Source organism: Homarus americanus, unplaced genomic scaffold (genome assembly GCF_018991925.1).
Source record: "Homarus americanus isolate GMGI-L3 unplaced genomic scaffold, GMGI_Hamer_2.0 scaffold44003, whole genome shotgun sequence".
Lineage (NCBI taxonomy): Eukaryota > Metazoa > Arthropoda > Malacostraca > Decapoda > Nephropidae > Homarus > Homarus americanus.
In genome coordinates, this window is record NW_024721005.1 from 153,328 (window position 1) to 295,000 (window position 141,673).

Consider the following 141,673-nt stretch of genomic DNA (forward strand, 5'->3'; position numbering starts at 1 on the left):
TAATAAACATCATCTTGCATTTAATCATAGACTCAGGATTTTGTTTATAAACTAGGAAACAGCTGGAGCTGAAGTTGGTAAGGGAATGTTACTGTAGTTTGCAGATTGTTTTTTGATGTACAGTATAAAATTTGACAAAGGTAAATATTAAATCTGTTATGAATCATTTGTTGATATTAATTTTGACTTGTAAATCAAAATGATGATTGTACAGTATTTGATTGGTTAGAACAAGACTGGCTCCTCTCTAATTAAACTTTTTACTTTTGCACTGAAATTAATAACATGCCTGTGCTTTGTAATTTTGATATTATGTATTTTTTTAATAGATTTGAAATTTAATAAAAAATTATGATGACAATGTATTTAACTATCTCCTTTAGTTATGTCAGAGTAAAACAATTTTGCAGTTATAATGAAGCTCTTCAACCCTTAAAGCCCAGGTGACATTCCTCTACAATCACTAAGGTGACCCCGGGTGAAGTCCGTCAACATTCTCAATTTTTGCGCCATATTTTGAATATCCAGGTAGGTCAAAATACTTTGTATGGGATATTTATTTATACTTGGCAACTCAACTCAACTTTAGTGGTCCAGCTTCCCACCACGTATCATAATGAATACACGTCCTTCGATGTCTCACGAACAGACTCGCCCCTCCATACCCTTAACTGTAGTGCTATTCATCTAGAGTTGCTTGAGTTCAGTTGCATTAATATAGTATTGGGTGACAAAGACAGCGATGGGGAGGAAACAGACCCATATGATATTGAGTTTGTTGAATCGGCCAGTGGTGAGGATAGTGATATACCGGTACACAATGGCACTCACTCCCTCTCTCCACCCAACCAGCCACCCACTCAGTGAGGTCATGGTGACTGTGGACGTAGAGAACCACGTGCACGCCATCCGCAACATTTTTATTGGAGTAACTGCACTAATTTTATGCCTGAAATACCAGTTTTCAACTGTAAATTAAAAATAAAATAAAAATTGCCGAAATATGCTCGCATGGGGGTCCGGTGGGTCTTACATTGCTCGGGGCATAAGGGTTAATTATTTAAAAGTTGGACGTATAATGACAATGTTGCAATAAAAGTTTTGTTAATGAGCCAAAACATGTACTGTACTTGTATCTTACTATAATCTTCACAACCTTTCTCAGAGCATTAACCCCTGTGTATGAGGGGTCGCTCTTGGGTTGAATAAAATTGTCTGATGTTAGTCAAATAAAACATTAAAATTGGCATCCCGTAATAGAGGGATTTGTGTAAATAGCTTATTAACCCCCTTTGTTTGGAAGTCACTCTGTGGTTAACCTTTATATATATATATATATATATATATATATATATATATATATATATATATATATATATATATATATATATATATATATATATATATATATATATATATATACAGTATATATATATATATATATACAGTATATATATATATATATATATTTTTTTTTTCTTTTTTTTAACCACTTATCAGCTTACTAACCATTCAGGCGGTCTATCCAGTGTTTGTACAGAAGGAAACCAGTGATGTTTGGTAGGGTCACACTGGATAATACCCTTTTCACTGATAGCCAAGCCTCATTAGCTACTTGGGCGGCCGGTTATGTCCAAAGGCTTAATATTATATTGTATTGCTGATGATAAATTTATTTACTGATCTTAAAGACCCTGCTTGTTGAAGTGCAATAACACATAGAAACAACAGCACATTAATCAAAGGTGGGCAAGAGAATTGTTCCCCTTCAATTAACCTGTGTCAGTATTACAGTACTATACTGCATTTAGAAAATGAACAGTTACTAGGGCACTGAGTTTCTGAGGATTTTTATGGTAAAGTGTGGGAACGAGGGAGGTGGTATGGAGATAATATATTGTAAAGGTCATCAGGGTGAAGAGGGCCCAACTACATCTATCTCATCCTTCCTAGTGCTATGCAACACCACACATCCAGCCAGCCACCCAGCAACACACTTAGTCTGTCTGGCAGTCTTTTATCATCTTCATGGTTGGGTAAAGCTCTACTTACACAACAGACACTTAGGCCTCGTGTGGTGGGGGGCTGAAGTTTGATAAGAGTGGGTTGTAGTTTTATGAGGGTGGTTGGAATGAAACCATCGAAGGTGAAGCACCATCACTAAGTTCACAGAGCAAGGTGAAGATACCTGTACCTGTTTGAGGTACTGCATACATCCCTCCCTTCAAGATGGGCAAAAAGTATAAGTCATACATACAGTTTACTACATCTCGTACCATTGACTAGTACTGTAATGGTTTTAGAAGCAAATGTACTGATCACACCAAATGCAGTCTCTTTACACACAGACCTGCTATAAACGTTGCCATGAGAAGCACGTGGCTTATACCGTATGTTGTGAGTGTGATACCATCAGGTACTCAAAATGTATATGATAGAGAGGCGTAGAGGCAACAGTTATCATCACCAGTAGAGCTGTAGAGGCAACAGTTACCATCACCAGTAGAGCTGTAGAGGCAACAGTTACCATCACCAGTAGAGCTGTAGAGGCAACAGTCACCATCACCAGTAGAGCTGTAGAGGCAACAGTCACCATCGCCAGTAGAGCTGTAGAGGCAACAGTTACCATCACCAGTAGAGCTGTAGAAGCAAGGGGCACCATCACCAGTAGAGAGCTGCAGAAGCAAGTGTCACCATCACCAGTAGAGCTGTAGAAGCAAGTGTCACCATCACCAGTAGAGCTGTAGAAGCAAGGGGCACCATCACCAGTAGAGCTGTAGAGGCAACAGTCACCATCACCAGTAGAGCTGTAGAGGCACAGTTACCATCACCAGTAGAGCATCACCAGTAGAGTAGGCAACAGTTACCATCACCAGTAGAGCTGTAGAGGCAACAGTTACCATCACCAGTAGAGCTGTAGAGGCAACAGTTACCATCACCAGTCACCAGTTACCATCACCAGAGCTGTAGAGGCAACAGTTACCATCACCAGTAGAGCTGTAGAGGCAACAGTTCACCATCACCAGTAGAGCTGTAGAGGCAACAGTTACCATCACCAGTAGAGCTGTAGAGGCAAGCAGTCACATCACCAGTAGAGCTGTAGAGGCACAGTCACCATCGCCAGTAGAGCTGTAGAGGCAACAGTTACCATCACCAGTAGAGCTGTAGAGGCAAGGGCACCATCACCAGTAGAGGCTGTAGAAGCAAGTGTCACCATCACCAGTAGAGCTGTAGAAGCAAGGGGCACCATCACCAGTGAGAGGCTGTAGAAGCAAGGGTCACCATCACCAGTAGAAGCAAGTGTCACCATACCAGTAGAGCTGTAGAAGCAAGTGTCACCATCACCAGTAGAGCTGTAGAAGCAAGGGGCACCAGCACCAGTAGAGCTGTAGAGGCAGGGGCACCAGCACCAGTGAGAGCTGTAGAAAAGGGTGACCATCACCAGTAGAGAGCTGTAGAAGCAAGGTGACCATCACCAGTAGAGAATGCCAAGGGTCACCATCACCAGTAGAGAGCTGTTGCAAGGGTCACCATCACCAGTAGAGCTGTAGAGGCAGGGTCACCATCACCAGTAGAGCTGTAGAGGCAAGGGGTCACCAGTAGGCTGTAGAGGCAAGGGCACCAGCACCAGTAGAGAGAGCTGTAGAAGCAAGGGTCACTATCACCAGTAGAGAGCTGTAGACGCAGGGGCACCATCACCAGCAGAGAGCTGTAGAAGCAAGGGTCACCATCACAGAGCTGCAGTAGTAGAGGCTGTAGAAGCAAGGGTCACCATCACCAGTAGAGAGCTGTAGAAGCAAGTGTCACCACCACCAGTAGAGAGCTGGCAGAAGCAAGGGTCACCACCACCAGTAGAGAGCTGTAAGTAAGGGGGCACCATCACCAGTACAGAGCTGTAGAGGCAGGTGTCACCACCACCAGTAGAGCTGTAGAAGCAGGGGCACCATCACCAGTAGAGAGCTGTAGAAGCAAGGGTCACCATCACCAGTAGAGAGCTGTAGAAGCAAGGGTCACCATCACCAGTAGAGAGCTGTAGAAGCAAGGGGCACCATCACCAGTACAGAGCTGTAGAAGCAAGTGTCACCACCACCAGTAGAGAGCTGTAGAAGCAAGGGGCACCATCACCAGTAGAGAGCTGTAGAAGCAAGGGTCACCATCACCAGTAGAGAGCTGTAGAAGCAAGTGTCACCACCACCAGTAGAGAGCTGTAGAAGCAAGGGGCACCATCACCTTTCAATTTTCTGCCAGTATGTGTGTTCTTGAGAAATTGAGACCGTTATATTAAATAAATATACAATTATTTTTATGTATGGGAAAAAATAAACTAATGCACGAATACAAAATCTATGATGATATATTGCAGTACTCAGACAGAACACTGCGGGGGATTTTATATTATCACAGTGACAAGCAAAATTTCCTGATTTTTTCCGAACTTTTTTTTCGGACTGTGAGTCGGCGTGAGATCACTGCAAGGCATTAAGCAGTTGGTGATTCCCTGACTTCTCTGCAATATTTGTATCGTATCCCTCGGGGTACAATCATCAAATTTCTTAACAATGGGTTGGAGGCTTTCTACTCTACTTCGAAGGAGTATAATGAAGTTAGAGTGCATCTTCAGTATAAAACTGAAGTTGTAAACACAATAAAGATATAACGTTACAAAAAGAATGACTGGCCATTATTTTTCGCTCGAATGGAACATCGTTTGTATGAGCACTACACGCTAATATCTTCACCACTGAAGCTGCAGCTGTAGCCGTGGCTCACGGGACTATTGTAAACGCGTTTTTGATATTACAATCTGGAGGACAGTAAAGGCGGCGGCACAGAGGGCACTTTTCCTCCAAACATGTTTGGCAAACACGGTCCGGCCAGCAAAACGAAGAGACGTTTTAGTCACACTGGGATGTTTTGTTGGCACGTCTGCCCAACGCAACTACTCGGAAAAGCAACCACAAAGCGTCTAGATGAGGTTCGCCATGGATCCCGTTTCTACAGTTGAGGCCTTGCAGGATTGTGCTATAGTTCTTCAATTGCTGAAGCAAGAGAGGCGTCTGCAAAAGCTAAGGAAAAGATCAATGGGTGCGTCGTGAAGTTTCTTTAAAGGTGGCGGCGGCTGGCCGGTCAAGAAGATCCCGAATAGTGATTTAGTAATACTAAAGAAGTTTTAAAGTAACGAATAAATAGAAATATGTCACCGTTTATGTGTTATATTTAAATTGTTATTGTTTCATGATTTATTAAATTTTTTACTTGAAATTATATGAAGCTTATTTGAGCACTAATCCGGCCAGCAACGATCCCTGCCAAACCGTTGTCCATTTCTAGCAACAGCCGATGCTTGCTGCTTGCTGGGCGTTTCGGCTAACGGCCAGCAAAACGGGCAACATGTTTGGAGGAAAGTGCCCAGTGTGCCACCACCTAAGACAATGATCACTGTTGCTCGATTTATAGTAACACTTTTCCGAAACCACTGATCAAGAGACTACTATGCTTACTAGGTCTCATACAGGGTGTCCGCATTGAAATTAAACAGCTTTGAAGTCTTATAAATTTTTGTGGATAAATGTGAACATGCTGAGACTCTATATATCTAAGATTTTCTGATGAAAGTTTTGTTGTGTTTAAGATTGAATTATGAAGACCTCACAAGAAAAGGCGAAATGTGTTATGAATGGCCGAACTGAAGTCACCTACAATGATTCCATCTAACATTTGGTAAGGAACCACTGACCCAAAGGGACCTGTACACATGAATGAAAAAAATGAAGAGTCTGGCAGTGTTCTAAAACAACATGGTGGAGGAAAGCCCAGAACATTGGAGGAAATGTTGAACACACAAATGCTACCTTCCACAGAAGCAAAATGAAGTCTGTCGGATGGACGGCGGATGGACTCCATCTGCTGTGCCAGTATGCCGAACTTCAAATTGCATGTTCAACTGTACATAAACGTGCGCTTCCTTAACCCCCTAGATGCTAAAATTGTGTGCAGGAAATTGAATACCGCTGTGACTTAGTCCGTGCTACGAATGTAAGATTAAAGTAAAAGTCACAAAATTCATTTATCTAGTACATATGAATTATGTAGGAAGAAAGTGTAACTTATTTTTAACTGACAAAATCGTGTTTTCTTACAAATTACCCTTGCAGTAGATCTAAACAATGACTCGAACTCGTTGTTGTAATCACTCTTCAGTCATCACAATAATTATCAAGCCTTGGAGATAACGTCAAAAGTATTTCCTGGGTATTTCTGGGGGTAAGTTTCCTAACACGGAGAATCTTATCATGGCCTAAAGAGTATTTACCAAGGTCTTATCTGCTACACATATAAGATGACGGTTGGCCGATTTGGAAAACATTCAAAACCTAGCCTAATCTAACCTAATCCAACCTAACCTAGCGTAACCTAGTCTAGCTTAGCCTAGCATAGCCTATCATGTTAATGGTATTTTTTCTCTTACCCGAATTTGTGACTTTTTTGTACACCTTCAAACATTTCCCCATGAACTAACATGCTTGTCAATGAAAAACAACCACAGGTTTATCACTAATGACTAAGTCACTGTCTTATGTTGTTATAATGATATTGCTGAGCTTCCCCAACGAAGGTCTCTAAGCGCCGAACAATGTAAGTAATACATTTGTCCAACAACATTAAAAATTATAAGAGATGAAACTGTGTGTATTGTCTTAAATATTTTTATACGTGTGGTAATATTTAATTATTATTTAGCTACAAATATTTATGTATTCGATGGTAAATTTATTGGTTTATAGTAAAGGATCCCTTGTGTTTTTTATACTAATGGTCTTTGGCCCGGCGGTTATTTTGATTCATGGCTGGCCCTTATCTAAACAGAAGGTTAGTTAATGAATATGTTCCCGATTTACCGTGTTACCACAGATTATTATGAGTTGTGATAGCTAGCTCTTATTAAGGAATATATAAAGAAGGCTTGTGTATAAAAATGACAATTACTTTGTACTTATTTGCTTGTTATTCACATAATGTAACTCTTAACATGTATGCTCTTTCTTTTATCCTCTTCACCATTGATCGGCTTGTTAGCCACTTGGGCGATCGGTCACGTCTCTGTTACGCACTGTTGGCAAGTACTGGGCATGCACCGGTTCCTGAATGTACCTGAACCCGCTCCAGTGTTGGTCAAGTCTTGTCTTGAAAGAGCTCACACTCGGTGCCGTCACAACAATTTCTGGTAGATTGTTCCAAGAGTTCACAACTCTCACTCCGGAAAAGTTTGCCCTCACAGTTTTCTGGACTTGCGGCTTCTTCAATCTTGAGCTGTGACCCCTTGTGGGGCGAGCGTCCGCCAGCTCCAAATAAGGACGCTTGACTGAGTAGTGCCCCTTTAGATGCTTATACACCTCTATTAGGTCTCCCTTTGCCCGACTGTAGTATAAGCTAGGCAAGTTCAGGCGCTCCAATCTCTCAGGGTAGCTGAGGTTCCGAAGGGCAGGCACCAGTCTGGTGGCCCTCCTTTGAACATTTTCAACCAACTGACAGTCTCTAGCATATCTCGGGGACCAGATGGGGAAGCAATTCACTCTTGAAGATCGTTACAAGGGACGGACCGTCTAGATATCTGAACGACCTTCTTACAAGACCCAATTATTTATTTGCTTGATTTACCTTCTTCTCGCAATGGCCCGAGAACTTCAGCTCATTGTCAACATACACACCTAGGTCCTTCTCACATTCAGTCTCAAATAGTGCAGTTTCTTCATTCCGTTCGGACATATGATACGCCTCCTTACCGTTGGTACGCCCCAGCTGCATCCTCTTACACTTCGTGACATTGAATCTCAGCAGCCATTTCTTCGATCATTCTTGGAGCCCACAGAGGTCCTTCTGCAGCTCTTCACAGTCCGCTTGGTTCTTGATTTCCCGAAATAACTTTGCGTCATCAGCATACATTTGTATGGAGGAGTGTACAACGTCAGGCATGTCATTTATGAAACAAACAAACAACAGCGGGCCCAATACACTGCTCTGTGGTACCCCGCTTGTGACAGGTACGGATGATGATTTCCTGCTATTAATCACCACACACTGCTGGCGGTCATGTAGAAAGTCTTCTATCCACGCAAGGACATTTCCCCGAATTCCGTACCCTTCCAGTTTGATTTTCAGCCTTTCATAGGGGTACACTGTCGAAAGCCTTGGCAAATTCTAGGTAAATATTGTCGATATTACCACCCCTTTCCAGAATATGGGTCCAAATATCCAATACCTCGAGCAATTGTGTTAAGCAAGAGCGCCCCGGCATAAAACAGTGTTGGCAATCCTTTACAAGGTTGTTTCGTAGTAGATGTTCCATCGCGGCATCTGTGATAATATTCTCAAGTACTTTACATATTATGCTGGTCAGGCTCACCGGTCTATAGTTGTTCGTGGAGTGACGATCGCCCTTCTTGAAGATAGGACTCACATAAGCCGCCCTCCATTCACTGGGAACCTTTTGTTCATCCAGGCATTTACAAAACAGGATCTTCAGGGGGTCGGCAAGCTCGCTGCTCAACTCTTTTAGCACTCCCGGATGCACCATGTCAGGGCCGGGACTCTTATGGACCTTTAGCTTTGACAGCTTATTTCTAATACCCTCTTCTGTGAACATAATGTGGGTCAGTACTGTGTCGAACCGTCTGTCCTCAAACGCAGGAAGGTTAATCGCATCCTCTCTTGTGAACACCGAGGAAAAGAAGCTGTTCAATGCCTCAGCTTTATTCTGGTCAGGATCTGCATAACTACCATCCTCAAGCTTCAGGTCTGATACTCCTACTCGCGTTTTTAATTTCGACTTTGCATAGCGGTAAAACGCCTTTGGGTTTGACTTGACCTCGCTTGCAACCAGCCTCTGGAACTCCTTTTCAGCCCTTCTACATTCTATCTTTGCTTGGCTTCTGACTCTTGCATACATCCTCCTGTCCTGCTCATCATTTGACCCAACCCACGTCTTGAATTTCTGGGTTTTCTTCTTAACTTTGTCGACCGCCGCATGGTTCATGTGTAGGGATCCCCTTGCATTCATAGAGGCACTGGGTTTGGTCTTGGGTGTGTATTTATCGATCAAATGCGTCACTTTACTAGATATGATATTCAGCGTAGTGTCTGCGTTCTTGTGCCTTAATGAGTCAGGCCAGTGGATATCCCTTCATCTCTTCTCTCATCCCGTTATAATTTCCCCTGTAATATTTGCACTTTGGCCTGGCCTTATCTTGAACTAGGTAACAGTTAAATCTGAATGACAACACTATATGGTGACCATACCCTCCTCGTTTGTTATGATGAGGTCTAGTGGCTTGGGTGTTTGCTCCCCTCTGTAATGTGTCGGGTCTCTAACATGTTGGAACAGAAAATTATCTCTCAGAGTTTCTACAAAAAGAGTAGCAGGGTTATTCAAGTCACTTGGGGTGAACTCGTTTCTCCAGTCGATGTTGCCATAGTTAAAGTCCCCCATGATAAGGAGGTGGCTAGGGTTGAGCATCGCCGCGTTGTCTATTAAGGCTCTTAAGTTCCTTAGATTTAGTAGGCCACAGTTTGGGGATCTGTAGATACACCCGACAATAAGTAATTCCCTTCCCTTTAGTTTAATTTTACACCACTTGGACTCTTCAAAAACATCCTCTCCCTGTACCCTCGCCTGGCTGGCTCTAAGGTCTTGCCTAGCATAGATAACCACACCCCTCTTGCAAGTTTCTTGAGAAAGGTTCGTAAATGAGTAATATCTAGCGATACTGAACTCACATTCCTCTGGGTCGATTCTCCTGTTCTTGAACAACAGTTCAACAACTCCTACACTATCTGGTTGATGTACCTTCAGTAGTGTTTCAAACTCCTCTCTCTTATCAAGGAACGTGTCAGTATTAGTGTACATGACATTCAAGCTAGAATTTGTTCTCGGCAACGTCTCTGCTCTTAGTAGTAACCCCGCCCCCGCCCCATTCTCAGAAGCTGCAGCATTTGCTAAGTACACTGTATTTTGCAGGGTGTGGTTAGAAATGTCATTGTTTACAAGGCGCTCGCCCCCTCCCGGCTGATTGGCGGAGCTGGTGCCACCTCCCGGGCAGGGGGTAGAGCGGGTGGAGGGTGCGCTGCTGTCCCCCGGCCCTGTGATTTTCTGCTTATTAAAGCCTCAAGCAAGGTCAAGCTGGTGTTTTATTACAATGAAATTTAGCAAGGAAACTTATGCTCTGCAAAACATAATACTAAAATGCATGTAAACGTAAAGACACACTCCTTGGAAGAAGTGAGATTTTAGTTTTGCTTGTTTTATTTAATTGTGTAAGGTGCAAAAGTTGAGAAACGCTGCTTTACGCAACCTGACCGAGTTCAAACTGGAGTTGCTTTGTAGCACTTGACGCTGGGAACTCCACGTATGGTCTGGTCTCTTATCATGGAGCCTCGCGTGGTGACTGTCCCACGCTTAATTGGGAAAGTCATTTTACTGTGTGCTCGAAAGAAAAAGTTTTTAGTGAGTTTGATTACGCATTAATAGGTACGTTACAAGGCAGAGCTGGATAGAGCTTATCAGAGGTATATACACGATATACAGTCTCCGTCCAGAACGAAACTAGTAAAAGGATGGTATACCAGTTTAAGATATCCAAATATGAAAGTACTGGGCTAAATAAGCCTGTATTTATTTAGTGTTCATTACTGGGCGAAAAGAAATTGACCAAATATTTTAGATCAACAGCAATTCAGGAAAAATAAACTTACACTCTGCCCTTAAACTTTTGTAAATTAAGAAGAAACGAAAGTTTACTCACGATAACAACTTTTCCCCAATACAAATAATCAAGAGAGGCTATACTGTACTTGTAAACAAAATCCCTCAAGTGCATCTCTCCTAATTTTGATTGTTAATAACTTTTAATTACTAATCTAGATTGTGCGCTGAAGGACGAGTTGTTGAAGCACTGTAACATTAACATCGATCCTGTTATGTCTTAGACGAACTCTATGCCATTTGCCGTTTGTTCTTTGGTAGATGAACAATTGTGTTTTTCTTTGCGACTATTAAAGTAGAAATTCCCAAGCCATGTTATTTATATCGTTCTCTCCACTACCAACCCTGTTATCTATTGTATGAAGCAATAGAAATCCTTGACATTGAAATATTGTAGCTACAGTCGGTACTAAACTGTTTTACTCCATTCATACGCTCGCACTGGCCATTTCCTTCGACTAGTTCAGTGTTTCTCAAATTGAGGGCCATGGCCCCCAAGGGGGTCACAGTAAGATTTTAGGGGGGCCCATGGCAGGCTAGTGTAAGTAGTATATGTTTGGAGAAAATGTGGAAACTCTGATTCAACCTTTTTTTGTTACTTTGCCTTGTTAAGGGAGAAATCTTTTTTTTTTGTCATTGTGTGTAATCATAATACCCATACGGTACAGTTTTGATATTTACACAGTATGGTGCAGCAGCTAGTTTTTCATTTCCAACGGATTCGCTCAGATTGCACGATTCTAGTTCCTGTTCAGACGGATTCCTTGATCTCAGAACGATTCTGCTGCCAGAGACCTCTATGAAGAAAAATCTCTGACAGTATTCTGGTGCTCAATGTATCAGTCATATCCAAAAGTTAGTGAGATCGACACTTGGAGTCCTCTTGCCATTTTCTACTACTTATTTATGTGAATCTGGTTTCTCCACCTTCTTCAAATAGAGAATAAAAGCCGAAACCGGTTACATGTGGACCCAGACATGAGATGTGCTTTATCAGTGACTCAATCTCGAATCAGTCGACTGACTGAATGGAAACGATGTCATCCCATTGAACTGTAACAAAATATGCATTCTGTTTGATGACTGTAAACATTAAAATAAAGGAAGAGAACCAAAACAGTTTATTTTCATCATTATTTGTTTGGGGCTTGGGAGAGAACTGAAGGGGGGCCACGAGGATGTTGAGTGTTTCTCATGGGGGGAATGGAGTGAAAAAGTTTGAGAAACACTGGACTAGTTGAACTGCTTCAGCTCAGAAGACCTAAAAGCAGACCCACGATCTGAGTGGATTAAGGCTGGCATGCCAAAAATAGCAAACAATTGAGTCAAACATCTAATCACAGTTATAGCAGATGTATCAGGACATGGGAATGCAAAAGGGAACCTAGAGAATACATCCACCACAGTAACCAGATAGAGATTAGGTGTAATACTTGGCAAAGGACCCTTAAAAATACGAAGTCTTTCAAAAGGTTGAGTTGACTTTATCAACTGTGACAGCTGCGGATGATAAAACCTGGGCTTGCATTCAACACAAACTTGACAAGTATAAGAAACTCTCTTGGCGTCAACAGAATAAGGGAGATTACAGGTTCTCACAAAATGAACCATTCTAGTCACTCCGGGATGGCAGAGAGAATTGTGCATTTCAGCCAACCTGTCACTGCCCATGGACGCACAAAAGGCCCTAGAAAAGGTATCAGCAGCTACATTCTCTTTTCCAGGACTATAGACAATGTCAGTGTCAACATGCCAGTTCGATCCTCCAGCGCTGAATTTTATTTATTTTTTATTTTACCCGCAGACCTAGAATAAAAAAAAAATGATTTCTGATCTGTCACCAATGTAATGTGACGTCCAGTCAGATAATGCCTCCATTTACGCAAGGCCTCCACTATGGAATATGCCTCCTTTTCCACTGATGAGTGCTTCTGCTCACTGGCATTCAAGGTCCTGGAATTAAATGCAATAGGTCGCCCAGCCTGATTTAAGACTGCATCAATAGCACAGTCTGAAGCGTCCGTTTTAACCACAAAAGGTATAGATTCATCAATACAATAAACCACAGCATCATTTATCTCCTTCGGAGTCGCAAAAGCATCTTTAGCTTCATTTGGCAAGGGGAAAAGAGTTGACTTGAATGAGTGGCCTCATTTTGCGTGAATAGTTAACAGTCAACTGTGAAAACACTCAGAGCTTGTCGTAACGACTTCATGTCGTGTGGAACAGGAAGATCTCTGAGAGGTTTAAGATGTTCAGGATCAGGTTTAATTTTTCCATTATAAACGGAATATCCTAACAAGTTGAGACCCAATAGAAAGGTGCATTTATCATTATTAATAGTGAGGTTACTCTTTTTGGCAGCTTCGAGAAACTTATGCAGATTAATATCGGGTGGCCAGACGTCCGGCTTTAGGCCGGACAGTCCGGCTTTTGAGCACTCTGTCCTCGTCCTGCGCTACCTCGAGCCGGACGTTAATTTGCCCTCCTTTTTGTTGTCTGACTAAAAAGAATTATATAAATTACCTTAGATATACTTAAAACAGAGGGAACTGAAGGTCATAATAACCGTTAACGTATTTTTATTATACGTAGTTGCCGTTGTCAACACTGCTGAGGAGCCGCAGTGTACGACAGAACGAGTCAAGTTGTCAACACCGTCAACACGTCCGACTTTCCGAGATGGTCAGTCTGCCCAAGGCCGCAGTGGAAAGAGGGTGACGTTTTTGTTCTTGCTTCAATTTGGTTAGCATATGCTGTTTCAGCAGGTGTAAAAAGGAATATTAATTTCTTTCAGCTCTTTATTTATACTGTATGAATGCATGTATGTACTGTAATATATACAGTGCGTTTAAAAAAAATGAAATTTTGAAAAATGACCATATTATAGTGATAATTGACATATCAACAATTCTTCTAAGTATATTTTGTATATTTTATACAACTTTTTTATATATTTTCAACTCATCATTAAACACTCTTAATTTAGGTTAAAAAATAGGTGTCGCAAAAAAAAAGAAGCAAAAAAATGTCCTTTTTGGAAATTTGGAAATGTCTAAGTAAGCAAAAGTATAAGCAAGAGAGTTTCCAGCAATAAAATCATCCATAATATTCTGAAAAGGAGCCACACCATTGGTGGCACCAAAAGGCAACCTACAAAATCGATACAATTTTCCACCATAATGATAGGCAGACTTCAAATCAGTGGTTGTAAAGAACCGGTACTGTGCTACCCAATTGACTAAGTCACCTATACGGGGCAGTAGGTACGCATCAAGTTGAGTAAAAGGGTAGTTTTCTATCTCAAAGTGTTCTCTGATGGCAGTGTGAAGAGCTACTAACCGGATATTATGTTCCTGATGACTCACCTTTGTGCTCGCAAATTCTGTTATGTAACTATCTTGTTGCATTGGGGCGCGGATATGTAAATAAGTGCAAAGCACTGGATATGAGATCAAAAGGTTTCGTTTATATTCTCTTTAAGAAGGAATTAACCTTTTGTAAAGTTATTGGTAAAAATAAAGCTGAATTCAATGTGTGGAGTCTTAAAAACGTTTGTAACTTCGAATGCTAAAGCTACGTGCCGAGGTAAGGGAGCCTTATATGCCTTTTGTCTTTAATAATCGTTTTTATCACAGGTTTAGGTGAAATTAAGAATTTACGTAAAAATAAAAAGTAAAAAAATATGACTAGGAAGGGCATTAGAAAAGAAAATTACGAAGGAATTGCATTCCTTTCTCAAAAAAGAAACGAAGACTAGAACATTTATGCATGAATAAAAAAAATAATCAAGGTTTTAAAAAGACAAACGAAAAAAACAAAAAAACATGCAGATGTCGGTCCAAGGCATGATCTTGTACAAACTCTGTATATATGGGGGTATGTAATGCGTAGCGAGCATAAAATGTAGTGCTGTAATAGTTTTTTTTTTACAAAACTTTCAGTAAAACTACCTGGAATGTGGATGTGCGTCGAGTGAATTGAGACTATTCTACTAAATGACAAGGAGACGAAAGAGAAAGTGAGCCAAATGAGTCAACTAACAATACAGTATTAAAAAAAAAAAGAGGAATCCAATTGAATCTATTTGAGGTATTCGTACTGACGAAACCATAGTGTTCAATGTAACAATCACTTGTTGCTACTCACCCAATGTATAGGAGTCATACCGGTAACTAGGTTGAAAGAACCAATCTAATTATTTATGTTAATTACACACTCCCAGTTTTTTCCATTGTACATTTTTTCTTCAAATCCTCAAATCAAACTTGAGATTGCACTGTTTCATTGGCATGGGAAATTTATGTAAAATACATGATTGTTAAAAACTAATGCACTACATTTATCAAAGGTTCAAAGTTGATACAATAATGTTTCTGGAACCTGCATGTGCTTAAAGAAAACGTTTATAATGTCTAAGGCCTAAAAATCAGTCATATTAATTTTCATATCCAGAAGTTGAACTAACTCAACGTCCTCTGTGTTCGTAAACACATCCAAATCTTAAAAAATTAGTGTCACCGCTGAATCCTTGATGAATGTAGTGTAATAGTATTTAATATTCATGGATTTGTATCAGTTTGTCGCGGCAAAGAAAAAGTGCAATCTCAAGTTTGAATTGACGGTGCGTGTGCGCTGAAATGAAAATCTATGTACAGTATTGTAAACTGTACTGTGGGCATACATAATTACTGTACACACCAATTCGTCTGGATTTCACCTTTTGTTGTACTCTCTTGTAATATGCCTTCACAGATGTAAAAGTTACATATATCATGGACTGAGATTGTCAGGAATGGGGATTTTATACACAATTTACGAGAGAGGGGGGGGGAGCAAGTTACAATACGGTCAGCTTAGAAATTATAATAAAAAATAACGCTTATTGGGAAAAGTGGAAATAAGATTTGATTTATTAGTTACTATGCGATATCATTAAACAAAAAAAAAAGAAGTTTACTGCATGCTGTGTGATATAGCTATCAAGTCTGTTTCTAGTCGTGGAATCTATTGAGAAACGGTGATTAATGGTAGCGTGGGAGCCAGCAGGTGTCTCCCCTACACCACCACCCACCAGCAGCAGCAGATATATACTGCACCGGAGACACTATCCGTACATTCAGTCTGCGCTTCAGCTGCCGTAAGTGTAAATCATCCTGCTTTGGTTAACCTTTTGGGTCAGTTATTTTGACAAATTTGACATTATTTTTTGTGAAGTATTTAAAATTGATACGGAATCTAACTTATCATAACTACTACTGAATCAAACCATTAAAAATCTTAAGACTGCAGACCATCAGTACGTTAACATTGATCCATTACCAACTAACGGGTGGAAGGTCTACCATGGCCACAGAGTCCCTTGTGACATGAACTACATAGTTCTCTCAGTGTTAGGAAATAAATCGTAGCCTACACCACCAGAATTTGCTGAATCGTTTTTGTAATAATGGTAAAAATTTGCCACTTAGCTTTAAAAATATAGTTTTCAGGTCAGTGCTCATAAATATGGCAAATGCCAAAATCAAACCTACCAACGACACACAACTGAACAAGATACTCACCGAGGGTGATGTAAGGTCCGCTATAAAGTGATTGCCATAAGATTTCTAAAAGTCGGATGAGTTTAACAGTTACGGTACGTAACTGTTAAACTCACCCGGAAAAAGCTGATCCTGTAACGGATCCTGGAAGGTATGGCGGGAAAATGCAAAATCTAAAAAAAAAAAAAAAATGGACCGTCTTACTGATATTCATATACTTTACCGTATATCTGAGTATTCATGTGGACAGCGTACCAGCGACGATGACGAATCGGTTCATAAAGATGGCGAACACATGCTTTGTACCCGCCGAATTATGCCAATTACGTAATAAAGTTAACGTTACTCTTTAGTTCATCCACGATTTCGGCAGCAACACATCACTATTCCGCCATAATTTTTGCTTCTATTGCCTTTTGATATTATCTTCTATTGAGGATTTTTTTTTTAGAGTTAGGACATGTATTATATACAGTAGCGTGGTAATGCAATTCAAACCACCTGCTCTCTACAGCCACCTCCTCCTCCCATTGCTCGTCGTAAAGTTTACCTTCTTTGTTAACCAAACAAACATTTGAAAACCTTACCTAATGTTTCCTAACTTGTAAAAATGTTAAGAATAGCTTTTGAGTATATGAATCCCTCATCTGAACACCGAAAACAACACCATCACATACTAAACGTCGAAAACAACAAAGGACTTTAGTGTAATGTTTTATGCATAATACGAGTCTGAAAGGCCAGTAATACATACATGGTGATTCAAATTTATTTCCAATGTCCGGAATTTTTTTAAGACATCGTTCGTGTATTTAGGAAAACTCAATTATTCGACTGATCAAAGTATTACATTTACATTTTCTCGATAATTTTCTTACACTGATACCATGTATGACCATCATACTCATTGTTGTTTTGCAGCTCACTGATCGTCCTCGTTCCTCACTGCCGCCATGTTGAGATTCACCATCCTGCTTGCCACCGTCTTGGTGGCCTCTGCTCACCCCTCCAACGGTAAGTCACTCCCACACTTCCATAGTTGTTAGTGATTATACCTACCCTAATAATTTGGTTTAAATTTTAAATCCAACATTGCAGACATTGACTAGCAGTTTTTATCCGACTAAAAACCTGAAATTTTAGAATGTTTTCCGTCTTCCATTATTAATATTACCGAAATTATCTTCATTACATCATTTCAGTTATTATTTTCCATGAAATGAATAACATCAAATTAACATAATTTTGAAGAAAAATTAATTAAATTCATTTAACGGGCTAGTAAAAAGTTTTCGTCTGGCGCTGGGTGTGATGTCACCTGAAGGCGTCTCTGGAGTCAGTTGTTGACCGTGAAGCCACCATTAAATAACTCGCAGATAAAGTTGTTTAATTTTATTATAAATGAAATTAGTCTTACAACAACTTCGAAAATAGTTATCTGAAACAAGATGATAATAGCATTGGGCGTTTACTCTACATGGGGACAGTTCGAGGTAGCTACCAAACACGGAGGTACTACCGCCTGGGAAGATATTGGAAGCATAATGTGTTGTCTAATGGTAGACCCTGCTGCCATATGGCACCATAAAAAATTTGACCAAGTCCCAGGTTGCTGATCTGACTTTTTGCCTCATTTACACACAATTGCAGGGTCTCAATTGTTTCTCTTACGATTGACAACACAACATACATATATTGTTTCTCACGCTTGATCTCTTTTTTGTAATGTCTTTATTATTATTATTATTATTGTTAGTATTACTATTATCATTATTATTTTATTTTTATTAATTTTTCATTATGAATTATTATTATTATTATTATTATTATTATTATTATTATTATTATTATTATTATTATTACTATTATTATTATTATTATTTGTACAGTTTCGCCCCCCAGGCCCCGATGTGGGCCAGTGACCTGTGCCCGGGTGGGCCAATCCCTGTATAAAAAAAAAAAAAAAAAAAACTGAGGTTGACGTCCCTCCCCCTACCTTCTCCACCAGGCTGATGTTACCAAGACGTATTTTCTTATCTTTAAAACGTATGGTTTATGGAAAGGAAGTAAATTATAGTTACAAATATTGATTGGCATGATTTAAGTGTTTTCTTTTATGTAAATAAGTGTAGGACATTCACATAAATCTTGTGTTTCCTCACAACCCGTGAACAGTTTAATATTACAATATACAGTGTTAAAAGAATGGCATGAACAGAACCTCTAAAGTACCGGTCAGTTTTATATTGAAACTATATAAAATTGGTACTTGTACATTCATGATTGAAAACTTCCTGATAACATAATTGCGTATGTTTAAGAAGCTGGGAACTGTTGAAATATTTAATACTTTAGTTAACTGGTGGATGTCTGCTGAAGGATAGAATGTTAATACTGTTAGTAAGTAGATTATTGCTAGTAATGATAGTAAATAGATTATTGTTAGTTTAGCTAATTAATAAATTTGTTTGGTATTTCTGTGAATAAAATATTACAAGTTAACAGATAAATTGAAAATAAAGTGTAGTATGCCATGAACTACTCTGGGTGAAACTACGGGTAAGTTGCTTCATGTTATTGGCCTCTATGCATCCAGCAATAACTGAACACCTGGACGTTAATCTATTTGTGGATCGCGTTATGGGTTAATTGAGGAGTGCAGTTGGCAAATTGTCCAGTCTTTTTGGATTATTCCTTGGCATACAGCTCACCCCCCCCCCCCACCCCCCATTGTACTCGAAGGGCAACCATTATTTATATACAATATGTTGCGTTGACAGTGGGGATCTTTGAGAAGGAGCTCACGGAAGCGCTGCAGAAATTCCTGGGACCCCGCGACCCCCACATCATCGCCAACATCACCGGCCTTCACATCACCACTGACCACAGCAGGTAAATATTCTTACCTTCCAACCTGGCGCCTCAAAATGCTTGTCTAACCCAACCACCACCTGTAGTGTTGTGATCTTACCACATACCACCACCTACATTGTCGTTATCTTACTACACACTGCCACTATCAGTGTTGTAACCTTACCGCACACCACTATTTGGTATTGTCAAAGGACAGGCACATCTACTACTGGTATTATTAAAAGTAAGATGTTCCTTGTCAAGCTGTTATTATTCTGGGAACATGTTTTCTCTTATCACGAATTATATTATGTAATTTATTATGTAATTCGAATATAAAGTCTGGGTAAGGTACAACCTTTAAGTCATGATACAGGTAACTTGCTCACGAACAACAGTACAGTAACATGTACACTGCAGTACACTATACTATACCTGCTGGTGACTATCTAGCAGGCTGACAACTCACTTCAGGCGGCTCCCCGTCTGTCATTTTACGCTATTTTAAGTTACTATTTACCGCCATTATTTCTACCTAGATATTAATTGGCAGTCATTTATTATGATAATAATGCCCCTTTAAGATAGTTTATATTTAGAAAATGCTTCTTTCCACTATGACTGTAACCTGTACGATAATAACACAAGTTTATGTAGATAAAAAGCTAACATGCCGTGTGACTGTAGAGTTGTTACTGAACAACACTTAATTAGACTATAGTATTGTATTACTGAAACACATGTGTTGCAAGGTTAACCCTGGATGTTTTTATTAACGTGTTGTAAACTCATAATTTTTCACAGATATTAGTGCCTTCCTTTTCACCTTTGAAGATAACATGATTAAACTTTACTAAGAGCTAACCTTCACTTACTTAATCTAACATAAATTTAACTAATACTATTTGAAATATTTTTCAAATTCCTCCCCCCATTAATTGTAAAATTCTCACATTATTTACTTTGAAATCTATGTCTGTTTAATTTTTTATTCTGTTCTATTACCCTCGCCTCCAGCATCACCTTCAATGCCTACGACACAGAGATGTCGGGCTTCGCCAACGTGGTGGTCACCTTCTTCGAGCCGCCCATCCCCTTAATCACAAAGATCGTAAGTATATATATATATATATATATATATATATATATATATATATATATATATATATATATATATGTATATATATATATATATATATATATATATATATATATATATATATATCATGTAGATCCACAATGAAAACGTGGATAAGATAAATCTTGATAAAATCACACGGGAAAAGGGAAACAACGGAGCACATTAGCTTTCATCTTTATTCATGGACAGATGGAGCTGTGAGCTCATATCCTGAGAGCATAAGACTCGAGAGACGAGTTCTCTTAGTAACTGTCTGTCATTTTTCTTTATTGCCCTGAGGGGGTTGTCTCTGAGAAATTACTTACATTATTATGATGATGTAATAAGTTCTATAGGAGTGCTAGAATATAATATTATAGTGTTAGGCATACAATGTGTCGCTATAACACTATAACATGTTTGGTGACGTAAAGTGGTAAAGTTCCCCCAGTGTATAACAGCAGTGGTGTTGCTCTACCTACGGTCTACTCACACCCGCCGGCCTCACTAGCGTTAATCGAGCATGGAGCGGATAGTGATACACAGTAAATTATTTATTCCGATCTTAACATAATTTCTTAAGCTTCTAGTATATATCTATGCTTATTTGAAAAAAAAAAGATTTTGAAATCTTAAGGTAAATATAAATATCAGAGAAACAAATCTGTAATGAGACACTGTACAGTATATAGTAGTGAATAATGATGGGGCTTCATGTTTGAACACAGAGCGCCAGTGCATCACCCAAGGATATGATAGACGGGGCTTAAATACCCGTAACTTAACTGTGGCGAGTATAATATACATTAATGGGGTATGGATGTTGGTATACATGGAGCTACAGGGATATAAACGTGTCTAATCTGCTTCTCCATCTGTAAACTGTTTCACTTAACCGATGAAGGCGCAGATCTACACCACTTTCACATTGAGTTTCAACATTACTATTATGGTATGTATGCTGGTTTTCAGGTAAAGATGAACGTGATGATGGATATGGTAAAGTTCCACACTGACGACTACTCTCTGAGCGGCACTTTCAACGGCGAGCCCACCAATTCCGCTGGCATGGGCGAGTAAGTTGACACGAGTTTACCAGTCGGCTTCCTTGACACCTATCACTACTAATACAGTCTGTAGAACTTGCCTGATCATTTCGTCAGTATAAAACACTCTGGGATGACAGAGCTGCAGATGTATCGATTTAACGAAATTACAGTTTGAGTTTTTCAGAATGTCCAACAGACAATCAAATGTTAACATTTTGAATTACTGTACTAATTTACGACCTAAGAAATGTTTAATCAGTGTCTCATCAGTTGGACGATTCTGTGTAACTTGGTAGCAGAATATCGGTAACTGGGTACAAATGTATCCGATTTGTCAACTTTTCGCCTCAGAGGTTTCTTAGCCAAAGCTAGACCATAGCTTAATTGTGGTAGTAAGCATACAGTGCAGTCTAGCACCATGTGTACCTCGGGATGTTAACCCAATATGTGTAAACCCCTTGTAAACCTTGATAAAACTCTACCTAAAGTGAAACCTGTCTACATCAAGTGAACCCTGTGACCCAAACCCCCTGTAAACCTCATATTGAACCCAGGTGTAAACTTTGTGGTATTGTCCACAGTATGATTTTCAACAAGTTCGGGATGAATCTCGTCCTCAAGGCTGAGAGCTACAAGCTGGAGCCCGTGAAACTGTGTGTTCAGGAAGGTAGCCTGACTGTCGACCTCACTGTCGAGAGCATTGATGTGAGTATCACCCACCACTGTCTTCTTGTTAATGTTTCTGTGTTAGAAATAGTAGTAGAGTCTGCTTATCATTATTAGTAGTAGCTGTAGTAGCGATTATCATTATTAGTAGTAGCTGTAGTAGCGATTATCATTATTAGTAGTAGCTGTAGTAGCGATTATCATTATTAGTAGTAGCTGTAGTAGCGATTATCATTATTAGTAGTAGCTGTAGTAGCGATAATCATTATTAGTAGTAGCTGTAGTAGCGATTATCATTATTAGTAGTCGCTGTAGTAGCGATTATCATTATTAGTAGTAGCTGTAGTAGCGATTATCATTATTAGTAGTAGCTGTAGTAGCGATTATCATTATTAGTAGTAGTAGCGCATTAGTAGTAGTAGTAGCGATTATCATTATTAGTAGTAGCTGTAGTAGCGATTATCATTATTAGTAGTAGCTGTAGTAGCGATTATCATTATTAGTAGTAGCTGTAGTAGCGATAATCATTATTAGTAGTAGCTGTAGTAGCGATTATCATTATTAGTAGTCGCTGTAGTAGCGATTATCATTATTAGTAGTAGCTGTAGTAGCGATTATCATTATTAGTAGTAGCTGTAGTAGCGATTATCATTATTAGTAGTAGCTGTAGTGGCGATTATCATCATTAGTAGTAGCTGTAGTAGCGATTATCATTATTAGTAGTAGCTGTAATAGCGATTATCATTATTAGTAGTAGCTGTAGTAGCGATTATCATTATTAGTATTATTAATATCATTAGTAGATTATTATTATTAGTATTAGTAGCAGTAGCTTATTATTATTAGTAGTAGTAGTAGTAACAACAGCAGCAACAGCATCAATGACTAAATGAATGTAACAACTATTTAATCATAAAAAAAATGGTCACAAAGTCCGTTGGAATAAATCTTCTCACAAAAGCCCGTGTTAGGGATCAGGTTAGGTCATGATGGCATGGCAGTGTTAACATGAGGCTGTTAGTATCTGATAGCTAGTATGTGGTGCTGGTGATGGAGACTTTGATTGATTGATTGATACGTTTATTGAGATACAAAAAACATTAATACATCTCAAAGGGATGAAGTGACATAAGTCATCCCCACCCCAGTCCAGGAATGTCCCTCTCAGGACTCACATAAATCCCTAATATTTCATATAGTCAGTTAAAGTACATAGTTATATTCTAGATGATAAATTTCTATATTTCTTTAATATTTCATCTATTTTCCTATTTTTAAACATCCACTCTATTTGCATGGGGACATTATTTATATGGGCATTTCTATAAACATTAAGCAATGGTCATTCCAGTATATATTGTGGCAGGATATGGGATCTGGATGTTCTACAAACTCTACATTCTTTATCCTGTTCACTTCTCTCAGCTCCAAGTTCCCAATAATATTTATATCCTAATCTTAACCTCATATACACTGAATCTTTCCACCTACTCCTATCTTTCCCATTTGTAAATTTTGTGTTCATGAGAACATGTGTGATGAAGACTGTCCCTTGCGTGGCTTACCTACCTCTCTTACAGTCGGAGCTGGAGGGAGCTGATGACATTAACGCTGACATCGACGCCAACGGCCCGACACTCATGGAGGGCGTGCAGGTGTTTGTCAACGAAAATGCGGACGTTATCGTGGCTGTCATCAACGGCGCCCTGTGTGATGCCCCCTGAACACTCTACTCACCTTTCTTCTTTGCTGCCACAAACATTTCAGAATACACTTGAATTGTTGCTTGTTATTTTCTAACTTATATTTTTGAACTCATGTATTTAATCACTAAACTACTGTTTTCTTTGTAGTTTTCCAACGTAACTTTCCTGTTCAGTCATGAATACTAATAATAAGTTAAAAAATAATTGGACGTCACCAATTATTAAGCAACTATATCTATGTATAATAAATTCATAGAGAAACCAACAAACAAGTTCGTCAAGCAGATGAATATCTGTTTTGTGTTAGCGGGAATTTAACTAGTAAGTAAATACGGTTTGTCTCACTAAACTCTGGAGATCCATCCTGTTGATGAGTACTCGATTCAATGTACCCCAGACAAGACAAAACGTGACAGGAGGTTATGTCGGTCCGACTAGACAATGAAGCTGGATATTATGTCTGTTTTCTATTGTCTTGAGATAAATAAACTGATGCATGCCCTCCCATGTGTTTCTTAACCCTTGGTGTTTGAACACGGACACCTTACAGGTTTCCGGTTTCCGTCATTTTTTCCACGAATTGTCAGTTTTTCTAGCCCATATCGCTCAGACGAAACGTATCGTTTCCGCCTGTGCCAATTTCTGTGGTCAAGTCAAGCTCTATACTCGACAATGAAGATATTTATATAAAATAAATATCGAATCACGTAAAATAACTAAATTTAATTTTAAACGTATTCAGTATCGTATGTTTAATAAAGTGCTTAAGTGTAATTTATTTTATTGATGTTGATATTCGTAAATACATTTGATGTTTGTTTACACTGAGCCATGTGTTAACTTCTTCATAGCATATCTCTCTATTCATGTGTGTACACGCCTGTCCGAAGAGTATGTGATAGACAATATAAGATATTCATCGTTGCCTGTGGGATCCAAAGGACGATAGATACTATACAGTTAAAAAATAAAGGGGAAGGCATACAACGCCGTCTTTATTTACAATTGACCCAAGCACGCTCGTTATCTTTGCATGCGTGACAGGGAGAGCTCAGATTATTTTTGCAATTAAATGACGAAAAAAGTGCTATTGTGACGCTGCCTAAAAATGAGTGGTGTCACTTGGAAGTCACCGTGTAACAGCACCATTTGTATTATATAAATATTTACCCAAAGGTATAATACCAAAATATTCACCAATATGTATGAATGAATTGGTGAGTTGACATTTACTCCTGGGAGCGCGAGAGGTCAAGATGGGTCAGCACATCTCAGCAACAACACATCTGACGCGTTTCATTTCGAGGCCTGCTTGTCCACCCTCTCTCCCTGGTGTGAGAGAGAGACTTTCATATCACTTGTTACCCAGTGAACACCTCACTTAAGTGTTCTCCTGAAGTGCACTAAGACTTTTTCCCTTAGTGTATAAAAGGCACAATATATTCTCAACTGACCTCAGTACCTGTGAAACTATATTTTCTACAATAAAAGAAAACCAACAAAGTGTTTACTTCAGCCCTGCCACTTATCAATTCCAGAACTAATATATATATATATATATATATATATATATATATATATATATATATATATATATATATATATATATTATATATATATATTGTGTGACCAACACAACCTGACGAAAATTTACGCGAATTGTCAACAAAATGATTCACTGGGAAACATCAGAGAATTAAATGGTCAGGACTATTGTTAGGTAGTTTACCACTAGTTACAGGAGTGGAGGTGGCGGGCTAAATTAATGTCAATGGAAGTGCAGTATTTGCGAGAGTTGGACTCGCTGCTATACACAGCTCCACAGGTTAGTAGATGGTATTTCCGAGCGATAGATTATAACATCGTCTTGAGTTTAAAGCAAATCCCAGTATTAACCTAGTTTCTCTTTTTATTTAAGGAGATGTATAATAATTTTGTTGAATGGATTTGTTAGGCATGTATTGAGCTCTGTTTAATATTCGTCGATGTTTGTTCCAAAGTGAATCTGAAGGACCGAAACCTAACGTAACTGGCAGATACCCTAGTAGTAATGTTACTTGATTTTTTTATATTAGCTTCATAAAAAGTTTTAATTTTAATTTTTTTCTATTACCATAAATCACCTCTAGTGGGAAGGTTATGAAAGATGAGGGAATTTGCAGTGAAAAACTGATCATATTACACTAAAATGATGTTTACGTTCTTTGTACGCCAATAAATTATTTACCGTAAATATTCCTCTGAAAAATCTGCTGTGTCGTTGGGTGTTGCTCAATAATTCCTGGAGGGTAATTGTGCATTTCACTGTACTAGTTGAGTGGTCATCCCATCTCGGAGGTTGCCTTAAGTCTACCCCCCACCCTCACCTCGTTGTGTGTGTCTCTTTTGATGGTTCCATGACAAAACCCCAACGGACAAAACCCAAACGGGGTTGTCATTTGTCAACACTCACCTAACCTAACCTAACCTAACCTAACCTAAGCATAAAAGAGTTTTATTTTATATTTTATATATGCGACTGGGGTTTTGTCCGTTGGGGTTTTATCCGATCACCCTTTTGATACAGTAAGTTACTATAGTATGGGCAAACAAACAACAAAGACAGATACTGGATATTTATTTTTCACTCCTCTACACTTGTTGTGTTATGGCCAGCTCTTGTTATCTTATTCCTATTCCTCAGCTCAGTAATATATATATATATATATATATATATATATATATATATATATATATATATATATATATATATATATATATTACAAGGGCGACATCATAATTCAGTTTATATAAATAATAATTTCACATTAATCAGTGTTGAGGTTATTTGCTCCACGCGCAATTTCTGGACGAAACTTGAGATAAAGCTTTATTTAATATATCAACTCGATTTACAGTACAAAAGAACATTTATTTTATATTCAAATACCTTGTTAGCAATAAACCGAATCTGCCATTTAAGCAACTCTACTGTGGCAAGTTTCAGTGTAGTCTCGTTCAAGATTCTTCGAACACTGCTGGAGACAGCTGGCAACTCAAGGCCGTTTGCTTACTATAGTACGTAGTATAATATAATACGAAACAACAAAGCCCAACCATTTAATTAAGTAAAGGGGAACTAAGTTACCAATCATCGATCACTTTTACATTCATAATTTTTACTACGTACTATAGTAAACAAACGGCCTTGATATGCCAGCTGTCTCCAGCAGTGTTCGAAGAATCTTGAACGAGACTGTACCAGGCGTGAGGAAAACAAAGTTCAATAACTGCTGTAAATATGTTACGATGTAGTATTATCATATTTGTTCTCTGTAAAAGGTCTTATATTCTGACTTTTATTTTTTAGTCATATGTTTATAATTCGTCACTAAATATCTTAGTTACGAACACTTGTACACCAACACCAGCCCTACCTTCAACCCCTCTCCCTGCTGTGATAAACGGGTGATGATTTGTGTACTATCAGCTCCCAGATGACTCCTGCGGGCCTCGCTTTTCCACACCACCAACTATTCGCTCACACCATCAAAATGTTGTAAATATTTTGTTATTTAAGTCTTGAAAACTGTTTATAAATTAACCGAGTGATTAAATACTGTACTAAGCGACTTCTCTGTACATCAGAGATCATTAATTTTGATCTGCTCATAGTTGACTTATTAAGCAGAGTTTGTGTATACTTAGGTAACATCCACATCTCGTGGTGGATAATCAAGACAAACTAACCAACTCATACCGAGTCCGTCCTTAGGCTTAACCAGTTCCTCTGAACAACTAAGGTCATTCCTTCAGCTACTAATTAATCAGAAAATCCCACTTAATTACAGATCAAAATTGTTTCTGTTGCCTCTCACTGTCAACAAGGGCAGTTTTCCCAGTTTAAAACATTAGAGGTTAGGTACCTCGGTGGGGTAGCTAAACCTGCCAACTCTACTCCCAACAAAACTCTCATGTGTAATTCTAATCTTAAACATGACAAGCTTTAACTAATTTGAACTTCTCTTAACAGTTCTATGGTATGCAAAGTCTGGAAGCCAATAGTTAGGATCGGATGTGAACTCTCAAGACTGGGTGGCCAAGTATGAACGATGAATACACCAGTCCGGTGAACTAAAATAAATAAAGGCAACGATATGGAACTGTAGGTGAACATGTGGTGACTATATGGTGAAAGTAACCTGTGGGTTGTGGGCGACGACTATCCTTACAGGTGAATGGAGAACGGCAGATCTTATCAATAATCCCCTTACAGCCATTCTCAAAAACAGAATTTTAGTTTTTGAATTTCCCTTTTGAAAATTCTTTCGTGTCGTCTGATGTGCGACGCCCATTTGACCCAACATCACATAGCTAGACCCTGTTACACCTTCACTCGTGTATCTTAATATCTTTATTTTGTCAGTCACCCGAGAAATTTTCATTTTGACATTCCTTCAAAGGCAGGAGCGATATGGTAGTGAGACATGACACGTACAGCACGAGACAGCACAGTCGCTGTGTGGGAACATATGGCACCTTAACCAGTGGCAGTTTTGTCTTTCACTCACGCTGCACAACTCATGAAATTGCAGGACACTTATAAAAAATAAATATGCTAACATTTATACATATTAAAATGATGTACTAGTTACATAAATAACCAACCCGATGTGACCTGCTGTATTCTAAATCTTATGAAATTTTACAAAAATTAAAATAAGCAGATCAATATCAATTAAATTTTGGAAGATCCTGCATTTTCGTTCACGGCGATTTGTAATTGTATTTCATATTAACATATATGTATGATACATGATGCTTCTAAAACAAGGAAAATATATTCTATCACGTTCAAGACATGTACTGACATGTATGTTTATTAATATGAAAGTGGACATGTATATATAGTTATTTATATGATTCAGTTTTTCCATTACATAGATATTATATTTTAACTAAATTTACAATCACTTATATATATATATATATATATATATATATATATATAATATGGCGCATAAACCTACAATCTCTATACACTAATTTTTGTCAGTATTAGCCCCTCTGTGTTGTTAAAATTTCAGTAAGACGAGAGTAAGATGTTTAGCTAGAGATGCTCATGAATATTGGTGTGTTAGAGTGAAGCGGGAAGGTTCAAGTTAGGTGGGTGCACTGTCAGTGGTTGACCCTCCAGGTACAGTCACCATACTAGGGCCATTCAACACCTCTGGGTAGTTAGGAAATTTATTGTCTAGCATCCTGGAGAGTTGTGGCCATGAAGAAGTTGAAGCAAGGTGAGGTGAGGCTGTGTTTCCGGAAGTTGTTGGACTAGCTAGTGTGTAGAAGGACCGTCAAGGAGGTTGGCTGCTGCTCGGCTACACCTACAAAGAAGTGGAGTAGTGAGGGTGTCTGACGCCAGAGACAAGACATAAGTTGCCGCCTCCGTGCCCACAAAATGAAATCCCAAAGCCACCCGTCTAACCTGTAACCTTATATGGCTACCTTATCCACCATAGAAATGTACTTCACAATATTGTCATGATCTTCTGGTTCGCTATGATTGAGTGAGCAATAACGGGATTTAGTGGTTATTGGACATGACTTTATTTTGTTTAAGAGTTTCTTTGGTTCATCGAGTTTTATTGTTACCGTTTTGGTGAAGTGTTGTTTATTTTGGGCTCCTCCCAACCTGGAGTTCGGACCCCTTCCCTCACTACCCCACTGCCCCAGAGCTCGTGGCCAAGCAGGTTCCCCACAAGTAAAACATGTTAGGACAGATGAGAAAAATTATGGAAAACGTGATTACCACTGAGGTGTAATAGCTCGTTTCTTTAGGTGAAGCTGAGGCCTGTTTTCACGAGGTCAGACGCAAGAGGAACATATGAGAGGGAGACAGAAGGCTGAAGAGGTTTCATCCTGGTGAATGGTTACCTCCACCACCTGACTTCGCAGGTAAGCTGGAGGTGAGTCACTACTGCTGCTGCTGCTCACGCTAACTAATACATATATATATATATATATATATATATATATATATATATATATATATATATATATATATATATATATATATATATATATATATGTTCGTCCAAAAATAATAGAGAATACGATATAAATACTATGAGATCACTCTGTACAATCACTCACACACAGGAGGTGACACGTAGTTCTGACACACAGCTAATGACAAGTACCTGATAACAGCTGGGGTCAAGTAAATGTGACACCTGGTGAAACGTACACATGGCACAGCTGTGATACATAACTGATGACACGTAGCTGTGACAAGTATCTGTCAAGTGGCTGGTAACAGCTGTGACACATGGCTTGTGACACTTATCCGAATCATACAGTTGGTGGCAAGTAGCTGTGATACATGGCTGGTGACATGAGTTGTGACACGTATCTGTGTCACAAAGCTGGTGACACGGAGCTGTACCACACATGTGTTACATGGCTGCTGACACGGAGCCGTGACACAACGTGGCCAATTTTGGAGCGTCGACTCCCAGGGCATGAGACCAACTATAGTGGCCAGCTATGACGAGGTCCCATAAGTTGTATAGTTTACCGGCGTTGATGTTAACCTGGACACAGGGTGAGTCCACAGCCTTCACCTGATGGTTTTACAGCAGAGCGTAAAGATGAATCATGGAGAACAAGCACTACACGCACCAGACGGCGAACCAAGCTTTTGAACAAGCACTGAACTTACACTTGTGAAGCAGAGAAACAGTGAGTTGTCCCCCTTAACAAGCATTGCCACAAAGCTACATAACCTAAAATTGGACCTGGAATTGGGGGGTTCCACTCGTCTGGTTCATATCATTAAGGTGATCTTCCTAAACAAAATATTTGTTTCTGGGAGAACTTGTAATCACACAACGATCCATATTACAGGACAAGAGACAATACAGTCGTACGACCCAACATTGAACAGTAACGACCTAAAATTCACATTGGACATTTGTAGACCCAACTTGGCCTTCTGGTTAATTGTTGTCACATTTGGTAGCTCCATCTGCTTTGATTACAGGTCGGTTGGGGTGAGACCTCTACACCGCTCCGCATGATGTACGGACAGGAGGAGGCATCATAAACACACAACTACTTGGTGGGTCAGAAATCATTCACATCACTCCTATTGCAGTAATAAGCAAGCAGTGTACATTATCTGAGAAATTTTCAATAAGTTGCGGAACGAGACCAGACTGTCCTCGAGACCAAAGATGTCTGAGATGAGTTCCCGGTGTGAGGCGTTATGATGCCGCTCCTAGTGATGATGGTTGTGGCTCTGGGTGAGTTATCCTCGCCCCATCACTCGTGCCTCCTAAGTTACTCCCGCAGTTTATGCCATTCTGCTATCTGACGACGCGGGGACGTCACTACCTCGCTCCAGTGATGATTGGCCGAACCGCACGCTGCTCTGGTCCCGCCCAGCTCCAGCCGACCAATAACCTGTATGGACAACCCATTCGGTTATATGTGCTCTTACCTTTATCCTAACAACACAACATCATCATTTTAAACCTCTGTGGGATGAAACTTAACAGAAGAAACATGAGCTACAGCTATGGAGTGGATACTGCAGCGTTACGAAATTTAAAAGCACCAACTTCACCACCATAAGCTATGCTAGGTTCATAAAATCCACACAACATGAAAAACACTCCTACACCCTGGTGGAGAACAAGGCGACCAACCTCGTTCTTGGTGACTCGGTCCCAGTCGAGCAAAAGGAACTCTAGGCTGATGCTGTCGAGTCCATCTACTCCGGCCGGCAAGTCGAACACAAAGGACTCATTAAACACCGGGTTGAGAGTCCTCTTCTTGACGTGCGTCTTCTTCTTGGCCACCCGCTGCCCATTGTACAGCAGGTAGATCTTCACGTAGGGGTCTGAGGGAAGACACAGGGTAAGATTTTCAGGTTTAAGCTAGAGTAATGGGTAGGATTTTCAGGTTTAAGCTGGGGTAGTGGGTCGGATTTTCACGTTTAAGCTGGAGTAGTGGGTAGAATTTTCACGTTTAAGCTGGGGTAGGGAACAAGGGGGCTAAATTTTCACGTCTGGAGACCAAGATGGTATAGTCACAGATTCAATTAGATGGTATAACCGTTAGTTACATAATCATGTAAGTGTACAGTGCGGTGAATGGGGATGATCAGAACTAGAACATTGTCATTGGGAAATTTTAGTAACTTCATGTTTATTAAGTTTAATTACATGAAGAACAGCTTGAGGGAAGTTATGACCAAAATATATTTGTAGTTATTGCATATCATATTTCACTAACATTAAGTACTGTATGTAAGGTATGACTCGTGAAATTGCTCTTATTTGGGATAAGTGTCCCGTTGATGAAGCTCCACCTACTTTAGGTTCCCTAAGCAACCATAATGATTTATGGGAATTAACTCATTGTTGGTTCTGAGGTGAATCATGCCATCACCTGAAAATATTCCATTATATCGAAAATTACAAAGAAAAAATATGTCAGAGAATTTGCCTATGTGACGTTGCGACTTATTTTTGTTACAGTGTTTAAGGTGAGCAAAAGTTGGCAGAACTTTGTTATTTAGTAAATGTATATGTATTACTGCTATACCATTCATTATTACACAACTTACAGAATATTTTGTATCGCTTATGGATATTGGTAACATTCTCATATTGTGGATAAACAAATACTATAATAGTTATAGTGCGCCATGTTGTGCCAACTATGATGATATTAGTTTATTTATTTCTTCAGTTATCTTAGGAATGATTTCATAAGTGTAAATAGTGTTTGGGATGAGAAAAACTCTTGCGTAAGTTTACAAACGTGTTATTTTAGTGCTTGTGTTATATATGCCAAATGTCGAAAGAAAGGAAGCTGTTAAAGATAAGAAAACAGACAATATAAATGTAGAGAGGGGATCCTACCTCATAATTCCAATTCTTTAATGGGAATTTTATCGATGAGTTCGTTATAATACATAAGGCACAGAAGTGGTGACGGACACGATAAGGGCATTATCACACTATAGCCTTTTCAATATTCACAAATACGAAATAAAACGTTTTCCGAAGCTGTAGATCACATAATGTAATTTTACATAGCAAGATGCTTACCAAGCGAGCGCCATCTGTTGAGCGAGAAAGGAAATGAAAACTGCCGGGAAATGAAGTTAAGTTGCCAGTTAGTGCTGCTGAGAGCGACGCTCTTGGATGGGGACCAGGTGGAGAATTTCCTTTATGTGTAAACCAATAGAATTTTTTTTTTTTTTTTTCGGGATTAGCCCACCCGGGCACAGGTCACTGACCCACATCGGGGCCTGGGAGACGAAAATATAATAATAATAATAATAATAATAATAATAATAATAATAATAATAATAATAATAATAAATAAAATTTATAATAAAAATACACAATTAAAAATAAAATAAAATAATAATGATACAGGTAACAACAATAATAATAATAACAATAATAACGCTGTAACAATAATAACAAAGAACTATAAAGAAAAAAATCAATAGTGAGAACTGATATATGTATGTTGTGTTGTCAAAGCAAGATAAACAATTGAGACCCTGCAATTGTGTGTAAATGAGGCAGAAAGACAGATCAGCAACCTGGGACTTGGTCACAATTTTCGTGATGCCATATGGCAGCAGGGTCCACCATTAGACAGCACATAATGCTTCCAATATCTTCGTGGGTGGTAGTACCTCCCTGTTTGATAGCTGCCTACTACATACTACCTTAGAAATATGTACCTGAATATATATTGTCATATGCTTGTATATACCGGAAATATACATAAACCTACTCACCTAATTTTCCTACATATCAACACAGGCGCAAGCATACACGAATTGCTTATGTATATACAGTATTTATAAAAAAAAATATTCACACAATTATATGTACTATAGTATTCATATACACCATACCGCCATTCTGTTACCTGCCCGCCGTAACTTAATTATCCTAAACCTGACAATTTAACGTTAACAATTATATGTATTTTGAACGGTGAACAAATATCAAAGTATAGGTATATGGATAATTTAGGCCAGTATTATATCAATTATTGTAATTATCACTTTTAATTCACTATCACACTTGTAAGCAATTACCTACAATACACTATTGTAATTTTAATTTATAAGACTATTGTAATTATCACTTTTAACACGTTTACAAACACACTCCAAAAAATGTCTTCACGGAGGAGCAGACGAGTTTCAAAATGAACACTGCTACATCTGCTGTCTCTGTAGGGTTGTCAAAATCTTTACTCCGTTGCCATACTGCCCAACACAAAACCGCTAAGTTCTGGAGTGTGAAGTATGTTAGGTAACACTCAGCAGCCAGGGAGGTATCGTACATCGCCTCTCCTGGTGGTCGTCTCAGATATACTGTACTGTACTGTATTACTTTTCAATAGTTTTGTAATATAGGCCGCCACTGTCCCGGGTATCTGTCTAGTTGTTGTCTGGATAAATATGTCAAGAATTGGGCCCTAACTCTGGTGTAGGCTCACTGTCTCGTATATCAGGTTTTAATATTCTACTAACGATAAATGCAATTATTATTATTACTATCTATATAACTGTTTGGTGTTTTTTGGTTTGGAAAAAGTCAAAACTTTTGCATGGACAAAGGTAACATTCCAAGAGTAAAATTTTATCTAAATAGTCTAATTTAAAGTAATGTTAGGTTTGTGGTTTTTTCATGTGACTGTTTTTTGTTCATACAGCATTATTACAATGTGGAGGGGTAGTGTGTCTGGGTGTCCACATAACCTTTTCTTGGTTGGAGCAAAAGTTTAAAATGGATGGAGTTATTTCGGTGAATGACTGCATCTGTGTCTAAGGTCAAGGCCATAGCTGAAGGGCAAAGGTTAAATACGGAAGAGCGAGCAGTAGTACGACGTAAACATTGAAGCTGAGAATCAAAAGGAAAAAATATGAGTAATGAGAAAAACAAAACGCTAATGATTAAAAAATAATAATATTTGTTTTCAGTGTTACGCTCCCTGTGAGGGAGTAATGGTTGGCTCCTGTCATTCACACAAATATAATTTCTTATAGATCACAAAAAAAAGTTATTATACAGTATGTTTATATTCTCCATTTTGTAAATTATTTTGAATGACGATGTTTGGCATCTTTATAAATATGCTCACTCAATGACGTTATAATGTTTTACTGGTCTTCAACAACTAAGGACATTAAAGGCATCATTAGGTGAGTAAATACACTAATACATCAACAATTAAAGGTTATGAGAAGGAAACATATTAGGATTACTCTAGCAGCAGGAAAACTCCAACGTTGCCTGACGTATGATGAAGTTCTTTCAGGTACGATAATTTTGAAGCCCGTACTGTATTTTCCATTGTCATATGCACGTACAGTACAAACGTCCTGAGTTCATAATTTCATGCACATACATTTGGCTCCGACCCTTCAAGTCGCTAGAATCCGGTTTTTATCATTTAATTATTGTTTTAAATTAAATATATATATATATATATAACAAATTTAATAATGAACACAAAGAAGTTATACTCACGTTTAAACAATATAATACAGATCGGCTATTTGAAGATAAAATTATAGTCACACCAAGTTTCAATTAAGGGTTGAAATCTTTAAATCTCGAAGACGATTCCAGTTTATTTTACCAGTTTACACGCACAGTATTCTCAAGTAAGGAGCCGATAAATTCATATGAACGTCATCCTGAATTATAATTTGTTCCGTGATTATGTTGTCGCGATATCCTTGAAATATGATAATTTTGAGAACCTCGTAAGACATTTCTCCTCTGGAGTCTAGACGAGGTCACGAGAAACCAAGGTATCTACCTACCTTGACGAGCAACAGTTCAAACAGCCGCCTGGCGGTGAGCGGGCAAAAGGCAGCCGTGGTGTAGTGAAAACGGCTGGTTAACTTTCTATAGTCTCCGCGTCTGTTTATGTGATTGTTTGTTATGGTTTGTTAATTGACACACAGATAATTGTTTGGCTGTTGTAAAGTGCCTGATCTGAAAAGGAAACAGTGTTGGAATGGAGGATGAATATAGCCAACAGAGGAACATTTTAGTGATCAAGAAACAAGAGCGACTTGACATAAAGGCAGTCACGAGATCAACAAACAACACTTAAAACATTATGGACATCCAGAGTTCTTCATCGTAGAATGTAAGTATTGGATTGTTATGTGTACTTGAGTGGTACCTCCCACACCCATTGTGGTTTTAGTACAATGAAGCGAGAGAGCGGCGCTAGTCTTACATAAGTGTAAGCATAGGAAATGTTCATGTTTAGTACAGATCAGCGTACAGTTGGCCAATACGCACGGCCGCTGGACAGGAGTGTATTGCAATACTGTATTTTTTGCATGCCTTGTGCGAGCCATGGCTGTAGTTAGACCACTTCGTAGCGCGGTTAATTGACAGATAAAAAAGATGGCGGCAGCCACAAGCGCTTACTCGTGTACGTTCTGTAAATCAATCTTTTTCATATGGTTATGTTGTAAATTGAGACGGGTGAGAAGGGTGTTATCCAGTTGACGACCAACATGACAGGTTTCTTCCTGTACTAACACTTGGAAAATAAAGTTCATGATAATGTAACAAATAACGGACCAAATGGCCGAACGACTAGTAAGCTGATAATTAATGAAATGATAAGTAATAAAACAATAACTAATCAGTAGGGGTTAATAAACACCAGCAGCTATTAAACAAATTATAGGCAGCTACAACAATAATCTAACACCTAGGTTGAAACAGTTATATTCAGCTTCGACCTTCTTCTTTGTCAGTTTACTGGTGAGCCCAAGGGTTAGCCCACCATGACAGTGATGTTTTTTCCGTGATTAACCTGTCTGGTGGTATTTGTTACGCTGATTTTAGATAGGGTAAACAGTAGAGAGGTCCAATATACAATATCACTTTTGGGGGGCATGGTGCATGTCAACTCTAGGCGTATATAAGAAAAGCACTAGTTAGGGCAACTGTGATGCACACAGTAGTCAACAGTGCCTTCAAGACAATACCTTTGTTCCTTATTCGTAAGATTTGAGTCATGGCCAACTAACCACCACCATACATCGGCAACTCACCTGAGAGGACCGCTGTGTCAAGAGTTGGGTCAAGCGGTGTAACATGAGGGAATTACTCACCAGGGAATCCTTACGTCTAACTTTGGAAGATTGTTTGTGAGCCTTTAAAGCAGTGACATGCGTTGACAGTTTACCGAAGAGGGTATTTTTATGTTCATTTGTAGAGGAAAGCGTGGGGTTTGGGCATCAGCATAAAAAGTGAGAAACCACGTAGGAGAGACGTGTTTTATATATATAAGGAGTTTCAAGGCAGAACATTAAGTAATATATGTAAGTATGGGAACGAACTATATCCCTTCAGGCAATCCTATAATAAAAAAAAATCACATTGCAAAAAATATTATTCCATACAAAGTAAAAATCCCACCGGTTTAGACTTTCTTCAAGATCCTCATAGGCGAAAATTGTTGGGTTAAAGCTGATTAAATATTGTGATGAAAGCCATTAAAAGAATACGAGGGGGGGAGGGATGAAAGACTGGGTTGTGAGGGAGGGAAGGATAGAGGGACGAGAGACTGGGTTGTGAGGGAAGGAGAGAGGGATGGGGGACTGGGTTGTGAGGGAAGGAGAAAGGGGGTGAGACTGGTAGAAGAACCCTCACCTGACAGTCCCGTAATGTCCATCTTGGGTAAGTTGCGAGCCTTGAGGACAACGACGGTGAGGCGGTTGGCTGCGGGCTGGTGGCACAGGGACACCAGCAGCTCACCCCGGCCCTGCGAACGGATCTGTGGGTAACGGGCTCGACATCATACAGGAGAAAAACCTTTATAGGGTCTTGAAAACCACACATTTATAATTATTTATTCACGGTGGACGGTGGAGAGGGGAGAGGCAGGCACTCGTAGGTCGATATATATGTAGTAATAGATGGATAGCCAGATGTAGACAGGCGGATAGAATTAGACGGATAGATAAAAATAAAAACGCATCCCAAGCAAACGCGAGATTAAATTAACTAAAGCAAATAACTATAGTAATTATCGCAAACAAATTTTAATAAAAGTGAGGACAAGTTTTGTTGAATTATAGCTAGATTGAGCCTCTCTTAACAGCCTCTGGTCTTAGGTCTTAACGTAGGCTAGGGTCTTGAGGTCTTAAAATAGCCTAGGGTCTTGAGTTCTTAAAATAGCCTGGCTTGTTAGATAAGGCCTTTGTTGTAGTTTTAACTCAACAAAACTCTACGTAACCTAATCTATCTTGTCTAGGGAAGTATATTGTTTAATGGGGTGGGTGGTCTGAGGGAGGGATGAGAGACTAGGTGGTGAGGGAGGGAAGGGTGAGAGACTGGGTTGTGAGGGAGGGAGGGATGAGAGACTGGGTTGTGAGGGAGGGATGGATGAGAGACTGGGTTGTGAGGGAGGGAGGGATGAGAGACTGGGTTGTGAGGGAGGGAGGGGTGAGAGACTGGGTTGTGAGGGAGGGAGGGGTGAGAGACTGGGTTGTGAGGGAGGGATGAGAGACTGGGTTGTGAGGGAGGGAGGGGTGAGAGACTGGGTTGTGAGGGAGGGAGGGGTGAGAGACTGGGTTGTGAGGGAGGGATGGATGAGAGACTGGGTTGTGAGGGAGGGAGGAAGGTACCGTTATCTCACATACTTGGTACACAAAAGTAGCATCATCAACTCTCACAGGTTTTATACTACACTAAATACAAAATTTCTACTACAGATATTATTTATGAAGAAAAATTTGATCACTCACAAAATGCAGAACTGTGATACGTATTCTATTTTGTACCCAAAGGATATTTTGTTACTTTATAAAATAATTTCTTATGCAGAGAAAAGCCTTGCTAAATATGGTTGCATGGTTTATTTTTAAATTAGGCAGTCAAGTTGCAGTATAAGGAATAGCAAAATATTACTAAAAAGTCGTAAACAAACCCAGTGTCGTTGCAGTCAGACGAGGCGATGGTGTGGCCACCTATGGGCAGTGTTGAGTGTATGACATGGTGTGGGGTGACGTTTATGTGTATGTATGTATGTTTGTATGTGTGTGAGATTAATTAAGTGGTGACATTTGCCTAATTGTTACCCCCCTGAAGGAGTGCCTGTTAAATAATGCCTGGTGGTGTAAATTGCACTATCACGAGCAGCCTGCGTAGTGAAAATGCTTGTATTCTACAGTGATAATCAGAAACATAGTGAAAGAGGAAGAGTTACATTACCTTCTCCAGAAGACACAGGGAGGCGGGGTTCACAACAAGGTTAACCTGAAGGAGAGGGGGGCGTGGCTTATCTACACCAAGTGACAGAATGAACTGCAAGGGGCGAGGGTGAGGCAGGTCTCCACTTTCGTCAAGTCCAGCTGGGTGAGGGTGAGGGAGGAACGGGAGGGAGGGAGGGGAGTTACCTTGAGGGAGCGTGGACTGATCTCCCTGGCGAGAGTGAGGCAGGTCTCTGTGTTGGTTAGGTCCAGCTGGGCGAGGGGCGCTACCACCTCGCCAATGATGTCATCTCGGGAGTACCTGTCGAAGCTCAGCACTACGAAGTGTAGCGTGATCACCTGCGGGGAGGGGGTCACACTGCGTTATTGAGGGATTATTGTGTTATTGAGGTATCGCGTTATTGAGGGATTATTGTGTTACTGAGGGATTATTGTGTTATTGAGGGATTATTGTGTTATTGAGGGATTATTGTGCTATTGAGGGATTATTGTGTTATTGAGGGATTATTGTGCTATTGAAGGATTATTGTGTTATTGAGGGATTATTGTGTTATTGAGGGATTATTGTGTTATTAAGGGATTATTGTGTTATTAAGGGATTATTGTGTTATTGAGGGATTATTGTGCTATTGAGGGATTATTGTGTTAAGGGATTATTGTGTTATTGAGGGATTATTGTGTTATTAAGGGATTATTGTGTTATTAAGGGATTATTGTGTTATTAAGGGATTATTGTGTTATTGAGGGATTATTGTGCTATTGATTATTGAGGGATTATTGTGCTATTGAGGGATTATTGTGTTAAGGGATTATTGTGTTATTGAGGGATTATTGTGCTAGAGGGATTATTGTGTTATTGAGGGATTATTGTGTTATTGAGGGATTATTGTGTTATTCAGGGATTATTGTGTTATTAAGGGATCATTGTGTTATTCAGGGATTATTGTGTTATTCAGGGATTATTGTGTTATTAAGGGACTATTGTGTTATTGAGGTATCGCGTTATTGAGGGATTATTGTGTTATTAAGGGATTATTGTGTTATTAAGGGATTATTGTGTTATTGAGGTATCGCTTTATTGAGGGATTATTGTGTTATTGAGGGATTCTTGTGTTAAAGGATTATTGTGTTATTGAGGAATTATTGTGTTATTGAGGGATTATTGTGTTATTAAGGGATTATTGTGTTATTGAGGGATTATTGTGTTATTGAGGGATTATTGTGTTATTGAGGGATTATTGTGTTATTGAGGGATTAGTGCTTTATTGAGGGATCATCGTTTTATTGATGAAAATTAGTACGTTGCTTTTTAATTGATAATGAACGTTTTTGATAGCCTGTGTAATTAATAAGCCACTCATTATTGATGGGGCCACATGTTATTGATGGGGCCACTTCTTGTTGATGGGGCCATTTGTTATTGAGGGGGGCACTCGTTATTGATAGGGCCACTTGTTATTGGTAGAGCCACTTGTTATCGATAAGGGCCACTTGTTATTGATGGGGCCAACTTGTTATCAACTTATCAACGAGGGCCACTAATTATTGGTAGGGCCACTTGTTATTGTTGGGTCCAATTGCTATCGATGAGACAACTTGTTATTGATGAAGGCTACTTGTTATTGATGGGGCCACTTGTTATTGATGAGGTCACTTGTTATTGATGAGGGCCACTTGTTATTGATGGGGCCACTTATTGATCACTTGTTTGATGAGGGCCACTAGTTATTGGTAGGGCCACTTGTTATTGATGGGTCCAATTGCTATCGATGAGACAACTTGTTATTGATGAAGGCTACTTGTTATTGATGGGGCCACTTGTTATTGGTGGGTCCAATTGCTATCGATGAGACAACTTGTTATTGATGAAGGCTACTTGTTATTGATGGGGCCACTTGTTATTGATGAGGGCCACTTGTTGTTGATGAGGGCCACTTGTTATTAATAGGGGCCACTTGTTATTGATGAAGGCTACTTGTTCTTGATGGGGCCACTTGTTATTGATGAGGGCCACTTGTTATTGATGAGGGCCACTTGTTATTGATGAGGGCCACTTGTTATTGATGAGGGCCACTTGTTATTGATGAGGGCCACTTGTTATTGATGAGGGCCACTTGTTATTAATAGGGGCCACTAGTTATTGGTAGGGCCACTTGTTATTGATGAGGTAATAAGGAAGACATTGAATTAATCGTATTGAGATTTATCTGTATATATTAAGGGTCACCAAGAATGCTTCCAGAGGTTAATATGATTTTAATTGTTGTAAATGAACATCTTACTCGATTATTGTAAGTTGAATCATTATAGCTGAATGTAAAGATCAGTTCTGCTCTCACCACTTGGCACGACTTTGTAAGAGAATAGATAAAAACCCAGGTAAATAGACGAAGTTTTACTGATTAATAGAAATATAGGTATAGTATTTATGTTAGGTGAGCCGTACCTGAAGCTGTGAGTAGTTGATACCGTAGAAGGTGAAATCTTCATCGTAGACGGGGTTGAGGGTCTTACGCAGCACCCGGGTCTTCACCTTATGCTGTTTCTCCGGGAGGAGCTGCAGCTTGACGTAGGGGTCACTGGAGGTGAGGGCGGGGTCCTTGGCTGGCAAGTCGGTGCACTTAACGATGGTCACTACCAAGGCGCTCTTGTCGAAGTTGTACCTGTGACAGGGCGAGGCTATTGTAATGCTCAAGGGGGGGGGGTGAGGTGGCGGAGTGAACAAACCCCAGATTCTGTATAGCTCTCTTCTTTATCCATTAACACACGCCTCTATCACTAACTGTTTATCCTAACGTTGATGGTATACGTTAGTAGTGTAGCCAGCTTCAACATTTCTGATGGCCAGTTCTCCTTTTGTAATATAATATACAGTTTTGTATAACAAAGGTAAAGTTTTGGTAAGACTGGCCAACTGCCTCACTGCGCTGAGTGAATAATACCACTCGAGGAATTATAACGTCACTATTCCCCCAAGAGAGCGTCCGGCCTCAACTGGTGGTGGTACTGTCTGGTAGTGTTGCATATATAAGGTCTCTCAGTTACTGTGTCAATTGAATACGGGTGTGAGAGATACCGAAACACTTCTAGATAAACTAAAGCATTCTTATGAATGTGGTGCATGTCTACATTATATCGCGATACACGTAGTGTGGCCAGTGATCACGGGTAGTGACCACAGTTCAATTAATCGATCAATCAAAGAATCAAGTGATAGGGGTGAAGAAGGTTGAGTGGAAGGGTATCAGATGGAGGGAAGTGAGTCGTAGGTGCAGAGAAAGGCGCCTTGGCTTAACGCAGCCTGCCCCGTTGGTCATCAGCAGCAGCAGCACCCCGCACGGCCACGGCAAGGGTGGTCAGTACTGCTTAATATAATTATTGCTAGTATATTTGTTTTAGGTTGTTTCATTTTGTTCAATGGTCATAAAATTTATGCCATATAAAGTTTCTGGTGTAAAGTTTTCAGCTGTCACACTGGAATTAACTTTACGTGGTTTGTTAATACTGTGGGCAACGTAAGTTTTTTATAAATATATACCGCTGATGGTGTCACTGCTCTCGCTCAACAGTGATTGAAACTCTGCACTTCCTAATAAATCAAGTTTTAGTTTATATTTTGTTTGTCTCCGGTGTTTATTTCTTTGATAGACGATATAAACAATAACGAACACATTTTAATAACATCTGATACAACTGAGCACCATAATAACTTGTGTTGGACCTCACACAGGAGAAAGGTATTTTTAATTAGAGAATTTGTCGTGGTATTGTAGGAATAAAGGTTAAAAAGAATAGTCAGATTTAGCTTGAGGGCAAAATTTCCCATTACATTTTCACCAGTGTAGACACGACCAGACGCCATGTGAGAGCCCCCCCCCCACCAACATACACACACACACACACACACACACACACATGTCGAGGAGTATTTAGAATTTCTGATTTTTATTATCATTACGCTGCAGAGATGACAGTTGCTAGAAAATCACCAGTTTGGGGTCTAAGCTTTGTGTTGTTGTAAGTTTTGCCTTCTCTTACAGACCAGTCTCAGCTGACAACTGTACAGGTATTTTTGGGGGTCGGCATATGTAACTAAGGGGATGGTGGTGAGGACTACTGCGGTGTCAACAATTATAGTTATTGATCGTATTGTTATTACTTATTATTTATTGACATTATTGCATTATTAATACTGTATCATTGTTACAGTTAATGTCGTGTTTCTGTGGTTAATTTTGCTCCTGATATTATAGGAGTGTAATCATCACCATCATAATTACAAGTAACATCATCATCGAAGACATTGTCTGTTATCAGTAAAGAGTCACCAACACACTTGTCTTTGTCCCTAACGTCACTGTCTTCCCGCCCACCCGATCTTAATTTAGATATAGCGTACGTCTGGCAGCGGCGGGCGGGGCTAGTCGGCCGGCCTGCCTGCCTACCTGCCTCACCTCAGCTTGAAGTGGAGCTTGCCGAGGCGGGTTGGGGTCATCTCCTTGGTGGTGAGGTTGCGTTCGTTCAGCTCCAGCTCCTCCTTGGATGGTGTGCTGGGCTTGTCCTGCTCGTTCTCGTACGCCACCTGGTCGCTCTCCCCTCCCTTCATGCCCTGGCCAGGAGTTGTCATGTGTACTCAGGGAAAACAGATTGTCAACATTCATCTGTCTAATTGTATGTATGTATGTAATCTGTATGTGTATGTACGTATTTATGTATGTAATATGTATGCATGCATGTAATATGTATGTATGTATGTGTTAAACTGTTACATATAGATGCATAATTATAAAAAAGGAAATCATTATGAGGTAGTTTGAAACCAGTCACACCTAGTAACGGTTACAATGCGGCTGTCAAGACAATTAAACATTTATTGACATCAAAAACTTCTGTACAGGTAAAAACCACAAGCACATGATTGATAATAGGGAATACAAATAGGGAATACAAAAGCCAGAATAACATGGAATACTGTTCTATATTCTGCTCATTATGAAAACGTCACACTCAACTCCTCCCAGCAGTATGAAGTGTGGTTGCGTGATTGGATATGATTTGATTTCTTAACTGGTAGGGGAGGGGGAGGGGGCTATTTGACAATTTACATGCTGAACAGACTGTACCTACCTACCTACCTAACACACCAATGCTTGTATATACACGATCTATTACACAGAAAACCAATTGATTACGGGAGATAGATAGAGAAATAGTGTACCGTGCACCGACAAGTTTTGACACGCCCCGCTGGTCTTCTCGTTCTCCCGCCACGCTGAACACATCTCACTTTGTCTCTGATCTGACGAAGGGCTGTAATACACGACCTAGAGTTTTATGTTGGTTTTCTGTCTCGAGAAGGAGAAGAGGGATGATGAGAAGGACTGAAGGAGGAAGAGGTTGAGAAGGACTGGAGTAGGAAGAAGAGGGAGTGGAGGACTGGAGGAGGAAGAGGAGGAGAACTGGGAAGAATAAGAGGAGGAAGAGGTTGAGAAGAACTGGAAGAGGAGGTGGTGGAGGGCTGGAGTAGTAAGAAGAGGATGATGAGAATGACTAGAATAGGAAGAAAAGGAGGAGGAGGAGGAAGACTGTAATAGGAAGAAGAGGAGGAGAGGAAGAAGAGAAAGAGGAAGTTGTTTTATATCAACACCAATATAAAAGACGTCCTCGTGTATTACCGCAAGTTTTCAAGAAGGGAGATAGATCACTATCCTCTAACTACCGACCAATCAGTCAGTCTAACACCAATTGTAGGCAAATTACTGGAAGCAATCATTTCAAACTCTATTCGAAATCACCTGGAGAAGCACAAGTTGATCAATGATTCCCAACATGGCTTCACACGCGGGCGTTCACGTCTAACTAATCTATTAACATTCTTTTCATCTGTTTTCGAATCAGTGGACGAGGTGCACAATTATCATGTGGTATATCTCTACTTTAGCAAAGCCTTCGACAGAGTCCCTCACGAAAGACTAATAAGAAAAGTGGAGGCTCATGGCATTAAAGGAGATATTCTAAAATGGATTAGGGCGTGGTTACAGGATAGGAAACAGCGAGTGAGCATTAACGGCACTAAATCCCATTGGAGCAGCGTCACTAGTGGAGTTCCCCAAGGCTCAGTACTCGGACCATTATTATTTATTATATACATAAACGACATAGATATCTGCGTAGACAGCAACATCAGTAAATTTGCTGATGACACTAAAATAGGGCGTGTAATTAAATTTGACGATGACTCCGCAAAACTACAGGAAGATCTAAAAAATTTTTTCGAATGGTCTGAAAAATGGCAGATGACATGTGGACAAATGTAAAGTACTCAGTATAGGAGATGTAAACAAGGAAACCAGATACCAGATGATCAACGATGTTATTGAGAGATCCGATTGCGAGAAAGATTTAGGAGTAATGATAAGTAGGAATCTTAAGCCAAGTAAACAATTTGTATTTGCTCGGAACAAGGCTAATAGAGTACTTGGGTTCATACAAAGAAGTGTTAGTTACAAGACTAGCGAGGTCACCTTAAAACTATATCTTGCGTTTGTGAGACCCCACTTGGATTACGCAGTTCAGTCCTGGTCACCGTATTACAGAATGTATATAGAATCGTTGGAAAGAATTCAGAGGAGAATGACAAGACTAATCCCGGGCATTAGGAACCTTGAGTACAGAGACAGGTTAAAGCTTCTTAATTTGCACTCCCTCGAGAGACGTAGAGTGAGGGGCGATATGATCGAGGTGTATAAATGGAAGTCAGGGCTGAACAAAGGGGACATTACAAAGGTACCCAAACTATCCAACCAGGAGCGAACTCGTAACAATGGTTTTAAATTTGACAAACTTAGATTTAGGCGCGAAATAGGTAAACACTGGTTTAGAAATAGAGGAGTGGATGACTGGAACAAGTTACTAAATATCATCATTAACTCGAATACGCTGGAGAGCTTCAAACATAGGTTGGATGGTTATATTAGCAATAGGGGTTGGGTGTAAATGGGACTGCCCAGTATGGGCCAATAGGCCCGCTGCAGTTTCCTCCATTCTTATGTTCTTGTGTTCTTAAGTGTAGAATTGTTTCGCTTATTTAAATAAGTGTTGGAATGAAAACAAACAAGAGAGAGAGAGAGAGAGAGAGACCTGAACTTTTTCTTTTTTAGCCATATATGAATAACAATTTAATATTAATTGCTTTTATATCATGGTAATTAATTCTTGATATTGTCAAAAAAGGCCCCCTGTTGTTTATTATTACAACGTAACTAACTAATCCTGAAATAGGTTATGTTAGGTTAGTAGTGATGATGTTTATTATTTGATTATGTGATGTTATATAATTTATACCCATTTCAAAATTATTCGTATTTAGCGTAACGTTTATTGTAGACTACAGTACTAGAATAATGAACGATATCTATGTGCGTATGTGTATCTAGAGTGAAGTAATGAATTAGAGTCATGTACGTATTATATGCGTGTGTATGTCAAGAGAGTTTAATATAATGAATAAAAATGACATACATGTCCGTAAATTGAGGATGAAATAATGACCGATAGTTATATGTGTATAATAATGAGTGACGTCACCAGTCGATAGATTCCTACCGTGAATTTGTATATAGTTGAGACTCATTATAAGTTAATTAAGAGGTAAACAGGAACCTTGTCAGGTATCATCGGTCATCTGTCTGTCTCACTCATCATATGGGGGGGAAGACGGTGTGGCGGGCTGGCTGGTGGGTGTAACTTGTGAGTGATGTGAGTGAAGTTTTCACAGTGTGTTTCAGAGAGATGGAAAGGGAATAAGGAGAGAGAGAAAATATATCGGAAGCTTAAATATATAGACAAATGGTGTGTGTGTGTGTGTGTGTGTGTGTGTGTGTGTGTGTGTGTGTGTGTGTGTGTGTGTGTGTGTGTGTGTGTGTGTGTGTGAGTCAAATAGTCAGTCATATAATAGGTGCGATTAAATCAAGAGAGAGATAGGCATCGTAAATACAGATTTTTCACTATGTAGAAGGAGTGAAGTGTGGAGGGGCGTAGGCGGGTGACATGGAGGTATTCATGGGTGTGTTACCTGGTGGGCGGGTGAGGAGTGGCGCGGGGTGGTGGAGGCGGAGGTGAGGGAGGCACAACTCCCTGGTGGTAGAGCACTTGTGGGCGTCCGTGTACCAGGTGGCGTCTTGCCTCCGCTGGGTGACTTGCCTGTGTGGGGTAGAAGGTAAACAATTAATTTGGGGAATTCCATAATAAGTGTACTGATAGGTAGGTAGTTTATCTCGTATGTGTCATTAAAAATCGGGTGTAGTACCACAATCCTGGAGGATAGCGAATGTGATACCGATTTACAAGGGAGATAGATAACTGTTCTCTAATTACCGTCCAATCAGTTTAACATCAATTGTAGGAAAAATGCTGGAATCGATAATTTCAAACTTCTCGAAATCACCTGGAGAAGCACAAGTTGAATAATCAGTGATTCCCAACATGGCTTCACAAGTGGGCGTTCATGTCTGACTAATCTATAAGCATTCTTTTCAGCTGTTTTTGAATCAGTGGATGGCGGGCACGATTATGATGTGGTATATCTCGACTTTAGCAAAGCCTTCGACAGAGTCCCCCACGAAAGGCTAATACGAAAAGTAGAGGCTCATGGAATTGGAGGAGATATTCTAAAATGGATTAGGGCGTGGCAACAGGACAGGAAACAGCTAGTAAGCATTAACGGCACCAAATCCGATTGAGGTAACGTCACTAGTGGAGTACCCCAAGGTTCAGTACTTGGATCATTACTATTTATTATACATTATACATACACGACATACTGTAGATACAGGCGTAGACAGGCGCAAGATCTGCAAAATGGCAGATGAAATTTAATGTGGATAAATGTAAAGTACTTAGCTTAGGAGATGTAAACAGAGAAACCAGGTATCAGATGAACAACGTTGTTATAGAGAAATCCGACTGAGAGAGATTTAGGAGTAATGATAAGTAGGAATCTTAAACCAAGACAACAATGCGTATTTGTTAGAAACAAAGCTAGCAAAGTACCTGGGTTCATACAAAGGAGTGTTAGTTACAAGACTAGCTAGGTTATCCTAAAACTATATCTTGCGTTTGTGAGACCTCACTTGGATTACGCAGTTCAGTTCTGGTCACCGTACTGCAAAATGGATATGGAATCCCCAGAAAGAATTCAGAGAACGACAAGACTAATCCCGGGCATTAGGAACCTTGAATACAGAGACAGGTTAATGCATCTTAATTTGCACTCCCTCGAGAGACGTAGAGTGAGGGGTGATATGATCGAGGTGTGTAAATGGAAGTCAGGGTTAAACAAATGTGATATAACAAAGGTAATCAAAATATCAACCAGGAGCGAACTCGAAGCAATGGTTTTAAATTAGACAAATTTAAATTTAGGCGCGAAATATGCAAACACTGGTTTGGAAATACAGGTAGAGTAGTGGACGAGTGGAACAAGTTACTAAATATCATCATTAACTCGAATACGCTGGATAGCTTCAAACATAGGTTGGGCGGATATATGAGCAATAGGGGTTGGGTGTAAATGAGACTGCCCAGTATGGGCCAATAGGCCCGCTGCAGTTTCCTCGACTCTTATGTTCTTTGTATATATATGTGTGTGTGTGCGTGTGCTCGTGCTATTTATGTAAGAAAGAGGGTTAGCCATACTTGTCTTCCGGTATTTACAAGATAAAGTGTTAACAGGGAGAGGGGGATGGTGAAGCCAACTTGGGTATATTTCAAGATAATCTGAACTTTATAACTCACATTTTATAGGAGTGTGTGTGACGCTAAATACAGGTAATCGCTCAAGATAGTTTAAAAAATACAGTAACTAATGTTTTTACCAATTAGGGATAACTTGTGCACAAAGTATATATATATATATATATATATATATATATATATATATATATATATATATATATATATATATATATATATATATATATATATATATATATATATATATATATTGTAACACCTACAGTGATTTACTTGCATATATATATATATATATATATATATATATATATATATATATATATATATATATATAATATATATATATATATATATATATATATATATATATATATATATATATATATATATATATATATATATATATATATATATATATATATATATATATATATATATATATATGATGTAGATATCCACCATCCCTTTACCAGTTCCTCATACACGCACACAAACACCATTAAAATGCATCCATAGTGAGAGAGAGAGACGTGAGGTTAATTATTTGTGATGTTAGTGAATGGCTTTTAAAAAGTTCCAGTACTCTCAGCAGGTTGGTTTTAAGTTGGTTTAATTACGGTGTTCCTTTGAGGCGCAGCTGAAGCTCAAGGTTATTAGCGTCGTTTGAGAGGGGCAGGGGGGGGGGAGGCGAGGGGGTGGTTTAATTCTTCTCATACAACCCTTATGAAACGGGTCGTATGGTGGGGTCGCGTGCGCGCGTGTGTGTGTGTACGGACAGGTAACGATGGTAGTATGTACATATAGATAGATATTGAATAAGTTTTAATTAATCTAAATGGTCCTTAACATCTTCCTTTTTCCGATTTATAATAATTTTTGTATCATCACTCAGCAATGTACACAACACCGAATTAAAGATCTTGTGTCAGAGGTCAGGGTCACGGCTGAAGGTCAGAGGTCATTGGTAAAGTTAAGTCTTGGTTTTCGTATGATTTGACGAATTAATTATTTCTGTAGTAACGCCGCCTTGATTTACATCGGTTATTATTATTATTATTATTATTATTATTATTATTATTATTATTATTATTATTATTATTATTGTCATCGTGGTTCTAAGTGTTTGTGGAGGCAGTGGGGAGTTACATGAAGATAGTAGTGTGATACAAAAGCTTCGCCACAACACAGTAATGACGCAGTAAAGTGTCCCCAACAAGGCGGTATAGAGGCAGTATGTGCCAACACTTACGGGCGGTAGTGTTAGTATTTCTCTTAAGGTTGTCATTCTGATTCACGAGTTACTACTACTTAAGAGTGATCACAATATCCCGGTGACTAAACTCTGTTATTACGGTATAAAACGCCGCCGCGACACCCGACACTCACTCCCTGCAGCACCAAAAGTGACTTAAAACACGATTATATTGAACCTTTTTTTATATGTAACTCACAAGTAAGGTCAGTATTTTAATTCCCTCTTACCTACACTACCCGAGATCACATTTCCTTGTTTATAAATTGAACGTTTAAGGAGAAGGAAGTTGATACCTAATCTTTCACGTGGATGGAAACTAGTTGATACTCGTGTCTAAGCGATGATAAGGTTAACCCACATTTACAAGGATGGATGATGTGACCTCGTACAGAGACCTCGTGTGGTACAGAGACCTCGTGTGGTACAGAGACCTCGTATGGTACAGAGACCTCGTGTGGTACAGAGACCTCGTGTGGTACAGAGACCTCGTATGGTACAGAGACCTCGTGGTACAGAGACCTCGTGTGTGGTACAGAGAAGAGACCTCGTATGGTACAGAGACTTCGTGTGGTACAGAGACCTCGTGTGGTACAGAGACCTCGTATGGTACAGAGACCTCGTGTGGTACAGAGACCTCGTATGGTACAGAGACCTCGTATGGTACAGAGACCTCGTATGGTACAGAGACCTCGTATGGTACAGAGACCTCGTATGGTACAGAGACCTCGTATGGTACAGTTACTCTTTTTAGTGAGGGGCATCAAGGGGTTTTGTGGATCCCTTTTACTATGGTAATAGGCCACGTGAGCTCTCATTATAGTTAATAGGTTATAGGAGGCGAGTAGGAGACAGGGATGGGGGATGAGGATGAAGAGTGAGTGGTGGTGATGGTGAAGGAGGAAGATATAGTGGTGGAGGATGTGGTGGAGGTGCAGGAGGATATGGTGGAGGTGGTGGTGAAGGAAGTGAAGCTGCAAGGGGGTGGATGTGGTGGTAGTGGGAAGATGAGGAAGAGGGTGATGGTAGTGCTTCAACTATTCACACCTAAGGACGTAGAGACGATATCAAAACATAAACTTACATCAATTATTAACATATTATTCCTTCATCCCTCCAGTAAAAGACTATTATATCCTCGCTAACTGCTAGGAAGAAACCTCTCCCAGTTCCCCCAGTGTTTCCTCAGCCGTAGCTACACCACCCAGCCAAATTGACGTGTGTTGAGTACAAAACAGGCTGTCAGGTATTGTTTCAAGATGTGTTTTAAAAGGTAAGTAAAACGAGGGATGTGAAGCCCTGAGATTTACGTGTACCGTATTTTATATTATATTCACGTGTCACTGCTTGGGATATTCTGGCGCTCGACTGTTAACGGATAAAAGGACTATTGATTTTTGAGAGAGAGAGAGAGAGAGAGAGAGAGAGAGAGAGAGAGAGAGAGAGAGAGAGAGAGAGTGTGTGTGTGTGTGTGTGTGTGTATCATGACGTCTTTCAGTAGGACATTTTATACCACACAACACACATGGCTGTAATAGGTCATGGTGGATATAGTACAGTAGCTGTGGGGATTGTGGTGGTGGTTAGTTGTGGGTTGTGTTGGATATAGTAGTTGTTGTTGTGGAGATAGTTGTGAGTTGTGGTAGTGAATTTTTGGATTGTGTTGAAGAGAGCTTTGAGTTATGGTAGAGATACGGAAGTGGGTTGTGGGGGGATACGGTTGTGGATTGTGGTGGGGACAGTTGATTGCTGAGTAAGTGGGTTGTGATGGACACAGTTGTGGGTAGTAGTGCAAATAGGGTAGTAGGTAGTATACTGGGTGGGAGGGTCCGAGGCGAGGTGGATGGGTGGTGGGCAGGCTGGTGGTGCAGGATATTGTGTGGAAGGTTTACGGAGGCAGCCAGGTAGAGGCGACCTCTGCCGGGGTGAACCATCAGAATTAATAGTCTGGGTAATTAGTCTCACCAACTGTGGCTCCCGGCGGGGCTGATGTCACTGTCTTTCATATATATATATATATATATATATATATATATATATATATATATATATATATATATATATATATATATAGAGAGAGAGAGAGAGAGAGAGAGAGAGAGAGAGAGAGAGAGAGAGAGAGAGAGAGAGTCATATACTGTATGCTAACGTGGTGTTTTACTGTGTGTCCTGGTGTTGCACCACTCTACAAGTCTCTACAAGACCCATGTCTTATGTGAAGTATTTTCTTGTGGTACAACGACTGTGTTTACTGAAAACTGTAAAATCTGTTGTAATGCTCCTTACAACACCACAAATTCTCCTTTAAATGAGACATCTCTTCAATAATGCTTCATTACTCTGTTACACAATTTATATCGGGAACAACGTCCTCTATGGTGCTATTTGTGATAGGAAAGTTTCTGCATTTATTAGTGTCCCGCGCTATGCTCTTTAACACAACGTGTGTAAATTAAGAACTGTAACTGTACTGTTGTTATGGCACCACAATTATCCGTAATGTAACAATGCTGATTTATGATGGTTGTTACATAACGTGTGATGGGTAAAGTGAAATGACAACGCTGTTATGGCGGGAATAGCGCCAGGCAGGCATGTAAACATCGTTTCGGAGATCTGAGTGGCATCACTTGGGTAAATTATACATTATGTTGGTTAAGAACGACGACTGACGCATATATCACACTATACACATGGCATTCACAAGAACGACACACACATCACAAAGGTAATTTACTCCATCTTTATAATCTAAGCTTAAAGTCTTGGATCTGGGCTAAAACAATATTTTTTTGTATACGTTGATTTGTTTTCCGTGTGTTAGTTTACTGTTGTGTGCGCTATAACCATCTCAGTAACAACTTCAGCAGGTCGTGATCGGGATAACAGATACTAATGATTATCTAAACGTATCTAAATATCTTCATGGTAGTCAACCCAAATCTTCCCTTAAGTCACCTAAATTAACCTCTCGTATCCTCGTTTAAGTAATGGAACAAAGATTAGATAAGATTAGATGGTCCTAGGGTAAGGGAGTTCTGTCCGCTGTGTTCGCTATATAGGTTAGTGTCGTGTGTTAGCTTTAAGTATCATTTAGGTTAGCGTTGTCAGTATAAGTCATCGTCAGCAGCATGGGTAGTGATGTGGAGTATAATGGTTAGCGCTCTCTGCTAGGGTGGCGTTGTGTGCTAGGTTTGCTCTGTGTGTGTGTGTGTGTGCTACAGCGCCGTCAGTTGGCAGGAGATCGTAAACAGAGGACAGTGTGGTGATGGTATTACCTCAGAGAGTTATGTGTGTTAATCATTCTCTCAGATCAACCAGCGAATGATCCGCTTCAATATTTTTAACATTCATTATATATAACGTTGTACAGTATTGATGTAATGTGAAAAATCAATACTGTCCACTTTCATACAAACCACAAAATCAGCCAAATTCGTATCACCTTAAAAGTCGCTGTATTTGTTTGTTCTTACAATATTATTTTAAATCCAGTACTGAACCAGGTGTAGTCCAGGTTGAAAACTGGCAAAGAGACGTTTTACACCTTCCTCTTGGGTCCGTCATAAACAGCACAATTTCCAAGATTCTTGGGGTATAAATTTTCTCAAGGGAGCTAAAATTAGTAGATCATTTTGGTCTTAACATGGCACCGAGTTTGACAATTGTGAAGGTTTTATATTAACCACTCTTGGGTCTTCTTACATCTTCACTTAAGTGAGACTATGGCCGAGGAGTGACTGTGTATCCTGGGCACGTAACACCTAACGTTATTGGACCACAATCCTAATGGTTAGGTTAGGTTTGGGGAAGCTGTACCGGGACCCATTAAGGCTGGGGCCCATTTGAATAGTGGCCACAGCGAGGGCTGGTAACAGCAGGTGGCCTTTAAATTACGTCACAAGTTTCTGCGTCAAATCCGTTTTCCAATACTTCTCATAATTCTGTATGAGGGAAGTGGATGACAACGATACATAGAGAGAAAGAGAGAGAGAGAGAGAGAGAGAGAGAGAGAGAGAGAGAGAGAGAGAGAGAGTCTTTGAACATCTTGCTTCTCGAACCCCAAACCCACTCCCCCCTCCCCCCATTACTTCGCGCCCAATTAACTTTGCTCAGAGAAGCATCTAAGTACTGTTAATGCCTTTCTCTCTCTTTGGATCCCCTCCTCCCACTCTCATTCTTTCTCCTCTTTCATATCTCTTTCTCTCCTGCTTGATAAATTTTATTCTCTCATCCTTACTGGGGAGAGGAGGAAGGAAGACTGAGGAAATGGTGAGAAAGAGAGAAACGTAACTATAATAAGAGAAAGAGAAAAGGAAAGAGAGGAAGGTAAAGGTAAGAACCCGCAGGAAGACGTCGATGGAAAAAGTAAAGAGAGGGCGACGGAAAATGCACACAAAGAGGCCGACATATCACCACGATGGGCGTAAGGACAGAGAGCGAGAAAGAGAGGGAAAAGCAACCAACAGGAAAGAGGAAGGCAAAGAAGAAGATGAAGGATAAGAGCAGCGAACGGCGACGGACATAACACTAGTGATATCGAGAACAATAAGAACATTACTAACAGCAGTTCGTAGGTAGGAAGAAAAAGAACTGTGAAATGTCAGCGCTATCAACAAATAACACAAGAATAGCAAAAACATCCAAAACAATGAGGCTAATGACATAAAACGCTGCAACCCTATACAAACATAACAATAAAAGTAATCAGTATAAACAACAATGACATTTACAAAAACAAAAAGAGGAACAATAGCAGCAAAATCGTCAACAACTAAAACAAGAAGGATAACAATAAAATAAACAATATCAGCAAATACTAATTAGATAATAAAGAAAATAGTTGAAAAAGAATAAGTAGGGAAAAGAACGTGAGGTAAACAGCAAGAATAAACGGGTGGTGAGAGTAGCTAGCGCGGTGTACCCCAGGGCGAGCGTCCCTCCCACCTTCCTTATGACACTTGAAAATAGATAGAAAAAAAAAAGATTAAAAAGTATGGCGTAAGAATTGAAAATGTAATCTAGTAAGAAACGTTGGTATTGATAATAAAACTCAAGCTTACATCTTCCCTTCTCTTTCCTGGACCAGACATGAAACCACTGCACTAAAGGCGTGACAAAGTCGGTCATCCCCAATGTTGTGAGTCACACCGGTGGGGGGTTCAGGGCTGGGGTAGTGTAGGTGTATAATGATGAACAGATAGATAAGGTCTAATGCTGGGAGTGGCTTCACGAGTAATCATCCTGTGTGTATTTGGGCAGTGTTTTGGTGGCGGGATAACAGGTGTACGACGAGAAAAAAATATATCAAGCAAAGGTCAAGGTTCAACGACAAAAAAAATTTCTGATGAGGGTAACTTACTTCCGGGCGGGGTCTTGGTACCAGTAGGCGAGGGTGACTTCTTCAGATAGCGGCTCTGAGGCTGGGGGTTCTTGACGGCGGTAGGCCTCCTGAGCGTGACCGTCCGCTCCCCCAGCTTCTTGTGGGCGCCACGCCGGCGGTAACATGCCCACGCCACAGCGCCTACTACCATAACCAGCAGTGCCGCACCTACACTCACGCCCACCACTGCCGACGTCGACACTGTGAGGGGAGAGGAATGGAGAGTTAGTGTGGGAGAGTGGATGAAGGATAGCTTAATGTGGGAGATACATGGAAGAGCTATGGTGAGATATACAGTATAACAGCTGGAGTCAGAGTCACTATTAGATTTGTACACGATTGGTAATACTTAGCATGATACGTACTGTACACAGACTGATTATTGTATATACACATACTTCTTTTTTCCGCCAAACAAGCTGTCTGTCTCTCAGTTTACATATTTAGCATTGGCTTATTATGAGAGGTGGCCCGACACGGTCACCTGGTATACAAGGCCTTTCGATTGATATTCCTTGTATGTAAATTAGGTCAGCGAAGCCTCTCAACAACTGCCGGAGATGAGGATAGTCCTGCTGGGGGGGCCACTCCGGAACACGAGACAATCCAACGTGATGAGCTTCGTGTGTCCCTCCCCTCAGCCTCTCTCAAGTACCGCTCCCACACCACCACCGGGTTATCCAATCTTCCGCATCTCTCTACATCTCTCCCTCACCCAGCGTTGCTCACATCTCCCTCATCTATTACCTCTTACCTCGAGTATCCAGTCTTATCATCTCCCACCTAGTAACTCCCACCTAGTAACTCCCACCTAGCACCCCTACCGAGCACCTCCATCCTAGCACTCACCCCACCTAGCAACCCCCCACCTAGCAACCCCACCTAGCAACCCCCCCACACCTAACATCTCCACGGTAGAATTACTCGAAGGGATGAATTCTGAGCATCACAACATGGGGATTGTGAGGGATTATGGTGATGTGAGCCGCGTCACGGGATGCTGCCCGCCATAAGCTGGACAAATTTTCTCCCAATAAGAAGAGCTTTGCATGAAGGGCGATCTTCCGGGGGATAAAGGTTCGTTGGTTGCTGGTTCCTCTAGCTGGTGGTCGCCCCGTCTGCCTTATCCCGTATCACCTGCCCCGCCCCGCTTCGCCCTGCCCCGTCTCCTTCGCCATGCCTCGCCCCGCCCGCCCAGTCTCGCCTCGCCTCGTCCGCTCATCGCCCCGCTTCGCCCGTCCGCCTCGCCCCGTCCGCCTCGCCCGTCCCGCCTCGCCCGTCCCGCCCCGCCCCGTTCCGCCCCACCCCCTAGCTGGTGCCTAGTTATGGTACAATGAGTGATATATGTTATATTTTTTTATTTCTGATAGTCAATTAAGTCTGTTTTTTTTTATCTTAAATTAAGTTAATTTTTCAAACGATTTCGTACATGTTGATTGTTGTAACGTAAACATAAGATCAAAGTCTCTCTCTCTCTCTCTCTCTCTCTCTCTCTCTCTCTCTCTCTCTCTCTTCTCTGTCTGTCTCTCGGTGTGATGTGTTGTATGAGAAAACCTTTATGTGCTCGTGGTCTGTGAACATCCATCTGATATTTTTTCACACAAAAGTTTTAGAGGAGCGTTGTTTTGTTGTTGTTTTTCACGAGTGGGAGGGAGGGAAGGAGAGGGAGAGGGAGGGAGGGAGGGAGAGAGAGAGAGAGAGGGAGGGAAAGAAGGACGGAAGGAGGGAGAGAGGGAGGGGCGAAGAGAGGGGAGACAAGGATGGGCGGAGAGAGGGGAGACGAGGAGCGGAGAGAGGGGAGACAAGGAGGGGCGGAGGGAAGAGAGGGACGGATGGGGGTGAGGGAAGGAAGTAGGGAGGGACTGTGGAGGAGAACGCTCTGAGCTGTAACATGTAAAAGTCAACCCTGGGGAACCTGACGTCATCCCCATCGCTAGACAGGGTGAGAGAATATAAGGATATATCTCCCTCCCTCCCTCCCTCCCTTCCTTCCTTCCTCCCTCCCTCCCTCCCTCCTCCCTCCTTCCTTCCTCCCTCCCTCCTCCTCCCTCCCCTCCCTCCCCTCCCTTCCTTCCTTCCTTCCTTCCTTCCTTCCTTCCTTCCTTCCCTTCCTTCCTTCCTTCCTTTCTTCCTTCCTTCCTTCCTCCTCCTCCCTCCCTCCCTCCCTCCCTCCCTCCCTCCTCCTCCCTCCTTCCTTCCTCCTCCTCCCTCCTCCCTCCCTCCCTTCCTTCCTTCCTTCCTCCCTCCCTCCCTCCTCCCTCCCTCTCCCTCCCTCCCTCCCTCCCTCCCTCCCTCCCTCCCTTCCTTCCCTTCCTTCCTTCCTTCCTTCCTTCCTTCCCTTCCTCCCTCCTCCTCCCCCCCCTCCCTCCCTCTCTCCTCCCTCCCTCCCTCCCTCCCTCCCTCCTTCCTCCCTTCCTTCCTTCCTTCCTTCCTTCCTCCCCCTTTAATCCCCTTTTTGAGTACAATGACAGCCCCTTCAGTGCTGTACTTTAACCCTTTGAGTATTGTAATTTAACCCCTTTGAGTACTACGACATAACCCATTAAGTCATCGTACTCAAGATAATAAATCATCGTACTGAAGGGATAAGTCATCGTACTCCAGAGATTAAAGTCATCGTACTCCAGAGATTAAAGTCATCGTACTCAAGGGATAAGTCATCGTACTCTAGATATTAAAGTCACCGTACTCTAGGGATTAACTCTGGGCTGGATACTGTGATGGAACATCTGTACTCACACATGTTCACATTGTAGATATTTCTTCGTAACTGGAGTTAAAAAAGACACAAAAAGACTGACTTAGACTAATAAAAGACTGACAGACAAGAAAGACTGACAGACTGGTCGTGGTATGGAGAGATGGTCGTCGTCGTGTAGTCAGTTTGTGGTACTGATATGGTCGTACTGTGGTCGTGGTATTCTACGCGGTGTGTTAGTGAAACCTGGCGCCAGAAATCCATAGACTTACTGACTTACACTAATCATCTCCACTAAATTGTGTTAGACAATTTAACGCAATGGACGAAGGATTTTGACAGCCCTACGGAGACAACAGGAGTCACGGTGATCACATGAACTTCATCTACCCCCTCCCCCCCCCCCAGGGTATAGATAATTTTTGAGAGATTGTATTTGGTATTTACTCGACAGCGTCTGCCATTGAAAGACTTATTCCTTTTGGTTTCGTTACATTTCAAGGACTTCTTTGAGCTATTCTTAGGCGCTGGAACAAATAACTGGCTGCCCTGGTGTCTCTTGTGTCTTCAGTGAGTCTGGAGTTCAGTTCATTCAGGGACTCGAGAGTTTTAGTGCCCCAGACCCCCAGACCCTCCTGGGACATAACATTATTTCATTATTTGCGACTCCGGGTCCAATACCTTGCCTCTTCTTGATTTCCTCCTGAGTTCACAACCCTCCCTACTGCGGCTGGACCCTGAGGAAGATAATGTTGATGCCAGGGTGAAGCATATATGCAATTCCACCTTAGCTTTTCACTGTTTTTATAGCACTGTGAGTCTTTCCGGGCGTTAGTTATCAGAACAGTATATTTACAGTTTTTTGAGCATTGGACAATGTGCAGTGGTCGTGATGCAGTCATTAATTTCACTTTGCTTTACGTGCTACTGCCCGGAGGCTCTAAGGGCATGGATTACTGGTCTTCCCACTTGTTGTCATAGGAAACCTGTGGACAGTGTGGACAGGTGCGGCGAGGCGAAGGACCTTTACATAACGGAGGTCATTTGGTCGAGATGAGCCTCTGAGGTGGAGTTTGGATTGGCCAGTAGAAAGACCCCAGCATGCGGGGCTCTCAATGCCAGGTCAGCTGATGTCCTCACGAGCATGTCAGAGGCAATCCTCTTCACGATGAACTTTCGGCTTGCTTACAGTTCCCGGAGGCGTTGGTCCACGCTGGTGGGATATTATAACTGTATATATATCTCCTCCGTTCTCAATCTCCACACCTCCCCCACACTTCTCCACCTCCCCACCTCCCCCACACACTTCTCCACCTCCCCCACACTTCTCCACCTCCCCACCTCTCCCACGCTTCTCCACCTCCTCACCTCCCCCACACTTGTAACGCTGGCAATACTTCAGATTACTATAGCCATTAGTCACACGTCGCCGCCGCTACCCTCCTGGTCGTGGTATGGAGAGATGGTCGTCGTCGTGTAGTCAGTTTGTGGTACTGAGATGGTCGTACTGTGGTCGTGGTATTCTACGCGGTGTGTTAGTGAAACCTGGCGCCAGAAATCCATAGACTTACTGACTTACACTAATCATCTCCACTAAATTGTGTTAGACAATTTAACGCAATGGACGAAGGATTTTGACAGCCCTACGGAGACAACAGGAGTCACGGTGATCACATGAACTTCATCTACCCCCTCCCCCCCCCCCAGGGTATAGATAATTTTTGAGCGGTTGTATTTGGTATTTACTCGACAGTGTCTGCCATTGAAAGACTTATTCCTTTTGGTTTCGTTACATTTCAAGGACTTCTTCGAGCTATTCTTAGGCGCTGGAACAAATAACTGGCTGCCCTGGTGTCTCTGGTGTCTTCAGTGAGTCTGGAGTTCAGTTCATTCAGGAACTCGAGAGTTTTAGTGCCCCAGACCCCCAGACCCTCCTGGGACATAACATTATTTCATTATTTGCGACTCCGGGTCCAATACCTTGCCTCCTCTTGATTTCCTCCTGAGCTCACAACCCTCCCTACTGCGGCTGGACCCTGAGGAAGATAATGTTGATGCCAGGGTGGAGCATATATGCAATTCCACCTTAGCTTTTCACTGTTTTTATAGCACTGTGAGTCTCTCCGGGCGTTAGTTATCAGAACAGTATATTAACAGTTTTTAGAGCATTGGACAATGTGCAGTGGTCGTGATGCAGTCATTAATTTCACTTTGCTTTACGTGCTACTGCCCGGAGGCTCTTAGGGCATGGATTACTGGTCTTCCCACTTGTTGTCATAGGAAACCTGTGGACAGGTGTGGCGAGGCGAAGGACCTTTACATAACGGAGGTCATTTGGTCGAGATGAGCCTCTGAGGTGGAGTTTGGATTGGCCAGTAGAAAGACCCCAGCATGCGGGGCTCTCACTGCCAGGTCAGCTGATGTCCTCACGAGCATGTCAGAGGCAATCCTCTTCACGATGAACTTTCGGCTTGCTTACAGTTCCCGGAGGCGTTGGTCCACGCTGGTGGGATATTATAACTGTATATATATCTCCTCCGTTCTCAATCTCCCCACCTCCCCCACACTTCTCCACCTCCCCCATACTTCCCCACCTCCCCCACACTTCTCCACCTCCCCCACACTTCTCCACCCCCCCACACTTCTCACTCCCCACCTCCCCAACACTTCTCCACCTCCACCACCTCCCCCACACTTCCTCACCTCCCCCATGCCTCCACCCCCCACCTTCTCCCACCTCCACCACCTCTACCACCTCCCCCACACACTTCTCCACCTCCCCCACCTCCCCCACACTTCTCCACCTCCCCACCTCCTACACTTCTCCACCTCCACCACCTCCCCACACTCTCCACCTCCCCACCTCCCCCACTTCTCCACCTCTCCCATGCTTCTCCACCTCTCCATCCTCTCCCCCACTTCTCCACCTCCCCACCTCCCCCACACTTCCCCCACCTCCCCACCTCCCCCACCTTCTCCACCTCCCCACCACTTCTGCACCTCCTCACCTCCCCCACCTTATCTACCTCCCCCACCTCCCCACACTTCCCCCCTCCCCACCTTCTCCCACCTCCTCCACCTCCCCCACACTTCTCCACCTCCCCACCTCTCCCACCTTCTCCACCTCCCCCACCTCCACACTTCTCCCACCTCCCCACCTCCCCCAGCTTCCCTCCTCCCTCGCCCCTTTTTCCTATTCATCTACCTTCTTTCAAACACTTCTCCTATTTCCCGTCATCTCTCTCTCTCTCTCTCTCTCTCTCTCTCTCTCTCTCTCTCTCTCTCTCTCTCTCTCTCTGCTCGGCTGACTCGTGCATTTGATTTATTCATATTGCGGTCTGTGTGGAGGTGGAGGTGAAGATGAGAGAAACTAGACGTGAAAATTGGAGGGGTGAGGGAAAGTTGAGGGAGGAAGGGAGAGGAGATTGAGAAGAGGTGAGTGAGGGGAGAAGGTGAGGAAGTGAGGAGATGAGAGTGAGGGAAGAGTTGGGGAGGAAGGGAGAGGAGGGTGAGAGAGGTGAGAGTGAGGGAGAGGTGAGAGTGAGGGAGAGATGAGAGTGAGGGAGAGGTGAGAGGGATTTGAGAGTAGGAGAGGCGGGTACTAATTTATATCTTCCTCTATATATGTATGTGCTTTTTGGCTATAGGTGAGAAATGTATTCATTTGGTTTCTTCACTTCTAAACTCATACATACATACATACATACATACACACATACATACATACATACAAACATGCATACATACATACATACAGTGCATACATAATAACGTGGACATACTATATAGATAGGAATATGGAAACACGCACACAGCATCACATACTGACATTCATACATACATGCATACCTTTTTCGGGCACACACACACACACACACACACACACACACACACACACGCACACACACACACACCGTCAGTCATCTTTACTTCTATCTCAATAAAACTTTACTGCCAGTGTTCCAAAACTCTCGTGACCCAACGGCATGTCATCAGATCAGCCAGTCTTGTAAAAACTAAACTTCCTTCCATTATCCCGCCTCTGTAAACCAAGAAGTATTAGCATATATATTGTATATCCCACAACCTATAATACTCTATAGGGGTATATAATTTTTTTTTACGTGGACGTATATGGAAGCATATAATTGGTGGGATTCTATGATTTCCTAGGACTGTATAATCAGTGGAAGGAGTCAATATAATCTAGTGTGGGAACGTATAATCAGAGCCAAAGTCCTCTAATTTAACCTGGGACCGTATAATCAGTGGCAGGACTCACCCATGCGCCTTAATGAGACTTGAGTGAGAGTGAGAGCCGTTAGTTCCCTGGACCTGACGGCCAGCTGCCTCGCCCTTCACCCCACGATCTCTCCACGTCACTCATGACCGTCCATAATTAAGAAGAAAAATAATAGCCTTCCGTGGCGTGTACCCTAAGTGTAGATTTACCCCTTCCCTCATTTCCACCCTCTCTCTCTTTCTCCCTTATTGCCCACCCTTACTACTTGGGAATGTGTGTGTGTGTGTGTGTGTGATGGGAGGATCATTTATACCTCCCTTCCTCATTCCCTTCCTCCCTCATTCTCACCCTTACGCCCTGGGAGTGAGTGTGTGTGTGTGTGTGTGTGTGTGTGTGTGTGTGTGTGTGTGTGTGTGTGTGTGTGTGTGTGTGTGTGTGAGGGTGCTAGGAAGAGATCATGTAATCAGTGTGTGGGAGTGATGGGAGGTAAACAAAGCAGGGAGGGCCCTACCTGCCATGGACCAATCTGGTTAATGGTAGTGAGTGTCGGTGTTATGTTGGTACATGAAATATTCAGAGGAGGCCGGCCTGACTATGTGTGTGTGGGTGGGTGGATGTGTGTAGGTTTAGATGTGTTGTGTGTGGGCGTGTATATTGCCACTGATTTAATTCACCTGTGATGAAACATAATAGATGGTAGGGGTGAATCTCTGTGTAAATACCCTGATTGGTGTTGGACCTGAGGGGCGAGGGAGCTTCCACAGTGACCACAACATGGACACTATTACCGTCACCATATATATATAAAGATGAATTGTTTTTACGTCTCGTGGTATCTTGGTACATCATATCCCTGTGTGTACGTTGGTCTGTCACACTAATGGATAACAGTTTGAGAATTCTGCCCAGCAACAACTAATGGACGTGTACAAAAGATCCTACATACAATAGACAGGAAGATTACTGTACATATGAAAGATGTATTTTTTGTTATCTTGACTATATACCACCTGCTGTAGGTCACGCAGGTCATAGGCCATCTGGGGGATACAGTCGTCATCTAAACACACTTGTATATAATACTGTATTCTTCTCTTTGTTAACAACTTTTAACTACTGCTACTACTGCTGTTACTACTACTGCTACTAACGCTGCTACTACTACTGCTGCTACTACATTCTCTACCACAACTACATCTTCGAGTGCATTAGAGACATAGCTCAGCGTCATATCCTCAGCGTTAGTATGGCCACCACCGTCACTTGGAATACCTCTATACGGCACACAAGCTTGACTGTGACCTAGAGGTAGCCCCGGCCAGCGTGTGGAGTGAGGCTATAACTGAAACTCTCTCTCTCTCTCTCTCTCTCTCTCTCTCTCTCTCTCTCTCTCTCTCTCTCTCTCTCTCTCTCTCTCTCTCTCTCTCTCTCTCTCTTGCCCCCTTCCTGTTCTCTCGTGTACCGCTAGAAATTATTATGAACGAGTGGGAGGGAGGAGGAGAGGGAAGAGGTGGAGACGGAAGAGAGGAGAGAGGTTGGAGAGAAAAGAGAAGGGGCTTGAGTGGAGAGGAAAGAGGGATGGTGGAGAGGGAAGAGGGCTGGTGGAGAAGGGAGGGGCTGAGGTGGAGAAGGGGAGAGGGCTGGTGGAGGAAGGGAGAGGGCGAGGGAAGAGAGAGAAAGGAGCTGGAGGGAGAAGAGAAGGGGGCTGGAGGAGAAGGGAGAGGAAGAAGGCCGAAAGAGAGAGAGGGAAGGGGCCGGAAAGGAGGGAGGGAGGAAGGAAGAAGGGTACGATGTGGCGGCAGTACCCTATGGTTAAGTTTGCCTAATTACAGGTGATATATGTGGGCAGGAGGGGGTGAAGGGGTCAGGTCTGTACCCTCACACACCCTAATACACTCCCACACACTCGTTTACACACACACACACACACACACACACATAATTTACAAAAAACAGGAATTTTAGAGAAGAAAATACCAAATACCAACCACACACTTGTTGACATACATACATACAGTAAAAATATTCTCAGTCGTGTGTCCGGTCCAACTTAAACATATTTTGAATTACTATCAAGTGTAAAAGTTTTCATCTTGGCAGCAGAGGACACAAACATATACATTACCAACCGGCCGGAGACACTTACGGCCATCTGCAAAGAGAGAGTTTTTGTTACTAATATTTATGTCTAGGTAATGTTCAGAGCATTTTGTTTATGTATGTAATTAAATGCCAGGGAGAACACACACACACACACACACATACACACAGTGGCCATTGCATGTTTGATGATAATTACGTAAAAAAAAAGACAAATTTTAATTATATAAAAAATCTGGCTGTAAAAGAATTGATGTGTGTGTGTGTGTGTGTGTGTGTGTGTGTGCTGGGAACATCGTGTAGAAGTTGGTTGTCGTGAACACATTAGCACCGGAACTGTGTCTTATTACTACTGACGGGGAGGATCCGAGGAGGGGGTTAGGGGCTACGGAGGGGGTTAGGAGCTACGGAGGGGGTTAGGAGCTACGGAGGGGGTTAGGAGCTACGGAGGGGGTTAGGAGCTACGGAGGGGAGCCACACTAACGTCACCACCCCAGCAGGAACAAATCAATGTCCTTAGTTACACCTCAAGGACGACTACGTTTAGAACAACAACATTAAAACGACCACATTTTAGACTACGAAATCACAGAAAATACATTAAAAATCGTGAAGTAAGAATCAGGATGAAGGGAGACATATTGGTGCACTAGTTTACCCCGAAGCCAGACTGTAAAGCGGCGGCCATATTGTTACGCCAATACAGTACAGTACCTTTGTATTTTTTATAGGATGCACTGCGGGCGGTGTATAACTGTATTGTTACTGTATTAGCTATAGTTAATCGTAGTTCATAGGTGGAAAAAAAACTGTAACAGATATTTATTGATTTTTTTTTGTCACATTAAGAGTGAGTTAATTAAGACTTGTTTAATTGTTTTGTCGTTAGTTAATTAAGGGTGTTTATGTTTATTATTTAAAGTTTATGATGCTAATTGTAAGTAATTAATTAAGAGGTTTTATTTTGTTGTTGTTGTTGTTGTTGTTGTTTATTTACTTACATGAGGTCAGTTTTTGAGTTAATTAAAGTGTTAAGTCTAGTTAATTAAGGAGATTATACCAATTAATTAAGGCAAGCGAGTTTATCAGTTAATTGTGGTTACTATTAATGGGTTAATTATAGTGTGGGTGTAAATTACAGGATGGCTAGAGAGAGAGAGAGAGAGAGAGAGAGAGAGAGAGAGAGAGAGAGCACTGAAAACTTTGGCTCAGACTGGCAAATGAAACGAGTGTTCCGACACTGGCCTCTCTCTCTCTCTCTCTCTCTCTCTCTCTTTTCTGCTTTCTCCCCCCTCCTCACTCTCCCGCTAACGAATATTGTATATTATTTTGTTACTCAATATCCATTTAAAAAAAAAAACACACACACACAACTGAAATAATTGGGAAAATAACTCCCCCCTCAGCCGCCATTACCATAACTCGCAGACCCACAGTGAAGGAATATTAAAAAAGTATATAATATAAAATAGTGAAATGGAAGTAAATAACAAGTCCCCCCCACCACCAGGATAGTTACAGATTTACCAGCAACAATAACAACAACAAAAATAACTACCACCACCACCACCATCACGTAATAATAATAATAATAATAATAATAATTATCATCATCATCATCATTATTGTTAGCGCCATCAAACAGTGACTAATTTTCTCCAATAATTTATATATTATAAGATATTGGAATTCATAACAGTAATGAAAGAAAAAAAAAACCCAGCCCTACACCGTGGCCAGCGTGGGTCAGTCGACGAGAGATGACTGAAGCAACAGCAGGGCCTCAAAATAATACTAATAAGATGAAATAAACACTGAGCTGTCTCTCCAACCTTCGCCTCCACACACACACACGCACACACACACACACACACACACACACACACACACACACACACACACACACACACACACTATAAGATGGAAAAATGTTGTTTAATGAACTCCACGAGATATTGTGGTGTTATATCCCACACACCAGCATCTTCTTCCAGTGTACTCACGGACGAAACAACAAAAGGACAGATCCATTCACGGACAGATGCACACTAAGATGGAGGGAAGAAAAGGACTCCCACTTCAAAGCTGGGGAGGGAGGTGGGGTGGGGGTGGGGGTGGGGGGGAGGTGAGAGAGCAGATAAGTACCATACACAGAACGGAGCCACCAGCACACAACACGGGGATAGACACAGCCTCCATCAGCAGCGAAGAGAGACAAATAAAAGACAAGAGACCTTCCACGCGCTAGACCCGGGTACTGTACTGGGCGGCCCTCACCACCTCCTCCTCCTCCTCCTCTTGATGACATATGTAAATGGAGAGGATCTTTACGTTACTGACCTTCTGCTATTAAAGGTTTAATTTTGAACTCTCGGCGAGGTGGTGGGATCCCCGTCCACTTGACTATAGGTCGGTGGTGCATGAGAGTCTGTCCACACACACACACACGCACACACACGCACACACACACACGCACACACACACACACGTATATTTAAAAACATCGGCGAATAAACTTGTGCGTTGTGGCAGTGTCTCGCCTGGTTGACCCTCCGAGTCTCTATACATTGTCAGGTTAGGTTAGGTTAAGTTAGGTTAAGTTAGGTTACGTTAGGCTAGGTTAGATTGGACTAGAATTGCTTAACTACGTTTGTTTAGGTTAGGTCAGGTCAGGTGGTAAAATGGGTTAGAGGTGACCTATATGCAACACCTTAACTAATTACTATTCTGTACTGTCTTATTTCAGGTCTTAGTTACAGTCTTAAAGCTGTTATCATTTTCTTACCCCACATGTTACTATCCCCCACCCCTCCACACCCCTCCCCCACCCTTCCCTTTCCCCCCACTCCCTTCCTTTCTCCCACTCCCTCCTGTACCCCTCCCTTTCACCCCACCCCCACCCCTCCTTTTCCCCCACCCCCTCCTTTCCTCCCACCTCCTTTCCCCCCACCCCCATCCCTACTTCCCTTCCCCCCCTCCCCCCTGAATTTACAACAAGGGCCGAGGGAACAGAGGTGCAGGGAGAGGGAGGCAAATTCATGACAGGACGTGACAGTAACAGTAATCCAATAACACAACAGCACAGTTAGTGAGTGTGGCTTTTACAATCTGTGGACTGAGCGAGACCCAGGGGGCAGTGGCGTTTGGCATTTGATGTACTGTACCTTGGTGTGTGTTTTGAATAATAATAATGAGAATAATGATGATGATGATGATGATGATGATGATGATGATGACAGTAGTAACAAGAACAACAGCGCCAACAATAATAACACCCCATAACGCCCACCACGAACAATAAAAGGTGACTTGGTTATACTGAACCAGGAACAAGTACCTCCAGTTAAGACTACTCGGGAGGATCACTCGAGGCACTTAACCCTACCCCACCCCCACCCCACCTCACCTCCACCTCCCTCCCCCCCCCACCCCACCCCCCTGCCACCTCACCCACCCACCCCACTCTCGCACACTGGATAAAAACAAATCCTTATCCACAGCTTTAAAACCCGGGTTCGATTTGACCTTGGGTATGGTGGTGTGTGTGTGTGTGTGTGTGTGTGTGTGTGTGTGTGTGTGTGTGTGTGTGTGTGTGTGTGTGTGTGTGTGTGTGTACATGAAAGGAGAGAGGTATAGAAGACAACACAAGAGGCAGGTCCTGGCCTTGACAACAATGCACCTTTATCTCACACCACCACCCACGCCACCACTCACCTGCACCCGCCACCCGCCACCACCCCACGCCACCACCCAGGCCTACCCAGGCCACCACTCCTGCACCCACAGATCATCACACCCACGCCACCACCCCGCCACCACCCAGGCCACCACTCACCTGCACCCCACCCAGATCATCACCCCACGCCACCACCCACACACCCACCACCCACCACCACCCACGCCACCACCCGCCACCCTCACACCTACCCCAGATCATCACCCCACGCTCCCTCCCTACTACACCCCACACCACACACAACCTACAATCACCACCCACACCACCCACCCACACCACCCACCCACACCACCCATCCACACCACCCACGTTGCTCTCTCTCTCCTGTTATAAGAAAGGAATCAAGGAAGAGAAGGACAAAAGAACTGAGATGGTAGATGAGAAGGGGAGGTGGTGCTCTGGGGTGGAAGAAGAAGAGGAGGAGGAAACTTAAGAGAGGAGAGGAGAGGGTGAAAGGAAGCAAGATTAAGTGTGGTTAGGAGAGGGGAGGGAAGGGGAGAGGGGAGGGTTGGTAAGTCCTCTGGCGGAGTGTGTCGAGAGGAACGTGTTCAGGGAGATAACTCACGACGCGAGTGAGTGGGAGAGGCCAGGGAGGGTGAGAGGGAGAGGCCAAGGAAGGGAAGAGGGAGAAGCCAGGGAGAGTAAGAGGGGAAGAGGGGGAGGCCAGGAATGTAAGAGGGAAGAGGGAGAGGCCAGGGAGGGTAAGAGAGAAGAGGGAGAGGCCAGGGAGGATGAGAGGAGAGAGGGAGACGTTTGTCAGTTGGGGTGGAGGGAGGGAGAAACCATATAAGTGAGAGGGGAGAGGGAGAGATCATATAAGTGAGAGGGAGAGGTCAGAGGGTGCGAGAATGGTAGCCTAGGAAGAGTATTAGAGGGAGAGAGAATAGGTGTGAGGGGGGGTGTAGAGGCGGAGTGGGAGGGAAGAGGGGCAGGTGAGGCCAGAAGGAAAAAAAGATGTTGAATGAGAGGTGAGCAATGAGGGGTATATTATATTTATCTCACCCTTCAGTAGAGAAACTTACTCCTTACTGTTGGCAAGTTTGAGGAAGACCAGGTTAGGTTAGGTCAGGTCTGGTCAAGTTAGGTTTGATTTTGGTCAATTTTGGTTTAGGTTAGAATACGTTAGGTTTGGTTAGATTTAGGTCTAGTTAGATTACGTCAAGTTAGGTTTCAGTTACATCTGGTTAGGTTTAGGTCAGGTAAGGTCGAGTTAGGATTGGTTAGATTAGGTCGAGTTAGATTAATTTCATTTCGGTTTCTTGTTCGATCATAGAGTCGCGACCTTTTTTAAACTTTTTAGCACAAAGAGACGTGTGTGTGTGTGTGTGTGTGTGTGTGTGTGTGTGTTTGTGTGTGTGTGTGTGTGTGTGTGTGTGTGTGTGTGTGTGCATCGAGGCCAACACGTATTCCTTCTGTTCGGTGACACTACAAACCCTTCATTACCCGCTACTGACTGAAAAGCTAGAATGTTAATGGATACAAAAGGCTGTTCTGCTATAGGGTAGTGGTGTGGTGGTAGGAGGTAGTGGTGGTAAGGGGGGGGTAGTGGTGTGTAGGAGGGTAGTGGTGGTGGTAGGGAGGGTAGTGGTGGTGGTAGGGGGGTAGTGGTGGTGGTAGGAGGGTAGTGGTGGTAGGGGAAATAACGGTGGTGGTAGGGTTAGTGTTGGAAAGCTGCCCACTGTTAGGACATTACCCTTCGGTGCTCATTTTACATACACACATTCTTACATGCATTCACACACACACACACAACCTTAGAATGAGTCATGTTACACCCCAATATAATCATACATTCATACACATTCCGTCATACGCACTACATACTCATACATCATACTTATACATACTGCAAACGCATACATATTCATAAGCTAACAAGTTCCAGCACGAAAGAAACATGCATGGACTACACACCTGCAGCCACTCTTCATGGTCGTTAATAATAGAGTGAAAGTGATGAATATATTACACACTTGGTCTTTTTTTTTTCTTAAGCTCAGCGAGTTTTTTTTTTTTTTTTTTTTGCTCAGTGAGAGAATTTGTTCTTTGAGACTTAATATCTCTCTCACTACACACCAGCTGAGAGGAGAGGTGGACAACAGTTAACACGGGGAGAACCTCACATCTGGTCTGCTTCCTCCTTCAGTAGCTCCTTCTCCACCGCCGCCGCAACCACTACCACCAACATCCGCTCTTCTTCCTCCAACACTTGCTCCTCCTTATCCACCGCCACCTCTTGCTTCTCCTTCTCCACTACCAACACCCGTTCTTCTTCCTCCAACACTTGCTCCTCCTCCTGCACCACCTCCCTCCTTAGACATAATTAAAGCCTAGATGATAGGTACTAGACGCTCCCTGTACTAACATAACCCTCCTCTTACTTGGCCTAGTTTACACAGGCTATAAGACCCCCCCTACTTCCCCCTTTCCCCTACCTTCCCCACCCCCTACCTCGCCCTCTTCCACCCACCCATCCAGGGCCACGAAATGTAAGGTTAATTGGAACCACCTGAAGATTAATTAACCCCTGTCAGTTTAGTCCACCTGATGATTAAACACCCTAATGACACACTGAAGGTTAGGTTAGGTTAGGATGATATGTTAAGTTAGGATGATATATTAGGTTAGGATGATATGTTAGGTTAGATTAGGTTAGTTGAGGATGATATGTTAGGTTAGATTAGGTTATGTTAGGTGTGTGTTAGGGTGGTTAATCTTTAGGTGAAATAAGATAGGGGAGGCTATTCTTCAGGTGATTCGGTCATATTACCCACTAGGGGAGTGAGACTGTGTGTGTGTGTGTGTGTGTGTGTGTGTGTGTGTGTGTGTGTGTGTGTGTGTGTGTGTGTGTGTGTGTGTGTGTGTGTGTGCTAAATGCTGGATTAGAATCTCGAGGTATACTTGTAGTGCTTCCTTACCGCCCTGACTACGATGACATGACACCCAGAGTACGATGACTTGACACCTTGAGTACCTTGGACTCAATATTATCAGAGGCTTGGGAACATACTCAATGGGTTAATATTTCGTACTCATTGGACTTTGTAATCACTGGGTTGGCGTCGTACTCAATGGGCTCACAATAATCAGAGACTTTTACAGCACGTGACTGAACATCAACCAAACACTTTACTAAAAAAAAACAAAAAAATTCTTTTGGTAATTTTTTTAACCAAACCAATTATTACTACATAAAAAAACTAAATTAAATTATAAAAAATACACACAATTACATTAAAATTACGAGACAAGAAAATAAATTTGAGGACTTGGTGGAACGATTTTTTTTCTCAAGATAGTAAAGTGTTTTTAATTATAAATTTCTGTCAAGAGTATTGAAGATGTTATTTTCATGGAAAGTTAAAAATAATTTTCTGGAAACTTTTAAAAATTGCAGACGCTGGTAGTAGTTATCTCTGTTAGTCTGACCGTACATCCGGGGAGAGAGAGAGAGAGAGAGAGAGAGAGAGAGAGAGAGAGAGAGAGAGACCTTAAATTGGATTTCATTTCACCGCCTCAAGGCTGTTTGGGGGGAGGGAGAGCTACGGAGGTCTGACAAGCTATTTTCTCTAGGGGGAAAAACTCATTAAAGGTTAACCTAATAAACTGTTGTAAGGTAAACTCGAAACCGTTGTTAGTTTTTGGCGCGTTCACTTTGTTAGTTGTGACGGGTGGTGGTGTGGGGGGGCTTATTGCGCCAGGCGGGAACAAAGGGATCAGTTACAAGCAGTTCCTTACCTAAAAATCAGCGAACATCGGCTAAATAACCCTGATAACTTTATACATATTACGTCATAAAGAATGTGAACTGGGAACAAAGTGGGTTTGAAGTTTGTTAAATGAATACAGCTGTTGTTGAGATGAGGAGGGGTCGTGGTGCAACGCTTGAGAGACGAAAGTTCACTTCAGAGGAATATTGTGATCAATTTCCGCAGTGAGAGTACGAGTTGTGCCTGTAGTAAGAGTAGTTGAATAGAAGTAGTAGTAGTAGTAGTAGTAGTAGTAGTCGATATTTAATATTATGGTAATTAAATGGTGGCGAAGGTGTGGCTATTGGGGGAGGCTGGAGGCCACTTTAAAAAAAAGCAAAAAAAAATAGTAGTAGTAGTAGTAGCAGTAGTAAGGTCGCCATATCTGGAAAACTTGTCGATCGATTTTTTTGCATGAAGTTGACGGGTACCTGAACTATGCACGCAAAATATTGGATGTTTTAGCGCATTTTCGATCTTCTAATTATTTAACACGGTGGTGGTCTTCGAGAAGTTGGTCGTCTGGCTGTCTGTTCATATTTCTGAGGCAGCTGTTGACAAGGAACGGCGGCCCACCACACGCACCGCTATCGTCTTCTATTGTTTTAAAATTTAGCTATATGCTGTACTGTAAAGGGGTGGAGGTAGCAGTTCATAAGTACAGGATTACGCGAACACTGTTTTGGTAGTGTGTGTGTGTGTGTGTGTGTGTGTGTGTGTGTGTGTGTGTGTGTGTGTGTGTGTGTGTGTGTGTGTGTGTGTAATTATCCATTCTTAGCATAGATAAATGTATTAACTCGCTCCATGTATATTCGCTCCGATAAATTTCAAATGAACAGTGAGACTTCTGTTGTCTCCTACCAAAATCCTTCTTCGGCTGCCATGTTGCCTCACATAAAATCGTAAAAAGATACATTTTGGAGCGAGTTGTACATACACGGGAAAATCGGGTTGAGGTTTGCACACTGAAAAAAAAAAGTTGTGATTGTTTTTGTAAAGTTAGTTATGTTAAAAATTGTATTTAACTTTGGTAATACCACCAATTATGTACACCGGATAACAATAATAATTAGCCTATTGTAATTATGCACAAACTATAGCGGATGATATCATGTGTTAGTATAGTATATTTTCGTATAAACACTAATAGAACAATCGTTAATCAGCAGAACATGAGTGTATAATTAACTGTGTGCTAATTTATGTATTTGACGCGACAACAGTTGGATGGAGAAAATATATATACAGACGAATATTTTTGCGTTTTCTAATTCTGGATGTGACACGGCTGCCACCTGCACAAAAATTCACATCGCTTTGTTGTCTCGAATTGAAAGCCTGACGAACAAGAGACCCGCCATTATTTTTACCTCCATCGTGTGTGTGTATGTGTGTGTCTGTGTGTGTATATGTCTGTGTGTGTGGGTGTATGTGTCTGTGTGTGTGTGTGGGTGTACGTGTCTGTGGGTGCATGTGCGTGTGTGGGTGCATGTGCGTGTGTGTTTAGGTTTTTGTGGGGGGGGGGGAGAATACGACTGGAAACACAATTCTCAAAACATTATTGTCAAATTTGTAATATAATAAAAGAGAGATCAAAAGCATCCCTGTTGGTATGAGACATTTTTAAAGCTTACATATTGCAGTAACATTATATATAAATAGGACCTTAAATTCACACAAAATATGGCTTTATTGCATTCATAACCGCGGATTATTTATTTATGTTTGTATCTGATCGTTTACACTTGAATGACGAAACCCCATTTTCTACCTGTCTTTCTGAGGTTGATTGACAGATGTTTAATAATTTCACCGTGCACCTTGTCAAGCGAGGTAGGTGATTGGTGGCTCAGTAAGGAACACAACAGATTATTGGTTGGTTAGGATGGGGAACGTGGAGGTGGGAGAGATGGTGATTGGTTGTGTGTCCCATTTAGCACACACACACACACACACACACACACACACACACACACACACATCCAGATACATACAAAAAACAAAGCGATAAATCTGGTTTTTGAAATGAAATTACAGATTGAATAAAAAAACAAATTAACACACAAACACATAGTGGAGGGTATTGCGTTCATAGAAAACGGTTTGTTGACTGAACGTTGACTACAGTATATTATATTTTCCCTTTCTTGTTGACCTTAAGGGACAGACAGACACACACACACACAGTTTCAATATATTACAGTATTATGAAGATCGCTTGGGTGGGTTGTGGGTTAAAGAGTGTCTGGTAGGTGAATGAAGTTTATACACTATGGTAATACACTATGGTTTTACATTATGGTTATATACTATGATTATACGCCTACAAATATGGTCTTACATTCATCACTTTACAAAATGTCTTCACTATTTTATAAAGTAAATATGTTGTTTACGTATTTTACATTATGCAGGGGGGTGGGGGGTGGCTGAGTGGATACAGCACTTGCCTCGTGTCTTAAAGGTCGCTGGTTCGCTCATAGTATGTTCAGTACCTAACTGTACTTTTGAGGAATTGAAGGCGATCGAGTGCAGTGCCGATCACATTTCTTCGCTGTGTACTAAAAAAAAATGACTTAGTTTTCAGAGTGCTGTATCTTCACGGGTCACTTTCTCTCTTATCCATTGTTATAACACAGGAGAGGTGTGTAGAGTTAATCTCCACTCCCCTCTCCCCTTCCCTCCCCTCGCCCCTCCCCCCTCCCCTCGCCCCTCTTCCCCTCCACAAGAGACACTACACTCACCATACAAGGATCACCTCTTTTTTGCGTGTTCCGTAAAATGGCGGGTACTACAGGCAGTGACTCTCTAGCTTAAAAAAAAAAATATGGGAAAAAATACACAAATAAAATAGCATACAGTGTGATGAAAGAAGATTATAATGATATCTATTCTACTTAAACAAAAACAAAATCCTGAGTGTCATAGTATAGTCCCACCCAGGAGGCTAATTATGCAGAGTATTTAATAATTTCTAGCCCACTTAAACGAGAAATGAAATTATCCTTACACGGTGCACTCTCTCACAGTCGCTTTGGTAACACTGCTGTAACGTTAAAAGGACAAATTCCATTGGTTGTAGATGAGAGAGGAGCGACGGGGCTTGATGTGCCGTGCTGTTGTAAAGAATCGTCACCTTGTTTTGTTTCTCCGAGTTTGTTTACAGTTTTAAACATTTAAAGTGGAGAATTTTTGGAGTGTATTGGTGTCTTCTTCTTCTTCTTCTTCTTCTTCTTCTTCTTCTTCTTCTTCTTCTTCTTCTTCTTCTTCTTCTTCTTCTTCTTCTTCTTCTTCTTCTTCTTCTTCTTCTTCTTCTTCTTCTTTCTTCTTCTTCTTCTTCTTCTTCCTTCTTCTTCTTCCTTCTTCTTCTTCTTCCTTCTTCTTTCTTCTTCTTCTTCTTCTTCCTTCTTCTTGTTCTTCTTCTTCTTCTTCTTCTTCTTCTTCTTCTTCTTCTTCTTCTTCTTTCTTCCTCTTCTTCTGCTTCTTCTTTCTTCTTTCTTCTTTCTTCCTCTTCTTTCTTCCTCTTCTTCTTTCTTCCTCTTCTTTCTTCCTCTTCTTCTTCTTCTTCTTCTTCTTCTTCTTCTTCTTCTTCTTCTTCTTCTTCTTCTTCTTCTTCTTCTTCTTCTTCTTCTTCTTCTTCTTCTTCTTCTTCTTCTTCTTCTTCTTCTTCTTCTTAAACTCTTTACTCGACTCTTTAACTGAGATAATGGGTTTTGGACGTTTTAACTGCAGATTAGTTTAGCCTTGACGCCGCCAGCATTACAGTAGTCTTTTTTATCACTCACTTCTCTCTGATGCCACTCATGAACTGTATGTATGTATGTATGTATGTATGTATGTATGTATGTATGTGTAAATAAAAAAGAAAAGACGAAAAATAACTTGCCATGGACGTCAACAGTCTTGAGGTGAACGAATGAATTTATAAATGTTGTATCAGTCACATCAAGCCACAATATACGAGCCAGTAATGACCTGTCAGTCTTCATCAGTGACGTTAGGGGAAGTTAGGTTAGTTATATTGCGTTTGGTTAGGTTTGGTTAGCGTTAGGTTAGGTTAGGTTAGTTTTAGCGTTTGGTTAGGTTAGTGTTAGGGTTGGATTGGGTTCGGTTAATGTTTGGTAAGGGATAGTGTTAGCCGTTAGATTAGGTTCGGTTAGCTTTAGGTTGGGTCAGTTTTATCGTTAGGTTATTGTTAGCGTTAGATTGGGTTCGGTTAGCTTTAGGTTGGGTTAGTTTTAGCGTTCAGTTAGGTTAGGTTAGTGTTTGGTTAGCGTTAGGATAGCTTTAGGTTAGGTTAGCGTAGGTCAGATTAGCGTTAGTTTTAATTAGCGTTAAGTTGGTTAACCTTTAGGTGACATAAGCTGAGGGGATAATGTTCAGCAACAGCTTAAACTTGCATTAAAATTTCAGAGAGACTCAACCAGAACTTAATGCACGACTCGGAAGGTTTATAAGAAAAATAAATACATAAAAACCGTAAGATTTTCTCTTAAATATCAGTCTTGAATTATGAGGTGAATAAGTATTTGTCGAATTGGCCAATGAATTTTTTTCACAGTGACGTCAGCTAAACAGACGAACAAGACATTCACGTACGACCGACAGTGGAAGTATTGCCAGAAGGTTCCAGGGAGCTGTGGTGGCCAGGCCATGATCCTCAATCATTCTTAAGTCGATTTTTTCTCTTCCTGGATTACAGAATCTTGGTAAGGTCGAGTCTCTGGTTAAAACGGACGCCCTTGTGACCTCAGTGTGTTATTGCAGCTGGCGTGAGTCAGTCAGATACAATCTCAGATATTAGTGGTAAAAAAAATGGCTTACGAGTCTTAGGGAATCTTCTCCCTGGATCATTGCCGGTGTGGAGTCACGCAGGCCACCACCACCCTGTGTGTGTCGTGTGCATGTGTACGACCAGTGTGTGTGTATGTATGCATGTATGACTCATGCATGTGTAGTGTGTGGGCATACAGACATGTGACGTATGCCTGTTTGTCTTCCTACTGACAAAGGCTGACGTCAGTATACTTCTGACTGACCCACTCAGGTGTAGAGAGCTTGTAGGCATTTTGCCTCAGTTAATTAACAGACACATCGAGACTCAGCAAGTATACCTACACGCAGTATAGGCAAGCAGTGATATAAGTAGATATATACATAGGGAATCGATGAGTATACATACACAGAATCAAAGTACAGCCAACAGCCAACAGCCAACACAGCTGTATGTCAGGGGGCTACAGCACATTGTTAGCAAGGTGTGTGTGTGTGTGTGCGTGCGTGTTCGTGTGAGGGGAGAGAGGATGGAGTGGGAGGAGGTGGGAGGTGGGAGTGTGGGATGTCTGGGGGAGTGGTGAAGCCAATCTTGGTGGGTTCGTCTTGCTAATTGACAGGTGAGAGGCTTCGGAGCTTCATTAGCGAAATACAGTGAAAACATTACAGACTGAAAAACATTAAGGGTAGATGTTCACAGGTACCGCATCCTCCGCCTCCCTACACAGGTTATAAACATCACACCATGAGGATTACCGAAACTGAGTCACACTGCTGAATCAATGTGAACTTTATCTATCTATCTATCTATCTATCTATCTATCTATCTATCTATCTATCTATCTATTCAATAATCTGCTGTGTGATTTAGCGGTTTAATGATTAATTCAGGGATAACAAGGTTGTGAAGGTGAGCCGCTGGGAAGGTTTTTTTCTTCTAATATTTAGTTAACAGAAACAACTGATTTATTTTTATTTATTTATTTATTTATTTATTTATTTTTGCATTATAGAGATAAAATCGGGATCGAGGATTTAGTGAGTTGTTTTTGTGTGTATTATTATGGTTTATTATTTCATTATCATTATTATCCTCATTATCGTCAGTAGTATCATCATATTTTATTTATTTGTGATTATTGTATTGAATAATATATTGATTCCGTTGTTTATCTAAGAATTTGCGTTTTTATCGTGGTGTGTGTGTGTGTGTGTGTGTGTGTGTGTGTGGGTGTGTGTGTGTGTGGGTGTGTGGCCGGTAAGATGACACCGCAAGCGAGGAGGTCACTTCACACACACACACACACACACACACACACACACACACACACAGGATAAAAAACAGCCACAACATATTGACCTGCAGAAGACACGCCTCCGTCCACCCTACAACTCCTGTACACTGCTCCACCCATGTTACCGAGGGAGCCCATTGCTTCTACCGTAATTACTATAGTTTCTTCCTCTTCTTTCTATCTATTCTCCTTCATTTTCTTGTCTTCCCATTTATCTGTATTTTCTATTTCTTCAATTTTTTTTTGGTTTTATCTTTTTTTTTTATCACCGTTAACACCACACCGCCACTATAGTTAACACCATCATCACCACAGCTGTTATGACTATCACCATCACCTACTGTCAATAACATTATCATTATCACCGTCACCACCATAGGTATCGTCATTATCACCACAGCTTTCAATCATAACTGTTATCACCACCACCACCACCACTACCACCATTCACTACCACCACCACCATTCACTATCACCACCACCACCACCACCACCATTCACTATCACCACCACCACCACCAACAACAACAATTATAACAACACTACTCATACCACCATCATTACTACTACCATCACTACACCACCACCACCAACAACAATAACTACAACACCACTACCACCACTACCACCACTACCACAACCACACCACCACCCACTCAACACGTCTCTCACTGAATAGAAACAAATTGGGGCAGGGGTGGGAGGGAGGTGGAAAGGGGGGGGGTGAGGGAGGGGGGAGAGAGGGGGTAGGGAGTAAGAAGGGGAGGGAAGTAAGAGATGGCTTGGACGGCGGGGTGAGGAGGGGAGTGAGGGAGGTGGGGGGAGGAGGGTGAGAAGTGGGGAGGAGGGGTGGGGTGGGGAGGTGGGGAGGGAGGGTGGGTGAGAGGTGGGAGGAGGGGTGGGTGGGAGAGGGGAGGAGGGGTGGGTGAGAGGTAGGAGTGAGGGTGGGTGAGAGGTGGGGAGTGAGGGTGGGTGAGAGGGGGAGGAGGGGTGAGGAGGTAGTGGAGTGAGGGGTGGGTGAGAGGTGAGGGAGTGAGGGAGGGGTGGGGAGAGGTGGGGGAGGAGGTGGGTGGGAGAGGTGAGGAGGAGGGAGAGGAGGAGGGAGTGAGGGGAGGGGTGAGAGGTGGGGAGGGAGGGGAGGGTGAGAGGTGAGACGGGGAGGGTGGGTGGGAAAGGGGGAGGAGGAGGGAGGGGGAGAGGGGAGGGGAGGGGGTTGAGAGGTGGGGAGGAGGGAGGGGTGAGATGAGGGGAGTGGGAGGGAGAGGGGAGGTGGGGAGGGAGGGTGGGGTGAAAGGGGGAGGGAGGAGAGGGTGATAGGTGGGGAGGGAGGGGAGTGTGAGGAGGTGGGGAGGGGGTGAGAGGTGAGGGAGGAGGGAGGGGTGAGAGGTGAGGGAGGAGGGGAGCGGGGAGAGGTGGGGAGTGAGGGGTGGGTGAGAGGTGAGGGAGGAGGGAGGGGTGGGAGAGGTGAGGGAGGAGGGGGAGGGGTGAGAGGTGGGGAGGAGGGAGGGGTGGAGAGGGGTGAGGGGTGGGGTGGGGAGAGGTGGGGAGGAGGGGAGGGGTGAGAGGGGGAGGAGGGGTGAATGGAGAGGTGGGGGAGGAGGGGAGGTGGGAGGTGGGGAGTGAGGGAGGGGAGAGGTGGGGAGGAGGGAGGGTGAGAGGTGGGGAGTGAGGGGGTGAGAGGTGGGGGAGTGAGGGTGGGGTGGAGAGGTGGGGAGGGAGGGTGGGTGATAGGCGGAGGTGAGGGGAGGGGTGGGAGAGGTGGGGGAGGGAGGGGGGTGGGAGAGGTGAGGGGAGGAGGGAGGGGGAGAGGGGAGGAGGGAGGGGAGGGTGGGGAGGGGTGGGGAGGGAGGGGTGGGGTGGAAAGGGGGAGGGGAGTGAGGGAGGGTGAGAGGTGGGGGAGGAGGGGTGGGTGGGAGAGGTGGGAGGAGAGGGGAGGTGGGGAGAGGTGGGGGGAGTGAGGGAGGGGTGAGGTGGGGAGGAGGGGAGAGTGAGAGGTGAGGGAGGAGGGAGCGGAGAGGTGAGGGAGGATGGAGGGGTGGGGAGAGGTGGGGAGGAGGGAGGGGGAGAGGTGGGGAGGGAGGGGTGGTTGAGAGGTGGGGAGGAGGGGAGGGGAGGAGGGGAGGGTGAGGAGGGGAGGAGGGTGGGTGAAGGGGTGAGGAGTGGGGAGGGAGGGGTGGGAGAGGTGGGGAGGAGGGAGGAGAGGTGGGGGAGTGAGGAGGTGATAGGTGGGGAGTGAGGGTGGTTGAGAGGTAAGGAGGAGGAGGTGGGGAGGAGGGAGGGGGATGAGGGGAGGGAGGGGTGGGGTGAGAGGGGGGAGGAGGGAGGGGGATAGGTGGGGGGGGGGGAGGGGAGAGGGGTGGGGTGGGGAGGGTGGGGTGGAGGGGAGGGGGAGGAGTGAGGGGAGGGGTGAGAGGGGTGGGAGGAGGGGGAGGGGTGGGAGAGGTGGGGAGGGGAGGGGAGGGTGGGGAGAGGGTGGGGAGGGTGGGAGGGTGAGAGGGGAGGAAGGTGGGGTGAGAGGTGAGGGAGGGGAGGGGAGGGTGATAGGTGGGGAGGGGGAGGGTGGGAGAGGTGGGGAGGAGGGTGGGTGGGGAGAGGGGGAGGAGGAGGGGAGGGAGAGGGGAGGGAGTGGGGAGGGGAGGGTGGGAGAGGTGGGGAGGAGGGGTGGGGAAAGGTGAGGAGGAGGGAGGGGTGGGAGAGGTGGGGAGGGAGGGGAGGGGTGGGAGAGGTGGGGGGAGGGAGGGGAGGAGAGGTGAGGAGGAGGGAGTGGAGAGGAGGGAGGGAGGGGAGGTGGAGGTGGGGAGTGAGGGAGGGTGAGAGGTGGGGAGGGGAGGGGAGGTGAGAGGTGGGAGGAGGGGTGGGAGAGGTGGGGAGTGAGGAGGTGAGAGGTGGGGAGTGAGGGAGGGTGGAGGGGGGAGGAGGGAGGGTGGAGAGGGGGGAGGAGGGAGGGGTGGGGAGAGGTGGGGAGGAGGGTGGGTGAGAGGTGGGGAGGAGGGTGGGTGAGAGGTGGGGAGTGAGGGGTGGGTGAGAGGTGGGGAGGAGGGTGGGGTGATAGGTGAGGAGTGAGGGAGGGTGAGAGGTGGAGAGTGAGGGTGGGTGAGAGGTGGGGTGTGAGAGGTGAAGGAGAGGGGAATACGTGGGGAGTCTGAGGGGAAGAGAGAGAGCGGGGAGATCAGTGCCTTGTGTTTGTATTTTGTAAAATCTTTTCAATTTGTCTGGAATATTATTATAGGGAGGAATTTGGGGAATAGTGGATGGTTGGGGAAGCACAAACACACACACACACACACACACACACACACACACACACACACACACGTTCCCAAAATAACTTCACACCTCTTGATATGTCCCCTTAAACGCTGACATTATCTCGTTATATCGTGTTACAAATTTTACACCTCTGGGCGACCTCTGGCAACCCTGAGCTATAAACTCTTGCATTCCACTTTACCGGAACGCAGGAAAACAAGTGACTGTCGCTTCCCAAGGATTTACACCGGGGGCGAGCCATTCACGACAGGTTTAAATCCTCTGTTTCTTCCAGGGCTAAAGAATCTACTCCTGTTTTCTGAAGACTTTACGACGTGGGTTTTAGCGTCCATGAATTCCGTGTGAACTGACTGAAATCCCGAGTCAGGCAGGTATTTCTCCAGGGTGCTGACCTTACAAATGCCACTGTAGAGATGTGTGCAGTAGGTAGTCCTGTTCTTTATGATATTGACGGATAAAATTGTATTGATCAAACACACGTACACCCTGACCCTCCTCCCCCCGTCTGTGTGACCTCTGAACCTCGTGTTGTCATGGTGATAGGGAACACATGACGGGTCGGACACACAAAAAAAATATTCTTCAACTTCCTCAATATCTTATAAAAAATGATGGAAGACGCACGGGGCTGGAGAAAGACTTAGAAATTTGAAATAAAAAACAGACGAAAAAGAAAATTAAATTCGGGAAGAAAGAATGAGGAGGAGGAAGAGACGGAGGAGGAGGAAGAGACGGAGGAGGAGGAAGAGACGGAGGAGGAGGAAGAGACGGAGGAGGAGGAAGACAGCACCTGTGTCTTCCTCACCTTAACATAACCTGAGTCTCACTACAATAGCTTAACCTCCTGAGTACGATGACGTAACCCTTTCATTACCATCACACACACACACATCAGCGTGACCTTAATAGACCTCCTTGGCTGGTTGGATCATTAAGCGCGCGCGTGTGTGTGTGTGTGTGACGAGGGGAGAGGGGAGGTAAAATGACGTAAATGACCTAGTTAACTCCCCCCCTCCTCACCTCTACCTCACACCTCCTCCTCCTCTCATTATCCTCACCTCTACCTGAGCTTGTGACGTCAATAAGAGGATTACTATTGTCTCTTGGTGTCTAAGTATCACCAAGTCAATGTTAATTATAATAAAATAATAATAATAATAATAATAATAATAATAATAATAATAATAATAATAATAATAATATGGATACAAAAAACGTTAACTCCCAAGACTTATATCCACTCGTGTGTGTGTGTGTGTGTGTGTGTGTGTGTGTGTGTGTGTGTGTGTGTGTGTGTGTGTGTTGTCAGTGATGTAGTAAGTGTTGTCATGAATGTATATATTTTAACCTTATTTCCTTTTTGATGTTAAGAAAGACAAATTCAGCCATGGAATATCTTGATTTATTGAAGTGTTGTCATTCTTTTAGCGGTGTTGTCAGTGTGTGGTTAGCGGTGTTGGTAGCAAGTTCCTAGTGGTGTTGTCACTGTGACTAGAAATACTGATTCCTATTGTCTTTGTTTCTGTTAGTGGTGTTAACTATGTTGTCAAACGGTGTTGTTGTCATGAAACTTGTCAACCTGATGCTTGTGGTGTCAGCATTGCCTACCTCACTTGGTGTCACCGTGTTTGGGCTGACAACACCCTGACAACAGCTCTCACCTAAAAAGAAGAAAATAAAAATATTCTCGTGTGCTACGGTGATGTAGTGTAATATATTTGACGGTCATAAATATACGGTAGTCAATTTCACTCTTAACATATACCCATTATATAGTGTAATATCGTCATTTTGTACCCTAATATAGTCATTCTGTACCCTATTATATTCGTTTTATACCCTAATATAGTCATTTTTGAGCGTAATATAATTTTTTTAACCCCTAGTGCATGGGATCTCCTCTGAGCTGAATAAAATCGTCTAACGTTAGCCAAATAGAATATTAAAAGTGGCGTCTCAGGTAGTGAAAGGATTTCATATATATATATATATTTTTTATCTTAATATAGTCAGTTTCTCTCTCTCTCTCTCTCTCTCACCAGCCACGACTCCCTCTATCCCCTGTTCCACCCACGCTTCCCTGCCTCTTTCTCTCTCTCCTACCCACGCTTCCCTCTCTCCTGTTCCACCCAAGCTTCCCTCTCTCTCCCACAACACCTCCTTCCCTCTCTCCCTCCCTTACCAGCACCTCCTCTCCCCCTCTCCCACCTCAACACCTCCCCCCTCTCCTTCACTTACCAGCACCACCTCTTTAATGAAATTCCTGGGTAGTGTTCACGAACCATCTGTTAATTTATATGCGATAGCTATAAAATTAACCTGCCACCACCACTACTACCACAACTATTACTGGTACCACAACAACAACAACTTTTTTTTTTAACGTGGCCTCCAGCCTCCCCCAGTAGCCACCCCTTCTCTGCCATTTTATTACCTTAATATTAAATATCCTAATCCATAAGTAGCTATCCTAGCAGTGTTGAGTTAGTTGAGCCGCAGATCTATGCGGCATTCAGTGACTGTAGCCTCGTAGTCAATATCTGCAACTGTTGTCGGCTTTGGGGCCGATGCTCTCGTTCCCCTGAGGCAGAGCAAAGCCGACCGAAGGAGAGAGAAAGACAGTCGACATCTCATCCAGGCTGTAACATAACTTCTGGGCTGCTGCTTCTGTTCGGATATCACCTCCTCGAGTCTGGCGTAGAAACATCTTGCACTTGGTCCCATCCCACCAGAGGTTGTGAACACTAGAGGAGTGAAGCTGCCTTGATCAACGTTCTGAATTCTCTCCCCGTATGCCCTTATCTTGTCGTTCTCGTTCCTCCTGTGTGCAGCATCGAGAGCTAAGTTACGGTGACATGTGGCCATGGGACAAAAAATCCTGATGTCGAAGAAGGTTCGCTGTCCTCGCGTCCAGAATCCTCGAGCACTACTACTACTACTACTACTACCATAAGTAAGGAGTTACTAGAATATATGTGTTCGTGTGTGTATTAATCAGTCAGCGGCGTCGACCAGGTATTAGTCATTGTCAAATTTACCCAAAGCCAAAAATTTCAGACACTAAACATTTTGAAACCCATTCTACAGATACACATTTCCAAAACACACACACACACACACACACACACACATAGTACTTGATAAACCGTAAGTGGGGGTATAGCATACACAAACATTACCCAAAGCAAACATTCCAAACATACATATTCAGGACAGAACTTTATAATACACATATGCCAGGTATTGACTTACAAACACTCACCAAGTAAACACAAAAGTAATTGATAAACACAATTGACTACGATATGTTTCACACACACACACACACACACACACACACACACACAACTTCCAAACACTGATGAACCGAACACAAACTTTGTAAACAAACACAAACTTCTGTGGCACAAACGTTGGGCTCAGGATTCAGTTGGAACGTCTGTGTCAGATCACTTACCTTACACCCTACACCTGGACCACTGGTGATGGTGGTGATGATGGTGATTGGTGGTGGAGGTGATGGTGACATGGTGACTACTGGTGGTGGTGGTAGTGATTGATGATATGGTGACTACTTGTGTTGATGGTGATTGCTAATGGTAGAGGTGATGGTGACTACTAATGCTTCCTCCCTTCCTCCCCATCTGGTTTCTGGCAGTGATGACACAGGACGCTGGGCTGACAATCGGGGCACCACCACCAGCACCACAACCACCACCACCACCACTACATCCACCACCATCCTTCCCACCACTACTACCAACACCACTACCACCACCAGCACCACCACTACCAACACCACTACCACCACCAGCACCACCCACCACCACCACACCACACCACCACTACCACCAGCCACCACCACCACCCACCCACCCACCACCACCACCACCACCACCAGCACCACAACCACCACCACTACCATGAGTTTAAAGCCGACTTTTACGTCTCGCTGGCAACCCTGTGATTGGTTGCTGGTTTCCGGTACTGGGAGGGAGGTGGTAGGAAACAGGGAGGAGGAGAACGGAGGAAGGGGAGGTTAAAGGGAGACAGGGAGAAGAGGAAAGAGAGGAGGGAGAAGAGGGAAGAGATGAAGGAGGAGAGGGAAGAGAGGCGAAGGGAGAGGGGAGAAAGGTCGGGATGGAAGTGTTTTCTGTTTACATTTTTATGCTAAGTCAAGTATAAGGGAGGTTTTGGGGGGGGGGTAGAGTTGGTGGTAGTTGTGGTAGAGGGTAGTAGTTGTGGTAGAGGGTAGTAGTTGTGGTGGTGTAGGTTCGTTGAGAGGATTATTAAGGTGGTGAGAGTGGTGGTTGTGGTGATGATGACTGATAATGACAGTTGTGTTGAGGGTGGTAGATGTGCTGGTGATAGTGGTAGTTGGTGTTGGTGGTAGTTGTGGTGGTGAATGGTTACAGGACGTAGTAGTTATGAGAGTAGTTCCTGGGAGTCACACCGCTGACAGCCACACACCACGCACTTCTCTGGCGGCTAAAACAATTTTTGAAGGTCTGTGAGGACGGGTAAGGAGATGGACTGATAGCGGGCGGAAATAGGGCGGGCGGCGGGTTCCTCTGGCGGGTTGAGTGGTGGGATTCCTGGCTATAAAAACACGCCAAATTTACCGAGAAAATCCCGCTTCTCTGATTTGTTGGAAGGAGGTACTTATAAGAGAGAGTTATTATTTTATATTCTTGCTTTTTTATTCGTATACAGAGTTCTTAACGCGAAGTAAGTAGAGTGGTTCTTGGCTACCAAAACACGCCAAACTTTCCAAGAAAATCCAGTTTGAGAGAATTGTTAGTAAGATTATTTTTTTGAATAAGAGTATTTCCTTCCTCACCGAACATGTCTGAGGTGAGTTCCCTAGGTTGGGGGGGGTTGAGTGGTAAGTTTGTCCCGGTATAATGGTGGTTGGCTATATTCTTGGCTATAAAAAAAACACGTCTCGTTTAGCAAATAACGCTCGCTATGGGTTAGACATTCTCCAAAGGCTCGTATAATGAATATTCCTTGTAACTGAAGATAAGAGACGTCAGTTAAAGTACGGAAATAAAATAAAATAAAATAAAATAATAATAATACCAAAAATTTCACATTATTTAGGAAGGAAAATTCAATAGACGGTCTTATCGGAAAAAGCTTATGTACCTAATTCTGTTTTGAGTTTGGTGAGTGTACAGTATCCAGTTAAGGTAAGAGTCGCAGTTGGGGATGATTTTAGATAGTTATTTCCATGAATTAACTTAGCCTGTTGGGTATACGTCCTTGTACAGGCGCCCCTGAGCTCCTCCCTGGCAGGTTGGTCAATGTCACGTTACCTCACTGGCCCCTGGGTTATTAGTGCAGGTACAGGTGTCAAAATAAGGACACCATGACACAATCTGACACATGTTCACACAGTATGGCACAACATGGGACAGTATTTCACAGACACATGACATAGTAAGATATGACATAATATGAGACAATATGACACGTGACAATATGATACATGACACAGTAAGACACATGACAATATGACACGTGACTGTCTGACATGTGACACAATATGGCACGTGGCACAATATCACACAGTATGACACATGACATAGTATTACATATGATACAGTAAGGCACATGACACATTATGACATGGTATGATACATAACACAGTATGACACAACACGAGCATTATTAAGGACCATTGGGTCATATCAGCACACATGACGTCATAATACACTTTCCGGGTTATAACTGGAACACATATATCGAACGCTTCTATGTGACCCCAGTTTATGAGAGAATTATGTCATTATAAACTTCGTGGCTGTTTAAATCCACCCAAACGATCAACATAAACGCTGTGTAAATGGCCTTCCAGGTTGTGTAAACGGGAAACAAATTATATAAACCCGATTTGAATTATTTATAATCTTGTTTTTTTATGTTGTGGTGACCGGTTTTTTTTTATCAAACAAAACCATTATTTACTATTTGTCTATTTTGTGTGGACATTTTGGTGACCCTCACTGTGCGATAACAATAGGGACGGTAAACAGGACAACAGCATCAAATATTTACTTTCCATACCAAATAAACATTAATTTACGCTTCTTTTTTATCCAATCAGAGAACAGCTTGCATGCTATTGAAGTCGCATTATCCAATCAGGTAGCGTATTGTTTTCTCTGGTATTCTCTCAGCCAATGATAGATCAGTTAGTAATGGTTGGGTGTACCGTCGGCTGCTGTTATTGATTGGTTGTACAGTCAGTTTAAATCATTTGTATTGGCTGCTGTAAATTCCGGCTGTTATCGTCTGCTGTAAATTATGGCTGTATCGTCTGTTGTAAATTATGATTGTATCGTGTTTTATGTTATTGTAAATGATAAACACACGCACACACACACACACACACACACACACACACACACACGCACACACACACACACACACACACACACACACACACACACACACACACACACACACACACACACACGCACAGAGTCTAGTGCTCATAAAGGTTGTGCTGTAGACCGTAAATATTATCTTTCCTCACCTATGTCGAATTATTGGTTAAAGGAGTCGACAAGCATCCAATCAGGGGCCGAGAATAACAATGACAACAGCTTCTTTGCGCTGCCATTGGTCGAGAGGGAACTCGCTTTGTTAATATGGTAAACTCTTGAGAGATAATAGTGCTGCCAGCGAGTGATTTGTTTGTTGTTCCGCTTGGGTGAGCTGAGAGGGCCTGTGTTGTTGTTGTTGTTGTTATTATCAATTTGTTATTATTATTATTTTATTTATTGTTATCATTAGTGTTACTGTTATTATTATTATTATTATTATACCAGGGAGGAAGTTTGACATACTCAATACTTTAATAATTCAATTTTTATGGGTTTAATTATTCTTCACCCTTTAAGAAATTATAATAACAATGTTGGTTTTTAATTTATAATAATGATAATTTGATTAATGAAGCATCAAATTTTATTCATGAGAGAGAGAGAGAGAGAGAGAGAGAGAGAGAGAGAGAGAGAGAGAACTTGATGGACAAATTTTAAAATGTTGTTCGCTACATTTTTTTTTTATCAACGGGTCGACCTCAACCTCCACACTCTGACCTCTCGATTGTCGACCTCAACCTCCACACTCTGACCTCTCGACTGTCGACCTCAATCTCCACACTCTGACCTCTTGATTATCGATTTCAATCTCCACATTCTGGCCTCTCGAGTGTCGACCTCAACCTCCTCACTGCCTCTTGAACGTCTTAACTGTTGGTCTACTCCTTGTTGACCTCTGCTACACTCACCGCTTGAAGGTCGACCTTTGAGTTCCTGTGACTTAGGTTTTCCAAGCTCTAACTTTTCTAACTTAGTCTCGTTAGTGGTAATTGTTGTTGATACTTCTATTGTAGTTGTTGAAATTGTTGTAGTTTATTAGTTGTTGTAGTTTAGTGGTGGCTGTTGTTGTTGTAGTAGTGAGTGTTATAGTAGTTAATATATTTCCTTTGTGTCTTTCGTGTATATTGTATTGATTAGTGTTCATCATCACCCTCATCATCATCACCATCATCATCACCCTCATCATCTTCATCACCATCATCATCCTCACCCTCAGCATCATCATCATCATCACCCTCATCATCATCACCGTCATCATCATCATCACCATCAACATCATCATCACCCTCATCACCATCATCATCATCATCACCATCATCACCCTCATCATCACCATCATCATCATCATCACCTTCATCATTATCATCACCCTCAACACCACCGCCTTCATCATCCATCATCACCATCACCCCATCATCACCCATCATTATCACCATCATCACCCTTATCATCATCATCACCATCATCATCATCACCCTCATCATCATCATCAATATCACCATCATCACCCTCACCACCACCATCATCATCACCATCACCATCATCACTCTCATCATCATCATCACCATCATCACCACCATCATCACCACCATCATCAATACCCTCACCACCATCATCATCATCACCATCACCACCATCATCATTACCCTCACCACCATCATCAACATCACCACCACCACCACCATCATCATCACCATCACCATCATCATCAGTTTCATTCTTTCATTTTCCTTCTCATCATCCTTAATCACCAACAGGCTCAACATCGTTAAAGCCATTGGTGGATTCAGGGTGGGCCGGTGGATGGGTGGGCCGGTGGGGTGGGGTGGGATGGTTGGAGAGTCAAGCATATAGAAACCTTCTGACAAACACTCAACTTACTTCAAGGGGGGGCGGTGAGGAGGGTGGGGGAGTGATGGGTGATGTGGGAGGTGGGAGAGTGGGAGGTTGGAGTGGGTTGAAGGTGGAGTGTGGAGGATGTGGTCACGGTCACTTTCCACCAGCTCTCTGAAAATCCCCACTGAGCACTGTGACCTTCCTGCCTTGAGACGCTTTATGGGAGTGTGGTGGTGGTGGTGAGTGAGGTGTGGTGAAGTGGTGAGGAAAATGAGTGAACTAATTGTGATGGAAGTGTGTGATGCTTGTGATAGTTGTGGTAGTGGTTGTGATGGTTATAGCTGGTGGTTGGTCTTATTACTAGAATGTCTGCTTCAAACACCTGTATCATTTGAACACCTGCAGTATTTTCACACCTTTACTGTATTTCTAGTGATGTAAGGTAAATAGTGTGTGTGTGGGGGGGGGGGTGGGGTATATGTAACCAGAACGAGGGGAGACAAGAAAGGTGGAATAAGAGTGAAATAAAGAAAATATAGATAATAATGTCAGTCATTCACTCTCCCATGCAGCCTTGTGCCTCCACCGTGCCCACACCACTCATTCTCCTAGCCTCTGTATGCCTGTTCTGTGCACTGTAATATATGTGCTCAACCAATGTGAACTCGTAGCACGGTTTTACTGAATGTCTGTCTGTCTCTATGATATAAAGCTATCTATCGGTCTGTTTATCTCTAAATTAGTTGTTTCACACCTCCACCACTCCCTCACCCTCCACCACTTTCTCACTCTCCATCACTCCCTCACCCTCCACCACTTTCTCACCCTCCACCACTCTCTCACTCTCCGCCACTCTCTCACTCTCCACCACTTTCTCACTCTCCACCACTCCCTCACCCTCCACTTCTTTCCTCCACAAAATACGTAAAAACAGGCCAAACTTCCAGACGACTCAGCTGTGAATAGGATAGAATTTTGCTGGAATAGTTTTTATTCTCTGCCAGGAATCTCTGTCTCTGTCTCTCTCTCTCTCTCTCTCTCTCTCTCTCTCTGTCGCCGGTCTGATCCTGTGTTGAGGGAGCTAAGAGATCTGATCTCTCTAAGGGTTGCCAGAGCGAACTGCACGTCAAGGAGACTCACTCACTCTTCAGCCCCCCCCTAAGCACTCGCCCACCCAGGTTTCTTCTCCCTCACAGAGCATCTAGCCAATACCACGGCTCGCTGCGCTTTAAACCAACCAGTCACTGGAGTTTTCTTCATCAACAAAGCCAGAGATTGGTTGTGTCGGGGAGAAATTCATAGAAGCAGCCTATTAAAAAAAATCCCTTTCAGCAGAGACGGTGATTGGCCACTGTCTTGGGGATTTTGTACCGGAGAAAGTCTTTTGTGGCAGTTGTGCAGGTACTTGGCTGGTAAGAGGAGATATTGTTTAATGAACCATTCAAGACACTTTCTCTGCAACATAACTAGTGACGAACAATGACGTGGCGTTGTTCACCATTAAACTACAAGAGAAGTTTATGATAATTCAGAAAAGTTTGTACTGAACAAGACAAGACGGCGCGCCGGGAGGGAAAGATATTCAAATCATCCAATCAAAAGCGAAATTTACGTCGACAAAGACGATAATTTGCTACCGACACGAGAAGGAAACAAAAGCTCTGAAATGTAACCAATCAGGGACAGCTTTTTCGTTAATAAACCCTGTGATTGGTGGATATACTCGTATCTTTTACTCTTCACGGTTGTTTGGTTGACATCGGAGGGTTGTTGATTAAGGCAATATATTTATCCTTAGTTGGGCACCTTAAGCCTCTCACCTCTACCTGCCTCCATGGGGAAAATATATACTCAGGGAGAATATATTGTACTATATCTAACCATTGGGACTAGTAACTTAGCCCTTTGAGTCCTGAAGGGTTAAATCGTCGTTCTCAAAGGGTTAAAAGGTCCTGGATGTGTAGGTACTCGACGACGATGATAACAAAACATAAAGAAGTAGTAAATAGTAAAGAAACGTAAGATAAATCCAGGTCATGTTCCAGTGTGGCGATCGTGAATGTTATTTATTTACTTACACACACACACACACACACACACACACACAGATGGGGCTCACGGCAGTATTCACATGTATCTGGCACTTGCTCTCAAATGTTCACATGTAAAAGGGTCTTATAGGGGAATATTCTTACGTTTATGGCTCCTTTAAGTGAGTATTTTCACGTACACGGGTTTTACACAAGAATATTTACGTATATTGCTTCAGAATATTCACACGTATCTGACTCCCACACGTATACCTATCTCCTACCAGCATATATTCACACGTACAAGAGTCTGACCGAACAATATTCACCCGTACACGGCTCTTAGAAGAAATATTCACACGTAACCTGGATCTTACTCGGCAATATTCAACGCGTTTGGTTCCCACACTCAGGTATTCATAAGCCTGGTGAGATAAAACGCCTTGAGAAGTAGAGTTTAAGACACACAGACAAAATATTCACGTACATAATTACCCCTATAAGCACAGTGACTTTGACTTGACTGACTGACTGACGGATTGACTGATTGACTAACTGATTTACCTGGTAGAACTATATGAAGCTGATTTTGGCCAACACTTAATTACACTTTGTTTCGTATTGTGTGTTTGTTGGTGCTGGGGAATGTGTGAGAGAGAGAGAGAGAGAGAGAGAGAGAGAGAGAGAGAGAGAGAGAGAGAGACCAACAAGGGCACAAACAGCAGCCTACCTCTGATACGATACACACAAAGAACCTATTGACCTAGATGTTACAATGAAGGAGAGGGTAGGAAGGTGTAGCCTGCTCTCTCTCTCTCTCTCTCTCTGTTTGTTTGTTTCTGTCTTTCTGTCTGTCTGTCTCCTCTTTCTGCCTGTCTATCTCTCGTTTTCTCTCTATCTTCTCTTTTTCTTTTGTCTCTCTTTTTCTCTCCTTTTCTCTCTCTTTCGCTTTCACTCTCGTTACTGTCACTATCTCCAAGACGTGTAGCGATGCAAGCTAACCCTCAACTCTATTTAACGAACCTCTTATTATTTTAGATATGAAAGTTCGTTATATATGGAGAGAAAAGTTCGTTATATGGAGGTTTTACTGTATTATTATTATTATTATTATTATTATTATTATTATTATTATTATTATTATTATTATTATTTTTATTATTTTTATTATTGTTTTTGTTGTTATAGGGGAGGTGGGTAAGTGTCGCCAGGAATATACGCACATAGAACACGGTGAGTCAATCATGTGTGTTTGTGTGTTTGTGTGTTTGTGTGTGTGTGTGTGTGTGTGTGTGTGTGTCCTAGACTTCCTCACACTCTTCTTCTTTAAGTAACACTGTTTGTGTCTTTCTTGTATTGTCTCTTCATCTCGTGAAGTGTTAATTATTCATATATCTCGTTTTTTTTTAATCTTCATGTTGTAAGAGTTGGTCACAAGAGGGTGTGTCGGGACAAGATGGTTGGTTGCATTATACTTAGGCCACGCCCATATTACAATGCAGTCGCGTGACGTCATTGTTGTGCACCACCATTCCCCGCCCGAGAACGTCTCCCGCATGTCTTTCTGTTTATGTTTGTTTAGGTCTAAGATGTTTGTACTACACTGGGCAAGCGATGAACTTATAAGCGCCATCTGTGATCATATACCGTATCTATCCTCACTATAAACGCCATCTATGTTTGTCTACCAGAATTATAGGTGATATATAGGCTACGTGACGTATTGAAGTCATCTGTGATCGTGTGTCAAGACTGTTATACTTCATAATTATAGTGAAAACATTACCTTCGTCTTATGAACTTGTGTTAAGGCCACTCCACAACTCCAGTTCGTGTGTTGGCGCCTCTTAGGACCTCACGCCACCGCTTTAGTTTATGTCATGGTCGTGGTGTGAACATAAGCTCCACCTAGCAGAATGGACTATAAGTGTGTGTGTGAAGCATCTAGAGAGTGAGTGGCATTACCGTGTGTGGGCTTCTCCACCTTCTACTGTTTTCCACTGTTGACAGAACGTGACCACCAGCTGTGGGGGAGGAGGAAGGGTGGGTATGTGTGTGTGTTAGGTAGGGATAAAGGAGTAATGACTCGTTTTATTTCCGTATTGTATATTCTGTTCATCCTATTTACCCCACATATTCCTCTAAAGCACATCACACCAATCACTTCAAATTTATTACATCCTTACATCCTCTTGCGTCTAAGAGTCCTGTTTTAGACCCATAGTGTAGATGGTGGAGAGGGACCCGTGGCTGAAGTGTAGTCCTTGATCCGAAAGTCTCATGAAACTAATGACATCGGGTTCGGCAGAAGACTTAAAGTGATGAGTGAGAGCATCAACATCACACCCAGAAGATTCTGTGACTGCTGCACGAGCAATGTTCCAGCGAAGTCCAAAGAAATCAATACGAGAGGCAGCCAGAGGGGGCGAGTTATCACGTTACATAGTTCATACTGTGCTCAGAGAAGATCTTCCCTTTTCGTGCTTGGGAACCCTATTATGTCCAACAACTGTCCTGAAGATTGCTATATACGCCAAGAGTCTGCTGGAATCATTCTGCGGTACGATGATAGAGGTTTCTTTAATCGCTACCTCTGCCACTGGGTAGAACGAGATCCAGCGACTGTATTACGGTTGAAAGAATTTAGACCAGGCCCGAGGAAACAGTTTGGAGTTCGATACAGTCTGTCACCCCGCATTTGCTCCGAGACGCCATGAACAGTGAGCGATATTTGGAGATGCTTTAAAATTTTGTGTGGTGTTCCATTTCTGAGTGAGAAAATGCTGGAGAATTTATCCTCTTGCAAGATAGGCCTCCACTACATTCTACAGTACCTTTAACTTTATATTAAAGCTTTTAAATTTTGTGATAAAGTCAAAGATAAAAGATAAGCTTCATATCAGTTCAAGAAATGTTTACATACCACCATCCTTACCGCCCTTGGCACGGTTCTCTTTCCATACATTTCCTAATGCAGTAATGGCCGCCCCCCACAGTTGCGTGTGATTACCACCCATTACCCTGCTCCCTAGGGCACCTCACGTCTGCCTCTCTTTCTTTCTCTCTTTCGTCTCATTCTTTTTCTTTCTGTCTCATTCTTTTTCTTTCATTCTTTGTCTGTCTACCTTTCTCTCTTTGTCTGTCTGTCTCTGTCTCTCTCTCTCTCTCCTATACTTACCATTCTTACTGTGTCTCTGCTTGTATCTCAGCACTACAGTTTCCTTACCTGGAAAGAGAAAACCATTAATTAATAACACTCACCTGTTTATAAGGTATTTTTTAACGAGTTATCAATAAGACATAGGTATAAAATGGCTACGTTATATACTGTCTTACACCTCAACACTTCATGGCCATGTCTCACACCTGAAGCCTGGCCATGTCTCGTACGTCAACACTGGCCATATCACACACACTTGAATAATGGCCATGTCCCGTACGTCAACACTGGCCATATCTCACACACTTGAATAATGGCCATGTCTCGTACGTCAACACTGGCCATATCTCACACACTTGAATAATGGCCATGTCCCGTACGTCAACACTGGCCATATCTCACACACTTGAATAATGGCCATGTCTCGTACGTCAACACCATAGAAACCTCACTAAACTAGTATATATATATTTCGTGATATTTTTTTTTCGTATTATAAACTATTAAAACTTTTCCAGCAGTTATTACTACTTGGTGTAATATAAACTTGTCTTTTGAATTGCGTTAACGAAGGCGTGTTGTGTGGCGCTTCGTGGTTGAAAAGTTATATTGGCACACTTGGGACGATGATGATGATGATGATGATGATGATGATGATGATGGTGCGCGGAGTTGTCATCTTGACGCCGCGGTCATTAGTGGTCTAAAATGTCGCATTATTTATCATTATCTCTCTTCCTTGATTAGCATAAGTTACCTCCCCCCTTTCATTATTTCACGTCTGCCTTAATCTACTTTTGTGTTTTTCTTTTGCTTGTTAATTATCGTTTGTGTGAATGTTTGTTGTGTGTTGTTGTTATAGGATTCGTTTGTTTATGTTTCAGCGTCAGTGTTGTGGTTTAGGGATAGCTTCTTCTTCCCATCGTGTACCTCTATACTTCTTCTTCTTCCTCTTCCTACTCTTTCTCCTCCTTCTCTGCTTCCTTCCTCCTCCTCTCCCTCTTACTTTACCCTTTCCCTCTCTTCTTCCTACTCCCCATCCTCTACCTCCTCTTCGTCCTCTTCCCCCTCCTTATCCTTAACCTCATCTTCATATTACTCTTCCTCCTCCTCCCCTTCTTCCTCCTCTTTCTCCTCCTCACTTTCTTCCTCCTCCGCCCACCACAATCATAGGAGGAGGAACTCTCTTAAATTAAATGCAATATTTGAATTAATGTTTTTTATTAATTCTCAGCGACTCTGGAATATTTCCTTCGCTTCCAGACATTTCACCAGAAAGACAAAGGGAAGACTTTCTTATTCTTTATTGTTTTTTTATGTCAGCGCCTTTTTTTTATTAATTATGAGCTAAAAGGAAAAAAATTAACTTTCTGAATCTGTTGTGTGAGTTACCTTGAGGACGATGATAAGGAGAGCATTAATCACCTCGAGACACGAACACAGGGCGTACTGTATGTTAGGGGACATATCCTGGAGCACATGAAGAGGTTAGAGGAACATTTTATACTCTGGGTACTCCGGGGTTAATGATAAAACTCAATAAATGTCTCTGTGTCAAGAGGTTAATTCAATTTCTGAGCCACACCCGAGCTGCTAACGGTGCCTGTACACTTCTGACGATGGAATTGTGGCAGTAGAATAAATCCTCACTCCTATATCGGCAGAGGAAATTAGACATTTCTTTTTAGTATTAGTTAGGTTGGGTTAGGTTAGGTTAGGTTGGGTTAGGTTAGGTTCCAGGTTAGGTTAGGTTCCAGGTTAGGTTGGGTTAGGTTAGGTTAGGTTCCAGGTTAGGTTAGGTTAGGCTCATGCTGAATCTGTGTAGAAACTCCTAAATAAAGCAGAAGATGAGGACAAAGAGCAAGAGAGATCATTTACCGGATTAATAAGGAAATTAACACAAGCTCCTTGCCTCGTGTATCCAGACTTCTCAAAACCATTTAGGTGCACTGGCGGCTTAGTGAAGGGCTTAAGCGCAAATCTGATGCAGGATGACAAACGCGGGGAAATGGCAAATAATTACACACACACACACACACACACACACACACACACACACACACACACACACCACTACAATATTCCTCTCTCTTGTCTTGATAATGGGCGGGACAGTGTGAATTATGATATTGGAGTGGATTTCAAGACGTCTCCAGGGATTGTAATGCAGCGTAATTGTTATAATCCTCGCCACACTACACTAGCTAGGTGACGTCATACTCTAGGTTTCTTTCACATTTATTTTATGATTTCGTGTTATCATTTCTGTATGTGGGAAGAATTTATGCATAATCAACATATGTCAAAAGTTATACATATACATATAACTGTTTTGTATCTGCCTATTTCAATATATTTATTCATATGCAGGAATTTATACTCTTTCCGATAAGCGTGATTTGTATTATTTGTGAAATTATTTTGTTGTGATATCATGGGAGCCATTCCTTGCATAGCCGAGTAATGTTAAACCATTTTGTGTGTGTTAATTAAGAGGTGGTGTGTGTGTGTGTGTGTGTGTGTGTGTGTGTGTGTGTGTGTGTGTGTGGGCGTGTGTGGGCGTGTGTGAGTGACTTGTGGCGCAATGTGAGAAAGAATTTGCCGTGTTCGCTCAGCTTGATCACATAATACTGATATCTGAACACAATATTCACTGAAACCTGAATATTAGCTCTCCTGATTATTTCACATAGTAATTAAACACACTAACTCTGCGTGGGGGGAGGGATTAGGTTAGGTTAGATGTAGATTAGGTTAAGTTTGGTTATGTTGGATTAGGTTAGGCTATGGTAGGATAGGTGAAGTGTTACGTTGGATTAGGTAAGGTTAGGCTTGGTTAGGTTAAGCTAGGTTGGATTAGGTTAGTTTATGTTACGTTAGATTAAGTAACGTTAGGTTAGGTTAGGTTAGGTTATGTAAGATAAGATTATTATTACAGATATAGTAAATTGTTGGGGGGGGGTGTCTAATCTTAAGGTGATGTATTTTATGAAGCGAGACAGGAGAACATATCTACAGGTACTGACTCAAGAATGTAACTAAAGCCACGTATACTACTGAGACTCCCTGTACCATATTATGAACATCTCAGAGGGTTGTGGGACCAAGGCCGAACCCAACACAAATTTCTCTGGATGCAAATTCTCGACTGAGCTGAAATTATCTTGTTAAAGTTATATGCGTTCAGCTAAATTAAGTCTGGTTGAGTTAGGTTAAGGGTAGGTTAGATTAGGGATAGGTTAAGTTAAGTTAGATGTATATTAGATTAGAGTAGGTTAAGTTAGGTTAGTAAAGATAAGTTGAGGGAAGATTAAATTAAGTTTTGGATCTGTGTTTCATGTTCCAGGAGTGTATCTTAATACCTGGCGTGAGGGAGGGAAGGAGGCGTTGTGGAGGGAGGGAGGAGGGAGGTGGGAGGCATCGTGGAGAAAGGGGGGCGTCGTGGAGGGAGGGAAGGAAGAGACATCGTGGAGGGAAGGAGAGGGAGGGAGGGAAGGAGGAGGCATCGAGAGAGAGGGGGGCGTCGTGGAGGGAGGGAGGCATCTTGGAGGGAGGGAGGCATCTTGGAGGGAAGGAGGCGTCGTGGAGGGAAGGAGGCATCGTGAAGGGAGAGAAGGAGGGAGACATCGTGGAGGGAGGGAAGCAGGAATCATGAAGGGAGGTAGGGAGGGCGTCGTGCAAGGTGGGTGACCGCTACCGCTACACAATACAATATTTGTCGTCGGGATGAGGAAGGATAATACTCAGCGTTACGACCCATTAACACACACACACACACACACACACACTTTCCCCCGTTTTCTTTTAATTCCCAGCATTTAGGTAATTAGGGAAGGTATTAGGATCGTCAGGAATTTTCTATTATTGCTGTTTTTCTTCTTTTCTTTTGTATGCTTTTGTATTTTTGTTGGATTTATTGTTGGGGGGAATTTGGCCAAAGTTGTCTTGGGCTCGTTTAGGTTAAGGACCAGTTTGTTGAGAGTTTTAGAGCTGGCATTGTGTGTGTGTGTGTGTGTGTGTGTGTGTGTGTGTGTGTGTGAACCTAAAAATAGCCGTGCCATAACAACCCTCAACCACTGAGCTGACGTTAAGTAGTGTTTTTAAGGGTCAGTTCCGAAGATCAAAGCTGTTATAACATTGATTTCTGGGAGAGAGAGAGAGAGAGAGAGAGAGAGAGAGAGAGAGAGAGAGAGAGAGAGAGAGAGAGAGAGAGAGAGAGGCCACCATGGAAGAGAAATAATATCTCAATAACAAGATAACGAGTGAAAAATAAATACTTTTTGTTTATCTTATTCTTCCTCTTCGTGAATCCAAGTTACAAACACAACCTATATATTTCTGTTTATTTGTTTATTTCTTGTTGTTTTGTTATATTATCAGGTATTGTTGTTTTTATTTTATTTTATTGTTTTTTGTTTTGTTTTGATTATTAACCTTTAATTAATTTGTTCACTGTATTGTTATAATTATTGTTAAATATTATTATTGTTATTTTTGTATATTTTTATGTTCATATATTTTCATTATTCTTCATTTTCTTCTTTTTACTTATTTCTTAATTCTCTTTCATTCTCCCTCTTCATTCTTTTTCTTCGTCACTTACTTATTATTGCTATTAATTATTACCTGCCCGGCCCGATTTCCTGATTTATTACATCGTTTTCTTGTCACTTTTATTTCCATCTTTATTTTGTGTTTCTTGTTTTGATCTTTTTTCCTCTCTCTCTCTCTCTCTCTCTCTCTCTCTCTCTCTCTCTCTGTTTTTTTATACCCTATCTTTCTCCGTCAATCTTTCTCTCTATCGCTTTTTTTTTCTAGCTTTATCTGTATATCTTTATCTTTCTTTTTTGGTTATCTGTCTGTCAGTCAGTATCTCTTTCTGATTGTCTGTGTGTCTGTCTGTCTGTATCTCTCTGATTGTCTATCTGTCTGTCTGTCTGTATCTGTCTGTGTCTGTACCTACTTACCAATAAGGCTCATAGCATTACATATTATATAGTATTATGGCACGGCACTACACATTAATGATGCCACAGTGCCAGGTCCCACAATACGTAGAAGGCACTCAAATAACTATCTATACAAAATTGTGTTGAGGCAATATGACACAGCGGACGAAGGATTTTGACAACCCTACCGAGACAACAGGAGTCACAGTGTTCATTCTGAAATTCATTAAAAACCCCAAGTACAGGTAGTTTTTTGAGTGGCTGTACATTAAACATTATGGAACGAGGTCTTAGGTGCACACAAACACACACACACACACACACACAAACACACACACACACACACACACACACACACACACACACACACACACACACACACTGATTGACTGACAGACTGGCTGGCTGATAGACTGGTTGGCTGGGTGATATCCCGGCTGGTAGACTGACTGACTGACTGGCTGGTTGGCTGGCTTATTGGATGATTGGCTTCCCACATGGCTGGCAGGCTGGGTCATGAAAGCTGTTTGTCACGTGAGGAGAGGCGTGGAGGAGGTTCGCTGGCTCATTTGATAAAGTCTATGACAAATTTCCCCTAGATTTATTGCAGTAAATTTCCCTTCAATAATTTTTTCTACATCAAATTTCCCCACAATAGTTTTTCCCGAGATAAATTTTCCTTTGATCTCTCTTTCTACGGCAATTTCTCTTAGGGTAATTTTTTCCCCGAATAAATAACTAAAAAGGCGCGTGTGAATGGTGACTGGTTTATATAAGATCTTTTTTTAAGGTAGAATAAGTTTGTTTTTAATTTATCCATACCTTACGAATGCTTCAAGTAAATTAAAGGAATTTTATATTACCTTAAGAGGGGATTTAAGGCAAGGTTAGAGATTTTATAATTACCTCAACGAAGTTTTTTTTTAAGGGAAAATAAGAAGTTTTTTACCCTAAACTTAAAGGGAAAAAAAGTCTAACCCCGAAATTTTCTCACACTGCGACGTAAATATAACTCCCAAAATGGCATAAAAAATGCAGAAAGACTATAATACCGTATTTTGAGGAGATTTGGTGTATAAGAGCGTGGTTTAGGGCCGCAAAATTGTCACTCATTCACGGTTTGAAGCCCTTGAGTGTACAGTTACTTAAGGCATCGTACTCAAGGTTTAAAGTCATCGTACTCAAGGGGTTGTCATCGTACTCAAGGGGTTAAGTCATCGTACTCAAGGGGTTAAGTCATCGTACTCAAGATGTTGTCATCGTAGTCAAGGGTTTGAGTGTAGGAGTGGGGTGTGTGGGAGGTGGCGGGTGTGGGTGTAGATGGTGGGGGTGTAGGAGGTAGGGGTGTAGGAGGTGTGGGTGTATGAGGTGTGGGTTGTAGATGGTTTGAGATGGGGGTGTAGATGGTAGGGATGTAGGAGGTGGGGTGTAGGAGGTGTGGGTGTATGAGGTGGGGGTGTATGAGGTGTGGGTGTAGATGGTTTGAGATGGGGGTGTAGATGGTGTGAGTGTAGGAGGTGCGGTGTAGGAGGTGGGGTGTAGGAGGTGGGGGTGTAGCGTCACAACACTATACTGGGACACACCCTGAGGCATGACCTTTACAATATAATGTCAGGAGACGGACCACCACCACACTATCCTCCAGCCCCTGGCGAGGTCCTGGCTAAACCCCATCTTTAATTCATCATGAAACTCCACTCGAATATTTGTTTCTAAATATGTGAATTTTTTTTCCAACAATATTCTATTTTATATTTTTTTCCCAAGAAGTTTACGTAATGGAATTTGGTTTTGTGTTTTATTGTCGGTAAAGGACTTTGTTTCTTGCTTCTGTTGTATTATCTTGTCGTTATATTTTCATCGTTTTATGGTAGTATTTATTTACATATCTAGTGTGTGTGTGTGTGTGTGTGTGTGTGTGTGTGTGCTGGTGTACGGGGTGCGGTGGCCCAGTGGATACAATACTGCCTCCTGTCCATTTTTCAGGCATCCCCTGTCTTCACAGCAGATAATTGACACCTAACTTTACAGTTGCAGAATTGAAGGCAGTCGAGTTCAGTGCCGGACACTCTGACTCCTTATGTTGTATACAGAAAAATGGCTTGGACTAGAGTGTACTGTACCCTCACTGTCTCTATACACCATGGGCCTGAAAAGTTGATCAGTACCACTGGGCGGCACCAAAAGCCCTTCATACCATGGTGAAGAATGGTACAGTAAATGAATGACAAAAATGCTTGCTGGACATTTCAAAAGAGTAACTTTATTGTCTTATCAGCATTTTAAGTTTGCGCTCACGACCAAATACTGAAATAGTACGTCAGCAGTTTATTTGTATGAACATTTGAGCCAGAGATCCACACAATACACATGGCAAACAGTTTTGAGAACTAGAAATAAAATCTTTAAAAAACAAATATTATTTCATCGGGCGCTCTGTTTGGTAGCATTCGGGTTGGCTGACCTAAACGACTCACTATAACTTTCACTATTGATCTCTCGTAATAACTGTATATATCATAATATTACATGTACTGTAGTATTTACTTCCTCTTATTATTTTTCATTAGTATAATATTTTTCATCTAGAAATTATGTCTATTTACTTAGTGTAATTATTACTTAGTGTGAGGGAGGTGAGGGAGTGACGTGATGTATGAGGGAGGTGAAAGAGTGACGTGATGCCTTATCTATCGTCACTCAAGTTTCACTATACATTGTATGGTGTGTCTCCACTTTGCCTCCCCACTCTAATGTTCCTCCCCAACACCTCCCAACACCTCACCACCCCCAACACTCCCACCTCCCCAACACCTCCCTCACCACCTCCCAACACCCCCAACACTCTCCCCCAACACCTCCCACTTCACACTCCCAACACTCTCCCCAACACCTCCTCACCACCTCCCAACACCTCACCACTTCCAACACCTCCCAACACCTCACCACCTCCTGCCCAGACCTTCCTATTCCCTCCTATCTAAATATTTACCTCTCCACCCCCACCCCCCACCTTAATAGATGTTTTCCCAACACTTGACCTTTCTCCACCTTCAGCACTCTTCCCTCACCCTCAGATTCTCCTTACCCTTTCCCCTCAGACACCTTCTCCCTCAGATTCTTCCCACCTTTCCTCAGCACCCCCTCCCTCAGATTCTCCCTACCCCTTCCCCACCCCACCCACCCTCACCTTCCCACCCTCCCTCCTCAGCTTCACCCAGCCCTCCTCCTCAGCTTCACCCCTGCCCTCCCCACGCCCCATCATCTCCCATAAGAATAGCGAGAAAATCTAATATTAGACCATGGCGTCTATCACCACCACCACCACCACCTACTACGCCACTACCATCACTCACTGCCGCCGCCGCCGCCATCACCACCACCACCACCCACCACCACTGCGCCACTGCTATACCTCACTGCGCTACCACCATCAACCACGCCGCCGCCGCCACCACCACCACCACCACCACCACCACCTACTGCGCCACTGCTATTACCTACTACGCCACTATCACCAACCGGTGCCGCCGCCATCACCACCACCACCACCTACTGCGCCACTGCTATTACCTACTGCGCCACTACCATCACCTACTGCGCCACCACCACCACCACTTACGCCACTACCACCACTTACTGCTCCACTACCACCACCTGCAACGCTACTACAACCACCAATACCTGCGCCACTACCACCATCACCTGCAGTGCCACTACCACCACCTGCAGCACCACTACCACCACCACCTGCAGCGCCTTTACCACCATCTACAGTGCCACTACTACCACCACCTACTACGCCACTGCCACAACCTACGGCACCACAACCACTACCACTTGCAGCGCCAGTACCATCACCACCTACTGCACCACTACCACCACCTAAAGTGTCACTTCTACCATCTACAGTACTACTACCACCACTACCTATTGAGCCACTACCACTGCCTAGTGCGCCACTAGGACCACCACCTGCGCTACCACTACCACCACCTAATGTGCCACTGCTACCATCTACAGTACTACTACCACCACTACCTATTGAGCCACTACCACTACCTAGTGCGCCACTAGGACCACCACCTGCGCTACCACTACCACCACCTAATGCGCCACTATCACTAACCTAATGTGCCTCTACCACCACATACTGCGCCGTTACCACCACCTACTGCGTCTTTACCACCACTTACTGCGCCACTACCACCACCTAATGTGTCTCTACCACCACCTACTGCGCCTCTATCACCACCTACTGCTGCTGTCGTGATCCCAATTCTTCTTTAGTCGTGGGGAGGTAAAATTTCCCCAGGGTTGAGTAAGGTAACAGGACTAAACGTGAAATCACAACAATTTTTACTCCCAAACCTTGAAGTACTGATTCTTAGTTTCAGGTAGTTATGTATTATGGTATTTAAGGCTAAGTAGTTGAAAGTTTCCTTATCTTGATTAAATTATAATAATGTTTAATGTTACTCCCCTATACATACCTGAAGGGACTAATGGTAGGATATACAGAATAAGCGACATATTTTTAACCGACGACCCATGTTACAGTACCGGCACAAACAATAATATAAGTACAATTAAATATACTGGTCACCTTCTCTACCTCATAGGATCTCCAGTAACACCTGAATCCCAACCGAACTTCCTAGCCTGACACAATTTCCAGCACCACCTGGACACAGAAGAAGTCTGTTCTCCACCAGGTCGGAGCTAGAGAGAGAGAAAGCGACCCAGCAGCTGGCGAACTACCCCAGGAGCTCCGTATCAACGTAAAACTATACTTCTACTACTACTACTACTACTACTACTACTACGAATAATAATAATAATACTCTGGATACTATGGCTATCACAAGCACATCACGTATGCTGCGTCACCACCTGCAGCGCTACCCCCGCAACCACCCTCACCATTTGCGGCTGCGCCTCCTCCCTCACCACCTCCTGCAGCGCCACCACCACCGACCTTGAACGCCGTCATCACCACTTGCAGCGCCACTACTACCTACAGCATCACCACCACTACCAATAACAACACCTGTAATACCACTAACACCCACCCCGCTACCACCATCACCACCACTTACACCACCACCACTTACACCACCACCACTTACGCCATTACCACTACCACCACCAAAACAGAAATGCCGAAATCTAATAAAAAAAACACATTCAATAATTCAATAAACAAAGTAAAACTAAACAAATATCTAGCGTAAAAAATCATACAATGTTTAAAAGAAAAAATAAAGAAAAAACGTTTACCTATAAAATCAAAAGTTAAATTGAACGAATAACAAAAATCCAGGTAGGTAATAATAGGAGTTTATAGCGGGGATGGGGGACAGAAATAGACCGTTAGTGCTTTAGTACAGTGAGGTGTTCCTTAACGAGAGACACAATCATAAACCAGAATGAAACCTTAAGACTTTTGAACCAGTTTATGAGATGAGAGGTCGTGACGTCGCCATCTTGAAGACAAAATTGGTGTTCAAGAAAAAATTGGTGATCAAGAAAAAAAATGTGATCAAGTTGAAATTGGTGATCCTTAAGACAATACTGGTAATCTTGAAGACAAAATTGGTGATCTTGAAGACAAAATTGGTGATCTTCAAGACAAAATCGTTGATCTTTGAACACAACTTGAAATTCTTAAAAAAAAAAATACAAATCTTCAAGACGTCAAGAGAGGATGTTTAAAACTAAATTCGGACACTGAAGATAAAACATTGGGTGACCGTGAAGACAAGTTACACTGAAAACACCACCACTACCTGCATCACCATCACCACCACCATCATCTCCACCACCATCACCATCACCATCACCACCACCATCATCTCCTTCACCATCTCCTCCACCACCATCACCTACATCACCATCACCACCACCACCACCATCACCACCACCACCACCACCACCACCACCACCACCATCTCCTCCACCACCATCACCAGCATCACCTCCACCCCCACCATCCCCACCATCTGAATTATATAGGAAAGGCTATTTATAAAAGGAGGAACCTCTTTGTTTTCACATGACATGCGACGTAGTATTGTAAGATGAGGAATGAAGACTTGTTTTCGGTTCACGAGAGAGAGAGATTGAAGGTGACGAGTCGGCCTGTTTCCACCTTACGAGACATCCTATTTTCAGTAGAAGTACAACGAGATTTCCTATTTTCAACAAATGAAATATCCCATTTTTTTTTGCAGAGGTAAAGAACAAGTCTTGAATAGGATAGAGCCAATTTTCTACCAAGGACACATACCAATTTCAGTAAAAGTAGAAAGACAATTACAAGTATGACAATGTAGCCAATTTTCTGTTAATATCAATTTTATTTTGAAAATAGGATTAAAGTTTTTGTTTTGTTTTGCTAAGGAGGAAGATTAGATTACTTTTGGATATAAATAGAAAATCTTAATAGGTGATGAAGACCCAAGTTTTATGTACTGAAGGTTTTGTCTCTCAAGAGGGCTTTCGTGTTTACTGTTAAAGGGACTGTTTTGTTTTTACTGTTAAGAGGACTTTTGTTTTTACCGTTAACCTCCCCTATAGCCAAACAAAACCTCACCTTATCCAGCAATCTTTTAACCTAACCTAACCTTACCTAACCTAACCTAACCTAACCTAACCTAATAATCGTTCCTGTGTTATCATCATCAAACATCACAACTCATTCGTAAAAACAAACAAACATATGATGCAGGCGCTAGGAGGCAGTATAGACACACCCACCTTTAAAACACACAAAACAATAAATAAAACAAGACTGATAAAAAAAAACACGGGTGAATTTATTTTTAGAAGACCTATAAGAAATGAATGAAAATCGAGACTGTGTTCCAGTATTGTTTGAGAGCGATGACGTCAGAACACCTTCACGTCGCCTTGGCCCTGAGACACCACCTATTGTAGTGTCTCGACTCGTCTCGTCACATGCCATACGATACCCCTACCTGGCTCTACACTTTTACTAATATATTACGATGAAAATACGATACATTTAAGTATCGTATACTATCAAATGCAATACCTTAAAGATACATTTTTAATTTAGTAATACAATATGACTACAAATACGATACTTTGGTCATACAATACCTTATAAAAATATCAAGGCGATAATGCAATTGCTCAATAGCCTTTGAAATACATGACGGCGTGTAATAAAATACTTGTATACATTTATCTAGACTGGTAATATAATAGCTCTTGAGAAGTAGATATGAAAATACAATTTTACTGGACAATATAACATCCTTTTGAAAATGCAATACTCTCTTGGGAAAGCATTTGCAAGTACATGACAGGAATACATCACATCTGAAAAAAGACGCAAAACAGTCCCCTTAACAGTAAAAACAGTCCCCTTAACAGTAAAAACAGTCCCCTTAACAATAAAGCAGTTCCCTTAACAGTAAAACAGTCCCTTTATCAGTAAACACAGTCTCCTTAACAGTAAAAACTCCGCTTAACAGTAAAAAACAGTCCCCTTAACAGTAAAAACAGTCCCCTTAACAGTAAAGCAGTTCCCTTAACAGTAAAACAGTCCCCTTAACAGTAAAGCAGTTCCCTTAACAGTAAAACAGTCCCCTTAACAGTAAACACAAAATCCCTAAAGGGGGGGTTGTGGGGGAGAGGAGGGTGAAGGAGGCAGGGAATAGGGTAGGGAAGAGAGGTGGGGAGGTAACGTAGCTGAGGTAGGAAAGATACTGAGGGAGGTGGAGGGTAGAAGGAGGTGGTAGATGAAGGGAGGGGAAGGAGGTAGTTGGAGGTGAGAGGGAAGGATATATTCAAGAAAAGCTGATGTAGAGGGAAGAGAGGACTGGTGGAGGGTAGGGGAGGAGGGGGGTGGTTAAGGAAAGTGTGGGGTGAAGGAAGTGAGGAAAGAGGGAGAGGTTCCGCTAGCTACCTGGGAATTAGAACTACATGCCGCTTTATTTTTCTCGTCTTTTTTTTTTTTATTGCTATTTCCTGGCCATTATCTCCCTGTATCCTCGAGGGCGTGTGTCAGGGGCAGGTTGGCCTCCGTGTGTCAGGGGCAGGTTGGCCTCCGTATGTCAGGGGCAGGTTGGCCTCCGTGTGTCGTGGATGGACTGGTCTCCGTGTGTTATTGCCTGGCTGGTCTCCTTGTATAGGAGCTTCAACTATCTCCACATATTTATCATAATTGTTACACTAACGTTATGGAGGAATATTTCCGGGTTGAGTATGAGAGAATAATTCCCAGTCACGTGAACTAACAATAACTACTTGGTCTTATACCCTGGGGATTTAAACACACATTTAAGTTATTATTTATCGGTTCGTAACTTACAAAAATATAAACCAACAATAATCTCTAAATCCAGCTTATTTTATGGATTTTTTTTTCTTTTTGTCCCTCATGGAAATTAAATCAAGTGTGTGTGTGTGTGTGTGTGTGTGTGTGTGTGTGTGTGTGTGTGTGTGTGTGTGTGTGTGTGTGTGTGTGAGAAACCCGAATATTACTCACATTCTGACTCCTATGGACTTAATTATGAACCTTGCTCTACTAACACGAGACTGAAATGTTGAGTGACAATTTTTTTTACCCCAGAAAGTTAAATGAATGTCCCTTGACAGAAATATTGCATCCTGTTAGAAAGTTTTGGATACGCCTTTATACAGTGAAAGCTCTATTTAACGAACTATATGGAGAGAAAAGTCCGTTATATTCTTAATATAAACTTATTGAAGGACGAAACAGCATCATAGAGTAAAATAATACTCAATAACTGTGAAGAAATACAACGCCTAAACGTGTGAAACTGGAAATCTACTTTTGGGGAGGAAGAATTTTCAACTTTGATTGAAACGTCTTATTGGTAGCATTCACACCCTCTTGGTGTAGATTCCAACTTTTATGAGAAATATTTACAATTCTTCGGACTGTTCTGGCTGGCTACATCCTCGATTACGATATACTCTTAAAAAATACTGAAATATGATTACACTAATTTGTGTGTTATTTCTCTGTTATATTAAACATATAATAATGAAATCCAAAATAGAAAATGAATCCACAAAGTAGATGGTAAGACAACACGAATGCAAAAGAACGCAGAGGTGTAAACAAAATAAAGCGGGAAGATGCGCGGGAAAAACACAGCTGTTTTTGAGGGCGCTGTCTGTGACGTTACGAGTGACAACAAAAACTGAGAGAGGTGGTGATGGTCTGTTGTGTGCAGGGTGACGGCGGTGTGAGAGAGAGTAGGGGCTGAGAGGGAAGGGTAGTAGGTGGTGGGGGGCCGTGAGAGAGACTAGGTGGTGGTGACATGTTGAGGGAGAATAGGTGGAGGGGACAAAGGATAAATGGGATAGGGAGGAGGAGAAGGCAGGGGATAGGGGGAGGAGGAAGAAGATAGGGAGGAAGGGGGAAGAAGATAGGGAGGAGGATAAGAGGGAGAGAAAGAGGGTAGGGAGAAATAAACACAAGTTTCATGAGCTGGACCACAAACAAGGCCCTAAGGGAACACCAGCTGGGGCCGAGAGAGAGAGAGAGAGAGAGAGAGCCCTGGCACACATCACGAGGGTGGAGGTATAGGGAGAGAATAGCTGACGTGTACCATCTCATTAGCAGAGAGGGTCTGGTGGTGAACCTGTAGGGAGAGAGAGCCTAAGTGGAGTGGAGGGAAGTTTTAGCATGATGGACACACACACACACACACACACACACACACACACACACACACCTAAAAGGAAGCTGAAACCTTGGGAAACCCTTCACTGATACCTGTGAAAGATTGTAGTCGTGGTATGTGTGTACGGCATGTGTATGTATGTATGTACGGTGTGTGTGTGTGTGTGTGCACGGTCTACCAAATTCATCATGAGTGCAGCGGGAGGAAAGGGAAAGTGATGAAGAAGAAAGAGAGAGAGAGAGAGAGAGAGAGTGAGAGAGATGAAAGAAAATGGAAGATGGGAGCTATTACATTTTCCAAGTCACCAAGGGAGAGAAGCAAGAAAGGAAGGGAGGGAGGTGAGGGACGGATAAAGGAGAGATGAGAGAGAGAGAGAGAGAGAGAGAGAGAGAGAGAGGGGGAGAGAGAGAGGGGGTTAGGCGGGGTTAGGGGTCGTCAGCTGAGAGTAACAACTTTACAACAAGCCATCACCCCCAAGTTAATGTTAAATTTACATAATGAAGGAGTTGGCCGCCCTTTATAAACCACTTATTAACTTCATATTACTTCACTTTAGTTACTTAATTACCTTAAACTTTCGTATTCACTTCTTGATATCAACACCTCGTAATAATAATAATGATAGATAAATGTTAAATTACCTGTCTATTAAACCAATCATCTCTGTCTAATAAACCAGTCGTATATATTAAACCAACCAACGCCTCCTATTAAACCAATCATCTCTGTCTAATAAACCAGTCGTATATATTAAACCAACCAACGCCTCCTATTAAACCAATCATCTCTAATAAACCAGTCGTATATATTAAACCAACCAACGCCTCCTATTAAACCAATCATCTCTGTCTAATAAACCAGTCGTATATATTAAACCAACCAACGCCTCCTATTAAACCAATCATCTCTGTCTAATAAACCAGTCGTATATATTAAACCAACCAACGCCTCCTATTAAACCAATCATCTCTGTCTAATAAACCAGTCGTATATATAAACCAACCAACGCCTCCTATTAAACCAATCATCTCTGTCTAATAAACCAGTCGTATATATTAAATCAACGCCTCCTATTAAACCAATCATCTCTGTCTAATAAACCAGTCGTATATATTAAACCAACCAACGCCTCCTATTAAACCAATCATCTCTATCTAATAAACCAGTCGTATATATTAAACCAACCAACGCCTCCCTATTAAAAATCATCTCTGTTCAATAAACCAGTCATCCAACCAACGCCCCCACAAACCAATCATCTCTATCTAATAAAACCAGTCGTATATATTTAACCAACCAACGCTCCTATTAAACCAATCATCTCTGTCTAATAAACCAGTCGTATATATTTAACCAACCAACGCCTCCTATTAAAACCAATCATCTCTATCTAATAAACCAGTCGTATATATTAAACCAACCAACGCCTCCTATTAAACCAATCATCTCTATCTAATAAACCAGTCGTATATATTTAACCAACCAACGCCTCCTATTAAACCAATCATCTCTATCTAATAAACCAGTCGTATATATTAAACCAACCAACGCCTCCTATTAAACCAATCATATCTGTCTAATAAACCAGTCGTATATATTAAACCAACCAACGCCTCCTATTAAACCAATCATATCTGTCTAATAAACCAGTCGTATATATTAAACCAACCAACGCCTCCTATTAAACCAATCATATCTACTCAACATTTTACTAATTACAGAGTTTTTGTATCAACTGCGAGTCTTATCTCCCTATTACAACACGTATCGAGGCGCTAATCGAAACCACACATATCCTTGTCTCAATTAATGTACACGATCTTGTCCCTATTAGAACCATAAACTCCCGTGCCTATTATACACCCCTGGAACCAACCCCGTCCCCATAAAACCATCTTCCCTCCATCTCTAATAACTTCTTCACCCGTCACCCCCTCCCCCCCCCCGTCTCTTATTAAACTGTATATATCACAGCAAATTAAACCCCTTACTGTCTTGCAATTTTAGATAGGCTTAAAGGTCCTCCGTCCTGATAAGCCCGTCATCCTCGTGCCCATTAGTCATCTGCAGGAGTATTGATTCGACATAAGTTATAGAGAGAGAGAGAGAGAGAGAGAGAGAGAGAGAGATATTACACTTATGGCCTCGTGCCAATAAAGCAAGGAGCCACTCACCATTTCTGGTATATATTCCCTTAAGGCAAGTTACCGCTATTATCATAGGTGATTCATTCATTCAAGGACGTGTGGTTGATTCAAGGACTTGTGGTTGATTCAAGGACGTGTGGTTGATTTAAGGACGTGTGGTTGATTTAAGGACGTGTGGTTGAATTAATGGATGAGGTGTTGTGGTGGGATTCATTCAAGGACTACGATTATGTTACTGTGATTCGTAAACATATGATTTTAGCAAGTCCATGATTCGTACGTTTTTATTAAGTACATGAATCATTAACACAGGCATAGTGTTCGTTGCGTCTCGAGGTTAGACAGTGTACATGATTCGCTAATCAACCGAATGTACAGGATTAAAGTGACTAGGTAAATCGTTTCCCATCAGGAGTATAATGATTCGCTATTCCATCACACCATCTACCATGAATCGCTAATCGTCTGTTTCATTGTGTAAAACCTTAAGAGGGTAGTGGGGGAAAAACCGCGTGTGTGTGTGTGTGTGTGTGTGTGTGTGTGTGTGTGTGTGTGGACTGCTGGCCAGGGCAGAATTGGCTTCACTCTGGATGAAGTATAGGTCATGGGTCGAGGTCATTTTGTACATTTGAGAGAGAGAGAGAGAGAGAGAGAGAGAGAGAGAGAGAGAGAGAGAGAGAGAGGCGGTTCATCTCTCTCTCTTTCTCCATTATATCACGTGTTTATGTCTATCATGTGTCATCATAAAGTGTTTCCCACTTTCTCTCTCGTTTAATTAATAGATTCGTATCCAATTATAAAGCTCATTTAGGTTCGCCTTGTTACCCGAGGCCGTAGCCACACTCTTGTTTGTTCTCTTTTGTTTTCACCTTCTGCTGTGTAAATTAATAAGTTGATAAGAATTAATTAAAAATCCAATTACCCACTCAACTTTCATCCCAGATTACAAAGTTTCCGTTTATTTTTTATTTTCAGTCCTCTACGTTGCTGGTAATTAATGGGTTTGTTTCCCCATTATAATCCTTTATTTCGTTCCACTATTTTCCTCACAGCTTGTATTATTTTCCTCGTTTTTCCTTCGTCCACCAAATCCACTTTTTTCGCTCTTCGTTAATGGAGAAATTGTTCACTTATAGAAGGTAATTTAAGCCTCCCTCCCTCCCTCCCTCCCTCCCTTCCCAACAGTCTCCTCCTTGGGCTTATGTCTGAGGTGTTGGTGAAGGTCTCATTTGCCTGTCATATTCTTTCTTTGGTGTTTTGATTAGTCAGAAAGCCTATACCTCCTTCCTTTCATTATTGTTGTTATTACACAAAGGAAGACTCCAAGTAATAATTATTATGAGTCTCAAATGACCATGGGCAAGGTATAATGAAACGCGTAGGATCAAAGATTAACGTATGAACCAAATATTTTAAGACGGGGAGGGTACACCAGTCTCTCGCTTAACAACATAATACTGAGGGTGTGTTGGAAAGATATACTGTATATTCAGGAGCGGTGAAAGCACAGGCAGGAGTGACCTTCAATCAAGCCTCTCCTTCCCACGTCAATGTTCCTCGGCTCCACAGGGCGCTGATTGGTCAGCAGTAAAGCACAGAACAAAATTCAGTACACTAGATACAGGACTATAAAAATAATGATTTATAAAAAGATATTATTAGTCGTACTGTTATTGTAATACTGTTATTATTATTATTATTATTATTATTATTATTATTATTATTATTATTATTATTATTATTATTATTATTATTATTATATTATTATTATTATTACTATTACTATTACTATTATTACTTATATTATTATTATTATTATTATTATTATTTATTATTATTATTATTATTATTATTATTATTATTATTATTAGATTGGATTCAGTTATCCAGAGATTTGGTGACATCTGTCAGATGATCTATTTTTGCGGATAGCAAGCCTATTATGTTGCATTTCTATATCACAAACGTTCCCTCGATTACCCATAGCAGTGATCATTAAACCACTCCAAGAAGTCAAGGTCGGTGTGTGGTCCCCCAGCCTCCACACAACGTTATAATGGCCGCCTTGTCCTTGATGTTTTAAATCCCCTGATACTACATGGAGCCCCGCCGTCACCAGCCCGTATCCCTGATAAGTAACACCAGGAGGGAACATCTTCAACGCCCACATACACGTCTTGGTGAGAGAGATTGTGGTCTTGTAACAGCCTCTGGATATGTCTGGTGTAAATATCTTGTCACTGCTGAATTCTTTGCGCTTCAGGGATGATTGTATAGGCACTGGACACAAACACCATCTCGCTACGAGCAGCATTTACCTATTTTTCATTGATCTTATTTATAGGGGTGTAGTAACAAGTTGAATTAGTTTATTATTATTATTATTATTATTATTATTATTATTATTATTATTATTATTATTATTATTATTATTATTATCTACAGTTCTTAAAGAGACATTAAGTTATGGAGTTAACTATTAGATAAGGTTTTCATTATAATTTTTTATGTTAGTATCTTTAACTTGTTTACACTACTACAGTTTTAGTTAAGTCATACACTACTGCACCATCCTCGACACCGGCTCCTACTACCACCTGAGATCCCTAGCCCGAGAATTGCTGTTCGACACCACAACCGCATCCAGCCCATACGTGCACGAACTGATCGCTGTAAGAACAGCCCAGTCCCAACCATTGTAAAAATTATCAATAACTTGTAATAAACCAGTGTATTCACTCCCAGTGAATACTACTTCTTGCACTGTCACTATGTTGAAATGCCCTGTGGTTTGAGCTTTTCCCTATCTAGTTATTATATATCTTATTTATATCACTTATGTTATTTGTATATTATTTGTAATTCGAAACCCATTCCCCAATTATGTAACTGTATATTTTCAGCCTTCTGGCTGCCAAGCTCTTTCAATAAACCGTTAATTATTATTATTATTATTATTATTATTAACACACACTCACCACTACTACTTTTATCACCTACACCAACACACTTACATCACCTACACCAACACACTTACATCACCTACACCAACACACTTACATCACCTACACCAACACACTTACATCACCTACACCAACACACTTACATCACCTACACCAACACACTTACATCACCTACACCCAACACACTCCACATCATCTACACCAACACACTTACATCACCTACACCAACACACTTACATCACCTACACCAACACACTTACATCACCTACACCAACACACTTACATCACCTACACCAACACACTTACATCACCTACACCAACACACTTACATCACCTACACCAACACACTTACATCATCTACACCAACACACTTACATCACCTACACCAACACACTTACATCACATACACCAACACACTTACATCACATACACCAACACACTTACATCACCTACACCAACACACTTACATCACATACACCAACACACTTACATCACATACACCAACACACTTACATCACACTACACCAACACACTTACATCACATACACCAACACACTTACATCATCTACACCAACACACTTACATCATCTACACCAACACACTTACATCACATACACCAACACACTTACATCACATACACCAACACACTTAGATCACCAACACACTCATACACAAACACCACAACTAACAACTTTGCCTCACAAACAGTACAGTACTTTAGGTAAAACAGGAAAGGACAGAAAAAAATGGGAATTTTCCGACATAGATGGAAAACAGAAGATAGGAGATGGGAGGATAGAGGAGACAATAGAAGAGTAAATAAAGGAGACAGGAAGAGGAGGAAGAAGAAGGAGGAGGAAGGAAGGAAGGAAGGAAGGAAAAGATGGATGGAGAGAATGAAAGAGGGGAGGGGGAGAGGCGGCAAGAGGATTTAGGGTAAATACTGCAATGTTGAACAGACGTGGAAAGACAGAATAGGCGAGGAGTATATAGAGAGAGAGAGAGAGAGTGTGTGTATGTGTGTGTGTCTTTCTCCCTTTCTCTCTCTCTCTCTCTACCCCCTCCTCCCAACACACACCTAGGATGGGGTGACTGTGGCCTCGGGCTCAGGGTGTCCTAAGACCATATTCGAGTTCATTTCATTTTTTCTTTTATCTTTTAAGCTGAGACTCAAGTGGGTTGGGTAGAGATATTGACTTTACAGTATACACTACTAGAAGACTTAACTAACTCCCTATACAAATTTTCACACCAATTGAGCTATACTTCGAGTTATTATATATTTTATTTTATTTTTTGTTTTAAATTTGACTTAGAAAACATTATAGCATGGGAATTAATGACCTATTTTCTTTCTTCAAACTTGGTACATAAAATGTGTTCTGGGTGGTTATACTTTGTTCTTCATTTGGAAAGTCGTAGGTTTGAGTCTCGTCCGCAGAACTGTACTGTATTGAGATGGTGTTCCAGGGTAGCGGTCATACGAATACCTATTAAATGGTATCGATTATTATTAGTATTGAGAGTAATAGGTGTGAGATCTGTTGAACCCTTGTGACTTCTGTCTAACTTACACACTCACGCACACTATCAACACACACACACACACACACACACACACACATACTACCACCATCACCACCACTAACTCAAACATATACACACTCGTGCGTGCAGAAACGGTGGTGCGTGCGTGTGTGTGTGCAATAATCCACTCTTATGTAAATGTTATTATGTTTACTTCCTTTCGTATTGTCATAAGTTCATAAATATATTCTCATATATATTCACATTTATACTCATGTATATCACGTGTAAACATAGTCATGAATACATACATACACAAAGCCTCACCGCAGTGCGTGGTGAATGAGCCAGCAGGCGACATAGTATTGGAACTCCTCCCCTAAGACTCCTCCGTTCTGCCTCATAATTTCTCCTCCCCCCTTATCTCTCTTTAAGAACGGTCTTTGGGAGTCTGCACTGGGCGCCTTCTTATCCTCTAGGCTCCCCAATGCCCCTTCACGAGGCTCTCGCTCTATTAGGATCCTATCTAGCGGTGAATTATTGCCATCGGCGCCCTCAAGATGTTTCCAGTTTTTTAAAAAGAAAATTTTAGTGATGGCGACGGTGGCGCGTCACAGGAGACTGGACATAGTAATTACACTGTATATTTTTATATATATATATATTTTTTTTTTGTTCATGCGAGGCGCTGAATGAAAGAGATACCCTAACCTTTTTTATGCGAAATAGTTGTATATTGAGGGAGTTTGCTGTTATTGTTATTGAAATTGGGAGGAAGGGGGAGAACAATATTTTTTTTGTGAATGGCGTTATGCAGAAAATTTTTATTTATATTATTTTTTATTTACGATCATATATTTTGAATCACGTAGAGAATGATATTATTAAACTTTTAGATAACAATACAGCAACGTGTGATTTTATCAAGATTTATCTTATCCACGTTTTCATTGTGGATTTACATAAAATATATATATATATATATTGTCATTGCTTTTATAAAATCTCAATATTCTTCAAAACGTCACCTTCACAGCACAACCCGCCACCCATTGCCCACCATTCTCGCGAAGGTCTGACAGATAGATATACTGTAGAGTCTGCCTGTGTGTTGATCCCGAGTATTAGTGGGGGAGACTTTACTCCTATATATTTAAACAACTTGTCTTTAATATAACTTGCCATTAATATTACTTGGAAACTAATCTTAGGAGTCAAGATATTTTTTCCTGTTTGTCATCGTCTCAAGTCACTTTAATCTTCTTACTTAAGAGACAGTCCTTCCCTTTTATCGTTTACCTGAAAGTTAGTCCATAAATCTGGGTTATGTCGTGTGTGTGTGTGTGTGTGTGTGTGTGTGTGTGTGTGTGTGTGTCAGTAGTGTGTCTTGTGTTGTAAATAGTGTTTCTTCGTCTTGTTTTATGGGTGTTTCAGTGTAGGTGTTGGACGGAAGTAGTGGTAATGGCTATATATTATTATTATTATTATTATTATTATTATTATTATTATTATTATTATTATTATTTCTGTTATTATTGTCATCATCATTATCATCATCACTGTCACTACCACATCAGTGTAGTAGTAACACCGCTTATACTTGTCATAGATATTAGACCTCACAACCTCCCGGGTCAGTGTAATTATGGACAAGAGTCAATTAACAGAGGTTCTTTATGCGACCATTGCTATTTTGTCAACTTTTTGTTTACATCGTCAGTACCTGAGGGTGTTGGGGGTGGTGTCTCGCCGCGTCTACCTGTTGTGGTTATTATTATTATTATTATTATTATTATTATTATTATTATTATTATTATTATTATTATTATTATGTTCCTTTTTATCGTTTATGATTTGATTAAGTAGAAATATAGTAACAAATATCCACTGGACAACACACACACACACACACACACACACACACAAAGAGTGTTTACAAAAACGTACCACCAAGGCGGATTAAATCATAATAATTTGGATTTCAAACACATTTAATTTATAAAACTAAAATCGGTGTGTTATGTAGGATGACTCACCATCTTAACACACAAGCACTGATGATTAGCGAGTTATCGAACCTTAGAATATGTTATGAGTGACGCATCCATCACCCCAGAGTTAGAGAGAGAGGCAGACGGACGCTAAAAAATCATTATGTGAACGTTGACAAGGGTGAGCATAATGAGATTTGGACACCGGTGGTTTGTGAATAATGAAGCGGGGCGACACTGCTGTTGCCGAGGTTTGTTCTTCCTGCTGCAGCACCTACCTGGGGGCACCTTGAAGGGCGTCCTGAAGCTGGAGGGAAGAATGGAGGGCCACGTTGGGGGAGGGAGGGCAGGCTGGGAGGGCAGCGGTGACCGGGTTGGCGCAGGATAGTAAACCATTGTGTGGTGTTGAGAGATCACCATCACTGTTGACGCCTCTCCTCGTTATTGCTACCTGTTAAGGCCATCATACTACCTCGCCGTCACACTGACACTCACTTGCTCACACTACAGCAAATGTGGATCAACTCTTGATCATTATGGCTAAAAATTTGTGTTTTTCATAATGCAAATTGTTTAATATAAATCCCACTTGAGTATCCGCGTCGGGTCATCAGGTTACAGTAAGTGTCACTCATCTGAGGCCCTCCAAGTTGACGTTCACATGAAGTTAACGACACAGTTGTTGATCCAGCGCAGTTTAAGGAAGCGGTACCTCATGTACTGGGCGTAGTAGGAGCGCGAGAACTTGAACACTGAGCGAAATCTCTTGTTCATCCTCATGAGATTTTTCCTCAATACTTGCTGCTTCTTCACGTCGAAAGTCTCCTTGTCGTCTGCCTCCTGAGCCTCTGTGGCAGAGTCTAGGCAGGGGAGGTCGGTGGTGCCTGTTGTGGCGTCCCTGGAGGGGGAGTGTTGGTGGTGGTGCTGAGGACCGTGGCCGTCCATCCCGCCAGTACAGACCCCGGCAGGAGACTGGTGCTGCCAGGGCCGCTCACGGCACCTCCTCTAGTGCGCCGGCCCCGACCCCTGCCCCACCTCCCCCAACCCACCAACCCACCCCCACACCCACTCTCGCCCCGCCCACACCCACTGCCACACACCAGCACACTCACCACGATACGGACCATAACAACCATCGCCACACGGCAACTCTGCCACACTCAATGAAAAGGAAAATTTTTGTAAGAGCCGATGACAAGGACACACACACACACACACTAACACCCAGGAGGTGTTTATCGCTGTCACAGTCACCACTAAAGACGCCACGGAGGTTCACGAAAATGGTCACGGAAGCTACTACGAACCCCGCCGTGTACACACATCCCTGAGGCAGGTTCGAGGTCGCCGTCTGCCTCCCTCAGTTGGCGCACAGGAGCGGTTCCCAGGTGATAAAACGGCCCTTGCAGCAGCTACACCTACACCCTCATTAATGACCAGTACCTGTGTCTGTATACCTGGTGGCTGTCTTCACATACCGGTAACTAGTTGGCGCATATGTCCATCTTACTCGCTTACACACCTGTGACCTCTACATCTGTCTCATTCTTCTCTTTCGTACATCTTCATTCATCACTTACTCTCTCACCAACACTACACTATTCTCACCAACACTCCACCATTCTCACCAACACTCCACTATTCTCACCAACACTCCACCATTCTCACCAACACTCCACCATTCTCACCAACACTCCACCATTCTCACCAACACTCCACCATTCTCACCAACACTCCACCATTCTCACCAACACTCCACCATTCTCACCAACACTCCACCATTCTCACCAACACTCCACCATTCTCACCAACACTCCACCATTCTCACCAACACTCCACCATTCTCACCAACACTCTCCATTTCTCTCACCAACACTTTTTAACACTCAATAACACTCCAACCTACCAACATTCTCCAACCCTCTCACTAACACTCCAACACACTCACCATCACTCCACTCTTTCTCACCAACACGACCCTCCACAGCCCCTCCACGACCCTCCACAGCCCTCCACGACCTCCTCCACAGCCTTCCACGACCCTCCACAGCCCTCCTCCACTACCTCCTCCACAGCCCTCCACGACCTCCACAGCCCTTCATAGCCTTCCACTACCCTCCACAGCCCTCCACGACCCTCCATAGCCCTCCACTACCTCCACTAACCCTCCCTAACCCTCCACAGCCCTCCACTACCCTTCATCAGCCTCCACTACTCTCCACTAACCCTCTACAGCCTCTCCACTACCCTCCACTAACCCTCCACAGCCCTCCACTACCCTTCATAGCCCTCCACACTTCCAGCCTCCACTACCCTCCACTAACCTCCACAGCCCCCACCACCCTTCATAGCCCTCCACTACTCTCCACTAACCTCCACAGCCCCCCAGCCCCTTCCACTAATAGCCTCCACTCACTCCCACTAACCCTCCACTAACCCTCCACAGCCCTCCACTACCCTCCACTACCCTCCACAGCCCTCCACGACCCTCTACCCCTCCACTCCAATACCCTAACCCTCCACAGCCCTCCACTACCCTCCACTACCCTCCACAGCCCTCCACGACCCTCTACAGCCCTCCACGGCCCTCCAATAAAGAAAACGGAGCAATAAGAGCACCACCATACACACAGGCTTCCAGGTGAGGCCAAACAATTGTGTCATGTCTGTGTTGACGAGGGTTCGATCCTCTCCCCACTATGTGTGCAGGAGGGGAGGAGAGGTCATTTGGATGGAGAAGGGGGATGGGAAAGGAGGTCACTTCGATGGGGAGGGAAGGGAGGGAGGGGAGGGACGGTCATTTGGATGGAGAAGGGTGATGGGAAGGGATGTCACTTTGATTGAGAGGGACGGGAAGGGAAGGGAAGGGAGGGGAGGACACTTGGATGGGTAAGTCAATCTCTCCATTTTCCACTCTTCACAGCCCTCCTCTTCCATCCCCTTACCTTTCTAACCCCTTCCCTTCGCTCACCTTTCCTAGCCCACTTTCCCCCCCTGCCCTTAGTACATTAGCCTGCTTTCCCTTCACGTTACATCACAAGCCCCCTCCCCTGCCTCTCACCTCACTACCCTTCCCTTCCCCTCACCTCACTTGCCTCCCTTCCCTCCCCACCTCACTAGCCCCCTCTCTTTCCCTTATTATCCCCCCTTCCCTCACCTCACTAATCCCCTTCCCTCCCCTTCACCCTCTTCCTTTGTGATAGATACAGTATACTTCTAGTTTGTGTCAGTCTGCGGTATGTGTCAGTCTGCAGTGCGTGTGTCAGCCTGTGGTATGTGTCAGCGTGTAGTGTGTGTAAGTGTCAGTCTACAGTGTGTCAGCCTGTGGTATGTGTCAGCGTGTACAGCAGTGTGCGTGATGGCAGCAACAATAATTGTGCTGTGCTGACATCATTCCTGCTGCTCACTCCACCACGTGACCTGAGTGGCGACCAGTGAGTATGTGTCAGCCAGGTTATGTGTCAGGATACTGTAGCGAGGTTGTGTGTCAGTATACTGCATGTGTCAGCGAGGTTGTGTGTCAGTATACTGTATGTGTGTATGTGTGTGTGTGTATGTGTACAAACGTGTGAGTCATATAATATTCAGGTAACCACTTAGAAATATTATGTTGCCGGAAGATGTGAATAATCGTGATAACTATTGAATATATACCTGATATTATTTCCTAATGACCTTCTTTACCTGTGTGTGTGTGTGTGTGTGTGTGTGTGTGTGTGTGTGGGGTGAAGGTGTGAGTGTAGGGGGTAATATGCCGTGTTGGGTCATGTCAGCTGTCGTCGTCACCACCTGCAACATGGCACACTGCCGCTCTCTTGTAATTTGTAACTGATATTTTTGGGGGTGATTTTTTTGTAATAATTTGTCTCCATAGTAATTAATGGTAGTAAGTTTAGCTTGTGTGATGCCGGTACTGCTCACAAGCTGGCAGAGCAGAGTACCGAAAACATTTATGTTCAGAATATGGAATAAATATTGGTTCCTGTTACAATTGTCCTCTCCATTATATACTGTACTGATGTCTTGGAGGAACCAGCTGTGTCGATTGAATCATCCTCTCTCACTATCAAGGTGGAGAACCGAGGTTTGACGTAACTATATATATATATATATATATATATATATATATATATATATATATATATATATATATATATATATATATATAACACAAACCTGCATCAGCAGGTGTTGGCCCTGGTCCCCGTTGTGTGACTGTAGCACACAGCTACACGATTGTTAAAACAACTGACAACTGACCAACCGTTTGTGATTGAATATCCATTCATCTTATTTGGCCGTGTAGGTGTGTCAGGAGGCCTTGGCTTACATGTACAGTATATGTGACTGTTTAGATACAAATTCCTGAAAGAGAGAGAGAGAGAGAGAGAGAGAGAGAGTCATGGTTATGGGTGACTTAACCTTGTACAGAAACAGTGTTGCCATTATCAGTAAACTACGTGTTGACAGTAACATCTACCTGTTCTGTTATCAACAAGATTTAAATACAATATTATCAACAACTAATTGATACGGTACCAATAAACTCTTCTGTACTAACAACAGTGATACACCACCGTCACAGTGTTAACCAATTACTGTGGTGCTGACTGCTGACTCCTTATTTTCCCCGAAGCGACAATCTTAACACCCACGCTGACGGCCACTTCCTGGATGACTCACGCCCACACCATGCTCACACCACGCCCACACAACGCCCACACCATGTCCACACGACGCCCACACCACGTCCACACAACGCCCACGTCTAGACTGAAACAACCTTAAACTGCGCTCACACATCTCCTTCCTCCCGCTATCATACGCCTACGCTAACACTAAATCAACCTCAAAATCATCCACACTTACACCACATACACACGAACAGTATATTGCACTTACTCCCATTCTGAGAAAGTGGTGTAACTCTCTCTCTCTCTCTCTCTCTCTCTCTCTCTCTCTCTCCACCAACTAACCACCTCCACTACTCCACTCACCATGCGCCACCACCCCCACTACCCTCCACTACACATACCACCCCCTCAACCCCCAAAACCACAAAGAACCAAGAATAAATTAATTCGGCCAACTCTCACTTACCTTCAGAGTTTGTTATCGTCGCCATCGTAAATTTCAAGTAAGATAATGTAGCTCTACTGAGAATCACTCACGTTGTTGATATTAAGGTGGTGTTATGAGCAGGTGAAGAAGGTGGTAATATCATCAGGTGAGGAAAGTGTCGGGTGAAGACGTGACGATGATTAACTGAGGCGGATGGTGTCTACTTTCACTACTGAGAGAGAGAGAGAGAGAGAGAGAGAGAGAGAGAGAGAGAGACCCCTGGACACCTTTGGGCAGCTCATTAATTTAGGTGGAAACTCCCTATTGTGCCAAACGTCTTAATTCCTCCCAGGTTCCTCGTGTCCCAGAGTATTAACCTGACAATACAGGTCCCAATCTGGTTCCAATTATCCCAATGGATCAGGCGGTTTAATATCACTTATAAGATATACAGGATATTATTATCATAAGGCAAAGTATAAGTTATTCAGGTCATGTCAGGTCAGGTCAGCAAGTTGAATGACCTCGTAAAACAGTTGGGATATCCTGTGGTGTAATGTACTTGGAAAAAAAATCAACAAAAATAATTACCGGTAAATGAGGACGATGATTATTGAGGTCTGTAATTACCAGGCGTAATAGTGGGTGAGTTGGTGGTGAAATAAATTGAATACAAAGGGGGACTACTAGATGCAAACGATAAACTTAAGTGTTGGGAGATTCGAGGAAAAATCACACACGAACAATTAACTAAGTTTTGACAACAAAGGACTATAACTTCAGGAGCGTCAGGAGGAGGGAGGGAAGGGGGGGGGATGTTGAAATCAGATCCTCTTGCAGTGTTTAAAGATGAGGCAACGCTTGGTCGAAGGGTGGGAGGAGGAGGAGGAGGAGGAGGAGAGTGTAACAAGGGCACACGATACTGGTGTGACTGGGACGTCGTACATTAATTACCACAACATGTACGATAGCTTGTCGCCGCCACCACTTGCTGCTCCTTCGCTCCCCCCCTCCACCCACACACACAACAACAACGTCTGGTCTTACAATACTCTCTGCCTATCTTACTCTCTGATCTTTGAGTCTTGAGCTAAAATTGGAAGGAGTTGGAACTAAGAGTTGGTGAAATTTTACGAAAGATATGTTTGGTGTTGATAGATGCGATAATTTATTTCTCTTAAGTTTCGAAGTACATAAATATCACACACAATTGAGACGAGAGTTTGTGTCTGACTGTTTCAGATATATATTGACAGATGGCACTAACACTCCCTCGACAGCCAGCGTCTAAGTACCTCGTCATAGATATATACATGTACAGACTCACACACACACACACATAGACACACACACACATAGACAACACCCTAGTAACAGGTAGTGGTGGTCGTGGTGAACTGTGTCGAATAATACTGTTGTCTTACACCAGTGGGTTGTAATGGACACTCATACTACTGCTTTTAGTATTTAACCAGAGGCCAAATAGTAAGCCTCGCCTACTGGAGGAAACACCCACATGTAGCGGCAGTCTTACGAGGAACTCTGATATTTGTTAGGTTAGGTTAGGTTAGGTTTGGTTAGGTTAGGCTTGGGGTAGTTATCATTACTTGACATTGGGGTGATTAATTTTCTGTGAAATAAACAGGAATGTCTAACTTTCAGGTGATCCCTTTGGCATATAAAATTTAGAATAATACCCATGATAATAATATATAAAAGATTCATACGCACTGTAAACATTCCTTATAAAGAAATTAGTCAAGAATACATCTGATTGACCTAAGCCAGTAAGTGAACTGTGGCGTGCTAGGACCGTAGAGTTTTCAAGTTTTTTTCTCATTTCCATCTGGCTATGTACTCGAGGTCGAAGGGTCAGGAGTAAAGGTGTTAAGGGAAGTTGTGTTGTGACCTTAACTTAACACTACCTAGGGAGATTAGGTTAGGTTAGATTAGAATTAGTTGGGTTAGGTTATGTTAAATTAGGTTATATTAAATTAAGTTTGATGGGGGTAGATATGTTCAATTAGGTTAGGTTACTTTAGCGTTAAAATGGTTGGTTAATCTTTGGATGAAATAAATTAGGGGGTTATGTTATATTGCGTTAAGTTAGATTAGGTTAGGTTAGGTTAGAATTAGTTGGGTTAGGTTATGTTAAATTAGGTTACATTAAATTAAGTTTGATGGGGGTAGATATGTTCAATTAGGTTAGGTTACTTTAGCGTTAAAATGGTTGGTTAATCTTTGGATGAAATAAATTAGGGGGTTATGTTATATTGCGTTAAGTTAGATTAGGTTAGGTTAGGTTAGAATTAGTTGGGTTAGCTTATGTTAAATTAGGTTATATTAAATTAAGTTTGATGGGGGTAGATATGTTCAATTAGGTTAGGTTACTTTAGCGTTAAAATGGTTGGTTAATCTTTGGATGAAATAAATTAGGGGGTTATGTTATATTGCGTTAAGTTAGATTAGGTTAGGTTAGGTTAGAATTAGTTGGGTTAGGTTATGTTAAATTAGGTTACATTAAATTAAGTTTGATGGGGGTAGATATGTTCAATTAGGTTAGGTTACTTTAGCGTTAAAATGGTTGGTTAATCTTTGGATGAAATAAATTAGGGGGTTATGTTATATTGCGTTAAGTTAGATTAGGTTAGGTTAGGTTAGGTTAAGCTAGGTTAGGCTTGGGGTGGTTATCATTACTTGACATTGGGGTGATTAATCTTCATGTGAAATAAACAGGAATGACTAATTTTCAGGTGATCCCTTTGGCATATAAAATTTAGCATACCATGATAATAATATATAAAAGATTCATACGCACTGTAAACATTCCTCATAAAGAAATTAGTCAAGAATACATCTGATTGACCTAAGCCAGTAAGTGAACTGTGGCGTGCTAGGACCGTAGAGTTTTCAAGTTTTTTCTCGTCTCCATCTGGCTATGTACTCGAGGTCGAAGGGTCAGGAGTAAAGGTGTTAAGGGAAGTTGTGTTGTGACCTTAACTTAACACTACCTAGGGAGATTAGGGTAGGTTAGATTAGAATTAGTTGGGTTAGGTTATGTTAAATTAGGTTACATTAAATTAGGTTTGATGAGGGTAGATATGTTCAATTAGGTTAGGTTACTTAAGCGTTAAAATGGTTGGTTAATATTTGGATGAAATAAATTGGAGGGTTAGGTTATATTGCGTTAAGTTAGATTAAGTTAGGTTAAGTTAGGTTAGGTTAGGTTAAGTTAGGTTAGGTTAAGCTAGATTAGGCTAGGCTAGACTACATAAGGATAACGTATGCTTGATTTGATTAGGGATTTGTTAGGTTAGCATTAGTGTGGTTAATCTTTAGGTAAAATTAACTGGGCGTCTAATCTACAGGTGATCGTTAATTCCTTCCCGTCTTAACCCAACAGTCAAGACGGTAGAGGCACGACAGATCTCCGTCAGATAGTTTCCTGCTGGAGAGAAACACGAGACTAGGAACACAACAGAAGGTCACCATGCCAAGATCATTCGAGTCCTGAGGCTGTGATTGTTGTTAAGGTGACCCAGATATGTCTCACAATTAGTGGAGCCACTTAGAGAAAGAGAGAGAGAGAGAGAGAGAGAGAGAGAGAGAGAGAGAGAGGTGGATGGTTGAACAGAGAGAAATATGGATGAATAGTGAAATAAATAGAAATCAACGGAGAGAGAAATGAAGAGAACCAAATGGATAGCTGGTTAGAGAAATAAAGAGACATAGACGTGTGAAAAAGAAAGAGAGAATGACAAGTTAAAGAGAGAGAGAGAAAGAGAGAGAGAGACCCCCACACCCACAACATAAGTCAGGTAGCTAGAATACTCGATCTTAACGGGCCGAGAATTGCCAATTACCATGATAAATGGAGGAATTAATTGTGGTCTTGATAACCGGAACATTCCTTTCTGACAACCGGAAATTGGGTATGAGATAGTGTGAAGGAGAAGTGACATTATTGGATTACCTGGGCTGTCCTATACACATAACGGTATCACCCGTCTTGTCACACTTGAGTTGAGTATGTGTGATCGTTCAGCCGTAGAGCACGATCCGATGGTAAAGTTTATCCGGAAATTTTGGTTTTATAATTCGGCACTATCATTTTCCGAAAGTTTGGGTCGTTATTACAGTTTTATACAGAAGTTTGAGTCGGTATTACAGTTTTATACGGAAGTTTGAGTCGTTATTACAGTCTTATACAGAAGTTTGAGTCATTATTTCGGTTTTAAACAGAAATTTGAGTCACTATTTCGGTTTTATACAGAAGTTTGAGTCATTATTTCGGTTTTATACAGAAGTTTGAGTCATTATTCCGGTTAATGGAAAGTTTGATCTACTATGCCGTTTGTTCGATTGTTTTATCCATTCTAGTGTTTTTCCTTTAGTTGAATATGTAAGTAACGTTTCTTCGAGATTATTCTGATCCTCGCGTTTATCTGGTAATTAATCTCTTGTTAGCGTCAGTGACTATATCCACTAGTCTCGTTTATCTGGAATATCCGACACAATACTCACTTATTCGGTGACATCATCCCCTACTTCTCTGGTAAGTCCGTAAGTTTCCTATAGTTCCCAAGTACCCGTAAGATGTAATGTTCTACCTTTAAGATATACAGTTCTACACTCGTAAGATTTAGTCCTCATTTTATATAATTATAACGACTTTACACTCTCGTTATCCACACCCACTGACCCACGCTTAGGACACCACCACCAAGGATGAAATTACAGGCGGAAATTACACGAGACTCGGTCGGTGTACATCCCGGGGTAAACTTAACACCCGTGGCGGAGAGAGATTGAGAGCTGGTGAGTCGCGGCGGAGGGGAGTAATGGACCACAACCTAGCAACTCCGGGATTCTTAGAGGTTCTTAAAGCGTGAGATATTTATCGTAAGTGATGTGAGGAACATGTTACTGGAGGCTAAGTTAAACCATTCCACATAAGTCGTGTCCTGTGTAACGTTGAGAATCATAGTGAGACTCAACTTTACCTTAAATAGACAGGTTCACTTAACACCACTTAAGGCACGACGTCGTCTTGGTGTGAAGAGGCTTTAAGGCGCCTCTGCTATGTATGGCTCTCTCTCTCTCTCTCTCTCTCTCTCTCTCTCTCTCTCTCTCTCTCTCTCTCTCTCTCGTCAGAAAAAAAAATAAATACATGTACTTATTATACAGTTTACCCTTTCCCTCCTCCTCCCCCTTCCTCATCCACCACCATGAACTCTGCACACGTCACCAGCAGCTAACAGTGTCCCCAAGAAGTGAGTTATGGTGTCGTCAGGCAAGTAATGTATGTAGATTACTTACCTCCCCCACCTCCTCCTGTTCCCACGTGATTATGTCAAGGGACACCTAAACTTCCCACAGGGTAAATAGTAATTATAAGTCGATGATTGGTCAGTCAGGTTTCCATTGGTTAAGGAATCTAGGTGATGATTGGTCAGCTCCCTATGGGGTAACATACACGCTTCGTATTGGTCAGTTTCCCACAGGATATAGAAGCAGAACTCATATTGGTCAGCTTCCTACGGGGCAAAGAAATCTGAGTGTGTAGGTAATCATTTGTGTGATAGAGGCAGCACTCCGGTGGCATAATTAAACGCGCCTCTGATTGGTCTGTTCAACTATCATATGTAAACACGTATCTGATTGGTCAATCTCTCACAGCGTATATAAACGGTCCTATGTTTGTATGTGTGTATGTGTGTGTATTTACCTTGGCGGGCTGGAGGTCAGGAGAGACCAGCAAACAAGAGCGTCACTGTTTACAACCAGGAACAGGTATTTTATGACGTCATAGTTACGTTATTAGTCACACACACACACACACACACACACACACACACGTAAAGCTTCCTCGTAGACAATGATAAACTGTACACACGTCATGTGTTTTGTTTAGCATATTCTGGGTTCTGACCTGGAGAGACAGACAGACAGACAGACAGTGTGTGTGTTTGTGTAAATCCACGTATTGTCATTAGTCTAATTAATCTGCTTTTGATCTAGTTTCCTTTTTCTGGTGTTAGGGAAACGACCCTCTCTCTCTCTCTCTCTCTCTCTCTCTCTCTCTCTCTCTCTCTCAGGTACAGACCAACCCAGGTGTTTTCAACTCCAAGTAATCTCCAAGTGGTTTAAAATATGTTATATACCACCAACAGGTAGTAAGTCTGCCACCATTTGTCTTGAGCAGAAGAAAACGTCCGTAAACATATTGAACATTACTTTGCTTCACTGTTAATGGGTTTTGGAAGGGGAGAACAATGTTAATTTTATTGTTATTAATCCGTTTGTTTTATGTAAATTTAAGCAGATGATAGTCAGTAGATGTTAAATTTATTTATTGTATACGAATTCAAACAAACAATTTGTTTACAGCCAATCAGTGTTTGTTTACAAGTCTGTCAACAGGTGGTGGTGAGCGTGCAACTGGTTAGGAATTATTTACACGTTAAAGTGGGAAAATCTATCCACGCATCTTGTCTAGCCTCGTGTGGAGTATGATGCCCAGTCACTGTGGCTCATGCTGGATGACTCACGAGTGATCTACGAGTGGCCAGTGAATTAAATTATCTGAAGGAACACACACACACACACACACACACACACACACACACACACACGGAGAGACACAGTGAGAAGGAGGTGATGTCTTCTTACGTTGTGATTGGCTGCATGTCTTAGGATGATTCTGTTTCTGCCACCCTTTAGGTATAATTAACTTAAAATAAAAATAAAAGGCGGCGCTGGAGACGTCAAGAATGAGGGCGGCATCTGTTTCTCGGACAAGAAACCAGGGTGAAAACGTGCGCCTAAGTTTTAATGTGTGTCTGAGAACAACAGATGGCGTTGACATACAGACTACACAACTTGTCACTCCAACACTTAAGCTGTGTCCCGCACTACCAAAACCTTTTAATCCCAGTGAAAAGCTCTCCACGCCACCGCAGTGTAATCATGTACATCAATTTCACAATTACTATCACGATATGAAGTGTAAATTGTTCAAACTATTCCTAACTCACTGGAGTGACAATCACTAACGTAATAAACTAATTCGTCATGAATATCGCTTGTGATTTATATAACCGGAGTGTCGCAACCGCCAGCTTCATTATAAGTCAGTGGAGTGTGGCGCCAGGCTTGCAATATGGCGTCGAGTGAGGCACTTTCTCTTTGTTTATAAGTGGCTCGAGTGACACTTACTGGACTAATGCTGTTATGTAAAGCATTAAATTAATCAGATACAATTCATTTCTAAATCAAGATAAATCAATGGACGATTACCACAAGTTTTTGGTTGTTATGAAGACTGTATTCGCTTCGGTCGGGTTATGGTAGCGTGGATTACACAAAGGTAGGCTACGATAACTACATAACCTGACCTACGTGGTGTGCTGCAACAACCTTGTAGTCAGTAGTAGTAGTAGTAGGGTTGGGTCTGGACTCTCAAAGTTTTGTATTTTATATCCCCTTCTAAAACATGTATAAAAGAAACTCATATTATCGCTGTGGTGTCGTTGCAGGGTTTGCTGTCTAGACGAACTCGTGAATGGTCAGGATGTGTGTCATGTAATAATAGACAATGGGGATATGTGAAGACTCGTTAAATATAGTCTGTATCTTTTAGTTGTACAAAATATGAACTGGTCTTCTTGTCATTTAATATATAAAACAAAAACAAAAAACAAGTAAAACCTCAGCAGTCGTTGTCCTCCGCCCAGTGTGCGTGACGAGACAAACTTATTTTTTCCCCCAAAATATTCCATTTTTGTTCCAGGGAGGAAAAAATAAATCAGATTAGAAATTTCAGTCTCTTTAGCAAGCTTCGGTGGTATTATCATGAAATATGGATAATTTTCTTATGTTATGTTACACTTTTAAGAGCTTTTTGTTGTACTACACAGCGTACCTCCACTAGTTCTCAATTAGTTGTTATACATTCATATATTCAAGGATTACGTTCCCCTCTGTAGATGACGCCGCTGTGAATGTGGCGGCAACATGTAGAGTGGGATTTTTTTCGCGGGTTTTTAGACCGTATATGCGGGAATCAAGGCGGGTTCCAGCAGTGTAATCTGTGGATACAAGTTGCCACTGCTTATTTTTTATCACTATTAAAAGATATGGTAAGAGAGGGGTTACCAGTGTTGTATTGTACAGTGTGTGTGTGTGTGTGTGTCTTTACATTTGTTTTGTGTGTATGAGTGTTTGTGCCTTTGTGTGTATGTTCACAGTTGGAGTATGTACGTATTTGTGTAGGAAAACCCCCCACAAACCAGCCTGTGTTGATCACTCCTAACACTCCTATACAGCTTCACCATCCACCAACTGTAAACAAACAAACACATATTATGCTGAATTATGTTTTCTTCCTGCAGTATGTTAAACAAAAAGTTATATTTTCTGTAAATGAACGAGTGTATATGCCAAAGTAACTGTACTATGCACTTAATATTTGCATATATATGACTTTCTTAGCTGTACGCTGCTTACCACTCCACTAGAAGAGTCGGATTTGTGTGTGGATGTAACCGTCTCACGCAATGACGAACACACATATTTACACCCACAGCTCACAGACAAATATTCTTCACCCTATATTTAGTTGTAGATTGAGATACAGAAACGAGACACACGGAGACATAGATGAAGATTCAGATATGATGAAAAATATGAAGTAAAGACAGAAAGAGATAGACCAAGAGACGAACATATTTCACGCCATCTCTGCCCGACTGCCCTGGGGAAAAGTTCTCTTATCACATGCTAATTTTATTCAGTTTCTACACTGCTCACTTGACCCGCATTGACCTAGATTCTCGTGAAATATACAAGAGCCTCATACCCCGGAAATTTGCAAGGTACGCACACGCCTCTTGGGGATTCACTGCCTTCGCATCCGATGGAAATTTACGGAGCCCCCAAAAAATAGAATTGTGTCGAACCTTTAGGAACCCCCCAACCCACTGAAACATACTATGAAAAAAAAAGTCAAATGGAAACTGACACTTTTCTGTTCTCATAGAAATAACACTGTGTTTATTGACTTTTTGTAGAGATATGATTATCACACGTTGTTTATCGTATCTGTTCAATGACAAAAATGCCAAACCGTTCATCCGACTAGAATATATGAACCTACGTCACATATCATAATATAATACACAAGGCATCGCGTCCCACTGAAAATTGTTTTGTTTACAACTCTTTGGGTAGCGTGGGTTACATTATCCTCTTGAAATTTGCTCCACGCTGGGTAATTATACATAATTATTCCCAGGGCTATTACTAATTGATGTAGGTAAATTAAATATATATATGACAAAAAATATAAGAAATTAATGAAGAGAAGATTTAATGATCAATTAGAGAGGTGTGCGGTCATTATTTTCACCATGTGAATTAGGGAAGAGACGCCCAAAGGGAACTCTGTTATTAACAAGGGTTTAACACTTTTCTCTCACTTTTTACCCCTTCACTTTTACCTCACTTTCTACCTCTCGCCTTTATCCTCCACTTTGATCTCTCACTCTCTACCTCTCTACCTTTCACTTTCTACCCCTCACTACCTCTTTCCGCACCACTTACACAGAAAATAGTGGATAAAGGGTGTAATAATAATAATAATAATGATAATAATGATATTAATAATAAAGAGATACATCACCGCGCCATCTATTCTGATTGGCTCGCTGCACTTCAATCGGTATAAAAGTCTCCTATTGGCCGTGGTTCTAAAAACGTCAGCATTCCTCATGTAAGCTCGGTGCCGTTTGGCTGATGGGTTATTTGTTCTTGTCACTGGTTGGCTGATGACTTAATTACTTCCGACGTTGACTGGTTAATGGTAAAATCATTAAATTGATTGACTAACGCGGTCATTTAGTCCAGGAATTGATTGGTTGGTGGTGAATTTACTTAAGTTTTGATTGATTTATGACGCAGTTACTTCCAGCGATGATTGGTTCTTACTGCTTTTATTCTCGGCGGTGATTGGTTCGATATTATACGTATTTTTTTCCTAGACGGAGATTGGTTTAATACTACGTCATATATTTTTTTTATTAGTCAGTGATTGGTTAAACGGTACACATCATTTTTTTTCCTTGTCGTTGATTGGTGTGGAACCGAGGACGCATCAGTGACGACGACCACATATTTTGTAGTGGGGCGGCCATCACCACTAACTGCTGTATAATGCTGCACACATTACCATAATGGCAGCCTTGCTTCCCCCTGCACCACTACCACCATCACCAACCACCACCACCACCACCACACACCACTACCTCATGCACCACTACCACCACCACCAACAACAACAACAATTTCCCTTGCTCTATACTGCCCATAAAATCCTTTACCACATTCAAATAATAATAAAAACGCTGTATGATATAATGCGATTATTATTTTTTATGCGGAAGTAAGTTAATCTTTTCATATTACACGTCTGCGTGTGTGTGTGTGTGTGTGTGTGTGCGTGTGTGCGTGTGTGTGTGTGTGTGTTTTATTCATTTATTTAATTATTTTTTGTTTGTTTCAATTAATGTTTGTTTTATGGTTAATGGAAGGACTGGGCCTGGTGTGTTTATCAGTATAATGACGTCATCGACAATCCGGATTAAGTGTTAGCAGAACGGTATTTTAAAGCTGCGTAAATAATAACATTACTACTGACAATAGTGGTAACGGTAATTAATATATACATACTGTCTAGCGAACGACAATTACTTGTATCTTAAGAATCCTAGGAATATGAATATTTACATTGATTTTTTAACCTGACTTTTCTTTAAATTAAGTTCCTTGAAGTTTAGCAGAAATTAATGCACTGCCTGGAGGAAATCAGGAAAGAGAAATACAGAGGGAAGAAAAAGGGGAAAGTCAAATAGGTACAGAAGTTAAAATCAGAGAGAAGGAAAAATGACAGATGGTGGACTGTGGGGGCAGGCGAGCAGCGCCATTTCCGTCATTTAATGAGATTTCCTGTACAATATCTCGACGTCGCCTTCTCACTCTGCCCTCACTGGAAGTTATAGAGCTACGACACACTCAACACCGCCCTATACACACTGAACTCCGTAATGAACACCAGCGAAGCTAATATGTGTAGTAGTCTGCATACCTCCCACTTGGGTCGGATCTGAGAAGGGTGTTGTCCAGTGCGACACTACCAAACACGGCAGGTTTTTGCGTGCACTACAGTGACTAATGGGGGATGGCTCTCACTGGACCTCTTAGAGACTAGTTAGTCATAATTGATAGAATTATCCAACATGAATATGTCGGCCAATAAATCAATCATTCTAACAAAGTAGGTTATGTTAAAACACTTTCGCGGAATAGAGAGCAAACCATAATTATATTTTTCAATCCATAAGAATCAACCAACCCTTCACCTTTAACCAAAAACTGCCTGTAAACCGCTAAGTTAGATTAGGTATTGATTATCATCTTAGAACACGATCAATGGTGCAGCAGTTGTGGCATCTTACTAATATTGTATCGATCATGTTGCGTGTAGCAGCAGCTGGGCGCGTTTAAAACAGTATACCCGACCAGACTGTAGGTTTTCTTTTATCCCCGTCATGTTTGCCGCAACTCAGAGAAAACACAAGGTCTTACCTGTTTTAATGTCACAAACCTTAACCAAGAACGAGATAAGGAAGACGAAAGGTCAGTGGAGAATGTATAAGGCACAATCACTGTAAAATACCTGTATGCTGGCCTTAATTTGACCTACAACATATCCACGTCCCCAGTACCTAGCAAGAGAGAAAATATTTGTTATTTTCCTATTTGCTCTACATTATAGACAGGTGATATTAAGAGAGAGAGAGAGAGAGAGAGAGAGAGAGAGAGAGAGAGAGAGATGTTTGTGAAGAAAAACTGATACATACTGTATGTATACAGCCCTTAGTTAGGTATATGTATGTATACAGCTCTTAGTTAGGTATATGTATGTATACAGCCCTTAGTTAGGTATATGTATGTATACAGCCCTTAGTTAGGTATATGTATGTATACAGCCCTTAGTTAGGTATATGTATGTATACAGCCCTTAGTTAGGTATATGTATGTATACAGCCCTTAGTTAGGTATATGTATGTATACAGCCCTTAGTTAGGTATATGTATGTATACAGCCCTTAGGTATAGTATACCAGTTAGTATATGTATACAGCCTTAGTTAGGTATATGTATGTATACAGTTAGGTATGTATGTAGTATGTATACAGCCCTTAGTTAGGTATATGTATGTATACAGCCCTTAGTTAGGTATATGTATGTATACAGCCCTTAGTTAGGTATATTTTTGTATCCAGCCCTTAGTTAGGTATATGTATGTATACAGCCCTTAGTTAGGTATATGTATGTATACAGCCCTTAGTTAGGTATATTTTTGTATACAGCCCTTAGTTAGGTATATGTATGTATACAGCCTTTAGTTAGGTATATTTTTGTATCCAGCCCTTAGTTAGGTATATGTATGTATACAGCCCTTAGTTTCATATATGTATGTATACAGCCCTTAGTTTCATATATGTATGTATACAGCCCTTAGGTATATGTATACATTTCACCCTTAGAGACTTGATGAGTGAGCGGCAAGTCAATGAACAGAAAGAAATTGAAACAGAAAACCAAGAATTTTAAATCAACTTCAGGAATTAATCTTGGATGGATGTGGAGGTGGTTGTCCTTAACGGTGAACTCTGACCTCTTAACAGAGTTTATTTTCGACCACTTAAACCTCGTCTCAATGAACGGTGCCAAGGATAAACTTTTTGGGGACGTCTAATGTACTGCACTGTACACGATTAAAAGCTAAAATATTTTCTACTTTTCTAACTGAATATCGTAAGTTTAATAGGTCAGAGGTCAGGCGACGTTAAAGAGCTATACTACATCCTCGAGGGGCACCCCAGAGAATAGCTTTTGAGGACATATATCCCCAGAGAATGACATTTTTGGAGGTACCTCCAAAGAATACATAATGCACCCCCCGCCCCGAAGATCCTATAGGAAATACCCCCAGAAAATACATTCCCATAGAATACATTTAAGTAGTACCCTCATAGAACACTTTTAACAAAACAAACCCCAGAGAACAAGCCCATTTAACATCCCCTGAGAACTCCCTCGTGAAAACCACCCCTGAGAGAAATCATTCAGATAAAAGAACACTCATAAAACCCCCTCCCCCCTTCCCTAAGAGAACTCCCTACCCCATAAAAATACCCCAAGAAAAACCCCTTAGAAAAATAGACTTCAAATGTCCTTTCCACGTATATAAAAATTCCATCCTGGCTTTCCTCTCTCCCCTCCCCCCTTACCAACTCATTTTATTTGAAGGTATATGTCAAAAGCTTCCCAAATTCTGTTCTTCACCTTTCTATTAAAAAAAAAGTTCCATCTCTTTTTCTGAATCTTAATTATTATTTTTTTATAATTAGCTTTGAAGTTTAATTTTTATTTACCTTTTTTGGGGCGGGAGTGGGGGGAGAGGGAGGGAGTGGGAGGAGGTGGAGGTGGGAGGGAGTGGGAGAGGAGAGGAGGGGGAGAGGGAGGTGGGGAGGGAGGGTGGGGGAGAGGGAGGGTGGGGGGAGAGGGAGGGAGTGGGGAGAGGAGGGGTGGTGAGAATTAAAATGATATGAGTTCTTCCTCCCAAAGAAATGAAGCAGAGGAAAAAATGGCTGAAATGATGGATTCGGGTAAAAACTCTCTCTCTCTCTCTCTCTCTCTCTCTCTCTCTCTCTCTCTCTCTCATCATTATCATTATTGGCCATTTTCCTTATACCATACATTTCTCTTTCTTCCATCCTTCCATTCCCTTACCCTCTCTTTATCTCAACCTCTTTCTCTTACCTTTTCATTTTTTCTCCTTTCGTGTACTCCTCTTCCTCCTCCTTTTCTCTCTCTCCATCCCTCTTTCAATCTCCCATTTTTCTCCTCCCCTTTCTCTATTTTCCCTCTCCTCCTCATCCCACTTTCTTTCTCTCTTTCCCTCCCTCTCCTCTCCTCTCCTCTCCTCTCTTCTCCTCTCCTCTGATTCTCCCATCCTCTCTTTCTATACCTCCTCCCTCTCCCCCTCCACCTCCTTCATCTGCCAAACCCTAATGGCTCTGGCTCTCGTCCTCTGAGGAACCCAGTGATTTAGTGGCTCAATGACTCTCTCTCTCTCTCTCTCTCTCTCTCTCTCTCTCTCATTCCATTTCTCTTTTCCATTCCACTTTCTTTCTTTCGATATCACCTTTCTCTAATTGACTTTCTTTCCATTTCACCTCTCATTTTATTTCTTTCCCTTTCACTCACTCTGTATATGGCCGTCACTGTCCCTGTCTCCCCTCATAGCTCCAGGGAAAGGTTCTCTCACCGCAAGTATTAAAAGAAAACGGAGGGAAAAAATTAATCGACAACAGAGAGAATGGGAATAGATATTAGCTCTCTTAGGAAACCACAGTAAACACACACACACACACACACACACATACATCCAGCATGTATATAAAACACACACTCAACATTAAAACACATTAAAACACCCATCAAGGAAACATGAAAACAGGCAACATGTGGTAGGAACATGTGTGTGTGGGGAGGGGAGAGGAAGCGAGGGAAGGAACACGTGTATTTGGATCTATATAGCGTGAGTATGTAGTGAGGTGAGTTGCCGTGGGGGTGCAGGTGGTGGTTGTGTGTTTAGCGGGCGGAGGGGTGGGGGGGTGGACTACGGTGGTTGGCGCGTCTGTTCGTCCCGGCACAGAGGCGACGGAGGAGGAGGAAAAGTGGGCCAGGAGGTGGTAAGGAGAGCGAAGAAAGTGGACAGGGGTTCAGGGGGTTCAGGGTGACAGAAGGCGGCCAGGTGATACTCTTCTTCCTCTCCTCGCCCTCTTACTCGCCCCCGTCCCACTCCCGTTCTCCCCCTCCTCTCACTTTATCACAGCCCCTCTCCCCTCCCCACTCCTTGCCACTCTCGCTCATGCCACCCTTCGTAAAGTGCCACCCCTCATAATAGGTGCCACCACCCCCTCCTCCGCTCTTTGTAAGTGAAGCGAATACATTGAAGACAATATGTGACGACATAAAAGGAGAACTATTGACAAACTTAACAAATAAACAGAGAGAAAAACAAAGATGAAAACAATATCTTCAAGAAAAAGAAGATCTCGAGGGTATGGTTTAAAGAAAAGAACTCGGTAGAAATACATTGTTCTTGTTTACATTTCCGTGTATGAGTTATCGTACGGTTTATGTGGAATTATCATACCATGAGTGAAGGCGTAGTGCGTGACGCGTGTATGAGTTGGGTTGTTATCGTCCCTCTGACACCTTACCCCCCCCCCCTCACCCGCCGTCGCCGCTACAACATAAATATTCCGTATCAGCGAGTTGCAGCCTAAATGTATGTCTGTCAGCTTACGTCGAGCCTTATTACCTCATGATGACAGGTCTGGTTGATAAGCATGCAGGTTGGTGATGTATGCCGTCTATAATTCAACAGGAATTTGGTCAAAGGAATGTGTTGAACAGCTAATGCTGGCCATACGTCAGTGGAATAGCTCGTGATCGTCGTTCATATATCACTCGACACCACGCGGAACTATGGCATAAATATGAGTGTGTGTGTGTGTGTGTGTGTATGTACATCTATGCCGTTGGACAACTTAATTAGGGCAAGTGTATGCAGGTGTTCGTGCAGTGATGTGAATCTACAAGTTGTGTTGTGTGTCACTGGTTTGAAAGCATAAAATCACAACAACTACAACCATTACAATATAACAGCTGACATCACCACAAGACTATCAAGAGACGATCAACGACTACCATATCAACCTTAACAACCACAGCAATAACAACAACCTCAACAACCACAGCAATAACAACAACCTTAACAACCACAGCAGCAGACGTCTTACAACACAACACCTGACCTCTGCCTCTCACACGACACCAATTATTAATCACCCCAGTCCCTCTCCCACTACATTATCTCCACCCTCCCACTCCCTCACCCTCCCTCTTCCTCTCCCCCTCCCCTCCGTCCAAGAACACTCCCCTGTCTCCTACTCCCACTTCCCTTGCATGTCCCGTTCCCCCCATTCCACGCCCCCTTCCTTTGCCCCCCTCCCCAGGTGAGCAACGTGTACATGACCACGGAGTTTATGCTTACTTGTAATTTGTTACCAGGAGGTAAGGTGTGTGTGTGTGTCACCATCACCAACAAGACATTACCATATCATCATCACCAACAGCGTGAGGCCACTCGCCCTTCACATTACATAAACACACTCCAGCAGTGTTACTGCAGGGTGACTCACTCGCTGGTAGCCCCGGAGTTTCGCTAATATAATCTTTGTTTATGAACCGATATCCATTTAGGGAATGTTGACTGTAACTTGACCTCTTGTGTGGCGTCAGTCTTGCGGCGACTGCTTGTCTTCAGGTTATGGATGATACGAGGGTTTGGAGAACCTTTCCTTTTGTGGGCCGCCAGATGGTGGTTTACCCTGCACCATCACCTGGGTGAACACAACCCATGTGTACACCTTAACACATCGTGTTGCGCATGACGCTAGGATGAAATAGTAATCATTATTGTAGTGGAGGGTGGTGGGTCCCAGGGGGTTCAGGCAGCTTCCTTTAGATTAGCGACACATACACAAACATCTCGGAAAATTACCCTCGAATGTAATTTTTCCGCTGAATTTTGAATCTCATTAAATTTGGAGGAATAATTCAACGAAAAATTGTAGTGTTCTGAGAAAGTTACGTCCACGAGAAATTTGGGAGGGAGTAAGACAGTGAGGGTTCGTTACCTCGGGGCCATTTATCTGCCCTGATGGTGAAGTTAATGTCCGGGCGTGACGTCATCAGGAAGGCCATGTTACCTTGTTTCTTGCCAGGACCAAGTTGACACTTCCGCCACCAGGTGCAGCAAGTGGCGCTGTGGACGGCGGTGACAGAGAGATACAGTGAGGCGCACATGAACACAACTTGTTCAGAATCGAAATGTTACACACACACATACACACACGAGGGGAGGGAGGCAGGTGTACACATGTAGACGTTGGAGGGGGGACAGGGTGGCGCCAGACAGCTATGTTGTGCTTGTGTATTGATTGTCTGCTGTTACTGTTGTCTCCCTCCCTGCTGTTGTCTCCCTCCCTACTGTTGTGTTACTGTTGTCTCCCTCCCTACTGTTGTCACCCTCCCTACTGTTGTGTTACTGTTGTCTCCCTCCCTACTGTTGTGTTACTGTTGTCTCCCTCCCTACTGTTGTGTTACTGTTGTCTCCCTCCCTACTGTTGTGTTACTGTTGTCTCCCTCCCTACTGTTGTGTTACTGATGTCTCCCTCCCTACTGTTGTGTTACTGTTGTCTCCCTCCCTACTGTTGTGTTACTGTTGTCTCCCTCCCTACTGTTGTGTTACTGTTGTCTCCCTCCCTACTGTTGTGTTACTGTTGTCTCCCCTCCCTACTGTTGTGTTACTGTTGTCTCCTCCCTACTGTTGTGTTACTGTTGTCTCCCTCCCTCCTACTGTTGTGTTACTGTTGTCTCCCTCCCTTACTGTTTGTGTTACTGTTGTCTCCCTCCCCCCTGTGTGATCTCCCTCCCTACTGTTGTGTTACTGTTGTCTCCCTCCCTCCTACTGTTGTGTTGTTGTCTCCTCCCTACTGTTGTGTTACTGTTTGTCTCCTCCCTACTGTTGTGTTTACTGTTTGTCTCCTCTATTTGTGTTACTGTTGTCTCCTCCTACTGTTGTGTTACTGTTGTCTCCTCCCTCCCTACTGTTGTGTTACTGTTGTCTCCCTCCCTCCCTACTGTTGTGTTACTGTTGTCTCCCTCCCTACTGTTGTGTTACTGTTGTCTCCCTCCCTACTGTTGTGTTACTGTTGTCTCCCCTCCCTACTGTTGTGTTACTGTTGTCTCCCTCCCTCCCCTACTGTTGTGTTACTGTTGTCTCCCTCCCTACTGTTGTGTTACTGTTGTCTCCCTCCCTACTGTTGTTACTGTTGTCCCTCCCTCCTACTGTTGTGTTACTGTTGTCTCCCTCCTCCCTACTGTTGTGTTACTGTTGTCTCCCTCCCTCCTACTGTTGTGTTATGTTGTCTCCTCCTCCCTACTGTTGTGTTACTGTTGTCTCCTCCTTACTGTTGTGTTACTGTTGTCTCCCTCCCTGTTGTGTTACTGTTGTCTCCTCCCTACTGTTGTGTTACTGTTGTCTCCCTCCCTACTGTTGTGTTACTGTTGTCTCTCTCCCTACTGTTGTGTTTTTGTTGTCTCCTCCCCTACTGTTGTGTTACTGTTTGTCTCCCTCCCTCCCTACTGTTGTTACTGTTGTCTCCCCTCCCTCCCCTGTGTGTTACTGTTGTCTCCCTCCCCTACTGTTGTGTTACTGTTGTCTCCCTCCCCTACTGTTGTGTTCTGTTGTCTCCCTCCCTCCCTACTGTTGTGTTACTGTTGTCTCCTCCCTACTGTTTGTTGTCTCCCTCCCTCCCTACTGTTGTGTTACTGTTTGTCTCCTCCTACTGTTGTGTTACTGTTGTCCTCCTCCCTACTGTTGTGTTACTGTTGTCTCCCTCCCTCCTACTGTTGTGTTACTGTTGTCTCCTCCTCCCCTACTGTTGTGTTACTGTTGTCTCCTCCCTACTGTTGTGTTACTGTTGTCTCCCTCCCTACTGTTTGTGTTA

At 42.2% G+C, this 141,673-nt stretch overlaps 2 protein-coding genes across 5 annotated transcripts; one reads left to right on the forward strand and one right to left on the reverse strand.

Moving 5' to 3' along the window:
- Positions 1–15,797: 15,797 nt before the first annotated feature.
- On the forward strand, positions 15,798–24,199 carry LOC121861304. Its single transcript, XM_042358945.1, has 7 exons — positions 15,798–15,899; positions 17,224–17,316; positions 19,083–19,194; positions 20,173–20,266; positions 21,248–21,351; positions 21,906–22,029; positions 23,571–24,199. The coding sequence occupies exons 2-7, from the start codon at positions 17,256–17,258 to the stop codon at positions 23,712–23,714; spliced, it is 639 nt and encodes a 212-aa protein (XP_042214879.1). The 5' UTR covers positions 15,798–15,899; positions 17,224–17,255; the 3' UTR covers positions 23,715–24,199.
- Positions 24,200–26,296: 2,097 nt separating this feature from the next.
- LOC121861305 (synaptotagmin-4-like) lies at positions 26,297–118,320 on the reverse strand. Of its 4 annotated transcripts, none has more exons than XM_042358948.1 (10): positions 118,179–118,320; positions 64,443–64,448; positions 55,335–55,556; positions 47,042–47,169; positions 43,422–43,567; positions 41,414–41,630; positions 39,154–39,306; positions 37,406–37,529; positions 31,385–31,578; positions 26,297–31,139 (listed from the first exon to the last, which is right to left on the reverse strand). In XM_042358948.1, exons 1-10 carry the CDS (start codon positions 118,318–118,320, stop codon positions 31,017–31,019), a joined length of 1,455 nt encoding a protein of 484 aa, XP_042214882.1. In that variant the 3' UTR covers positions 26,297–31,016. The 4 variants fall into 4 exon arrangements, with proteins under 4 accessions (XP_042214882.1, XP_042214883.1, XP_042214880.1 ...); XM_042358949.1 differs by having other exon boundaries at positions 37,406–37,517; positions 43,422–43,576; XM_042358946.1 differs by having other exon boundaries at positions 43,422–43,576.
- Positions 118,321–141,673: the final 23,353 nt, after the last annotated feature.

Coding starts and splice junctions, on each gene's coding strand:
- LOC121861304 (XM_042358945.1), top strand. CDS start 17,256: ATGTTGAGATTCACCATCCTGCTTGCCACCGTCTTGGTGGCCTCTGCT. Junction 19,195..20,172: donor ATCACCACTGACCACAGCAG/GTAAATATTCTT, acceptor CCTCGCCTCCAG/CATCACCTTCAATGCCTACG. Junction 20,267..21,247: donor TCCCCTTAATCACAAAGATC/GTAAGTATATAT, acceptor GCTGGTTTTCAG/GTAAAGATGAACGTGATGAT.
- LOC121861305 (XM_042358946.1), bottom strand. CDS start 118,320: ATGGTGATCTCTCAACACCACACAATGGTTTACTATCCTGCGCCAACC. Junction 43,577..47,041: donor ACTCCTCACCCGCCCACCAG/GTAACACACCCA, acceptor ACTCCTGGCCAG/GGCATGAAGGGAGGGGAGAG. Junction 37,530..39,153: donor TCAGTCCACGCTCCCTCAAG/GTAACTCCCCTC, acceptor CGTTACCCACAG/ATCCGTTCGCAGGGCCGGGG.